Source organism: Salvia splendens, chromosome 10, assembly GCF_004379255.2.
Source record: "Salvia splendens isolate huo1 chromosome 10, SspV2, whole genome shotgun sequence".
Taxonomy (NCBI): domain Eukaryota; kingdom Viridiplantae; phylum Streptophyta; class Magnoliopsida; order Lamiales; family Lamiaceae; genus Salvia; species Salvia splendens.
The window spans coordinates 21,977,552-22,116,904 of NC_056041.1; the positions used below are offsets into that span (position 1 = coordinate 21,977,552).

Below are 139,353 nucleotides of genomic sequence, written 5' to 3' on the forward strand. Positions count from 1 at the left end.
GAAATAACTAGTGTGAAGCAAGGGTACGATGAACCCTTGAGCGATTATTGGGCGAGGTATATGAGCCTTTTAGATGCATGTCCCAATCATCGCATGGCGGACATTGAGATACATCATACTTTCTATGAGGGGATGAACATAACAACCAAGGACCTGGCCAATTCGTCGTCGGGAGGAAGCTTCACACAGCTAAGGGTCAGCGAAGCAAAGAGGGTCCTAAGGAAGCTACTGAGTGCGAAGAAGGAGTATGACCATTCAAGGGATGGATACAACCGAGAAAGGGTTGCAAGTGCCTCGTCTACTGACCAGGAGCAGAAGCTTGAACAGAAGATGGACTTGAAGATGGATGAGCTGAAGAAGTCACTCCTGAGCGCAATCGAGAAGAATACACCGTCGGTTTCCCCAGTTGGGAACTACAAGGGTGCAGAACAGGGAAACCAATGACAGAGCTATGATCAGCCAAACGACTCGGTCAGCATGGAACAGGCTAATGCTGCCGGGTATTTTAACTCAAATGGGAATTGGATCCAGGGGAGACAACGGGACGCACCATGGAGGGATCACCCAAACTTTCGATGGGGAGATGGGAACCAAAATCAAAACTAAGGTCAAGGTCAGAACCAATATAACCCCCACCAAAACCAAAACCCCAACCGTGGACCAGCAAACCCGGACCACCAGTTCAACTGGTCACGAAGGAACCAATAATCCCATAACCAAAATCCTGTTTATGTACCACCCCACCAGAGAAACTTCCAAAATTATCAAAATCAGCCGAATCAAGCACCCCAACACCATCAGAACCAAAATCAGTTCCAAAACCAAAATCAGAACCAATATCACCAGGATCAGTACAACCCTCCTGGCCAGTATAACAAGTACCCACCTAACCAGAACCAGCAAAACTTCCAAAATTCCCAGCCCAACCAAAGTTCCCAGTACAACCAGCACCAAGGCCCAAATCAGTCACAATACCCTAGGTAGTTGCTTACTGTTTAGCTAGATTAGGTAGTCGTTTACTCAGTCTAGGGGGTAATTGGGTCTGTCGGTATTGATGTTTGACTCCAGTAAGTTTTCTGTGTCCTAGGTCTAGCGTTTACATTTCTTGCCTAAATCTAGTGGTAGTTTAAATCTCAACCCCTTTGTGTGGCAGCAGCCGTTTGTTCCCATAGTCTCTTAGCACTACTTTGCGAATCCATCTCTGTGGGATCGACCCCACTTCCCTATACTAATTCATAGTATTCGGGTTGAGGGATTTATTTTTGAAGAGGAGTCGAGTGTGTCCAACGACAAAAACACTGTAGTTCTCTAGAGTTCCTGGACCCAGTGATCCAGCGGATTTAAGGAGCGTTGTATCTGGACCGAGCTTTGCATTAATTCTCATATGTGCACACTCGCTTACTCCTGAGTCTAGTCATTCGACATTAGAGTCGAGCGATTACATCCTCCACTTCAAGAGACCATTCCCTTTCCGCTTTGTTACAAAAAGAAAGAAGGAGAACCCGGTGGACTACTTGTCGATTTTTGGGAAATTGGATGCCACCATACCATTCCTCCAAGCCGTGAAGCTACCCCTACTTGGGAAGTTCATTAAGGAATTCATAGCCGGGAAAGCCCAAGAGGATGGGAAGATCATGGTAGAAGGGATCGCGTCTGCAATTGTGCAGGAGAAGCTACCGCCCAAGAGGGCCGATCCAGGTATGTTCACTCTACCCATAACTATAGGAGATGTGAAAGTCGAGCATGTAATGTGTGATCTTGGAGCTTCTATTAATGTCATGCCTTTGTCAATCTATAACCGATTGAAGAGAGTTTGATTGTCGAGCACTAGAGTGTTGATCCAACTGGCTGATAGGTCATGCATAAGTCCTGAGGGTGTTCTAGAAAATGTGTTGGTTAGAGTGCATGATTTTACCTACCTTGCTGACTTCTATGTGATCAAAATGAGTGAGTCCGAGGCTAGGGAATCTAGTGGCATATTGTTAGGAAGGCCATTTTTTAGAACGGCCAAGACAATAGTAGACATGGCCGAGGGGACAATTTGCATTGATTTCCATGGAGAGAAATTTACTTTTGATATCAATGAGGCCATGAAGAAACCTATTGATTCTGAAAACTTGTGCTATGTTGATGTGATTGACCCCCTTGTCCAAGATTTTCTTGAGACCGAACTATTGCAAGAGAAGCTCCAAGCTTTAGATGTTTATGAGCAGGCGGACATAGAAGCTGCTGCATGGTGTGATCTGATCAGTAGCCAAGGGTTAACCGATGAAGAGATAGAGGGAGTAATTAAGGACTTCTGCCAGAAATCAGAATTTATTGGAGCCACAGGGGCCAAGCTACCAGTCAGTATAGAGGAATCTTTAGAGGGAGAAATAGAGAAAGAATGAGAGGCTGAGAAAAACCCTCTACCCGAAGACACGCTTCCACCCCAAGTTGAGCTGAAGAAATTGCCATCGAATTTGAAGTATGCCTTCCTCGGAGAGGAGAACTCATATCCGGTGATCATCAGCAGCAGCCTTACAAAGGAACAAGAGGCAAGGCTATTGACTGTGTTGAGTAAGAACAAGAAAGCAATTGGATGGAGCCTTACAGATTTAGTGGGAATAAGTCCCGATGTATGCATGCACCACATCAGGCTGGAAGAGGGAGCAAAGGCACATCGAGATGCCCAAAGGAAGGTAAACCCCGACATGCGAGAAGAAATATTGAAGGAAATCTTGAAATTATTGTCGCTAGGGATTATCTATTCAGTGTCAGATAGTGAGTGGGTCAGCCTGATCCACATGGTCCCAAAGAAGTCGGGAATCCAAGTCGTTCAAAATGAGAGGAATGAGCTGATCCCAACGAGGCTGGTCACGGGTTGGCGAATGTGCATCGATTACCGTAAGCTAAATAATGCGACCAGGAAGGACCATTTTCCCTTGCCTTTCATCGACCAAATGTTGGAGAGATTAGCTGGGAAAAAGTACTTTTGTTTTCTAGATGGGTACAACGGATACTTCCAAATTTACGTAGATCCTGAAGACCAGGATAAGACCACCTTCACTTGCCCATTCGGAACCTATGCATACAGGCGCATGCCTTTCGGCTTATGTAACGCTCCAGGTACGTTTCAACGATGTATGATGAGCATATTCTCTGATCTGATTGAGGAATGTATAGAGATATTCATGGATGACTTCACGGTCTACGGAGACTCTTTCGACTCATGCCTTCATCATTTGGACGTAGTTCTAGAAATGTGTCAAGCAAAAAGTCTGGTTTTGAATTTTGAGAAGTGCCATTTTATGGTCACCGAAGGGATAGTTTTAGGACACGTGGTCTCAGAAAGAGGAATCCAGGTGGATCGAGCCAAGGTGGATGTTATATCCAAATTACCATTCCCTACTGATCAGAAGGGGTTAAGAGGTTTTCTAGGGCACGCCGGATTTTATCGAAGATTTATCAAGGATTTCTCCAAGATCGCCCAACCCCTTACCCGACTTCTTCATAATGAAGTGGAGTTCGTTTTTGATGAGCAATGCAAGGCCGCTTTCAACCTTCTCAAGGAAAAGCTGATATCCGCACCTATCATACGGGCTCCTGACTGGGACTACCCTTTCGAAGTAATGTGCGATGCCAGCGATTATGCAGTGGGAGCCGTACTGGGTCAGAAGATCGATGGGAAGAGGTACGTAATTTTTTATGCCTCTAAGACTCTGAATCAAGCCCAGCGGAATTACGATACCACTGAAAAAGAGATGCTGGCAGTGGTGTATTCTTTCGACAAGTTCCGGCCATATTTGTTAGGATCCAAGGTCATCGTTTATACTGACCACGCAGCGATTAAGTATCTGATTGCCAAGAAAGAATCCAAACCCCGTTTGATCCGATGGGTCCTCTTGTTACAAGAATTTGATTGGGCGGTGGAAGATAAGAGATGAGTCGAGAACAAGGTGGTGGACCATTTGAGTAGAACAGTGCAAGATGGAAACAGCGAAGAGGTGCACGACAAGTTTCCAAAGGAGCATTTATGCGAGGTAATTTTTGAAGTCAGGAAGATTGACTGGGAAGGAGTGATGAAGCTTACTGGCCAGTATGATACAGGAAAAGGAAAGGAGAATGTAGGGCAAGAACCATGGTATGCAGACTTAGCCAACTATCTGGTGACTGGAGAACTTCCAGAAATGCCGAGTATTACTAAGGCCCAAAGAATGAAGATCAAGAGTGAGACAAAATACTACTTTTGGGACGACCCCTATCTGTGGAGAGTGGGATCCGATCAAGTGATAAGGAGGTGCGTTCCTGACTGGGAGCAAAGAGACGTTCTGATCCATTGCCACTCGTTAGCATGTGGAGGACATTTCGGATCCAAGAAGACGGCAAGGAAGATTTTGGATAGCGGCTTCTATTGGCCAACCCTCAACAAAGATGCGTACGAGTTCTGCAGAAGTTGTGAGCGCTATCAACTGACCGGTGGGATATCTGCGAAAGACGAGATGCCCCAGGTTCCGATAATTGTATGTGAATTGTTCGACATTTGGGGAATGGACTTCATGGGTCTGTTTCCTTCATCCTATGGCAATTTGTATATCTTAGTCGCGGTGGATTACGTCTCCAAATGGATAGAAGCCAAGGCCACGAGCACTTGTGAAGCAAAGGAGGTGGCCAAGTTATTAAAGAGTCATATCTTCAGCCGGTTCGGAGTTCCGAGGGCGATCATATCTGATCAAGGTACACACTTCTGTAATCGCACGATTGAGGCCTTAATGAAAAAATACGGTGTGCACCACATACTTTCGAGTCCCTACCATCCGCAAGCTAACGGTCAGGCGGAGATTTCTAACCGCGAGATCAAGAAGATTCTGGAGAAAACTGTAAATCCTTCTAGGAAGGATTGGAGTGTGAGGTTAGAAGATGCTCTCTGAGCATACCGAACAGCCTACAAGACCCTATAGAGATGTCCCCATATCGGATCGTTTTTGGGAAGATGTGCCATTTACCGGTTGGAATTGAACACCGGGCATACTGGGCAGTACAGAAAGTGAATATGGATGCTACAGCCTGTGAAGAGGAAAGGAAGCTGCAGCTTCAGGAGCTTGAGGAACTTAGATTGGAGTCGTTCGATTCCGCCATGTGGTACAAGGAGCGAACTAAATTGTGGCATGATAGAAATCTGAGAACCAAGGAGCTCCATGTAGGCCAGAAAGTACTACTCTTCCAGTCAAGGTTGAAGCTCATGCCTGGGAAACTCAAATCGAAATGGACAGGACCTTATGTCATCAACTCACTCCGTTCCAATGGAGCAGTAGAAATTTCAGAGAGTCTTCCTAACTCTGAACCTTTTATTGTGAATGGGCATAGGCTCAAGGTATTTAGAGACAACAGTGATGTGGCTGTAGTGGATGAAATTCCACTACAACCACGTACCTTGGCCACATACTGACCAGTAGGATAGGAATTTAGAATTCCACTGGGCCAATTCTTTTGAAAGTCTACACTTACTGGCCAAGTAGAATTCTAAATTGCCTAGAAAAAGATGTAAATATTGTGAATATGTGGTAGTTAACTGATTTAAACCTTTGCATGTTAATGTTTAGAAAACCCAAAAATATTTTCGGGCCTTAATTATTATTTTGAAGTAAGCATTGACCACGAGATTGCTTATTTGGTGCTATTTCAACTTTTATTTAAGTGTCCATTTGAATTATTTTCCTTATTAGGCAAGTATAGGGGGAATTATGGAGAGGACGAAAATTTGAATTAAGGTTTGTGCAGCTTTTGCAGGGTGGCAGCGGCTGGAAGAGGCGCGTGAGCAAAGAGAGGAGACACGCCAGCCAATCAGGAGCTGGCATTCTCAACCAACTCTCCTTTGAAACGACGCGACCGGATACCTCCCATAGCCGGTTACAACTACCCACAACTGCCCTCTCTTTTCCTCATTTAACCATACCGTCTTCACCTTTCTCCTTCACAAACCCTCATTTTCATTTTCACTTTTAAAAATTTTCTTCCATCTCGCCCAGAAATTAAACTCTAAAACTCCACAAACACCAACCCCCACATTATACCCGGAATCTCACAGATCTAAGACATGGGAAAGAAAGCACGAGCAACAAAAATCAAACCCACTTCAACCCGTAGGGAAGAACGGCCACCGAGCCCACAACCACCGCCGCGGGAAGAACAGCCACCGAGCCCACAACCACAACCGCAAACTTCAGAGCCGACTCCTCAAGCGCCAACAATGGTCTCCTTGGAAGCAATGGCGGCGTTTCTTCGACAGCAGGACCCTAATAGGGATTGGTCGGCGGCGCTGACCGGTTTTGGTCAAATCGGGAGACAAAAGAGAGTAATCGGAGAAAATCCTTCGGAACCGATTGTACCAGCTACAGCAACACTCCCCACCTCCATTGCGACTTCCTCCGAAATTCCACCAGAAAGAGAAGCTCCATCGACTACCGCACCACCTGAGTCCTCGGAACCCTCAGAAACTCCACAACACAGTGATTCAATGGAGATTGACCCCATTTCCGCTCATTACGATTCCGACTCGGAAGAATGTGAAGCGAGGAAAGGTCGGGAACAGAGGAACCTACAGGGGGAAGTCGGATCGAAGAGAACGCTGACGGCGGAAGTCGTTCCCCGAAAAGTGGCGAGGGAGGAGATAGATCTGAACGAATCAGCCAAGAAGTAGGGCCTAATGACCGATGAGGAATTTCAGGCTATTTTAGATGATGTCAATCGGATGGAAGATGACACTGCCGTGGTGGCTGAGGGGCTAGACCTCGCATCACGAGCAGTAGGAGAGAGTGAAGAAGCCGAAGAAGGAAACCGCTCGGAAAACCAAGCTAGGGAAGAAGAGATTATGCCGGAATCACCCCAGCCAGAAGCAGAGAGGGGTGATACATCTATTGAAGCACAGGAAACGAAAGCAAAAGAAACAGAAGCAAGACCAGAATTACCCAACCCAGTGGCACCTCCGGTGACAAAACCGAAGGCCATCAAGAGGAAGTTGGTGTTGAAGGGCGAACCGCGAACCTAAGGCTAGACAGCCAAAGCCGCAAAGGGTATCTCAACGATGCTTAGGGAAGTGGGCAGCTAGTAAGGCGAAGCCGAACACAGAGGCAGATCCCGTGGAGATCTTGAGTGAAGAAGAGAGGACCACTCCCACAAAACCTGGGGAGGAGTCTTTACATGTTACTGACCTAGAGGATATTGCAATGGAAACCGAAGCGGTCTCTCCAACACTGAGTGGCCAAGGTGAAGAGGCTGACGGGATGGCTGAGGGTCTGGACCTCGCATCCAGGTTAGTAGGCCACAAGGAGACCAGTCCTACTACCCAGGATCTATTTTCGACACAAGCTGAGAAGGAACCTGAAGAAGAGAAAGACAAGGATGACGGATAGGAAGTTAGATACCGTGAAGAGAGAAAACAAAAAGGGAAGGCCCCTATGAAGAAGAAGCCCAGCAACAAGAAGCCACGTACAGTGAACACTGGCATAGTCCTTACTGAGTCAGTTCAGCGAGTCCAGGAACACCGGAGGGAGCAAAGTGATAGCGAATACGCTGCCAGCGAGGAATCAGCCTCCGACAGCGATATCTCTTTGGAGGATGAGGAGTACGCCGAACAACAACTTCTGGATGATCATCGGGAGTTAGTCCACCCACCGGTAGAGAGACTGAGGTACCGGCGCTGGACAGTGGACCTTACTGATGATCTGGTGGAGGAGATGAAGCTTTTCGACTCGAAGGAGCTACAGAAAGTTTTCGATAGCAAGGATGAAGGGAGTAAGCAGGTGAAGAGCGGAAAGGTACTTCATATTCCTTCTTTAGATGAGTTGGGTGCCCGCGGGCAATTTCTCTCTTATTTGCACGCGTTAGGTTTTGAGTGGTTGTTGGAGAATGGGGATCCGAGTGTCCCGGTTAGGTTTTTTTTTTTTTTTTTTTCCTCAAACACCATCACGGCGGGGGGTTAAGGCGGACCCCCAACCTGTATATATCAAAAAACACCAAACGAACATACATCAGACGAGCCCAAAAGTGACTCGGTCCGCACGAGAGATACAAAACACAAGAGCTAACTAAGCTACTATGGTATCCCCACAGACCGGGTACTAACCATCTAACTAAAGAGAGAAAAAACATAACAAAGCTATACATCATAACAAATCCAAAGGAAAACAAAAAACCATAAATCAAAACAACGAACCAAGTGAAGAAGTCATCCATCTCGATATCTGAATCTGAAGTTTGGATAGCCCAACTGGTCCATCCTGACGAGAGACTTCAAATACCGAGGCGCTGAATCCGCATCATAGAAAGTGATGGCAGGGGTCTGGAGCCCCCTACCTGCCAAAAAGTCTGCTGGCCGGTTGCCCTCACGAAAGATGTGAGAGAACATATACTGTATCTGTGCGAGCAAAGTACGAATGCGAGCCATGTGATGTCTCACATCCGCTGCTCCTCCGCGTCCTGAAGTGAACACCGCGACCACTGCTGCCGCATCCATCTCGACCCAAACCTGCGAGGAGAACTGCATAGCCAGTGTCAACCCGTGAAGAAGAGCTAAAAGCTCCGCCTCGAAGGCCGACCCAGCTACAAGAGGCGTACAAAAGGCCCCCAAGAGAGAACCGTCTGAACCCCGAACCACTCCCCCACCGCCTGCCTGTCCCGTCGAGCTAGTAAAGGCCCCGTCGGTGTTCAGCTTCACCCAAGGATCGTCGGGTGGATGCCAAAGCACTTGCAAGGACCTCAGAACTCGCCGGTGAGGAGGAGCCAAAGGCATGAAGTCAACGGCCGGGGTGCAACCGCGCCAATGAAGGGGGACTAGCACACCCGCCGCCACCAAGATCCGCAGGTGCCGAACAACCTGCCAAATAACATGTGAAGAACGAAAAGAAATGCCACGATGCTTGCAGCTATTCCTCTCCGTCCAGATAAACCAGTATACCAAACAGGGAATAATGAAGCTGATGTGCAAGGCGGTGGCCCTGTGAGAGGACCTCCACCAAAAACCTAATCTATGTGCAATATCAGTGCACGTGTGAATGTGTGTGCTGATGTAGGGGAACCAGCCGTCGAAGTAATCCCAAACCGATCTCGCCAGAGGACTCGACACAAACAAATGCTGAAACGACTCGACTGAAAAAGAAGAGACACAACACAGACACTTGGATGCAAGAGAGATACCACGACTCTGAACATAACACTCGACTGGGACCCTGTGGAGGAGGAGGCGCCAGATGAAGACAGAGATGGTCGGGGTCAGCCCAGCATTCCAAACCATGCGAAGTCCGAAATGTCTAGGGGACCGTGTCCGGATGAGCTCCCAAGCAGAGGCCGTCGAGAACTCGCCATCGCCAGTGAGGCTCCATCGCATCACATCCCGCCTGCCCACCTCAATCGGAACCGCCGTGATAATATCCAACACATGCAAAGGCGCACCATACATAGCCAAATAATCATGCAGTTTATCAACATGCCAAGTATGATCACGCCAAAACCTAGAGACCTCAGCGGCAGGAAGATCCGTCCCAGGCGGACAATAGGTCCTAAGGGGGCGATCCCCGACCCACACGTCGTCCCAGAAACTAATCCCCCCTTCGCCTAGGGACCACCTAATGAGACCATGAACCTGACCCCTAATGTCCGTGAGACGATGCCAGATAGGACTATCATGCACAGAGTAAGGAGAAATGAAAGCACGACCAACATGGAAACAATACTTGCGCATGGTGAACTGCGCCCAAAGAGAATCCTGCGCGAGAAATCTCCACCAGAGCTTGATGCTGAAAGATTTGACGACCTCGCGGAAACGACGGACACCGAGGCCCCCCTCATCCAGCGGCAGGCAAATCTTCTTCTTCCAGCTAACCCAGTGAATCTTCCTCTGCTCCCCGACCGTGCCCCAAAAAAACCGGGCTAAGATCTGCTCCAACTCCCTCATCCAATACTCAAACGGCTTCAGGACCTGGAAGATGTGAAGAGGGATGGTGACAAGGGTGCTCTTGATCAGAGCGAGGCGCCCTCCGAGAGAAAGATGTCTGTGAGACCAACTGTGAATCCGGTCTACCATCTTCTGTCGGATATCTAATAGGTAGGCGGCCTTCAGCCCCCCCTTATAGATAGGGACACCAAGGTAAGTGAAGGGGAGGGATCCCTGTTGGAATCCACTCGCCTCTGCCACCTCAGCCGCCCAAGCGTCGAACTTCTCAAAGAGGTAAAAGTGACTCTTTCCCCTGTTCACCATCTGACCCGACACGGCAGAATAGTGCTCGAGACAATGAACCAGTCTCTCCACGGACTGTCTGTGCGCCCTGACAAAAATGACAACGTCATCGGCATAAGACAAATGGGATATGGTCGGCGCGCGCCTAGCACATCTATACTCCATATCTGGATGAGTGTCCACAAGCCTGTTCAAGCTCCTCGACAGATAATCTGCAGCAAGCACGAACAGCGACGGCGAAAGCGGGTCTCCCTGGCGAAGTCCCCTCGTAGACTGGAAGAAACCTGCCGGAGCCCCGTTCACGAGCACTGAAAACCAGCATGAAGAGATGCATCGATCGACCATACTCACCCAGCCCGGCGGGAATCCCATCCTCTCAAGTACCAGGAGGAGGAAAGGCCACTGCACTCGATCATAGGCCTTAGCCATATCTAGCTTGAGGGCCAGATTAGGCGAGTTTGCCTTCTGAATGAGCGACCTGCCGATGTCGTGAATCAGTTCCTGAGCCAAGAGCACGTTATCACTAAGCAAGCGACCCTTTACAAAACCGCTCTGGTTCGGCGCCACAACCTGAGGAAGCAGCGGCGCCAAACGCGATGTCAAGATCTTGGTGATGATCTTGTTGGTCACGTTGCAAAGGCTAATCGGCCTGTACTCTGCCCAGGTCGCCGGGCTTGCCTTCTTCGGCAAGAGTATGATGGTCGTCGCCGTGAAGCTACGGGGCATGGGCGCTCCTAAGAAGAAGTCCGCCACAGCTGCCACCACCTCTGCTCCAACGATGTCCCAACAGTGCTGGAAGAAAAGAGACGAGAAGCCATCCGGTCCCGAGGCGCTGTCCCCACTGATGGCAAAGACCGCCGCCCTCACCTCATCGTAGCCGGGGACTGCACAGAGGCCCTCGCTGTCTACATCCTCTGGGAGACCGCGCAGTAGATCTAGGTCCGGCTGCTCCAAGTGCGCAACGTCTGACGTGAGCAGCCGCTGGAAGTAGTCAACCGCCGACTGTCTGATATCATCCTCCGACGTGAGAGTCTGTCCTCCTGCCTGAATGGCGTGAATCCGGGACTTCACCCGCTTCTGTCGCACCCAACCGTGGAAGAATTTGGAATTCCTTTCGCCTTCTGCCGCCCACCGAATGGCAGCCTTCTGCTTCCAGAAATCCTCCTCCATCCTAGTGCAGAGTACGTAGAGAGCGGTGCATCGGCTAAGCTCACTCCTGTGGGCTCCTGTCGGGTCCCCGTCGTAAGCCGCCTGCGCAGCGGCAACTGCCTCCTCCGCCTCCCTCAGCTTGTCAAAGATGTTCCCAAAGACCTCCCTGTTCCATCCCTTGAGAAAACCCTTAACTCTGCTGAGTTTGAACTGAAGATTAAGCATACCAAAGAAGCCCGTCTCCGCCGTCCACACTCTGGCAATCTCATCCCTGAAAGTGTGATGTGTCCCGGTTAGGTTAGCGAAGGAGTTTTTCACGACCTTTAGGTTTAAGGGCACAACTGATCTAGATGAGGAATGTATCAGTTTTAGGTTGTTTGGCGGAGAGATACGGATGAGCTTGATTGAGTGAACCGTGCGTCTGGGAATGTGCAGTTTAGGGGAGGCCATAGGGCCTCAGTGGAGAAGTAGGGAGCGGGGAATTCCCCGCAGACATGTGGAATTTGAGCCCCCAGGAAGCCTGGGAGGAACTTACTCACCCTGATGCAGGGCAATTCCAGTCCACTATTTCCCGTTCCGTTCATTTCAACAACCCAATCCTACGCCTAGTCCAGCTTTACCTGGATTTCAATTTGTTGGGGCAGTCGAACTCCGCTGTTAGGACATCGATGACGGAGTTATTTCTTCTCTGGTGCGCCAAGCATGGAAGGAAGTCGTATTCTAGGCCTTGGTTACTGGTCAGTATGATGTGCGTAATTGATTATATCTGCAAAACAGTTGCTCAAAGTGTGCAGGTTGAGTGTTCTAGCCAGTAGGCAAAGCTTCAAATACTTCAGGTGAAAAGGGCGTCAGGACGATTACGTACTGACCAGTATACATGCAAAAATGGCTCGAGATGGAGAAGAAGGATAGCTGGGACTGATCAACCACAATTAAGGGCAAAGAAGTCATCTCACCACAAGGTTTTACCCTAAAATCAAGGGTAAGCCTCCCTATAAAAGGAAGCCACATGGAGAGAAAAAAAATGGATTCATCATCATCACTCTTAGGTAGAATTCTCTCGGTAGTTCAGTCCTTCAGCCCAGTCCAGAGTCTCGTTCATCGCCACAGCCATGGTCACTTGAAGATCATCAGTTCGCCGGAGTTCCATTCTTTCGTTCCAGTCAGCACGATCGTAGTTAGCAGTTCCATCGCCCGGAGTGGGAAAAACAATCTTTATTTGCTTTCTAGTTAATCTTGTTTGTTTTTCTCTACGTTGGATCTTTCGCATTTCCAGTATTTTGCTTATTTTGAAGTCTTGGTTGAGATCCAAACGTTTTCTAAATGCTATGAAGTTGTTTTCCAGCATCGGTTCATGTTTGTTTTCACTTCTTTCTGCCTAGATAGCTTAGATCTAGCTGTTACGGTAATTTCCAGTGAGGAATCGCATGTTTTAACTTCTGTAGTTAATCACTCTGAGTTTGCAAGTCTAGATAGCTGTTAGATTTTAGATCTGAATTAGTTAAGTGTGAAAACTCAGTTTACGTGATTTCTGCCACCCTGCATGTTGACCAGTAAGCATAATTGCAGTTTTAGTGTTCGATCTGTTGATTTGAAGTTTTAATTGTAGATCTGTGTTCTTGAAGCTGTTAATCTGTGTTTTTATGGTAATGAATCTGGTTTTGCTGGTCTGATTCGATTCACGTTGAAGAAGACAACATCTCTATCCAAATTTGGGACCACTTTTGCTTTTTGACAACTTTTTACTTTTGTCCTTACCTTTCAGCTGCTACTTTTCAGATCTGCAAGCCCAGTCACCTAACTACCACTACCTTCTGATATTCTGTTTTGCCCAAAATAGAAACCTAGTACTCTTCGAATATTTTCTGTTTCACCATGTCCACGTACACAGTTGCATATCAGAATCCTCTCACACCTCCTAGTCAGTAGGATACCACTTTCAAATTCTTGCCTAGGTAGAGACTCAACCCAAGCGTGGTAGCTAACCAAAACCTTTCCAGAATATCACCACAATCACTCCAACCGTCACCATCTCTGTGGGATTCGAACCCTACCTTCACTATACTACCCAGTAGAAGAGGGTTGAGGAATTATTGATACCAGGTTTTAGGCTTAGCAGGGGATTGTTTCATCCTGATCAGTAGGATACACCATTTGCTTGAACGACACCTACGCAAACCTGCTCTTTCAAATATATAATAACATTTAAAAATATAGAGTAAATAATATACAAATATTTTTACAAATAAGAATATAAATTAATTATAAAGAATATTCATAACATTATAAACAACAATAAAAAGAAATTCAAATGGCAACTTTGAATCAAGCGGTATTAAAGACATTCGAGGAACCAACACTTTATGGCCAATTTTATGGTCACCCAATACTTGACCCTCCAAAACATAATCACCTAACCGTGTAATTATCACCATATACACTTCACAAAAAAAGAAATGTATTACAAATTCGATTAATAATTTTATCATACAATTAATTATATCTACAAATATCCATTACAACAATTTAATTATACCACCCCTTTAGGTTGAAATTATAGTAACTACTTTGGCACAATCTGAAAGGAATTAAAATTGTTAATTAGTTTGGTTTATTTACATGAATCTATTTTAAGTTTCATTATAATTAAAATAAAAAGGTAACCACAACAACATTTATGAAATAATAAATTATATGAGTATAATAAAAAATTGATAAAAGCATAATCACATATAAGCATTTATTATAATAATTATTTAACAAATTAATTTTTTCATACCAAAAGGAATACAACTCAACTACCTTCCTATGAAGGGGGCATAATTTAGTTGGTTAGTGTGTATTAAGAATTTAATATTTCAAAAATATTTTTATTTTAAAATTATATATAGATCAATTTTATATTATTATACTACATTCGTCTCACTTTAGAAGTCCTGGTTTACCATATTCGGGTGTCTCACTTTTAGAAGTCCCGACTGAAATATTTCATAAATGGTAATACCTCATTCCATTATCTTTTTTCACCAACCGTCCTTTACATTTCTTAATATCTGTACCGAACTCAAAATGAGACGAAAAGAGTGATTATTATGATTATATTTTTATCAATCTTCGAGGTAAAAATATTGTTTTTACTTTTTAAATTTTAAATATTATAAAACTTACACATATTCATATTAAATAGTACTCCCTCCGTTCCCGATTAATTGTCACTCTTTTCCATTTCCATCTGTCCCTCAATAATTGTCACACTTCTTTTTTACCATAAATGGTAAGTAGGTCTCACATTCCACTAACTCAGTTCACTCACATTTTATTATAAAACCAATATAAAAAAGTGGGTCCACATTCCATTAACTTTTTCAACCAACTTTTCTTTACATTTCTTAAAACCCGTGCCCGGTTAAAGAGTGACAATTAATCGGGGACGAAGGGAGTATATGATAATGATTAGAAAGAATTGAAAACTAAATTTGACAATAAGAGGATAAATTTGAATATAATTAGTGATATAGACCTTACTATAAATTAACTTCTAAAATTAATTGGGAATTAATTACAAAAATATGTGTTGATGAATATTCAGATTACAAACCGATAGCTAAGTAATATAATACTATCATATTACTCTTAAATATTTATTACAGAAAATACATTAAACAGCCAAAATATTATATCTTCATAAATTAATATTTGATCAAACATACAGGAGGGGCCGCCGCCTTTTCCGCTTCCTCTCCGTCTTCCCAATCGGAGCCCACCGCCGATTCTTCCTCACGCCTGCTCGCTTCACCTATCCCACCCACACTAACATCATTTAATGTATTTACGAACTAATATAGCCATGTATTCTAACTTTATGAAAGAGTTCTAGAATGAAATACCTGGTTGAACATTTTATATTTATATTACGACTATATGGACCTTCAACGATGATTAATGTGGCGTGCTTTTGTAGGTGGATGAGTTGGTCGAACACGAAGACGATGAAAACCGATGAACACGATATCTACCATTGACGGCATGTGCTTGAGCTGAAATAAAAATATTTCTGCTGCATATCACAATTTTTGATACTATCACACGGTAATCTCATAATAGATGTCACACATTAATTTTTAGTTTTCTCTTCACCCAACACATCTCGTGTCATTCCTCATGTATGCCATCTAAAATGGTACGGGATGGAGTATAATTTTTATTTTATTTTATCAATTAATAGATTGTATGTAAATGAAATTGAACCGGCATCTCAACATTAGGATCAATTTAAATAAATTTTGTTAAATTATAAAATTTAGAAGAAGTGCACGTTGAGCTAGAATAAAAAAGTAAAGATTTGTAACATCATCCTCTGATAGTTGTAGGAATCATACAAGCATTGAGTTGTAATGTAACAAGTATCGTAGATATAAAAGTAGTTTCTATGTTGAGTTGAGAAGGAGAGTTATATTAACTTAGTTTTTATGCTGAGAGCGATAGAGAAGCGGTTATAACTGCAAGAGAAGGAATGTAGGGTAGCAGCTTATTTGCTATTTATATGGACGCCTATATTTAGCTATACACAAAGCGTGTATAAATACACATACGCATGATTGCAGCCGTCGACAAAATATCCTCGGTGAAGATCTCACCGGGAAAGAGAGAGCCCGTGTTTCCTTTTTCCGGTGGAGATCGATTGATCATGACAGTACTGACGATTGCGTAGTGAGCTAGAAATTGCGGAATGACGATTTTGCCCAAGCAATTGTCAGCGGCTTGCGACTGTTACAAGAAGAGGAAGGTGGTCGCGAATTGCGATGCGGCATTGATCAATTTCGAGGAGCTGCCCGAGTATATGAAGGATAACGAATTCATCCGGAATTATTACCGATGCGAATGGCAGTTGAAGGATGTTGCTCTCAGCATTTTCTCTCTGCACAACGAGTCCCTCAACATTTGGACGTCCGTGCTTCTTCCATTTTTGCTGTTGATTTCGTAAATTCTGTATCGTGTCGGTTGATTCACAAGTTTCGGAAAATGATAATTCGCAGGCATTTAGTCGGATTTTTGATATTCTCAAAGATGATGATAATGAGTTTGAACGAAAAAACGAGCCTCAGAAATGTCAGGGCGGTCTTCTTCGGGAGCGGAAGTGATGGATGGTTGTCAATGATAACTGTCAGCTCTCTCTTGAAATCTCTCTCTTCACTCTCTCTGAAGAATGTATTTGAAGAAAAATATGTGGTTGTTGCAGGATTCCTACATAGGAAAGGTAGCTGGATTAGGAAGCTTGCATACACAAGAAGAGCATGCCACTTCAGTTCCTATATGGCCATGGCTGATTTTCTTGAGTGGAGCAATGATCTGCTTGATTTTCAGCTCAGTTTCCCACCTCTTCGGCTGCCATTCCCGGCGCTTCCACTACTTCTTCTGGCGGCTCGACTACACCGGCATCTCCCTCATGATAGTCTGCTCCTTCTTCACCCCAATCTTCTACATCTTCGCAGACCAACCATACTGGCGCTTCTTCTACCTCTCCTCGGTCACCATACTTGGCGCTGCTGTAGTCGTGACCCTGCTCGCCCCCTCGCTAGCGAATGGCCGCACCAGGTCTTTCAGGGCTACCCTCTTCCTCTGCATGGGGTTCTCGGGTGTGGTCCCAGCCACCCACGCTGTGATCCTGCACTGGGATCAGCCGAAGATACGTGTGTCCCTCATGTACGAGGTTGTCATGTGGCTCATGTACGGAGCTGGAGCCCTTATCTACGTAACTCGGGTTCCCGAGAGATGGAAGCCCGGTGCGTTTGATATTGTTGGCCATAGTCATCAGATCTTCCATGTTTTCGTCGTTGCTGCTGCGCTTGCTCACTGCGCTGCCAGCCTCATGATCATGGACTGGCGGTGCAGCTTGCCGCCCTGAGATTCTTGCTTTCTTCTCTCGCTTAGCTAGTCTACATGTTTAATATAGGCAAATGAGAATGATTAGCCACTCAGTGTAACATTAGTCAATTAATGGCTCTTCAAAAGTAAATAGATATTCAGCAGAAAAAGCAGCCTGTTATTTAAGCTTACTCACATACTCCATTAACGTATCTGAAAAATGAGCAGAATTGGAATCTATGTCCATTTATTACAGAGGATTTAGTGTCACGTCAAAACCTGACTATCACAAAACGGCACAAGTTAGCCCGTATTGAACTGATCAGCAGGTACGAAGCAGTTCCTGTCGATTCCAACTCCGTGGTGAAGTATTTGAGCTGTCGACAAATTGCTGCATCAGTTCTTGAAGATCAAAACTCTCTGTTGCCTTGCCTGACTTGATGAATTTTCACCAAACGAGCTAGAACAATTCTGGTTTCATACAGAACTTTCAACAAGAGGAAAGAAACGTTCCCCGATTAAGAGGAGACTTGCCTACAAAAATATATACTCAGTGAACTCAGTAGCATCTGCTTCTCCATCATTGTATTCACCCCATCATTTGATTGTCTTTCTTTCTACATCCACCGATGTCAGTGCTCTTACCATCTGGAGGAATGTCGTTAGGAGATTCTGCATCTGCGTCGGTACACTCTCCTCCATGTTCACAATCATTATTCTTTACTGTCTGTTCGGAATGAGTTTTTTCATCAATATTTTCCTGTACTTCAGTTGTTTCCAAAGGGATTATAGTTGAGTCTGTCAATGATTCAGGTACATTCCCCTCTGCCACGGCATGCTGACTCACTTCTTCGTCAGCTTCAGTATTCTCTTCTGCGGGAGAATCAGTTGGATCTACTGAAGGTACCAGGAGTCCATCTTGAGTTTCAGGCATACCATTTGGTAATGGTGGGAAGCCATCATGTAACATTCCCACTCCATTTGGTGATATAGGATACTCATTTGGGGTAAAAGGAATGCCATTTTGTGTGGAAATATAACCATTGGGAGCAACTGAATAACCACTTGTAACCCATGATTGGCCAGGTACAAATTCATTCGCGTGTGGATTCATTATTCTTGGAGTGCTGAAATGATTCGGGTCGGCGTTGTTTTCAGCAATCTGGAAAGCAAGCCTATTCCGCGGGACGCGGCTGCCAGATCTGTTATAGCCACCTGAGAGGCGAGGACCATATGGAACTCTAGCAGTAGCAGATTGATGCGGCGACCTACGGGCAGGGTTAACTGTAAGCACTGGTGCTATATTCACTGGCGGTGGCAATATTCCACCATGCTCTGTATAGCTAGGTAGTGGTATAGTTCCAAAAACTGGAACCATCGACGGAGTGTATGGAGGAGCTGCAGCAGATAGTTTCTTGGATGTTTCCTTTCCAATCTCTGTATCGACTTGCTTTTCAGCTTCAGTGGGCGACAAGGCCCCACTTCCATTAGCTTGGTTCCCTTCCTCATCCGTCAGCAAACCAACAGTTTCACTTTCATTACATGAACTAGCCTTGTTTTCTTCCTGAACCATCTTTTCTTTCAACCCAGAGGCATCATTCTCCACCAACTGAGTGGCAGTATCCGTAGGGTCTGATGGAGATACAAGATCCGCCACAACTTGAGTTTCTGATGCTTCTTTTTTGGAAGCAGTACAACTTAGGCCAATAGAGGAAGCAGAAGCCACAGCTCTTGAGCTTGGTTTGTGTCCATTGTCAGCTTCCATTGTTTCAACTGTCGTTTCTACTTCACTAACAGTTACATTATCTTGCGAATTTTCAGAAGCACCTTTAGTCGCATGTTGATCCTCCTCCTTCCTAGTTCCATTCATCTCTTTTACCTCACCCCCCAGTTTTTGAATTTGATCAGCCTCCACCACTTTCTTTGATGTTGATAATGTTGTATCAAAGCTACTCGTCTCCTTGATCGCCATCAGATTTTCTTCTGCACAGCACTCCCCAGAATTCTTCTCCACAACAGCCTTAACAATGGTACCTGGTGGAGCTAAAGCTACCTCTTTGTACGAGAAAAGCTTTCCAGCAGCATGAACACTTGAACTAACAATAGAAGCTTTAGCAACTTCACCAAAACCTGGGATAGGACTATTAGGTGCTGATTTTGCGTCAGTCAATTTCTCTTTGGCACTAGCTGGTGGAGAAGGACCGTTCGGCTTCATCTTGAGGCTAGCACTCTTGATGAACTTTTTAGGACCCTGTGGAACTGGGCCAGATGAAGCTGCGCTTTCATTTGGACTTGTTCTAGGAGAGCCGAAACTATTTGGTTTACCTCTAGACTTAGACTGATGAGAAGCAACCAAAAAATTGGTGTTCAATTTTGCAAGGCTTGGCCTCTTTGAAGCAGAGGGCTTGCGTCCCATAAGAGAGCGCCCCTTAGCCTCTTGCCATCCTTCTTCTGAGATATCATCCTTTTCAACATTTTCATTCTGGTCCAACAATGTTTTCTCTCCTACAAATGAATCAGTCTTCTTAATCATGTCCAAAAACTGAGGCTCAGATTTGTTTTCTACTCCAGATCTATTTTCTTTATCTCTGGAGTTCTCTGCCACAGGTTCACTTTTCAATGTGAACTCTCCCTTTTGATATTCATCCATCGCAGTTTCCGAGTTTGGACTAAATTTTCCCTTGAGCTGTACAATAGTTTCTTGGTCAGGGAATGCATCAGGAAAACAGAAAACAACAAAATATTTTAGAAACATGATTTCAACCTTGGCACGAGCTTGCTTCTTTAGGGCTTCTCTAGCTTTCATCTCTGAATCAGGGGTTATGTAGTCCAATAGGTCCGAAACGCTGATTTCAAAGATGATGAACAAAAGTGTTTCAAATCAGCTGTTTGAATAAATGTAGACTACTAAACAAATATATTTATTTAACAAAAAAACAAAGCCTTTTCTGTATAGTTTTAATATATTTTCATTAATCTGTAATGAGAGACTAAACTGCCATTAACTATTTGTCTTAGGAAGGTTAGACAAGACAGCAAGTATATTTGAATTTACAAAACAAGTATAATGTATTCCAACCTCAAATGGCCTTTGCTAGAGATGGAGGCGTCTGGTTTTGGAGTGCCATTGCGTGCAGCTTCTTGCTGCTCCAGCGCCTTGGACTCAAAATATTCCAACCATGCAGCAGCATCCTGTAGATATTTAAAACAAGGTAAGGAAGTGGGGCACCTCCAAAGTCACTCTTTAATCATCAGGCATACGCATTACCTGTGTACGTAGATCTTCTGATCCTAGTTTAGCCTGCAGTATCTGAAGAGTGGTCTGTTCGTGCTGAACACTCAGAGAATATGCTTCCATCAATGAGAGAGCAATTGCAATAGCATGATAACTGGCCGCTGTCTGGAAAAGAAGCAGTATACTCAGTAAAAGAAAACTTATGCCTTTTAGGCATTGCCATTCAGAAACAGTTACCGGAAGAGCTCTATTATGAAGGTTTATCAAAGGTCAACCATAAGTAGTAAATCTGATCTATGAATGAAACTGGATATATTATATAACCACCATATACACACAAAAACAGCAGAAAAAAGGATATTACTTGTATATGATCAGCTCCTAGAAGTCTTTGGTTACACTTGAGAGCCTCATGGAGACATCTAAGAGCAACATGGATATTCCCCAGACCTTCTTCCATCATAGCGACGTTAATATACGTTGCAGCAGTATTTGGGTGGGAAGGGCCGCAAGTTAGATGCAGGAGATATAATGCACGGTTGACATATCTGAAAAAAATAAAATAAAATAAGTCCCTTGTTCCAATTTATGGTGATGTTTTTGGCGTACATGTAGAAAGCCCGAAGTGAAAGATACAGAGAATATCTTTACTTACTTCAGTGCCAGCTCAGTGTGTTGGAGTCTATAGTAGAAGACAGCTAAATCTCCATAGCTCTTCATTGTGTCTGGATGATCCAGACCAAGCTCTCTCTCGTTGATATCTAAAGCTTTTTGCTGGTAAATGGTAGCCTATTCGTATATTATCGTATGATAAAGCCAATCAGATCAGAAGTTTATTTTTAAAAAAAATTGAAAATTAAGAGACATTTAGTATGCTCAGCAGTGTCCAAATTAAAAAGGACGCAATATAGTTCAGCAAAAGTATGGGTGGTGTTTTTTTTTGAGCTGCTGATATGTAATGGAGAAGGCAGTGAAGCATGCCCTTTTTATGTGACATTTCATGCTTGGCTTAACATTTTACATAGACTGTTAAAACAGTATTTTGATTTGAAGGCTAAACAAGGACTCTTGATTTTTGTAGATTGGATTTGTATCCTCATACCTGATTAAAATCCCCAGTGTGGTAGAGCACCACAGCCAATAGACTATATGCCCCTGCTGTCATGCGATGATAAGGACCACAGACGGAAACCAGTTTCGTGAGTGCCTTCAAAAGATTAATAATATGTTCATCATACTCTTTTATCCCATTCCTGAGCATAGTTTTACCATTATCTAAAGCCTCTCGAAAGGTGGGGAACATATCATGTCATTAGCTTACCTTTGTTCCATAACTAACAGCATCTTCCAATTTTCCCTTGTCCAAGGAAGTCTTGGATGATTCCAAAAGTGTACGTCCATCGGCAGATGAGCAAGCAACATGCTGTTGGAAGACAAATGCTATGAGAACAACTTGAAACCACCTCGGAAGAAAAATTTTCAATATTTTCAAATGATCACGAACAGCATACTTTGTAAATAGGCACCAAGCTAATTATATCGGATTTCTTGAATGGGAAGGGAGAATCCATATCATAGTCTCTCGGAACAAGTTCAAGACCAACCTGGAAAGAAATAAATTAGTAGAGCTACGTTCTTAGCTAATAGCAGTCTAAATTTGCGTACCTTGTGGCACAGACCACGAAGAATAGCAAACTTTCGTATATCATTGCGTGCCTCGTCCTTCCATTGCCAGCCAAACCTCTTGAAAAGGAATGTCTCGACCCACTTCCATTTCAATTCATCATCAATATTTATATCTGCCTCACCATTTTGTGTGGCAGGTGTTCCCAGCAACAAATTCAGACAAGAAGCAATTGATGAAGCCATATTAGCAATATCATCAACTGCTGCTATAACAGCCTGAAGGATATGCTTATAAGCTCGAACAACCATCTCGTGAATACAAAGGGACTGAACATGAGGGAGCTTGTCTGCTAGTACGACCTAATAAGGATGATTCAAAAGGAAATAAGTTTGAGAGGAACTACAACGGTTAACAATAACGTATAATGTGAAACAGGCAAAAAGCAAACAGTGGAGCAAAGAGATCGTTTTTTAAGCCTGAACATAGCATTTGAGAAGTTTAGAGGAAAAATATTATCAATTCATAACATAAATGAATTAGATAGATAGATGCATGTGACATTGGAACCAATTAATATGTACCATGGTTTGACAGGTAAATGGGCAAGAAGAATACCACACCAGAGTATGCAGTGGAAAGCAATCAGGTCATAAACTACATAAAAATAAGAACACTAAATGAAATTACCACACGGCCCAAGGAGCACATCCGCAAACCCCTAGTGTGCATGAAATCTGTCAGCGTCCTACCATCAACCGGTGAAAGCTCGAGTGACCCGAAATCAGTAACCTGTCAGAAGAATATGGAAGAAAGTAATAAATATCATATCAGAGGTTCAACTACCTGTTAAAGATATGTTCTGAATAAGAGAATTACCAATTTTGGAAGGGCGGTTTCAGCATAGTATTTGTGTGCCATCCCAATCAACTCTTCAGGTGACTGCAAACATCAATTTTCCAGAGAGATTATGTGTTAACTTTGCCACTATCTATAAATGAGAAGGTTTTGTTTCATTTTGTTACAATTCCAAAAGACCCTCTCTAGACTACAAATTTTTCCCAGAACACCTCTTGAGAGATGTAAACCAAAATAATAACACTGCATAAAATATATACCCTCCGTCCCACTATTAGTGGCCTACATGTATTGGGCACGTAGATTAAGAAAGTTGTGTTCTATGTATAAACTATAAAGTGGTAGGGTCCATTAAAGTTGACTAAACTTTTTGTGTGCACAAACTTCTGTTTTTGGACTAGGCAACATATAATCGGGTAGCCCAGTAAGGTATATGTGCCACTTATAGCGGGAGGGGGGAGTAATTTATTACAAAAGCATAAAGGAGACCTTGAGGTGAAGACCAGTTTCTGATTCTTTAAGGCGCATATATGATGATTCGGGAAGCAAATTTTTCCACATAATCTCCTTGTCCGCTTTTCCAAAGTCCTTGTTTGCATCAACATTGCAATTAGCAGAAACTTCCTTGTTTGGGTCAGATTTATTTATTTGATCGTCTGACTTCTTTTTTATATCCTTCAGCAATCCAGCATTCTTTCCAAGACCCTTGACAGCTGGCTCAACTTTAACCTCTTCATTCTTTTTAGGCTCATCTTTACCTGAAGCCTGATTTTGCAAGTGGTGCACCCAACATGCACCAAGCTCCCATCTAATTGACTTTTTAAGTGTTGAATCATCTTCCTGAAGTGTCTTTAAACTTTTGGTTAGCACCTTCTTTACCAAAGGCCAACTGGAGCCTGATTCCTCCATATTAGCACTTGGAACTCTTTGAACTGTGTTGGGCGATTGGGGCGTGGCTTTGTGCAACAGCATTCTTAAGCTGGAAATAAAAATAAAAAATACTTATTCATTAGTCCAGGATCACATAACTCTGTCATGATATTTTTGTAGCAATAGTAACTCAGTTTTTCACGAATAAAGAATTTGAACCAGGATGAATCTTTCCAAAGGTGAAGAATCTGAAAAATAAACAAACATCGAGTAGAGCTTTCTCTACTGACCTATTGATATTTAATGCATTGGCTCCTCCTTCAGGATGGTCTTCAATGTTCACATCCTGAGGAATGGCTTTGCCATTCCAATTTACCTCCGCTGTTACTTTAACAATGGCTGTATGCCCACAGTGTCTAACAATGACAACACCTAAAGTAGAAGTATCCTGTATAAACCAGTGATCTCAATATAAGAAAATAACTTCAGGCATTGCTGGAAAATCGAAGAGAAAGATTAATAGTTACTAAGACAAACATGTACGGTTGCATTTTCATCTGCAGTTATGCCTTTTAGCAAGTTTCTTTGAGTTACTTCTTCGTGTGTGATTCCAAGAACCTTGCCCCCATCATTTTTGCTATCCAACTTGGTGCTTCCATCTGGGGGATCTTTTGTGACGTTAATGAGTAGGTCGCCTATTCTTTCCTCATGTAAAATTTGTGAACCAGAATTGCTTGCAGACAGCTGATTGTTGTCTATTAGCTGCTTTATTGCAGCAACAGCTTTGAAAACGGAAACATCAACAAGTAGGCTGTGAATGAGAAAGGCTTTCCTATCTCTTAGTTGGCGCTCCTCGGGAGTTTTACACGGCATTGCTGCCAAGATAGCGAGGTCCTTTGCCCACAGCCTGTCCTCGTGCTTCCCGTCTCTTCCTTGTCCGCCTCCACTTCCTCCCCAACTCTCATCTTCAATAGGAAGTGGAGGGAACACAGAGGGGTTCTCACTAACAAGAGAGGGTACTAACCAAGTGTTTGCTCGAAAACCATACGGAAGATTCCCAAACTGAGAGATTACAGATAATGTTATTCACATGTGCCAAATTCATTTTAGATTTTCAAAGTCTAAATCACTCACTCTGTTGTGCTCGGTGAAAGCTTTCATAAGCGCCTTAAATGCCTGAACCAAATGGATAAAAGTTAAAGCAGAATTAGATGAAATTGAGAGAATTATCAGATGCAGACATACTTGAATTGCAGAATTTCAAAAAGAGGAGAAGCTTAAAAGGATACAATTTTGTCCTCACTTACAGAATCAAAAACTCTGCTTATCTGCTTCAAAAGACCAGCTAATGAGTGGCTTACAAGATTACGCTTTCCAGCCGGATAAAAACCTTTTCGAGAGGCAACTATTGTTGTTGCCTTCCCGGTGGAAATCCGTACCTGAATTCAAAAATTGATAGGAAAAACAGCACTAGTTCATAACAAAAAAATAAAGTAAATCACTATGAGAAACTAGTGGAAGATGCTAACATCAATTTGAAATAAATCCTCATCTGTTTTCTCCTCAAAGAACGGTCGACTTGATCTCCTAATATCTGCAACATTGGGGATTTATTGGTAAGCAATGAATACTACTAGTAGCGATTCTCAATTTGTTCACATTTCTGGAAATCATAACAAATAATGAATGGAATTATGAGAATTGAAGACTCGAACACAACGAACTCACATTGAATCGGTGGAGTGAGGTGAGAGAACGAGAAGAAGTCGTAAAACTGACCCACCCTTGGCGGAGGGTAGATCACCGCCGCCGCGGTTTCGCCCTTCGCCGCCGCATCCGAAGCCTCCGGCTTGGGCGAAACGGCGGATTTGGGCTTCGGAGCTGGATTGTGGGAACCGGAATTCGAGTCAGGAGAACCGGGTTCTTTAGTTCCGGTTTTTGGAGAAGTGAGTGAACCGGTGAAGTGGGTTGTGCAGGCGACAATATCTAAGAGCCGTCTAATATGGTCCACAGCATACCGTTCTGTGTACTCCTCTGCACCGAATCAACATTTTTAATTTAACAACTAATTTATTGTTTTAAATTTGTTTGATTATAGGATAATTGTATATTTAAAATGATTTATTATAGCAAAATAAATGAGTCGTACATATAGTGAAAAAATATACCTTCGACAATAATTAGGTAATATGGCTTGAGAGCTACAATCTCCACTGAATCGTTTAGTCTTGACCCACGAACCTGCTCCCACCAAAATATGGATAAAAATTATCATGGTTTGGTTATTATATTTTGTTAGTAATATATGATGTATAATAATATCGTATTCCTTGCACACGTACATATTTATTGGTTAAAGATGTATTTTTCAATTTCTGAGTATGAAATTTTGAGAAGATTATTTTTTCCATAGTTTGGTATGATCATAAGACATTTGTATAAATATTTATTTGCACAAGATATCGATTATTTAATTACAATTTTGAACATTTAGAAGACTAAAAAACGCATTTACGTATTAATAATAATGATAACATTTTTAGATATTTCATTTTCATGTTATGTTATATTATGTTATGTTATGAAATGCCATTGACTTTGAGATATTTCATTTTCTTCATATTGAGAGCGTAAAATCAGAATTAATTAAAAATAATAATATATTTGTAGATTTTTTTTGTTGTGGGTGAAATAATAAATTTGCCAAATTTCGATGATCAAATTTTATTTTTCCAGAAAAATGAATACACATTATTAACACGTGTCGTTTTGCAACCAAATTTTCTTAATTAAATGAATCTTACCGTGGTTGTTTGAGATAAATTATTCGTAATTTTCATTTTCTGCCACCTAAAACTAGGGCTGGCAATTTTCGACACGACACGATAATCTGACACGAATCCGCACGAAATTATTGGGTTGAGGTCAAGTCTTATTGGATCCGTGTCCTTATTGGGTTGGCCCATTAAGAACCCGATAATTTCGGGTTGGGTTCGGGTCGGATACGGGTAACCCATTAAGAAATAATATTATTATTTTTATTATTATTTAAAAATATATATATATATTACTTTAATTTTTTAATTTCTTATAAATTGGGTTTAAATAGTATAAAACGAATTTTAATTGTGTAAATTAGGTTAAAAATTAAGGTTTAATCGTGTAATATTAGGTTTTAATCGTATAATATCAGGTTCGGGTTGTTATCGTGTCGTGTCAACCCATATTATATCGTGTCGATAAGGGGTTCGTGTCGGGTGCGGGTCGTGTTCGGATTTGAAGATAGCAGGTTGGGTTCGTGTTCGGATTTACAGTTTCCTTAACAGGTCGGGTTCAGATTAGGTCTTATTAGGTTGGGTCATTATCAGATTGACCCGATAACGACCCAATCCGCACGATTTGCCAGCACTACCTAAAACTACACTAATTCAATAGACCTGGTGTCTAAAAAATCAAAGTTTGTTGTTCTTAATGTTATCAATTTTATGATTTCAATCGGGTTCTTAATCGTTTTTTTATACTTACTTCGTCCCGAGAAAATTTTTCACTTTTTATCTTTATTTATTTTGAAAAAATGAATAAATAGTTAAAATGGAGAGAAAGGTAAAATAAGAGATAGAATAATGTAGAGAAGACTCTTATTACGTTATTCTCTCTTTTATTTTATCTTCTCTCCACTTTAGCTATTTATTACTCCTTTCATCCCCCCAAATATTGTCCCACTTTGACGAAACACGGGATTTAAGAAATGTAAAGAAAAGTGAGTTGAAAAAGTTAGTGAAATGTGAGTCCTAACTACTTTTATATGTATTAGTTTTATAATAAATGTGAGTAGGAATGAGTTAGTAGAATATGAGATCCATTATAAAAAATAGTAAAAAGTGAAATAGAATAAATTTTGTGGGATGAACAGAAATGGAAAAATGAAATAAAATTAGGGACGGAGGGAGTATATTTTTTAAAATGAGGGCAGAAATGATAGATACCTCGTGGGACATAGAGTAATTGGTCAAGTGACACGTGTCAACATGGACAGCCAATAGTTTCTTGACGTCTAAGATCCTATCCGTTGATATTCCCTGTAATTCAATGGTATGACGTCAGTGTCAAGTTTGCACTTTGCACCATAGTAATAATGTTGTGGATATTTGAGTGATGAGTGATGACCTATGTTATTTTATGTGTTTAATGTAGAAAGTAAATATATATTTATATACTAAAGTGAGAAAAAAATTATATAAAATATTTTTTGTGAAATAAATTAAAAAGAAAATAAATATATACATTAAGATAAGAAAATATTTTAAACATCAATCTGGTTGACCGATTTAGTTAATTAGAAGCAATGTTTTAAAAACCGGGCCGAACCAGTAGGCCGGTTCGACCGCGAACCAGTAGGCAGTTCGGTCCGGTTCACCCCTAGAAACCGCCAACATGTTAAACCGCTGATGACCGGCGAAACCGGTCAGTCAAACCGGTTCAACCGTGAACCGGAAACCGATTTTTTACTTTACAAAATAATTTTTCAAAATTCGTTGTTTGCAAAACTTGAACTCATGATCTCTTCTCTAAATACCAACACTTTTACCACTCCACCATATGATTAGTTTGAAATTATATGAACATTAATTATTCTTATACACTAAAAATGATATTTTTATCCACATAAAATAATAATTCATTTTAATTTTATATTCTTTTAAGAAATTGTTAATTATAATATATATTTTAATTATGCTTTAATAATCACTAGATTTTTAAAATATATGAGTTTGTAATTACACATAAATTTAATATGTTTAATATGTAAATATAATTTATTATTACTTAATATTAATATTTTTCTTATATTATATATTTAATTTATATACACTAACCATTAATATTAATATTTTTACATAAAATAACTAATTATTCATGTTTAATTATTGCTTAATATAATATTATTTTGTTCAATACACTTTTTTAGTTACAATGAAATTTATCTATTTATATATAAAATATTAAATTTTTTATCTACAATAACTAATGAATCATATATTTAATTTTATTTACCAACAAGAATATTTATGAAATTTAATCATTTACTAGTAAATTTTAATATTTATATTACAACTAAAATAAAAGGTTAATATTTTTGATATATTATTAATTAGGGAGATGATCAAAGTATAACTAATATTAAGTGTATAACTAGAGAACAAATCTCAACCATTATATCAAAATGATCTAGTTCATTATATGAGCAATTTAGTTCACTATAAGAGTGATTTAATTCACTACAGGAAGGAGTGAACCAAAACACCATTATAGTGAAGTATTTTACTTCGTGAAGGATTTAGTTCACTGTAAAGGCGTTTTGGTTCACTCCTTCCTGTAGTGAATTAAATCATTCTTATAGTGAACTAAATCGCTCTTATAGTGAACTACATTTGTGTTTTCTAGTTATGCATTTAAGTAGTGGTTTTCCTAGATCACTACTCAATTATATGTAAATTTAATATATTTTGTATATTGTATACTTAATTATATGTATTTGCAACAGTAAAATGGTTCGACCAGTGATTGAACCGGTTGAACCATGAACCAGTAGCTTCATCGGTTCGCCGACCGGTCCGGTTTTTAAAACATTGATTAGAAGTGACTAATCAGATGAAACATCATAATGCATTTTCAAATAATTGTACTCCAACTAATTGAAAAATTGATAAAATAATTCATGTATTCTAGTTAAATTGTATATTTAAGAAGTTATCTTATTTACTTCGTGAAGGATTTAGTTCACTGTAAAGGCGTTTTGGTTCACTCCTTCCTGTAGTGAATTAAATCATTCTTATAGTGAACTAAATCGCTCTTATAGTGAACTACATTTGTGTTCTCTAGTTATGCATTTAAGTAGTGGTTTTCCTAGATCACTACTCAATTATATGTAAATTTAATATATTTTGTATATTGTATACTTAATTATATGTATTTGCAACAGTAAAATGGTTCGACCAGTGATTGAACCGGTTGAACCATGAACCAGTAGCTTCGTCGGTTCGCCGACCGGTCCGGTTTTTAAAACATTGATTAGAAGTGACTAATCAGATGAAACATCATAATGCATTTTCAAATAATTGTACTCCAACTAATTGAAAAATTGATAAAATAATTCATGTATTCTAGTTAAATTGTATATTTAAGAAGTTATCTTATTTATGTTTAAAATAATTAATTAATTTTAATATTATTTATCTAATATATATAATCATATTTGTATGTAAGTTCTTAATTTTATGTTAAATTCTGATTTTACATACAAGCTTTAAAATCTTCATAAAAGTTATTATATTATTGATTTATTCTAATTATGCAAAAAGTACTGCTAACATGTGATTGACTTACTTACATGACACTATCGAATGTCAAAATGATGTGCAGCAAAATAACAGTGTGTTATAAAAAATTAAATACGTCCGTTATTTTCTACACAACTTAGTAGTTATGAACATACTATTAAACTTAGGTGAAGTTGCTAGAAAACTATGAAAATTTATCAAATTCTATTTCGCTCTGTAATTTTATAAATTAATTGAAAAAATATAAAGTTTGGTCATTATCTCTCTCGGAATGAATTTGTATCTGATATGACAATCATGAAAATATACATAAAAGTCACTGTTAGTGATTAAACAATGTTGTCTGTTCATAAAGAATACAATTTCGTTTGGTTGAAAAAATATCTACAATATATTGTCAGTAGGTAATCGGATTTTCTCATCATAGGATGAATGCAACAAAAACTTCATAATTTTTATAGGCGAATGAAATGAAGAGATAATTGTTCTAAATGCGAAAAGAGATATCATAATTTCGATAAATTTAAAATAATGTAGATATTTTAAATGGGACGAATGAAATAACTATTTATTCTCTAAATACGCTAGACGAGTAACTATATGTATTTCCCACATTCATGCATTTGGATTTGGGAATGACACAATGAAATAAATATGTGTGAGAATTTAGTATTTCAACGATGACATTCAGGGTCTGTTAGGTAGCTATATATGTTTTGTACTTTTGTTATGATGATATCCTAAGAGCATCTCCAATGGCGATCGGGACGTCCGTCATTGTGGCGTCGAAGGTCGGATACGGACGTCCCGTGAGGACGTCGCGTGTCCTCGGACGTGCGGGCGACGGGCGGGCGGACGTCCGCCACTGTGGACTGGGTCGGACGTCCGGTAATTAATTTTTTTTTAAAAAACTCTATATATACGGCTCGTTGAACTTCATTTCATTCGCACCACTTGTGTTAACAAGTTTCTCTCTTCTTTTACTACATATTTCATTTCTACTTAATGGAGAACGATAGGAACTCCCCTGCCACGAGCGAGTCGCTGACTCCGGCGTTTCCCATCGACCTGGAGGGAAACGTTAGCGGAAATGCGACAACAGTTCCGACAATGTCGGGGATGGGTGGAATGGGTGGGATGATGTCCCCTTATATGTACAATTGGATGGGTGGAATGGGTGGTATGATGCCCAGGGCTGCGGGGATGGGGGGCATGACCCCAAATATGATGATGCCGGGGAAGATGGCGGGGATGGGGATGGGGGGCATGACCCCAAATATGATGATGCCGGGGCCGGGGATGGCGATGGGGGGCATGACCCCAAATATGATGGGGATGGGTGGGATGATGCCGGGGATGATGGCGGGGATGATGCCGGGGGGAGGGGTGGCAGGGGCCCACAAGCGGACGATGTCTATCGGCCAGTTATCGATATGACTGATACCCCCTCCTCCACTTATGTTCCGGAGACTCAGTTCACCAGCTTGGAAACTTTCTCTTTAGAGGAGTTGGGGCTATCTCCAGTAAGGGAGACTCCAGGCACGGGGAAGGGACGTGGCAAGGGCAAGGGGAAAGCCCCGGGCTCTTCCTCGCGAACGGTGGCAGAGGAGGAGGATGAGGATGAGACGGGAAAGAGGACGGTATGGAGCCCGTGGGAAAATGTCGCGCTTGCGAAGGCTTGGGTTTCAGTAGTCGAGGATCCCTATGTCGGTGCCAACCAACATATTGACAGACTGTGGTATCACATCGCTGAAGCCTACCACACACACAAACCGGCTGGGGCGAAGCGTCGCGTTCCCGAACAGTGCCGGAAACAGTGGGAGCGGTTGAGGCCTAAGCTTAGTCGATTTGCGGGCCTCTACCAAAACAATCTCCGCCAAGCAAGCAGCGGTATGTCCGAGGAGGATGCCCGGAACCGTGCCTTTGCTCAGTACCCCGACAGAGCCTTGAAGTTCAAACAATTCGATCAGTGGGAGGCCTTTCTCGTGGTGAAGGATTCCCCAAAGTTTTGTGGGTGAGTTGAATCGGGCTGGGCGAAGCGGACGAAGATCAACGCTTCTGGTGAATACAGCAGCAGTGCTGGTTCGTACGAGCTCCCAGTAGCCGACGAAGTGTCCACGCTACCTCAATCAGACTCTCGCCGTCGTCGTCGCCCGGTTGGGCAAAAGGCTGCGCAGCGGAGGGCTAGGGGAAGCAGCAGCGGGTCGTTCGAGGTCCAATCGGAGGCCCCTGCTCCCCCAGAAGATATCGACCGACTCGCCCGCGCGCAGTTAACGACTAGCTTGGTCCGGACCATGCATAGGTGGCATAGCACGACAGATCCTGTGTACAAAAGGATGTTGAAGGATGTCATCGATGGATGTCGGCGCGATTTGGGCATGCCACCCATTGGAGATGATGGCGCCGAGATTAGCGGCGGGGACGGCGGGGGCGGCACGGGCGACGGCGGAGTGAGCCGAGTCAAAAAATTTATTATGTAATTTTTTCTTTTTTATTATGTAATTTTTTTCTTTTTTTTATGTAATTTTTTTAATGGAGCATTTGCAATTTTCTTGTATTCCGTGTCAAAATTATAATTCCGTTACGTATATTTGTGAATTTGTGCTTTTTTTTTATTGCGGGAAGTCCTAGTGGGAAGGGCGATGGGAATGGCGGATTGTGAAGGGGATGTCCTAGTGACGTGGCAGTGGGATGGGAAGTCCTAGTGATGTGGCAGGAGGTGTTTTTGGGATGTCCTATACAGTTAAATTATACTCCTTCCGTTCTATAGTAGTGAAGACATTTATTTCTGGCACGGAGATTAAGAAAATGATTGTAATGTATTAAATAAAAAGATAATAAAGTAAAAGGAGAGAAAAGTAGAGAGGTAAGAGAGGGAAAAGTAAGTGAGAAGAAATGTGTTGACTTTTACTAAAATGAGAAATGACTCAACTACTATGGAATGTATCAAAATGGCAAAATGACTCCACCACTATGGAACAGAGGAAGTACTATCTTGGTATGTGTTAGTTTTCCGGCCATCTTATTTTCTATGTTTTGATGCGTTAAATAAACTCACCAAGTAGGTGGGTTAATTAACCTACATTGAAAATCCAATCATGCTAATTAACTTAAATTATTTTTGTTACCCTCAATTTTTTTTTCATTATGATTAAGATTTAAAAAGAGTACTTTAATACAAGCGCAATTTTAATTTAAATTCAAATTAATTTATCAAATATAAAATTTAATTAAATATTTATTTATTTATCTAATATATTAAACACGTACTCTTACTAGCACAAAACTGAACAATTCATCTCATTTATGAACCAAGTAAATCTCAACTCGACTAATAACTTATCGCATTGTAATAGTATTTATCAAATGTCGACACATGCAAGGCATCGCGTATCAAGGTGAAAATGTGGGTAACTTGACATATTCATTAATCATTGCAGTTACGAATTAAATTACTCTCCTCACAAACACGAAAACTATACGGCTATATTTGAAAAATAAAATGTGAAAAAAGTAGTTTTATCAATATGGATGGAATGAATACAGAATACATACCTTCAATGTGACTTGTGAATCCTCTGGTGTCTCTACACTTATCTCTATTACAGCTGGTAAAACTGCAAAAACAATAAACAAGAACAAATATTTTAGTATATGTTGCCAAGGAATCACCATAGTTACAATCACAAAAAAAGAAGATGACTAATAACCAACCTTTCTCTTCTTTCTTCTTCTTGTCTCCTTTGGCTTTGTGGGGTTTAGTCTTACCCGTTTTAGGAGCCATTGTTTAGTCTTACCCGTTTTAGGAAGAGAGCTGTGTTGAGATTGAATTCTGGAAATAATCACATATATATATATAGTGTCACTCTAAATGTATATATATATATATATATACTTCTCCAAAAAAGTGAGCTCGGGAAGTAGAGCGAGAGGCCAAGAGAGGGTTGTAAATTTTAGTGAATTTTTAGGGGATATTGAATAAGATAGGATAAGGTAATACATAACCCACAATCCTATTTTTTTTCTTCTTATATATAAGTTAAATACTACACGTACATCAATAACAATGTAAGGCTGCAATTTCCTCACCTCTCATATCTCTCTCTCTCACGGAGATGGTGCGGGCCCCACCTTTATAAATTAAAATTGATTATAATATTCCAATTGGATAATTATTAATCAAACTTAACTTATCTTATGAAGATTAGCATTTTTTATATAGATTTAAAAAGAATTAAAAAATATATTTAATTGTAATTAAGATTAAATACTTGATACAATTAAATAATGTTATAGTAATTAATTGCGAAGAAAATTGATCTTGAAAATAAGTTTTGATATTTTAGCAAAATACTCCCTCCGTCCCGGACTACTTGCACTTATTTCCTTTCTGGGCGTCCCAAGTTATTTGCACTCTTTCCATTTTTAGTAAAAATTATCACCTACAGCCGCAATTGTTGACTTTGCTATACACTCATTCCTTAATCTCCGTGCCGAATAGGAAATGTGCGAGTAGTCCGGGATGGAGGGAGTATTTAATTGATGGAAATAAAACAAAAGAAGGGAATGATGTTTTGGCTTTATTTATGAGATAAGATTTAAGTTAAGCGGATAAAATGATAGATTTTTTGCGCTTAAATTTAAGCCACGTCTGTCGTCGTGGATTGAGGTTGTTTCTAGAGTCTATTGTATTTTCTTTGCTTAAATCCTCTTATTATCATTAAACCAATTGTTTTTCTCTTTGTGTTTCTTTTACATGAAAGAGATAATGCTTCTGATATTCACACACCTCCATGAATAGAGAATGATTAGAAACACACAGTATAAAAAAAACTAAGTCGGTTTTTTTGTCTCAACTATATTAGTTTTTTTATTTATTTACCTAATTAAAACACTCTATTTTAGGCATATTAACAAACTAAATGTTGTTTGGTATTAAAGCGATTGGATATATGAGATTTGATGGTAGATTGTTTTGTGTTGTGTTGTGTTTCGTTACTAACAAATGCTCTCTTTAAATAGAATAGAAATTGTGTGCATGGAAGATTATGCAATGATGGTTAGAAGATAAATCTATTTCTAGAGAATTCCTAAATCTATTCTTTACATTTGATCTTGTAATCTTTTTCTTTTTAACACTCTTCCTCTAATTAAATAGTTCAGTTTCCGAAACTTGTAAAAAACATCCATGAAGCTTTTGGAATTGACGGTTTTAATGAGTATATCTGTAAGTTGATCATCTAATTGAACAAACAACAATTCTACTAATCCATTTTTTAAAATTTTTTTGAAGGTAAAATGTGTGTCTATTTCAACATACTTGCTATTGCACTAGATTTTCAGTGATACTTATGGTTGCTAGTATTTCTTTTAAACCACTTTTGACACCTCAAAATTTAGTTCTGCACTGAATAATATCAGTATCTTTTTTTTTTTTTTTTAGAGCTTTTGTATCTTCTGCTCCTTACTTTTCAAGTTACCAGGTATTTTCAACGAAGATAAAATAACCGACTGTTGATCGCATATATACTAGATTACTGACATAGTATGCTTCTGTGACATCTAAAGATACATGACTATACAATCTGTATAGTCATGTATCTTTAGGTGTCCATTCATTTTAAACAAGGGTCCAAAGAAGATTGAACTCGACAAAATTCTCCACGAGACTTTATCATTTACGTTGTGTTGAACATATTTTATTTTATGATTGGTTTAGTTTGTTTGTCTATTACTCTCTCCGTCCACCAATAAGTGTTTAATTTTACCATTTTCGTCCATCCACCAATACAAGTCTCATTTACCTTTTACCATTTTTAGTAATGGACTACACATTTTACTAACTTTTATCTCCTAACATTTCATTATAAAACTAATATATAAAAGTAAAACTCATCTTCCACGATATTTTTTAAAAATCCGTGCTCAATCAAATGTAATATTATAATAGTGAACGAGGTAGTAATATCTAAATATTTAGTTTTTGTAGTTCGAAAGTAATTGATTCTGAATATTTTTCTACTATTTATCCTTTGTCCACACTCCATTTTATTTTACTCCCTTTGTTTTTTAAAAATAACAACTATTTCCAGTTTTGGGTCGTTCCTTAAAAATAGAAACTTAAGAATCTTTCTATTTTAGGATGTGGACCTCATAATCCACTAACTCTACTTTCACTACTTTTTGTTTTCCTCTCTCTTACTTTTACTCATTTTTGTTTTCTTCTCTCTTACTTTACCAATTTTTTACGTTTATTTTACTAATTATGCATTAAAATACGTGTCGTTTCAAATATTTCTATTTTTTTAATACGGAGGGAGTAATAATGACTATATATGCGATAGATAATTGGATAATACGTTTAATTATTTGACTAGTCAGTCCTCGAACTCAATATAATTCAACAAATGAACGACGTTAATGCATTTTCCATAACCACAATCATTCATCATAACCATCGTTCTCAAACAAGAAAAATATGAGAAGAATACACAATGGAACTACTAAATATGTTGCAGCTTTGAGCAAATCTTCTGTCTCTCTCGAAATCACACCAATTCTCGACCAATCTCCACTATACCTGCAAATTAGATACTCCATCATTCTCATGTTACTTGTACTGTTGCTTTTCGGATCGTCACAAACTCTTTACACTATTTATAGTTTAAGTATTAATGCATTTAATTAATAGGTTAGTTTAAGTTAAGAGCTCCTTTATCAAGTGATGTCTCGTTACACTTAAAATTCTAATTTAATTACATTAAAAAATTAATCTCAAATTTACAGAAAAATGTGAGTAACATGAGACGGAGGGGAGGGAGTACTTAATAAAAAAAATCAATAACAACTTATATATAAAGCAAAACTTAATAGATTCACAAAACATAGAAAAATAAAAAAACAGCTCAACAAAATATATAATTAATACCCAGCATCGATGAATCCCAATGCAAAAACTCCAATACCAGATTGAATGATGAGATCTTTGTTGCTGAAGAGTTTCACTGGGGAAATATTCTTTTTTGGTGTGGTTGAATTTTGAGAGTATTCCTTTCTCTTAGCAATTGTTGGAGAAATCACAAATTGTTTTCTGGTGTTTCTGTTGGAAATCGGACAACAAGGTTTGGTGCAGGAGACGAGGTTGATATCCGTTATGAACATTTTTGTTATCTTAGATTGTGGCCTCAAAATTCTTATCTATAGTTTTTATGAGCGGTTGTTGTGCATTTGAGGTCAGTATTAAGCCCTTTTTCATTTGGATTTTTCAATAATAATAAATACTTCGTTTGTCTCACTAAAGATAATTCACTTTCATTTTTAGTTTGTCCCAATCAAGATGGCCTATTACTATAAATGGAAATACATTTCTCTCTACTCTATTCATTTTCTCTTACTTTACTCTATTCACTTCACACACAAATAAAGTTGCATAAATTCTTGTACCGCCCAAAGAAGGGGTGTAAATATTGTTGTGCTTTAAGGAAGTGTTCACCTTTCTCTTTCAAGCTTTCTAAAGTATTCAACTCTCTTTCTCTCCCCTTAATACTTAAACCTACGTTTTCTCTCTCTAATTAAATTTATTAAAACTCCTAAAATCTAATGACAACTAAGAAATGTATCATTTTAGCTAGAACGGGGAAGTATTAAATTGAGTTCAAAAGCAATGCCACAAAAACATAATGTACAGATAGATGGATCTAATGAAATTGTATCTAATACAAGAGAGAATAAAAGTTAAATTGTACAGGGTCAATCTACCATGCTCCGCTAGTTCTGATGTAAGTGGCGGTGACTTTGTTGTTCTCCTTTCGATGTGAACAACCTGCCCGGAGGATATATTCTGTTTGTTCACCTCCAACGAAATCATTTCGACTCAGTCACGGATTAAGTTATATACTCCCTCAATCCACACATTTCTTACTAAACACGAAATTTTAGGCTTTGTTGGTAAATATGTTTAATTAAAGAAAAATGTGAGTGTAAGTGTTAAATGAAGAGAATAAGATAATTGAATAATTAGTTGAATAGAAAAAAGTATTTGGATGTATTAATTGAAGAAAGAAAGTTTTCAAAAATAAAAATATGTAATCTTAATTAATTAATTTAAGTGTTATTTGACTTTAATTAATAGTAGTATCTAATTTCAAGAGCGGTCTACTAAAAAAACTCAATTTATTATTTGTGGAATAAATTCTAGTTGACCGTGTTTATGAGTAATAAATCCCTTTCTGATTACCTCTTCTTTTAGTAAATAACAAAAAAAGGCTTACCCACCGTTAGATCTGTTTAATGCTATGCCAAACTAGTGTCATCTTTTTCTTTAGGTACGGAAATATGCGGATTGATACTGCAACTATACGCAATAGGTAGCTAAAGCCTATCAAGTGGTGATTGATCTTGTAAATGAACACAAAAACACCAAGCAACAAAAGGATATGGTGGATCTAGCCTTCAAAAACTAGATCCAAAAAGATTTGATGGGAGATGAGAAATGAACAAGTGTGAATTTGATATTAACTAAATCCATTGATAAGGAAAATACTCTAAGCAATCTTCAACATACTAGATTCAACTAATGGCTCCACTACTCAAAGGAATTCACAAACCTTTGATGCATACCTATATTTGATCATACTTGATTAGAAAAATTGATGATCAAGCAACCTAGGAAACTAGGAATTGGATAAACTATCTTCATAAAACAAGTCTCACAAGATTATAATGTCAAAATTCAACCCCCTAGAAAAATGAGAAAATATATTTATAGCTTAGGCCCAAATTCCAAGAAAAGACCCACAAAATCTAGCCTTTGTGTGAGTCAACCGGCAGGGTGGACTCGGCGGCCTAGAGTCACCCGTCTGGGTGGAATCCCCCAGGATCGTTGATGTCTTAGTTTTGTCACCCGTCCGGGTAGAACTCGCTGACTCTTTCATGCTTTTATTCTGTCACCCGTGCGAGTGGCTTTTGGTGACTAGAAGTCACCCGTCCGGGTGGAACATTCTGCATTGTGCGTCTTCTGTAAAACGGTCATAACTCTCTCCTCCGAACTCTGATTGAAGCTTATAAGATGCTCATGTGAAGCTCTTTCGAAGACGAAGATATTGATATCCTTTTCAAAACATTTGGACGCCATATCGATAGGCTGATCACTAGTTGAATCCAGTTGTATATGAAATCCTCAATGCACGGCTTCCATGAATTAAGTTTAAAGATGTTTTGCACGAGATCAAGGCTTACAAATTTTCAAAATCCATAAGGCCGCCCGCAACGCGTTACGCGGGTGGCTCGAAGCCCGTTCCTCCGTGACGAGACGTGCGCGGGACGCGTTGCAGAGTCCCGACGCGTCCCCAGCCCGCCGAGACACCAGTCTCTCTGAGACGGCCCGCGAAACGTCTCGCCACGCGCACGCGTGACATGGCGCGCTCCGGCGCCATGCGTGACGCCCACTCGTCGCCCCGCGAGTGGGTTTCGTCACGCTGACGCAATAAATCATTTTTAAAAAAAATTCGAATTTAATAAAAAAATATTACAATTCGAAAAACAGTAATATTACCATTTTTCAACCGTTTTCTTTTTTTTTTAATTCTATAAATACATCTATTTCATCCTCATTTCACACACAAACACACATCTATTCTTCTCAAATCATCTCTCTTTCAACTCCAATTTTCATCTCTAATCAACTCTTTTATTCTTCTCTCAAAGTTAATCAATCTAATGGATCCATATGAGCAAATGCGTCAAATAATGGAAGAATGACTTGAAGAAGATCGACGCCGGGAGGCGGAGGAAGCCGCGCCGCCCCAAAGACGCTCCCGGACTTACATCCATCGTAACCGGGAGGAAGCCGCCGCAAGGTTAGTCCGCGACTACTTCTGCGATAACCCGGTTTGAGGAATACCTACTTCCGTCGACGTTTCCGCATGCGGAAACCGCTATTTCTCCACATCGCAAATACATTGGCAGCCCAGGAAGAGTTCTTCCAAGAAAGGTTCGACGCCGTCGACCGTCCCAGCCACACGACACTGCAGAAATGTACTGCAACAATCCGTCATCTTGCGACTGGACAAACGGCGGATGTGTTCGACGAATACCTCTACATTGGAGAAAGCACTGGGATAATGTGCTTGATCCAATTCTGCAAAGGCGTTCGGGCAGCCTTCACCGACGAATTTCTCCGGAGGCCAAGCAGGACAGATTGTCAGTTTCTGCTCCACCTTCACGAAGAAGTGCACGGACTCCCGGGGATGCTTGGCAGCGTCGATTGCATGCACTGGCAATGGAAGAATTGCCCTGTGGCGTGGAGGGGGTCGTACACTAGCGGCCACAAAGGCACCCACCCACCGTTATACTCGAGGCCGTTGCCGACTACCGGCTATGGATCTGGCATGCGTACTTCGGGGTCCCCAGATCGAACAACGATAGAAATGTGCTCCACCAATCCGACCTCTTCGCCGAAGTTTTGGATGGTAAAGCGCCGGCCATCAACTTCCTCGCTAACAACCGGCGGTATAAAATGGGGTACTATCTTGCCGACGACATCTACCCGAAGTGGCCAACCTTCGTGAAGACGTGCAACAGGCCTGTGAACGCAAAGCAGACTTTTTTTGCGCAGAAGCAGGAGGCTGCTCGCAAGGTTGTGGAGAGGGCGTTCGGGGTTCTCCAAGCGCGCTTCAACATAATCAAAGCCCCGCCTCGTACGTGGTTCATGGAGAGTATGGTCGACATCATGTATACGTGCATAATCTTGCACAACATGATTGTCTAAGACGAAGGAATTGAGGCGGGAAATTGGTTCGACCCTGAAGCCCCCGAAATCTCTACCGCAAGTAGTCCGCTTCGCAGTGGAGTGCATCCGTCTATACAAGAACGGTTGTCTATTCGGGCAAGGACACGTGACTCTACCGTCCACGCCCAACTCCAAGATGATCTAATGGAGCACATTTGGGTAAAATTTGGCGGAGGAAATTATTAAATTATGTATTTTTAATATTTTTAGGATTTTACGAGTTTTATGTTGTAATTTTATTTATTTAATGAAGTGTGTTTTTATTAATTGAATTTGTTGGAAATAAAAATAAAAATGAAATTGAATGAATAGTAATTTAAGAGACGGTTAAGGGACTGATAAGAGATGAAGGGTTGCAGGTTCTGTCCCTTAGTTAAGAGATGAAGTAAAAAAAGTACAGTGAGGCTCATGAATAGTAATTTAAGAGACGGTTAAGGGACTGATAAGAGATAGCGTTGCAGATGGCCTAAAGATGCAGAGTTTCACAACGACATTTTACTGCATTCGAAATAGAATTATAAATATTAGTTGAAACAAAAAAAACTGCCCACGAATATAAACTACAAAACATAATTTAAGAAATAAACTAGCCTAATGGTCAGTTCATTTCATTTCCACCGCCTATCACCACTGCCCCAAACCACCATGGCTTTTGAATCATCCTCCAACACCACCACCACCACCACCACCACCACCAAATCTACCCCTGATTATCCCCCTACCTCCTTCTCCACCAGCATGGAACCCACCCCCTACACCTGCACCTACATCTACCCAAACTCCAGCTCCACCACCAACGTTATCCCATCCTTTCTCCCCTACCTATAATCTTTACCCCAATTGATTCCTCTGCCTATTCATCCATCTCCACTAGTGCCTGCACCGATTCCACTCCCCAAACCTGCACCTACACCAGCTCCAGCTACCAATGTTACCCCCATTTCCACCAGCTCCAATTCCACCCATAATACCACCGCCTACCCTTGCCCCTGCTCCACTTCCAATGTCATTCCAATTTCCACCACCTCCCACCAGCACCGATTCCACCCTCAATACCACCACCTATGCCAACTTCGGCCCCACTGCCAATATTACCATATTTTTCCCCACCTAAGCCTGCACCAGCACCTGCGCCGATTCCACCTCTAATACCACCACCTATGCAACCCCCTAATCCACTTCCAACAGTACCATCGTTTCTCTCACCTAAACCTCCACCAATGCCTGTGCCTATTCCAACCCCTATACCACCACTTATACCGGCCCCAGCTCCACTCCTGACACTACCATCTTTTTCCCCACCAACGGCTCCACTAGCACCAGATCCGACTGCACCCCTAACACCAGCCCCACCACCAATTCCACCTTCTTCTCTCACACCTACTCCAATTCCACCACAAATACTACCACCTACTCCAGCTCCATCACCAAAGCCACCTGCACTAGTCCCTTTCCCTATTTCTCCATCAGAACCGACATCAACATCAGTTCCTCTTTTTCCTCCAACGATTCCTTTGCCTACTCTGGCACCAACACCTGCACTGACACCTGCACCTGCACTTATTCCACCCATAATTCCTCTACCAACCCCGACCCCAGCTCCACCACCAGTCCCAGCTCCTCCTTTCCCTCCACCAATTCCTTTGCCTACTCGGGCACCGGCACCAGCTCCAATGCCACCACTTCCTTTTGTATGACATGTGTTTTCACCTCCATTGGTTCCTTTGACAATTCCTGCACCGGCACCAACACCGATTCCACCCACCTTACCACCACCTACGTTAGCCTTAGATCCACTACTAATTCCAGCTCCTCTTTTTCCACTGCCTGTGTCTCCACCTCCATTGTTTCCTTTGTGTTTTCCTTCACTATTTTCATCCACAATACGACCTCCCTTCCCATTTCCACCTTTACTCCCATCTCCAACTCCTTTGTGGTGATTATTTGTGTTTTCCTTCACTATTTTTATGTTGGGTTCCGTCTGTGCTTCCTCCCACACCGCTTCCAACAACTTCACATCTAACGCTACCACCTCCGACACCACCACCGCCACCATTTTTGGTACAATTATGCTCGACTTCAACATTTTGTCCCAACTTCCTGGCCTCCCCACATCCCACAACCGAAATGACAAACACAACCACCATATATGGTTTCACAACCATTTTGATTACATCGCAAAGAAAATTACTAAAATTGCAACACTATATATAGCCAATTCACTTAACCTACATATTAGTTGTCACCATAAATATTGTAGGCAACTAATATCTCCTTCAATAAATGTACCACTTTTAGATAACTTTCCGTTTTTCAAGGTCGAATACTAAGGATGTCAATCGGGCCGACCCATCGGGTTTCGGGCCAGCCCTACTCAGGTTGCGGGTCAATCGGGGGCGGGCTAATCGGGTTGTGAATTCTTTCGGGTTGTAAAAGTTCAACCCTAACCCTAAAAGCTCGGGTTTCGGGCTAGCCCAGCGGGTTAATCGGGTTGCTACCGATAAGATTAACATGCGATCAATCCAATAAATAATGATAAAAATTAGTTATATTCATAAAATGTAAAATATTTAATTATGATAAATTTGAGATATATGGCCAAACTCAATCATAAACATGATCAAATACTAAAATTTGAGATATTTTGTGAAATTATAATGCATGTTTTAGAAATTTAAATATTTTTTAAGTGAATTTGAAGTTTTTAATTTATTTATCAATTATTATATTAATAAAAAATCAATATAAAATTTGTATATTTAATATAAAATTGAAAGTTATTTTTTTAGTTATCTATATTATAAAATTAATCAATGAAGTGTCGAATTAGGAGTAAAAAATAGAATAATAGAAATTTTATCGGGTTTTCAGGCCAGCCCATCGGGTTTTCGGGTCTAGCCCTAATGGGTCGCGGGTTAATCGGGTGCGGGCTAATCGGGTTTAATTTTTATCGGGCTAGAAATTTCTAGCCCTAACCCTATAAATTTGGCGGGCTATTCGGGTCAGCCCACGGATTGCGGGCTACATTGACATCCCTATCGAATACCCATGCTTATGCGTGATAATTCCATCATTGCATTCCCTCTCTATTTTTATGTATAAATAGTAGCATTTTTAATCCTATATTAATGTAATAAGTTGGTTTTTGGAAACTTTTTTAATACGGTAGTCCTATATTTTTTTGGTTTTTTTGGTTTCCCAAGGTATCTCCGGTCGAAATCGGTTTTTATCAAAACCGGTATCGAAACCGAGACCGAATTTTCTGGTTCCGGTTCCTCAATTAGCCGGCCGGTTTCGGTTCCTCAATTAACCGGTCGGTTCCAGTTCCAATTCTAGTTAACTGAGAACCGAATAACCGGTTAAGCACCCCTACTTTTTATAGTGTGCGCTTCGGGGGGAGCGCGCATGCAAGAAGGGAGTTTGAGCCTGATGCAAATGGCTAAAATATCGTCTGCTTTATATGATTATCAATCAAATAAAAAGTTATTGTATGTATCAATCCTTACATCTCCTACTACTGGTGGGGTAACAGCCAGTTTTGGTATGTTGGGAGATATTATTATTGCCGAACCAAATTCCTACATTGCATTTGCGGGTAAAAGAGTAATTGAACAAACATTGAATAAAACAGTACCCGAAGGTCTGTGTAAACAGTAGTCGAAGGTTCACAAACGGCTAAATATTTGTTCCAGATGCCTTCTTTCCTTTGAATTTCAAGTCAATCAAGTAGAGTGCACTAAGTTCCATTTTTATATTTGTAGCAAACAAGTAGTTAGCTTATCCGAATCTTATCGGAATCAAAGTAACTAAAAGGGGAGTTTTCTTTGGCGACCTAAGATCTAATTGTAGAAAGAATCAAAATCAAAAGTTGCGGATAACTCTTTCTTTATTAAATTCGAAGACAAGAACAAAACACAAAGAAACGAAGACAAAAATGAATTATCATATGGATCTTTCATGTAGATAGATGAATAAGTCCGTTTATTTAGTTCTATATTCCATTCCTTGGACTTATTCTATATACTCACTTAGATGCTTAATATCTCTAATGCAAAATTTGCAAATTGAATTAATTAATACTCCCTCCGTCTCATTTAAGATAATCATCTTCCCTTTTTTATTTGTCTCAATCAAGATGACCATTTTTCAATTTTGAAAATAACCCTCTCTCTCCTCTCCCCTCAATAAAATATTCAACCACTTTTTTTGTGTCTATTTTATTCCACTTAACAATAGTGGGATCCATATCATTAGTAAGAAAAGGAAAAAGCTTTTATGGCTGCAGAAAATGATCTATTGCTAACTGAACTGACGGGAAACTGCTCGAACACAGATTCTATGTATAAGTACTTTTTTAACTATGTGCACGAAATTTGGAGCTTCTCCCATTAGAGCATCTCCAATAACCGGCATCACCACCGCGACGCCGATTTTTCGCCCACGCCGGTTTGACGCCGAACCATTGGAACCGGCGTGGGCGAAATCGGCGTCAAAATCGGCGTCGCCATGCCGATTCCCGCGCTGACGCCGGTTCCGACGCCGATCCTCACGGGCGCCATTGTGCGTCCCGGATCGGCGCCAAACCGGCGTCGGATTTAATTTTTTTTTTTTTTAAATTTTAATATTATTATTCGAATTTTCCGTATTTGTCTCGTAAATTAAATTCCGTATATTGATACAAGTGTAAATTAAATTATATAATTGTTATTAGTGATGTGGATAGGTAGTGTGAAGGCTATGTGAGGGCTATTTGATGTCCAGTTGATGTGGCAGGAGAATTGTAGTGCTGATGATGTGGCAGTGTGAAGGCTATTTGATGGCTATTTGACGTCCGTGCTTATTGGAGATGCTCTTATGCTTGCACTCAATATCTTCGCGATATTATTGACCACGTCAGTACATATTACTCGAAAATTTAGTGAAAACGTAATTTTCACGTTTCTAGCAAAATTCGTTATCAATGCTCAACAAAAATCAATGAATAACTACATCAAATCTTCTTCTTTACATGTCCAATAAAACCATTGAATTAGTTATAAAATAATCAGAAATTACACGCATTCATTGACATCATCATTGTTGCTAACAATATTTAACAACGGAGGTGTGATCTGTTGCTAACTCATTAATACAGTTTATTAAAAATGTCAGCACAATGATAGTTATGTTAACATTTCAATATAATCACGATGACATTTTTAATACACTAAGTTGATGAGTTCACAAGTTGGCATTAATTTTTCTTAACTAGTTTAAGTTGTGATAAGCCCTTATCATCGCAATAAACATACTCCCTCCGCCCCAACTTAATTGTCTCTCTTTTCCATTTCGGTCCGTACCAACTTAATTGTCACACTTCATTTTACTATAAATGGTAAGTAGGTCTGACATTTTATTATAAAACTAATATAAAAAAATGGATTTCACATTCCACTAACTTTTCTTTACATTTCTTAATATCGTGCCCACTGCAAGAGTGACAATTAAGTTGGAACGGAGAGAGAAGATAACTACAATTTTAAATTTTAAAATTTGTATTTTATGGTATATAACCCCTGCTAAAATAAATTTCTACTATCATCTCTGGTTTAAACTATCACTCCGTCCCATTAAATATGTAACATTTGGAAATCAACATGGATTTTTATGTAATGTTATTTTATAAGTTAAAAGAGACAGTAAAGTAAAAGAGATAAAAAATACTGTGATGATATTTCCATTTTAAGAAAGATTTCATTTTGAATGAAATAATTCAAAAAGAAAAACATTTAATTTTTAATAAGACGGAGTGACTATTATTAAACCAGGCAACAGCCCTTATCATCATCCACCTAAACTAATTGGAGATTTCTCGGAGAATTAGTTTATGAGATTTTCAACACGGAACAATAGACATAAAATTCCATCAAAATTAGAATCAATTCATGAGATTTAACACGGCAGATACAATTTAATCCCTTCAAAATTTTCCTGTGCTATATTCATTCAATTATTTTACAATTTTTCGATAATATATGATGACCATATACAAAAATAGAAAACTATACAGCTCATCAAAACATAACTACTTGCCTATGCCATGAAGCAAAATATGAACAAATCATCCCTCTCAAAAAATGTAGCCATTTTCTATCTTCTCTATGGCATTTTCTTATGTCTGCCCCATGCTCCTGTTTATCATCCTCAACCAACATTCGAGTGTATCCCGATGATTACGAAATCTTGAATTTGGAAGGCGGTAAATAGCAATAGAAGAGCTGCATATCTACTAAATTCCACAGGTACTGGGATAGATAGAATACTGAGGAGCGCCGTCGGGTTCTTCCAGGAACGTGAGGAAGAGCATAAAAGAAGAGCTCTCGTCTCTGCTTGCACAAATGCGGTTTCTACTAAACCAGCAGCATTAAGAGCAGCTCCTTCTCCAATGAAGAGAGAACTTCTCAGAGTGGATGATCAGTTGAAGAAGTATGGAGATTCAAGGACCTTTTCCAGATCAAAGTCTCCTCTTTCCGGTAGTGGGGGGAAAGTCAGGGTTGGATGCGACGTCTGGAAGCTCTTGAGCAGCTACTCAGGCCACCAATAACAAAAAAGTAAACATAAACCATCTCGAAATTGTATGTGAGCTAAGTAGAAAAATTCTGAAAAATGCACGGAAACAAAAGAAGCATGTTACAGAGCTTGTTCAGTGGTACTTACGTTTTCAAGGACTGGTGTACTGTATAGCTCCACGAATTTACGTCGTAATATCTGATTCATTCGATCAACATCACATGCGTGTGTCCAGAATGAATCATGCACACCTGCAGCACATCCACAGAAAACTATTTATGATTTATGCATTATGGCCACCTGCACTTGCTCTCTAAGAATGTACAAGTATACTGAATAACTCAGAATTTGCTTAAATATGGCTCGGACATAAAATATAGTGATATCGAGGAAACCTGCAAAACGCAGCCCAGCACTCCGACAAGCAATGGCAGTCATCATCATGTGTGAACCATCCAATGAGTGCACAAAGTTCGGAGGGAACGCTGTTCTCTGCTTTCGTACCTCAACCTGCAGCGATTTGATATCGTATGAGTATTTGAAAATACGAAATGCTTAGATACACTTAGGAATCTATCTGACTTACTGAATCACCCTCACGCTGCAAAGCCAAAACTTGAAGAGATGTTTTTATCTGCATTTACACGAGGAACAAGAGCCCATTATGCACCATGTAGTTTTATGCCAAACAATTATCACAAAATTTTTAATCTCTGAAACTCCAAACCGAGCAATCAATATAAAACTGCCGCAGTTTTAAAAAAAATGTCAATTGAGTGTCAATTTTATGATGAAGATGCAAAACTTGCCACTTCTAAGAATTAAACAGTACACATGAAAAGAAAGTTTTGGGCAGGTGTCACACTTCTTGATCAGCTCGAATGGTTAAACTCTGGTAAAAGGTTTATTTGTTCAAATGATAATCTTAGATATGAATCTGATACGAAGTGGAGATTGTACAAGCACACAAATAGGGAAGTGGTTTGGCCAAGTATGAGTCAGCAGAATAGTCCCTCAAATGATGGCTGACTTGGTCAGCTATGCAAGCTAACCGATGGAGAGATATGGGGGAGACAAATCAGTAGATTGTTAGGTTGTTATTTCAGCTTCTTTATTCCTATTTTGTTGCATTAGTTTTCATATAAATAGAGAGGACCCCAGACGTTGAAAATCATCTTGGAGAAGATGATCATTTTAGGACAGCGTAGCCGTAGGCCTCTGCAGAGGATTTATATTTCAGTATTTGTTCTCTTTCTTTTCAATAAAAGTGCCGAGAGTTATTTCCTATTTCAGATTGACAGTTCATTTGAGTGAGTTATTTTCTCCAAGCACCTCTCGTGCTTATATGTTTTTGAGGGTTAGCCTTTTACTCCTAACAGAATCATAGTATCATATGATTGCAACTAGCCTCGAACTGTTACAATAATTGTAAGCACACACTATGGCAACACAACTGTGCAATTATTTTGTAAAATTTCTGTATCGAATGTAGAGAACTTACTACATGCCGTTGAGTTTTAAAGTAAGGTTGTACCACAGGCAGACCTAAGGGAGTCGTCCAACATACAGGTTGATTTTCTTGAGCAATTATCTGTCAAGATTAGAGAGACAATAATGCCAAGTTAAGCGAATTTATCATTGTAGGAGAGTTTTTATAATATGATAATGAGCATTTCTTCAAACCTTTGCACAGTCACCAAGCCAACCCATTATGGCCCGTGCAGCTTGAAATAACTCCTCAAGTGCTGCCATTGTGACCTGCAAGAAGCTTTGTGGTTATAGACAAGCTTGTTGCTATGTTACAGGAGATGACATTTGCGATTATTTTCGGCTGGGAAAAACTTTGGCCAGTGAGGAACATTTTTCTAGTTGAAGGAAAAATAGAAGTTCGCACAAAATAATTGATTTTCTATTATAAGGTTACAGATGGATCTTAAGCAATTGGATAGGATGGTAGAGGAAAAAATAACATACTAAGTAGCACAAGAAACCAACAAAAAAAATGTTTGGTTTGTTATACTCACTCGAGCAGCATAACATGCTGCATTAAAGAGCATCTTGTCATCACTGATTACACCCTTTTCCTCCAATCTTCGTTTGATCTGCTCCCTCGCACCAACATAGGTGACACCATATACTGAAGTCATCACTGTCTGTTTCACAAGCTTCCTATCCACCTGAAATATTTGCGAATTCTTGAATTTCATAAGGGTCCGTTTGGTACACGGAATTGGAATTGCATTGGAATTGAATTTGAAGGAATTGAATTAAAATTCAATTCAATTCCAAATCCTTTGTTCGGCAAAAATGATGTCATGTATTGATATGAAATTGAATTTGAAGAAAATGTGCATGTGTAGTGTGTTGTGTGTATTGTGTTTTTATATGTGTAGTGTGTGTTTGTGTGTGAAGGTACCCAATTTTGTAACTATTTGGAATTTCAATTGTCTACTTTTGATATGGAATTCAAATTGTCGAATTGGGAGGAATTGGTATTGTAATTCAATTCCAAATCCAAATTTTTGGCGGTACCAAACATTAGATTTGGAATTGAAGGCTCCAATTCCAATTCTGCATGCCCAATTCCATGATACAGAACGGAGCCTAAATGTTTTAGAAAGTAAAGAAACAGAAATCACATGATGCAGAATGCAGGTCAGAGAAAGAAAACCCTACCTGGCCAATTAAGAGTTTGGCTAGCAAAGCATTTGGATCAGTTTCAGGATCCTTTTCACTATCCCTTTTCATGATTTTGTGGACCCTGAAAATCAGGTAATAATTTTAAGAGAAAGATGAACTGGTCCAGGAAATGACAGGAAAAATGCAAAATATAAACTGTTGTAGAATAAGTATCCCACATCGGTAATGTATCCAAGTACCAAGAATCGCTCAGAAGCCACTATGTTACTCGGTTCACATAGGATAGTTCATAGTTTACACCTAAAGTTTATCATTGCTGCATATATAGTACGAAATGTTTCAATAGTTTATCAATAATGATATGAGGCCCAAATTCCGGCATCGGAATACGCATGTGACAAATTGGACACGACAATCACGTACTCCCTCCGTCCCAACTAAGTTGAGTCGTATTCTTTTTTAGGATGTCCTAACTAAGTTGAGCCATTTCATTTTTTGACAAAAAACAAAACATCCAATCGCTCTTACTTTATTTCATCACCTACTTTACTCTTTCTTTATCTTTTCTGCTTTATTCCTCCCTCCTACTTTTCACAATTTCTTAATCTCGTGCCCAAAAGTTTTGACTCAACTTAGTCGGGACGGAGGGAGTATACTTTTCTACGTTAGACATGAATGTCCACATAGATCTAATCTGCCGCATGGATTTTCTCATGCCGGAATTCAGGTCTCATTACATTACTGAAAAAAGCTTAAACATTGTGTACAATATGCCAAAATTTAAACGTTGTGTACAAATTTGCCAAAATTATTGACGATTCAAATAGATAAACGTAGTGATGATATAAAGCACTTTCTTTTCAATTAACTTAATCCATTAAGGAATATATCCGTGAACTTTCTTGCTCCCTGAAGCATAAGATTCCATGTGGAACTTCATGTTTTCAAAGTAATACTACCTTCGTCCCATTAAAATTGAGAATTTGAGAGTGACACGGGTTTTAATGCAAAATTGGTAAAGTAGAAGGGCATAGAAAGAAAAAGTGATTGGAGTATTGTTAATAGTGAATGGGCCCACCTTATTAGAAAGAAAAAGTCACCAAAAATGAAAGTAGACTAATTTGGGGGATGGACCAAAATGGTAAAAGTAAACTAATGTTTGGGGACGGAGGAAGTACATTAAAAGAATTAGTAAGCAAAAGGTAAAAAAGGCTATTATAAACTCCTGTACAGACAGCATTCAGAACATTTACAAGAACTAAAAAATCAAAGTAGCAAACCTCTCAGCAATCTCTGAGTAGACATCAGAAGGCTTATCTCCAGCAACTAAGTTGACTGCAGCAGCTTCAAACTGGAGATCAGAAAAAAAAACAGAAAGGAGTGACAACACTATTATAACGGCATTCTAGCGAATTGGGATTGAAAATGGTAAAGAGGAACAATGAACACCTACAAAGAGGTTAGAGTGGCAACAGGAATCCAATAAGAATCCACAAACTACAGCCAATAAGATGGAACATATATAATTTTCAAAGAAGCAATAAACAGTATGACTTACACTATCTCTCCCAAGAGCTGCATAATGCTGCAGTCCATTGCATGATCCATCCTATCTTAGAAACCAGATAGATAATCAATTTGAAAATTAATGCAGACTATGCAGTACATGTAAAAGAAAATTAGCCCATGGAATTCTTCATATTACTACGGGAACTTGTCCCCTCTTCCTAACACCTAAAGCAAGCAAGTTTCAAAGCGAGACGTGCCAATGGAGTATCTTTGCATACCTGATGTATTGGTAAGTGGGATATAACAGTATGTGGCGACGAGCTTTTTAAGGCTTCCGACAAATTAATACAAGCAGCTAGGCATTGAAAAGGATCCTCTGCCTTCAACCACCAGCGGTTTCCGTTAAGAGAATTATCAGCGGAATCTAATATATCTGCTATATTATTTTCCACAAATGAGATGCGGTCATCATAAGAGAGCTTTTCAACTCCCCCGCCATAGAGATTTGCTAAATGAATCTTTAACCAATGTAAGCCAGACTTTCCCAAAGGTCTTCCTTCAGCAAATTCAAGGATTCCTCGACAAAGATCAGAGCTAAGATGATTCAAATGAGGATGCATAGGATATGCACGGCCTCGAAAGTCAAGATTGTGGGGATAGTAAAAACCTTCCTCGTCTTTCATCTTCCGAGCAACCTGATTAAAAAACTCTCTGGTCAGAGCTCCATTAGAAAATGCTGAAGCCAAAAATCGATTGCAAATTATTTTCTTGCTATGAGAAAATTACTGTCACATTAAACTATTACTTCCTCTGTCCCACCCACTGAGGATGTCAATCGGGTCGGCCCATCAGGTTTCGGACCAACCCTACTCGGGTTGCGGGCTAATCGGGTTGTGCTTTCTTTCGGGTTATGAAAGTTTGACCCCATCCCTAAAATCTCGGGTTTCGGGCTAGCCCAACGGGTTAATCGGGTTGCTACCGATAAGATTAAGTGCGGTCAATCCAATAAATCATGATGAAATTTAGTATATTTATAAAATATTTAATTTTGATAAATTTGAGATATATGCTTAAACTCAATCGTAAACATGATCAAATGCTAATATTTGAGGTATTTCGTGAAATTTTAATGCATGTTTTAGAAATTTAAATATTCTTTTGGTGAGTTTGATTTATCTAACAATTATTATACTAATAAAAATTCAGTATATAATTTGTATATTTAATATAAAATTGAAAGCTATTTTTTTAGTTATCTATATCATAAAATTAGTCAATAAAGTGTCAAATTAGGAGTAAAAAAATAGAATAATAGAAATTTTATCGGGTTTTCGGGCCAGCCCATCAGGTTTTCGGGTTTGGCCCTAACGGGCTGTGGGTTAATTGGGTGCTGGCTTATCGGGTTTTATTTTATCGGGCTAGAAACTTCCGGCCCTAACCCTAAAGATTTGGCGGGCTATTCGGGTCAGCCCACGGGTTGCGGACTACACTGTAGTGTTGTCAAAATGTCGTTCGGGTCGCTCGGGTCGCCCGGGTCGAGACCATCACCCCCCCAACATGGGTGGGTTGATCGAGATACAGGGTCGCCATTGGGTCGAGTGGGTCACCTGGGTCGCCGTTGGGTCGACTGGGTCGCCTGGGTCGCTTTAAACATATGCTATCTCTGATTTTCTCAAATCTCTCACATGTTTTCTGACTCTCTGAATCACAATTCTCTATATATATGCATGCACCACATCAAACTTTTCAAACCTACTTTCTACACTTTAGAATTCGGCATCTTCACTCCTAAACAAATAAATAATTCAAAGATCTTTTGCTGCCACCCTTCATATATTCCTTTGTTTTGATATTTTAGACAATTGTATCAATTATTTATTGTGTTATGACTTATGAATTGTTTTGATATTTTGATCATTTCTATTTTCCACTTTATCTCTATTCACATTAATTGCGTCTACATTTATATTATTTGATATATTATAAACATTAGAGTAATATATTTATTTTATTTAATATTAAAAGGCAAAACAATTAGCCTAGATTTGTGGGTCTCTCGACCCAGTCGACTCGTCGACCCGCGACCCGAATTTTTACCTCATCGACCCGATGCGCCCCGCGACCCTAACAACACTGCTACACTGTCCCACCATAGTTGAGGTAGCATTTCTTTTGGGCATAGAGATTAAAAATTGGTTTTAGTGATTTAAATGAAGAAAGAAAAAAGTAGAAAAGTGAATAGAAAATAAAGTAGGAGAGAAAATAAATTAGATAAGAGATAGGAAAAGCAGAAGAGAGAATAAAGTAAGAGGGATTAAATGTGTCGATTTTTGCATTTAAAAAAATGACTCAACTACAATGGGACGACCAAAAAAGGAATATGACTCAACTACAATAGAAAGGCAGCCTAGCTCATCATCCCTAGAAGAAGGCTGATAAATGTGAAATCACATAGACGTAAAAGAACCGCAATCTAAAATTGTTAATATTATTTTATTTGGATAGACAATTACTTTGAGATAGTTAAAAAACTTACAGAAAGCTTTAGTTCTAAATCACATCTTTGTGAATGTCTCTCTTGATTGATTTTCTTCACCTTCCTCACGCTCCATTTCCAGCTTTTTATTTCTTTTTCATCATTCGACAACAACTCAGGTATTGGAACCTACAACATGTACAACACTATTACTAATAAAACATGCATAAGCTACTAAATTTTTTTATTACAAATAGCAGATACAAAAAATACATAGCATGCTATGGAAATAAAACAATATAAGGTACACTTACATTTTCACGGTTTACCAAACCAGCTATGTTACCACCTGCAGCCCAAAGGCTTTCCACCACGCTTAAAATACGTTTATTTACTCTCCACTTAGTTGTTCCTAATGTGTCAAGGGCCTGCATATCCAATTAAAATTGAAGGTATTTAACACTGTCTAACATATCCTGAGAAAACAAGGTAGCACTGAAGCAACAAGTCCCAGAACTGTATGGAAGAGTGTGTTCAACCTCAAAGCTTGCTAGAATCAAGTAACAAACATCTAAAGGAGCTAGCATTTCATCTTATTAGAATGTAAAGTATTTGATGAATTTCAAAAAGAAGAATTGCAACTGAACTAATTAATAAGATAAAGAAGGATGTATGTTGGTCTATACTATTGAACATGCAGTTACAGACCCATACCACCGTTAAATTATGTAGACAAATGCAAAGAAATGCTAACATATAAATACTAATTATCTAGCACCTACCTCATATACTTTCTGCATTTGTTTCGAAGGAACAGCTCGAACAGCAACCTGTTGCTTCTGTGACCCATGAGTACGCATTAAGTATGATGGCAGAAACAGGTAACCACCTTTGTCATACCTGCAGGACATCCAAGACAATATAACTAAGAGAAAGTATTAACTAAGCAGCCTATGAGATTTTCTGCAAGCTTACTCATATAATACTGTAACTATATAGAAGGTGCTGGTGCAATATATGATATTATAAGTCTATCACATCTACTATTATTGAGCATTTGAACTCCATCATAGTCTGAGTTTTAGATAGCCAAGCTTCAAAATTATACAGATATAGACTTCAGTTTAGGAGTAACATATACCCTTTCCATCTTCTCGGTGGCACCAACATTGGGACATAAGGAATGATCATATGCCTTACCTGCATACAGCACAGCAGATAGATATATCAAGAAAATAGAAAACACAAAGCCAATATTCAGATGCATAATAAAAGAAAAAATAAAAAATAATCAAAGAATACATATGTTGCTTCTTATCTAAGAGTTATACAGATTCCATCATCAAAAGGGAAATTCATTTATAAAGCAGACTAATACATTCAAGCGACAAACGACTAAATGTTCAAGAACAGTATGATCCCCACCAAACGTACTCATACATATCAGAAAAAAGGCACCAATCTTATACTATCCAGAAAAACTTAATGAAAGCAAAAATTTTGCAGTCTAAACCGCACAAGAATCTATGCAGTAAAATCGTGCAAAATAAACAGTACTTTCCACTTCCTAGAACAAGAGTAACTTGCCATAGAACTCACAGTTTTATCGAGTCCATGAAGGACCAATGGATCACATTCAATGGCACCATACTTCTTCATAATGGTCTGCCTAAAATAGATAAAGAATAACCCTTCAGATAAAATGAACAAGATAATCAACAGATGTAAAAAATGTCCCTGAACAAAACTGACTAAAAGGAATTATGTTGCAAATGAAGGTTCAATAACTTGGTCGGTTACAACTTTACAATTAAATTATACTCGTATAATATTTATAATGACACTAAGACCTTTATTTAGCACGCCTAGGACCATATCATATTTCATAATAGCAGTACTGTATCTTCTTCCAATATTCTCACCCTGGTTCTCTGGCTGCAATCTTGAAGACATGCCGAAATGCAGGGCGAACTTCAGGGGGGCAGTCAGCTGTCTGATCTATTGGAGGTTGAACATAAGCACTTTGAGTTAACAATTCTATAAGACAACATCCCAACTGCATAACATAGAAATATCTGTCTGATAAGTTAAAAGTACTGAAATTGGTAATTTCAGATTACTACGAAGTCCAACGGTTATTAGCTAAAAGATGGTAAAGGTTCAACACCTTGGCTTGTGTATCTCGACCCCATGACAGGAATTCTTCACTTCTCAATAGCTTTTGTACTTCATTGACCCTGTTCCTTTTAATTAAACGTTTAACACGTTGTCTTAGATTAGAAACTTCCTTACTTGGATCTTCTTCACCTTCAGCTACCACTTCCCTCCCCTTATCATTTTTTTCTTTCTTAAAGAAGTTCTGGATTCTAATCTGAAAAGTAATGTCCAAATTTAAAGATGGTATCATTATTAGCAGAAAAATAAAAATGACCAATTTCAGCAAAGCAAAATTCCCATTTGGCAAAAATGTAGTTACTTCTTGCTCAATCGCTACTCCAATTTGGACGGCAGCTTCCACTACGCGAACGCTCCTGTCCTCGCTGCCTCCCACCATCAACAGCGACATGATTTTATGCATCACGATTATAGCTATTTTGTCAGCAGGCAAAGCATCGATAAAAGGCGCAAAAGCGACCTTATTCTTGAGCGACCTCCGCAAATTCTGCTCCTTCTCAATAGCCTCCCTGAAAGGCTGAAACCATCCCAGCATCAATTTCTTAAAATAGGGCAAATTAGGCGCCAATTTCCTCTCGCACATTTCCCTTTCCAGCTCTCTGTATTCCTCCACCATATTCTGCCACGCCTCAGTCTCCGCCTTCACCTGCCTCCTCCGCAGCAAATAATACTTCCTCCTCTCCATTTCCTGGAACTCTAGCTTGACCCCGCTGGTTTTCTTGCTCCTAAAGAGCAGGTTTTTCATGAAAAGAGCGGAAATCCACGGAGGGTCCCGAATGAAAACCCTTCCGCTCGATTCACCCCTCAAATTCGTCGGAATTACCTGCAAAATCGATAAATTGTCGGCGTTTCCGGGGTAATTGTGGTCGGTGGCGTCGGAGATAGGAGGTGGAAGAAGCGGGGGGGGATTGTGAAGTGAAGGGAGTTTGAGGTTTTGGGGGAAATTGGACGAGGAAATATGGGTGTTGTGTGAGAAACTGAGAGTTTCGGGGGTTGACATGGAGATGAAGCTCGGCTTCTTTCGAGGCTTCCATGGCGGCCGCGGCGGTTGAAATTGAGCACTGGAGCTCGGAAGAAAAGGAGTTGTTGAAGCCAGAGCTGCTGCGGCGGCGATGGAGGGCGTAGGCTACTGAGAGTGGATAAGAGTGCTGAGAGAAAGTAGAGAGAAGAGGGAAAGGAAATCAAAAACCCTCTCCAAAACCCCAATTGGTCAAATGCAGATATTTGATACTTCAAGGCTAAAATTGACATTCCAAACACTATATTTGTTTTCTTTCGAATTTAAATCTCTAGCTCAATATTTGTTGTCACTATGTTAAATAGGGTAGTGTTAAACTCTATAATATTCTCAAAACTCTTCAATTAGTATTTTCAATACACTGTTAACACGGTGTAAAATTTCAATATTTTGATGTTAACATAGCATAACTGTTGACACTGTGTTGACATATTTTGTTGCTATTATTTTGTCATCTGTTGACATTTTCTAATGGTTCAGATCATCGTTTGGAGTTTGTACAATATTTAGAGTTTGCATTTATTACGTCACACGTGATATATCTTGAATATTTTTTTACTCGTGACCTTCTATCCGAACAATAATCATTCTATCGTTTGACCAATACATACTTAATGCTTGTTTCTAGTGATATTAATGGCAATCAATCAAATTACTAGTCAATGTATATGGTTAGGAATTTTCAATACTAAGTATAGGTGCTAGTCCAATCCGACATGATGAATTGGATTTAATAACTTACTAAATTTTGAGGATTCCCGGTGAGTGACCGTAGTATATTTATTTTCTCAAATCCGATTCCCGGTGAATGAGAAATAAGTTGGTCACAATAAAGCCAAAAATGAGCTATGGGAAAAACTAAGGGATTAATTAACTAAGTGTTAATTATCCCACATCGGGGATGATAAACTTCTTTAATGAAGTATTTAATAAGATGAATTATTATGTGTAATAATTATCGTGGAACAAGACGGGTGACAGAGCCCACACGCGCGCACCGCCGCCCGCCCGCCCATGCATCGTGACTCGTGCCCCGGGTGCCGGGTGTCGTGTGCCTTGTGCCTTGACTCCATCAATGCCCATGCGGTTACAGTCAAGCCATCATGGCACACATAATGGCTGTTGACTCCATCAATGCCCCTGCGGGTAGACTTGGCCTATAAATAGGCATGCATCCATTGCATTCCACACAAAACATACACAAGCATTCTTGCATACACGCTCTCTCTCTCTCTGCATAATCTTCCCGTCGAAGCTCTGCCCCGCCTTACTCCCGTTCGTCGGAGCTCTGCTGCTAGCGGTGCTGCTACTTCAGAGACGAAGCTGTTTTATCTTTGGGGACGACACGCCAAACCGAGAGCACTACCGGGGCGTATCTTGGGGACGACACGCCAAACCGAGAGCACTACCGGGGCGTATCTCGTCTTGCGGAAATAGGACTCCTCGACTCGGCTTACCGCTTTCCACATACTTTTCCGTGTAATTGTTGTTTTCAGTTGTTTCCGTGTAATTTCCTTGTTTTTATTTCCATGTATTTTTCGCCCGACAAGTTTGTATCTCAAATTTTCCACTAATCGCAAGACGAGGTATTCTTGCCACTAACGGAGTTTACACACACCAACTGAACTTAATCAACACATTTGCTTGGAGATGTCGACTAACCCGTCTACCGCCGCTGCCACCATTCCATCCACTGTGTCCCCTGTTGCACCCGTCAACACGTCGTCGGACATAATGATGGTTCCGACTCCTGGTTTCTCAACTTCTTCCTCAACAACCCCTTGGGTGTTTGACAACCCCATTGGGACGGTTTCCAGATTCACCTCGAGTGGATCGGTCGGTTCCACTTTCAGTGGTTCCATTGGATCCTTCATTGGGTCGAGTGTCGGGGCCTTCGGGGCACGGCACGGGTGTTTGATCCTTCGGGGTCAACATGAGTGCTAGCTCCTTCGGGGACCCTTCGGGGTCAGCACGAGTGCTAGCTCCTTCGGGGTCAGTACGGGTGCTGGACCCTTCGGGGTCAGTACGGGTGCTAGCTCCTTCGGGGGCAGCACGGGTGCTGGATCCATCGGGGTCGGCACGGGTGCTGGATCCATCGGGGTCGGCACGGGTGCTGGATCCTTCAGTCGGCACAAATGCGGGGGCCTCCATGCTCCACGCAACTATGGGGGTACTGTGTCCCACCCAATTGTTAGCTCCTACGGCGGCAACGGACTTGGTCCCTTTCATGGGACAAACTCGGCACCAATGGCACCAAGGATGATGTCACCCGTCGAGAAGCCATCGAAGTTCACGGGAACGGATTTCAGGAGATGGCAACAGAAAATATTGTTCTACCTAACAACGTTGGGCGTCGTGAACTTCCTCAAGGAGAACGAGCCAACCCCGCCAAGTGAGGATGAGGCACGTGTTGAGATGTACGTCGAGTATGATGCTTGGCGCAAAGGAGACTATCTTTGTAAAAACTTTATTTTAAGTGCTTTAGACGATAGTATCTACAACGTGTATTGTACGATTCCCACATCAAAACAAGTGTGGGAAATACTAGATAAGAAGTATCGTAGTGATGATGCGGGCACTAAAAAATTTGTAATAGCCAAGTACTTGGACTACAAAATGGTTGATTCCCAACCAACCATGGACCAAGTGCAAGAGTTCCAGCTGATCATCCACGACCTCGCCGCCGAGGGAATGGCCCTGCCTGAAGCCTTCACGGCGGGCACGGTCATTGAAAAACTTCCACCCGGATGGAAGGACTTCAAGAGCTACCTTAAGCACAAGCGAAAGAAGATGAATCTTGAAGACTTGATCGTGAAGCGTGCATCGAGTCAGACATGCACAAACATGATGATTTGGCTAAGGACCATGGCCCACCTGTTGCAAAGGCCAATCTGTTGGAGCGGGGCGGTCCCTCCAACAAACGCTCCCGTCCAACTGCAAAGGACAAGGGCAAGAGGAAGCAGCCTGCGAGGAAGGTTGAAGGCAACTGCTACAACTGTGGCAAACCTAGCCATTTTTCCAAGGACTGTCGCAAGCCGAAGAAGAAATCAGCTGCCCACGTTGTTGAAAAAGAGTTCAAGGACTGGGATGAAAGTGACCTTGTTGTTGTGGTCACGGAAGAAGTCAACCTCGTTGATAATAAAGATGGTTGTTACATCGACACTGGAGCTACTGCCCTCGTTTGTGCCGATAAGAGCAAGTTCGCCTCCTACACCGCTATTAAAGAGAGGAAAATCAACATGGGGAATCAAGCATCATCTCAAGTCCTCGGCATTGGGGACGTGATTCTCATGATGACGTCCGACGTCACCATCACTTTGAAGGATGTGCTGCACGTCCCGGACATCCGCAAGAACCTAGTGTCAGGATCAATACTAGTTAATAAGGGGTTTAAATTTGTATTCGAATCTGATAGGTTTTCTTTGTACAAGTATGGAAAGTTACTCGGAAAAGGCTTTGTAACCGACGGACTTTTCAAGCTTAGTGTAGCTATACGCCATATCCCTAAGCCGTTGGCTAATAATAAAAATGCATCTACTTCTTCTTACTTGACTGAGTGTTCTAACTTGTGGCACAATAGATTGGGACATGTAAATCCAAATGAAATTAAAAGAGTAGTAAGTTTAGATTTACTAAAGGCAAATGAAGTAGAAACTCAAAAAAAATGTGAAACTTGTCTTGAGGCAAAAATGACTAAGTTACCGTTTCATTCGGTTGAACGGAACACGAAACCCCTTGAATTAATTCACACGGACGTATGTGACTTAAAATTGGTGCAAATGAGAGGTGGTAAAAAATACTTTATCACATTCATAGATGATTGCACTAGATATTGTTATATCTATCTTTTAAGAAGTAAAGACGAAAAATAGAAGCGTTCAAAAATTATAAGAACGAAGTCGAGAATCGATTTGGATGTAAATTCAAAATGATTCGAAGTGACAGAGGAGGTGAACACGTAGCCCCGTTTGAGGAATTATGCAACGCAAGTGGTATAATTCATCAAACGACTACACCATATTCACCACAATCTAATGGTGTTGCAGAACGCAAGAATCGAACTCTCAAAGAGATAATGAATGCGTTACTGATTAGTTCGGGGATGCCTCAGAACATGTGGGGGAAGCTGTTTTGACAGCCAACTACATCCTAAACAAAATCCCGCGCAAAGGTAAGAACGTTACTCTTTATGAGTTGTGGAAGGGAAGGAAGCCATCCTACAAATACCTCAAAGTGTGGAGGTGTTTGACAAAGGTGATGGTTCCTCCGCCCAAAGAAGTTACAATCGGTCCTAAAACGGTTGACTGCATCTTCATTGGGTATGCACTTAATAGTAGTGCATATCGATTTGTTGTCCACAAGTCTGAAATACCGACTGTGACCGTGGGAACAACAATCGAGTCAAGAAATGATGTATTTCTTGAAAATATATTTCCTCGCAAAGATAAGGAAAATATTGCATCCAATTCTGAGACAAGAATTGAGGATGAAACCACTAGTTCTAAATCAGTGGATGAAGAGCCAGTATCGCGCAAGCGAACAACGCCTGATCCAAACGATGTGGTACCAAGACGTGGTAGCATGGTCAGAACACCAAAGACATTTGCTCGTGACTATATTGCATTTATGTTGGATGAAGAACCAACATCGATACAAGTAGCCTTTGCTGGCCTAGATGGGTTGCATTGGAGAAAAGCTGTTCAAAACGAAATTGATTCAATTTTGCTAAACCACACGTGGGTGTTGGTTGATCTACCTGAAGGGGCTAAACCTTTAGGATGCAAATGGGTCCTTAAAAGAAAGTTTAAGGCCGATGGAACAGTGGACAAGTATAAAGCTCGACTGGTAGTCAAAGGCTTTAAACAAAAGGAAGGGTACGATTTCTTCGATACCTACTCACCTGTAACGAGGATTACATCAATTCGAGTGCTTCTCGCGATTGCTGTTGTACACAATCTTGAGATTCATCAAATGGATGTTAAGACTGTGTTTCTAAATGGTGACCTTGAAGATGAAATCTATATGGAACAACCTGAAGGTTTTGTAGTACCTGGACAAGAAAAAAATGCATGCAAACTGGTTAAATCCCTCTATGGATTGAAACAAGCGTCGTTGCAGTGACACTTGAAATTTGATAACGTGATGTTATCAAATGGATTTAAAATCAATGAATGTGACAAATGTGTCTACATTAAGAACACTGATAATGGACACGTTATAGTGTGTCTCTATGTTGATGATATGTTAATCATGGGTAGTAACACCCAAGTGATTAACGACACGAAAGCCATGTTAAAGAGAAACTTCGACATGAATGATATGGGTCTAGCCGATGTAATTCTTGGAATGAAAATTCTAAGAACATTCGAAGGAATCACTTTAACACAATCTCATTATGTTGAGAAAGTATTAAAGAGGTTCAACGCCTATGATGGCATCCCAGCTAAAATGCATACAGAGCTCAATGTTCACTTGAGCAAGAACAGAGGTGAGCCCGTTGCACAAGAAGATTATGCACGAGTCATTGGATGCATTATGTATCTTACTAATTGCACTCGACTTGATATTGCTTGCGCCGTGAACAAGTTGAGCCGTTATACGAGCAATCCAAGCAAAGAGCATTGAAAAGCTCTTGTAAGAGTTTTGAGGTATCTCAAGTACACTCAAAATCATGGGCTACACTTTTTGAGATACCCCCCGATACTTGAAGGGTACTGCGATGCAAACTGGATATCCGATAACAAAGACTCACTTTCAACAAGTGGATATGTCTTTACTATTGGGGTGGTGTTGTCTCGTGGAAATCCACGAAACAAACATGTATAGCCCGATTCACCATGGAATCTAAATTCATAGCTTTAGATAAAGCTGTGGAAGAAGCCGAATGGCTTAAAAACTTCCTTGAAGACATTCCATATTGGTCAAAACCCGTGCCTCCAGTGTTAATTCACTGTGATAGCCAAGCCGCTATTGGGGGGGCAAACAGTGGCCTATTGATACGATCCCACATCGGTTTCACACGAAAGTGTGGAATAACATATAATAGGGAGTCAACCTTTTACCTTTGACCATGGTTTTGGGTTAAGTTAGGGCTTCCTATCTTATATGCTTATCAATTTGGTGCGGTGAACGTGGATCCGGATGTCCTACGGAAAGGGGCTACTCGTAGGTGTGACCAAAGGGGTGCCACCGAAAAATGTGGGCCTGAAGGAAAATGGCAGCAAAGGGGATGGTGGGCCCGTGGCTTTAGGTTTGCCACCCGGCGTGTGCCGTCCGTGGACGTCCGGTTTAAAAGAGGGATGGATTGATACGATCCCACATCGGTTTCACACGAAAGTGTGGAATAACATATAATAGGGAGTCAACCCTTTACCTTCGACCATAGTTTTGGGTTAAGTTAGGGCTTCCTATCTTATATGCTTATCACCTATACAATGGTAAGTCTCGACACATCCGTCGACGACATAATACCGTGGATCACAACATGGGTGATTACAATTGACTACGTGAAGTCATTGGATAATCTAGCGGATTCGCTAACCAATGGTTAAATCGTGATCAAATGAATAAATTGCTAAAAGGAATGAGTTTGAAATCCACAAACTAAGCTGTGAGAATTCGTGTGAACACTCATCTACATCTATTCCCTAGAGAGTAATAAAGTGTTGAAAAACTTGCCTAGTGGTGAGGTTAAGTCTATGACTTTTAATGATCCCTAAAGGATCTCGTTGAGATGAAGTTGTCAAATAGACCGAGTATGGCAAGATACTTAACGAGGAATCACCTATGTAAGTGTGAAGTGGAGCCGCTTCATACAATACACTTATGAATCCAAAGTGGTGTCCAAGGCCTGAAATGGACACAAAACGTGAGAACGGATGTGGTTGAGGTGTTTAAGTGTTAACATCATTGTCTCGGTGCACGCCGTGGAGGAATAGTTCAAAGCATCGCGCTACTAGTCCGCCTATGTATCCGATGGTGTTGACTATGGATGGTTCAAAACAAAAAACTACATATCCTTATGCTTACATACCTCTTGAGGGTTGAGCTTGTGTCTGCATACATATGCATTTGGCAATTTCCACTCATGTGGGAGATTGTTGGAATCATGCTTGGTCAAACGACTTTGACTAATAATAAATGTTACAAGACATTTAATTTTATGAAATTAAATGCAATAGCGACGATCTACGTTCCGAGTAGATGACCGTAGTATATTCATTTTCTCAAATCCGATTCCCGGTGAGTGAGAAATAATATATTAAAGTTGGTCACAATAAAGTAAAAATGAGCTATGGGAAAAACTAAGGGATTAATTAACTAAGTGTTAATTATCCCACATAGGGGACGATAAACTTCTTTGATGAAGTATTTAAAAAGATGAATTATTATGTTTAATAATTATCCTGTAACAAGACGGGTGACAGAGCCCACACGCGCGCACACGCGCATGCCGCCGCCCGCCCACGCACCGTGACCCGTGCGTCGGGCTTCGGGTGTCGTGTGCCTTGTGCCTTGGAAATTGGTCTTTGGGTGGTCTTTGAAGCTGGTCGTTGAGCGTGGTTCAAGACTCGCTTATTCTTTTTTGACCACCCCAAACTCCACGCTATCCCCGATGGGCCTGGTCCACGTCATGTTCCCGCTGGACCCCGACGCATAACGGGAGACAAAAGGTCCCCGCTGGACCTCGACGCATAACGGGAGACAAAAGGTCCCCGCTGGACCCCGAAGGTCCATGGTGTATCCCATCATGTAGCATGTCTAGGTGCGTCGTGTCTCTTCAGCTCCCAATGGCTAGTGCACCAGTCAACAACCCCCGGCGGTTACAGTCAAGCCATCATGGCACACATAATGGCTGTTGACTCCATCAATGCCCCTGCAGGTGGACTTGGCCTATAAATAGGCATGCATCCATTGCATCCCACACAGAACATACACAAGCATTCTTGCATACACGCTCTCTCCCTCTATGCATAATCTTCCCGTCGAAGCTCTGCCCCTGCCTTACTCCCGTTCGCCGGAGCTCTGCTGCTAGCGGTGCCGCTACTTCAGAGATGAAGCCGTTTTATCTTTGGGGACGACACGCCAAATCGAGAGCACTATCGGGGCGTATCTCGTCTTGCAGAAAGAGGACTCCTCGACTCGGCTTACCGCTTTCGACTTTTCCGTGTAATTGTTGTTTTCAGTTGTTTCCGAGTAATTTCCTTGTTTTTATTTCCGTGTATTTTTCACCCGGCAAGTTTGTATCTCAAATTTTCCACCAATTTTATATAAGTTGATGTATTTTGCATGCCTTGTTTTGAGATTAACTATTCACAATTTTCATTACGACGCATATCAATTGACGTGTTTCATATGTATAGCACAGACAGAGAATCAAGCTGTCCAATTGTTAATTTGCTTGGAAGATCTTGTAACTTACTCCATCCGTGCCACAAATAGAGAAATTTGGAACTACACAAATTTTAAATGCGAAATTAATAAACTAGAGGATATATCAAAAGAAAAAGGGAGAAAATAGATTAATTTTAAAAGAAACCAAAAGTTATATAAATGCACAATTTTGCAACCGGATAAAGTATATATTAATTTTTAAATAAAATCAATATCTATATTAGTAATCAACGTGGATATTTAAAATGGAGGCATATATATTTACACCAAACGAGATGAGAGCTTCGACTATTGCCCGAAAATCAAAATACCCATGTAGATTTTTCTAGCAGAAAAGGAAAATTCTTTTGTTGAATAAATAGAATAAATAAAATAATAATAATAATAATAACAATAACTTTGCATTATATCCCTTCGTCAACATAAAAGCGATGAATACAAAATTTACTAGCTAGCTCAAGGTCCAAAATACATAACCTCTCCGCTCAATGGCGGATCCAGAAATAAAAAATCGTAGGATCGGACAAACATGACCATATATACTTAAATATATTTTTTAAAACAAAAATATATTACAAATGAAATATCTCTATCTTATGTTACCGAACATACACTTTTCACGGTGTACCATCAAGATGTTGTTCAATCAGTCATCACCTTATTTTGCAGCTTAGGCTTGGACAAATTTGATTGCGGAAAACTCTTTCAACTATTTCAAGCTTGTTTGAATTGTTATATATTATCCAACAATCTTCTAATCGTTGTGATTCTTGTTCAACTTAAGCATATATACAAGAACTAACAAAAACTTAGAGATCTTTTCGAGAAAAAATCATTTTTAATCTAAAATGGAAGGTAATTAAAATCAACCATCAAAAGTAAAGATAATTATAATATCTACTAAAATTAGGGTAAAATTTTATTGTTAATATTAAATAAAAAGAAAAAGAAAAAGAAAAAGAAAAAGAAAAATTATAAAACAGGATTAAAAGATGATAAATAAATTATGATATTGTATACGAAAATATTGTGCAAAGCAACTCTCTATATCTTAAAACTCTTAATTTTTTCTTCAACTATAAATTTCTTTAATTAAAATTATGATAATGTAAAGCAATTGTGAAATTAGCACGGCTTCCATTTTACTACAGTAATAAATTAAAAGCCCATCCCTAAGCCCAATTGCAAAAAGGAACTTCATCTTCTCTATCATTGCATCTTCTTCCTTCGCCCTCCCGCTGTGACTCTGCTAACAGAATTTATATTAGTTCATTCCCCGTATTCTATTACTCCCTTCGTTCCTTGCTAATCGAGGTGTTTCTTTTCGGCATGAAGATTAAGAATATTGTGTTGAATGGATAATGAATAAAATAAAAGAGATGAAGAGAGAATAAAGTAATAGAGAGAGTTACTTTTTGCCAAAAATAAATATAACTCAATTATTTTGGACTTAATTTCCAAAAATAAAAAAATGACCTAATTAACATGGAACAGAGGAAATAATTCATAATCCATTGTTCCAATAACCCATTCTTGGTTTTTTGGACTAAAAAGCCTCTAGTGACAAGTAAAATTGGGGGTCACTTTTTGATTTTGATTGCATTTCATTTTTTTGACTATTGAAGACGCAATTTGTGTGATTATTATTGCATTTCATTTTGATTTTTGATGCCACCGTTTAATTGGATTCATATAAAATGCATAACGAATTTGCACGGAACCAGCCTCAACACTACACGCGAAAGTTTGGCATGCATGAATAGCACACTGAGGCACATATGATATAGGCACTGAGCTAGTTTTGTATGCATGAATACCAAAATTGCCAAATAAATTTACCAAATTAAAAATCTATGATGTGCAAATCATGCCCTCAAGTTCAATGAATAACCAACAATATTAAGAGACTATGGGCGAGGAAGTTGGAAATACTATCAGAGAAGGTAACATAGAGAATTGGTGGTTTAATCAAATTTAAATATATTTAAAATCATGATTGCCGCATTTTCATGAGAGAGTCAACTTGTGGGAAAGAGGCAGCTGCCTTTGAGAAAGTCCATCCTCCAAAGAGATTATGATAAAATATTACATGGAGATTGAGATCATCACCAATACAACAACCAATCACACCTCACATTTTCTCTATATAAAGCATGCATTATTTCATTATGTAATTATAACCCACTCAGCCCAGCTTCTTACAAGCAACCAATAAATATTGTAGTGAAAAAGCAATAGAAATGGAATTAGTGGTGAGTGTGAAGGCAACCCACGTTGTCCGGCCGGCAGAGGCCCGGCCCAACGAAAGCATGGACATAAATTTGTGCGATCAAATCAAATACATAACACACACTCCCACAATCTACTTATACAATCACTCCCCCGCATTGAAGGCCACAGATGCCGTTACCGTACTGAAAGATGTTGGAATCGTGCTTGGTCAAATGATTTTTGACTAATAATAAATGTTACAAGATATTTAATTTTGTGAAATTAAATGCAATAACGTCGATCTACGTTCCGAGTAGATGACCGTAGTATATTCATTTTCTCAAATCCGATTCCCGATGAGTGAGAAATAATATATTAAAGTTGATCACAATAAAGCTAGAAATGAGCTATGTGAAAAGACTAAGGATTAATTAACTAAGTGTTAATTATCCCACATCGGGGATGATAAACTTTTTTGATAAAGTATTTAATCAGATGAATTATTATGTATAATAATTATCGTGGAATAAAACGGGTGACAGAGCCCACACGCGCGCCGCCGCCCGCCCGCGACCCACGACCCGCGAGCCGCGTCCCGTGTCCCGTGCCTTGTGCCTTGTGCCTTGTGCTGTTCTTTGGAGCTAGTCGTTGAGCGTGGTTCGTGCCCCGCTTGTTCTTTTTAGACCAACCCAAACTCCACGCTATCCCCGACGGGTCCTAGTCCACGTCATGGTCCCGCTGGACCCCGACGCATGACGGGAGACAAAAGGTTCCCGCTGACCCCGACTCACAACGGAAGACAAAAGGTCCCCGCTGGACCTCGACTAACAACGGAAGACAAAAGGTCCCCGTTGGACCCCGATGCGTTACGGGAGACAAAAGATCCCCGATGGACCCCGACGGTCCATGGTGTATCCCGTCGTGTAGCTTGTCCAGGTGCATCGTGTCTCTTCAGCTCCCACTGGCTAGTGCACCAGTCAGTAACCCCCGGCGGTTACAGTCAAGCCATGATGGCTGTTGACTCCATCAATGCTCCTGTGGGTGGACTTGGCCTATAAATAGGCAGTCACTTCATGCATTGCACATAATTAGACACACAACACATTTGCATAGCTCTCACCCTCTCTGCATAGTCTTCCCGTCGAAGCTCTGCCCTCGCCATCATCTAGTTCACCGGAGCTTGTTCCGTCTGCGGTGCTACAACGAACAAGACGAAGCCGTTTTATCTTTGGGGACGACACGCCAAACCGAGAGCACTACCGGGGCGTATCTCGTCTTGCGGAAAGAGAACTCCTCGACTCGGCTTACATCTTTCCGGTTTATTGTTTCGAATTCTTCTTTGTAATTTCAATTTAGTTTATTCCGTTTAATTTCTCCATTCTTCATTGGGTTGTATTGCCCGGTTAGTGTATCTTTGTATCACAGTTAACAATCATTTTCGACAACAATCGCAAGAAGAGATATACTTGCCGTTGAAGAAGGAGATTGGACTTTAAATTGAATCTAAAATTTTCGAAACTAATACCTTAGCGTGGAGATGGATCCCGTCGCTGAGTTCCCCGTCGCCGCTTTCCCGGCTCCAACACTGACGTGCCCACTGTTCCCCATCGGGTCCCCGCCATGACCACGACTCCCGTCGAGTCCACATCATCACACTTGATTAACCAAGCGCCTTGAGCGCTTACTAACCCATTTGGGTCGACTGGTGCATCCACCTTTGGTGGCACCGATGGTTCCACATTAAGTGGTTCCATGGGATCCTTGATAGGATCGAGTGTTGGACCTTTCGAGGTCAACACGGGTGTTGGGGCCTTCGGGACCAACACGAAGAAAGACGGTTCCACTTTTTGTGGTTTCGTGAGATCCTCCAATGGATCGTGTGTTGAGTCCTTTGGGATCAACACGAGTGTTGGGGCCTTCGTGGCCAACACGCAAACTGACGGTTCCACTATTAGTGGTTCCTTTAGATCCTCTAACGGATCAAGTGTTGAGTCCTTCGGGGCCAACATGAGAACTAGTGGTTCCACGTTTAGTGGCTCCATAGAATCCTCTAATGGATTGAGTGTTGGGACCGTCGGGTCCAACATTAGAGTTGATGCCATTGGGATCAACACGGCTGACTCCAATGTGGGGGAGAGACCTCATGAATGGACAATGACAGGGAAGTCCTACGGGACGTCTCCCGTCGTTCCCATGGATAGGGTCGTTGGGCGTGTCTCATTGGTCTCAAGGGACGTCTCCCGTTAGTCGGGAGACATGGGAGACGTTTTTCTCCCGTTCGTGCCTTAGAAAATGTTCAAAGACATTTGACACACATTAGTCCCAGGGGACATCTCCCGTTCTTCGGGAGACATGGGAGACGTTTTGCTCCCATCCGTGCCTTAGAATATGTTGGAAGACATTTGGCACACGTTAGGTCCCAAGGGACGTCTCCCGTTAGTCGGGAGGCATGAGGGACATTCGGCTCCCGTCCGTGGCATGGGAAATGACGGAAGACATTTCTCACCCGTTCTGCCTTCAAAACGTGAGGAGACATGGGGAGACATTTCGCTCCCGTTAGGGCATTAGAATATGTCGGTAGACATAAGGCACACATCTGTGACGTGGGAAATGTCGGGAGCAAATTTTGCAACCGTCGGTCTCCTGATCGTCGGGAGACATGGGCTCCCATCCGTGCCTTAGGAAATGTCAGTAGACGTGTTGCACCCATACATCCCATGTGAGATGTCGGGAGAAATTTTGCATCCGTCGGTCTCCCGGTCGTCGGGAGACATAGGGAGACATTTGGTTCCCGTTCGTGCCTTATCAAATATCGGGAGACATAAGACACACGTCAGTCTTGAAAAAATGTCGGGAGACATTTGGCCCCGCCCATTCCATGGGAGATGTCGGGAGACATTTGGCACTCGTCCAGATGTCGGGAGAAAGATGAAGCCTCCAACCAAGAAGCTTGGTGTAGCCAAATTTATCAAACATGCCAAAGGCAACATAGCCACCGTGGTAACTGAAGAAGTCAACCACGTCGAGAACAAAGGTGGTTGGTACATCGACACGGACGTCACTGCCTACGTGTGCGCCAATAGAAGTAAGTTCTACACTAACAAGACTGTTGAGGGGAGGAAGCTCAACATGGGGAACCAAGCCTCGTCCAAATGTGTCGACTTAGGAGATATGATCCTCAAGATGACGTCCAATGTGACAATCACACTAAGAAAGTGCTACATGTCCCGGACATATGCAAGAACATATTTTCTGGATTAATACAATCCATCGGAAAATGTTATGTAATCGATGGTCTTTTTAAACAAAGTGTATCGGCTATTCGCCTTGTTGAAAAGCCATTGGCTAATAATGAAAATGCCAATACTTCTTCATATTTGTAGCATTATATATTAGGACATGTGAATCCTATTGCTATAAAAGTTTAGTAAACTTGGATTTACTAAAGACAAAATAAGTCAATACCAAAAACAAATGTGAGATTTGTCTTGAGGCGAAAATGACTAGATTATCGTTTCATTCTATTTAACGAAACATGAAACCCCTTGAAAATTCACATTGATGTATGTGATTTAAAATTCGTGCAAACTAGAAGTGGTAAAAAATACCTTATCACGTTCATAGATGATTTCACAAGACGTTGCTATCTTTATTTTTTAAGAAGTAAATATGAAGCAATTGAAGTGTTCAAAAATTATAAGAACGAAGTCGGGAATCAACTTGGATTGTAAATCAAAATGATTCAAAGTGATAGATGAGGCGAATACGTAGCATCGTTTGAGGAATTATGCAACACAAGTGGTATAACTCTTCAAACGGTTGCACCATGTTCACCACAATCTATTGGTGTTACAGAACGCAAGAAACTGAACTCTTAAAGAGATGATAAATGCGTTACTGATTAGTCCAGGGATGCCCCAGAACATGTGGGGGAAAGCTGTTTTGACAGCTAACTACATCCTAAACAAAATCCCACTCAAAAGTAAGGATGTCACTCCTTATGAGTTGTGAAAGGGAATGAAGTCATCCTACAAATACCTCAAAGTGTGGAGGTGTTTGACAAAGGTGATGGTTCCTTTGCCGAAAGAAGTTACAATCGGTCCTAACTTGGTTGATTGCATCTTTATTGGGTATGCACTTAATAGTAGTGTTTATCAATTTGTTGTCCACAAGTCTGAAATATCGACTGTGACCGTGGGAACAACAATCGAGTCAAGAAATGTTGTATTTCTTGAAAATATATTTCCTCACAAAGACAAAGAAAATATTGCACCCAATTCTGAGACAAGAATTGAGGATGAAACCACTAGTTCTAAATCAGTGGATGAAGAGCCAGAATCGCGCAAGCGAACAAGGCATGATCCAAACGATGCGGTACTAAGACGTGGCAGCAGGGTCAGAATACCAAATACATTTGGTCCTGACTATATTGCATTCATGTTGGATGAAGAACCAACATCGATAAAAGTAGCATTTGATGGCCCAGACCGGCTGCATTAAAGAGAAACTGTTCAAAGCAAAATTGATTCAGTTTTGATACCACACTTGGGTGTTGGTTGATCTACCTGAAGGTGCTAAACCGATGCAAATGAGTCCTTAAAAGCAAGTTTAAGGCAGTTGGAACAGTTGATAAGTATAAATGGTGATTTAAGATGAAATCTATATGGAATACCCTAAAAGTTTTGTAATACCTGGACAAGAATGAAAGGTTTGCAAACTGGTTAAGTCGCTCTATGGATTGAAACAAGCGTCGTTGCAACGACACTTGAAATTTGATAATGTGATGTTATCAAATGGATTTAAAATCAACGAATGTGACAAATGTGTCTATATTAAGAACACTGATAATAGATACGTTATAGTGTGTCTCTACGTTGATGATATGTTAATCATGGGTAGTAACACCTAAGTGATTAACTATACGAAAATCATGTTAAAGAGAAACTTTGACATGAAGGATGCGGGTCTAGCCGATGTGATTTTGGAATGAAAAATTCTAATTCAAAGGAATCATCTTGACACAATCTCATTATATTGAGCGATTCAACGCCTATGATGGCATCCCGGCTAAGACGACTATAGAGCTCAATGTTCACTTGTGCAAGAACAAGGGCAAGCCCGCTGCATAAGAAGATTATGCACGGGGCATTAAGTGGATTATGCATTTGACTAATTGCACTAGACTTGACATTGCTTGCATTGTGAACAAGTTGAGTCGTTACACGAGCAATCCAAGCAAAGAGCATTGGAAAGCTCTTGTAAGAGTTTTGAGGTATCTCAAGTATACTCAAAATCACGGGCTACACTTTTCGAGATAACCCCCGGTACTTGAAGGGTACTGCGACGCAAATTGGATATTTGATAACAAAGAATCACTTTCAACAAGTGGATATGTCTTTACTATTGGGGGTGGTGCTGTCTCATGGAAATCCACGAAACAGACATGTATAGCCCGATCCACTATGGAATCTGAATTCATAGCTTTAGATAAAGCCGCGGAAGAATCCGAATGGCTTAAAAACTTCCTTGAAGATATTCTATGTTGGTCAAAGCCCGTGCCTCCAGTGTTAATTCACTGTGATAGCCAAGCCGCTATTGGGAGGGCAAACTGTGGCTTGTACAATGGTAAGTCTCGATACATTCGTCGACGATATAATACCGTGAGACATTTGATCACAACAGGGGTGATTACAATTGACTACGTGAAGTCATTGAATAATCTAGCGGATCCGCTAACCAAAAGGTTAAATCTTGATCAAATGAATAAATTGTTAGAGGGAATGAGTTTGAAATCCACAAACTAAAGAATTGTCATAGTGGTAACCCAACCATGATGACTGGAGATCCCAAGAACTTGGTTCAATGGGAAAACTAAGCTATGAGAGTTTGTGTGAAACACTCATCTATATCTATTCCCTAGAGAGCAATAGAGTGTTGTAAAACTTGCCTAGTGGTGAGGTTAAGTCTATGACTTTTAATGATCCCTAAAGGATCTCGTTGAGATGAAGTTCTCAAAGAGACCGAGTATGGCAAGATACTTAACGAGGAATCACCTATGTAAGTGTGAAGTGGGGCCGCTTCAAACAATACACTTATGAATCCAAAGTGGTGTCCAAGGCCTGAAATGGACACAAAACGTGAGAACGGATGAGGTTGAGGTGTTTAAGTGTTAACATCATTGTCTCGGTGCACACCGTGGAGGAATAGTTCAAAGCATCGCGCTACTAGTCCGCTTGTGTATCCGATGGTGTTAACTATGGATGGTTCAAAGCCAAAAACTACATATCCTTATGCTTACATACCTCTTGAGGGTTGAGCTTGTGTCTGCATACATATGCATTTGGCAATTTCCACTCATGTGGGGGATTGTTGGAATCGTTCTTGGTCAAATAATTTTTGACTAATAATAAATGTTACAAGAAATTTAATTTTGTGAAATTAAATGCAATAACGTCGATCTACGTTCCGAGTAGATGACCGTAGTATATTCATATTCTCAAATCCGATTCCCGGTGAGTGAGAAATAATATATTAAAGTTGGTCACAATAAAGCAAGAAATGAGCTATGTGAAAAGACTAAGGGATTAATTAACTAAGTGTTAATTATCCCACATCGGGGATGATAAACTTGTTTGATGAAGTATTTAATCAGATGAATTATTATGTGTAATAATTATCGTGGGATAAGACGGGTGACAGAGACCACACGCGCGCGCCGCCGCCCACCCGCGAGCCACGCACTACGCACCGTGACCCGTGACCCATGTCCCGTGACCCATGAACCGTGCCCCGTATGCCGGGTGCCTGGTGCCTTGGTCCTTGGCAATTGGTCTTTGGGTGGTCTTTGGGATGTTCTTTGGAGCTAGTCGTTGAGCGTGGTTCGTGTCCCGCTTGTTCTTTTTAAACCAACCCAAACTCCACGCTATACCCGACGGGTCCTAGTCCACGTCATGGTCCCGCTGGACCCCGATGCATGACAGGAGATAAAAGGTTCCCGCTGGACCCCGACGCACAACGGGAGACAAAAGGTCCCCGCTGGACCCCGACTCACAACGGAAGACAAAAGGTCCCCGCTGGACCCCAACGCATAATGGGAGACAAAAGGTCCCCGATGGACCCCGACGGTCCATGGTGTATCCCGTCGTGTAGCATGTCCAGGTGCATCGTGTCTCTTCAGCTCCCACTGGCTAGTGCACCAGTCAATAACTCCCGGCGGTTACAGTCAAGCCATGATGGCTGTTGACTCCATCAATGCGCCTGCGGGTGGACTTGTATTATAAATAGGCAGTCACTTCATGCATTGCACATAATTAGACACACAACCAATGTTTTAAAAACCGGACCGGACCGGCCGGTTTGACCGATCCGACCGCGAACCGGTAGGTAATCCAGTCCGGTTTACCTATTTAGACCAGTGTGAGGTTGAGCCACTGAGAACCGTTTGAACCGGCCGGTTGGACCGGTCTAGCCGGAAACCGATTTTTGTTTTTTTGTGTTCAAAATTTTAAAAACTTATTCTTGGAATGGCTTGAACTCATGACCTCCACTCTAATTATCAAGAGCTTAACCACTCCACCATAAGCCCCACATGGAAAAATAAGAACACTAAACAATGTTATACATAGAATATTAATATTTTTATTTAAATCAACTAATAATTCATTTATTTTATATTTTTTATGTAATTATTTATTATGATACGTATAATTATCATCCTCTAAATTTTATCTATACTTTCCTAGTTACTATATTATTATTATAACGCTTAGTACTATCGTTATATTATACTCCATCGGTCCCAAGTTACTTGCACTGTTGCTTTTCGGCTCGTCACAAACTCCTTACACTATTTATAGTTTAAGTTAGAATTAATGCATTCAATTAATATGTTAGTTTAAGTTAAGAGCTCCTTTATTAAGTGATGTCTCAATACACTTAAAATTCTAATTTAATTACACTAAAAAATCAATCCCAAATTTACAGCCTAAAATGAAAAGTGCGAACAACATGGGACGGAGGGAGTAAGATTCGATTTTTTCAATATATTTATTTATTATAGTTTATTATTTACTAAATATATATTTTTATAGCACATATTTAATTTATGTAGCCTAACTATTGATATTAAAGTATACTTTTGTTTAAACTAACTAATAATTTGTATTCGATTATTCCACCACATACATTTTTTTTGAATTAATATAAATTTGATTTATTTTTATATGTAAAATATTTATTTTTTATTCACACTAACTAACAATATGTATATTTTATTATATTCACTAAATTTTAATGTTTTATATTTGTATATATACTAATTATTTGTAAGATTGAATGTTTTTGTGATACATTATTGATCATATTTTATTATTTATTATATTGGACACTATATTTTACATTATAAATTGAATTATACATATTTGTAACAGTAAAATGGTTCGACCAGTGATTAAACCGGTCCGATCGGTTGAACCATGAACCAGTAGCTTCACCGGTTCGCTTACCGGTCCGGTTTTTAAAACATTGCACACAACACATTTGCATAGCTCTCACCCTCTCTGCATAGTCTTCCCATCGAAGCTCTGCCCTCGCCATCATCTAGTTCGCCGGAGCTTGTTCCGTCTGCGGTGCTGCAACGAACAAGACGAAGCCGTTTTATCTTTGGGGACGACACGCCAAACCGAGAGCACTACCGGGGCGTATCTCGTCTTGCGAAAAGAGGACTCCTCGACTCGGCTTATATCTTTACGGTTTATTGTTTCGAATTCTTCTTTGTAATTTCAATTCAGTTTATTCCGTTTAATTTCTCCATTCTTCATTGGGTTGTATTGCCCGGTTAGTGTATCTTTGTATCACAATTAACAATCATTTTCGACAACAAAAGATTCCCTGAGCAAAGCCCTAGCTCTTTTCTACCCTCTGGCCGGCCGCCTATGCTGGTAAGAGGCAGGAGGCAGCAGGGTGGAGCTCAGCTGCAACGGCCAGGGCATCCCCATCTTCGAGGCCGCAGCCATCGCGGATTTCTAGGACTTCACCCCAACCAAAGCAATCCAGCCCCTAATCCCCTCGGTCGACTACACCGCCCCACTCGACCAGATCTCCCTGGTGGTCGCGCAGCTCACGCGCTTCCGCTGCGGCGACGTCTGCCTCGGCCTCGGCGTGTCCCACGTGATGGCGGATGGCCCTAGCGCGCTCCACTTCGTCACCGAGTGGACAAAGTTCGCGCGCGGGGACGCCGCCCGAGTTCGACCCGGCCGTCCACCGCCCGCCACCGCAGTTGATCGGGGCAAGGCCAACCTCGACCCGGTGGGGGGCGTAGATACAACCGGTTCGAGGCCGTGGCCGCGCACATCTGGCGCTGCACGAGCGAGGCGCGCGGCCGAGCAGCAGACGAGCCTCCACTTCGTGGCGGACTTCCGCAACAAAATAAACCCGCCGTTGCCAAAAAACTACTTCGGCAACGCCCTGATCCGCGTGGAGGCGACGGACAGGTCCGGGAGCCTCCTCGCGGAGCGGATCGGGGCGGCGTCGAGGTAAATCCGGGAGGCGGTGGAGAAGGTGACGGACGAGAGGGTGAGAGGGTACTTGGAGTATCTGAGCAAGTTAGAAGATGTTGGACGATTCAGATCGCTCGACAACAAAGGTGGCCCAAGGGGGACTTCTATGGGAATTCGAATCTGGCGATTATAAGGGCACCCGCAACGCGTCTCGCGGGTGTCTCTTATCTCGTCCCTCCGAGACGAGACGGGCGCAGGACGCGTTGCAGCGTCCCATCTCGTCCCCAGCCCGCCGAGACGCTCGTCCCTCCGAGACGGCGCGCGAGCTGTCTCGCCACGCGCTTGCGCGACGTGGCGCGCTCCGGCGCCATGCGTAAAGCCCACTCGCCGACCCGCGAGTGGGCTTCGTCTCGATGACGCAATAAATTATTTTTAAAAAAAAATCGAATTTAATAAAAAAAATTAAAAATTAAAAATTAAAAACGGTCATTTTCCTTTATTTTATTTTATTTTAAATTTTTTTACTCTATAAATACTCCTATTTCATCATCATTACACACAAACACACATCTATTCTTCTCAAATTACATCCATTTCCTCTCCAATTTTCATCTCAAATCATCTCTTTTATTCTTCTACCAAAGTTAATACATTCAAGGATCCATTTGAGCAAAAGCGTTGAATAATGGAAGAATCACTTGATGAAGATCGACGTAGGGAGGCGGAGGAAGCCGCGCCGCCCCAAAGACGATCCCGGACTTACATCCATCGTAAACGGGAGGAAGCCGCCGCAAGGTTAGTACGCGACTACTTCTATGATAACCAGGTATGGGGAGATACCTACTTCCGTCGTTGTTTCTGCATGCGGCGACCGCTATTTCTCCACATCGCAAATACATTGGCAGCCCGGAAAGAGTTCTTCCAAGAAGGGTTCGACGCCGTTGGCCGTCCCAGTCACACGACGCTGCAGAAATGTACTGCAGCAATCCGTCAGCTTGCGACTGGACAAACGGCAGATTTGTTCGATGAATACCTCCACATTGGAGAAAGCACTAGGAGAATGTGCTTGAGGCAATTCTGCAGAGGCGTCCGTGCAGCCTTCACCGACGAATTTATCCGGAAGCCAAGCACGACAGATTGTGAGTTTTTGCTCCACCTTCACGAAGAAGTGCACCGATTCCCCGGGATGCTTGCCAGCATCGATTGCATGCATTGGCAATGGAAGAATTGCCCTGTGGCGTGGAGGGGGTCATACACGAGCGGCCACAAAGGCACCCACCCCACCGTTATACTCGAGGTCGTTGCCGACTACCGGCTATGGATTTGGCATGCGTACTTCGGGGTGCCCGGATCGAACAACGACGTCAACGTGCTCAACCAATCCGGCCATCAACTTCATCGCTAACAACCGGCGTTATAAAATGGGGTACTATCTTGCCAACGACATCTACCCGAAGTGGCCAACCTTCGTGAAGACGTTCAACAGGCCGGTGAACGAAAAACATGCTCTTTTTGCGCAGAAACAGAAGGCTGCTCGCAAGGATGTGGAGAGGGCGTTCGGGGTTCTCCAAGCGCGCTTCAACATTATCAAAGCCCCGGCTCGTACGTGGTTCAAGGAGAGTATGGTCGACATAATGTATACGTGTATAATCTTTTACAACATGATTGTCGCCGACGAAGGACCTGAGGCAGGAAATTGGTTCGACCCTGAAACCCCCGGAAGCTCTACCGCAAGTAGTCCGCCTCGCAGTGGAGTGCATCCGTCTTTGCAAGATCGGTTGTCTATTCGGGCTAGGATACGTGATTCTACCGCCCACGCCCAACTCCAAGATGATCTAATGGAGCACATTTGGGCAAAATTTGGCGGAAGAAATTAAATTATGTATTTTTCATTTTTTAGGATTTTTAATTATGATTTTTTTAATTTTTTAAGAATTTTAAGTTGTAATTTTATTTTATTTAATGAAATGTGTTTTTATTAATTGAATTTGTTGGAAATAAAAATAAAAAATGAAATTGAATGAATAGTAAGTTAAGAGATGACTAATAGATGGATAAGAGATGAAGGGTTGCAGGTTATGTCTCTTAGTTAAGAGATGGAGTGAAAAGTACAGTGGGGCCCATGAATAGTTAAGGGATGAGAGGGTTAAGAGACGGATGAAAGACAGCGTTGCAGATGGCCTAAGCTGGGCCGGGCTGCCCTTGTACGGGACGGATTTCGGGTGGGGGAGTGAGATCCATGGGGTTTGATGGAAAAACCTTCATAATTCCGGATCGTGAAGGAGATGGTGCGTTCAACGTCGCCATATGGCTGCAGGAGGATCATATGCCGGCTTTCAAGAAATGTTTCTATAAGGGTTATAATATTTGATTTTTTTTAATTTTTTTTAATTTTTTTTATTATTAATCGCTGATACATCAATCGTGCTAGCTGCTCTTGTCTGTATTTGTTTAATATGTTTTCAATTGAATCTATATATATGCGTTGGATGCAATCATGATATTCGTGCATTCTGTCTGTCAAGTTACATATTTAAATATTTTTGTCCATATTAAACTTTATTGTTGTTGGTAGATTGTGATGGCTCAAGCACCAAGCTCGGCAAGCTCGGCAAGCTCGGCAGCTCGGCTGTTATGAATGGCTCAAGCACCAAGCTCGGCAAGCTCGGCAAGCTCGGCAGCTCGGCAGCTCGGCTGTTATGACAACTCGTTTCAGCAGCCGTTAGATCTGTTTGTTAGTCAAGTTTTAATCCTAGCCGTAGGATTGAAACTAGCCGTTAGTTTCTGTTAAATAGCTAATTCATTAGTTAGTTTTACACTGTAGCTCATCTTCTCTCTCTCGTTTTTCTCATTCCAGTGAATAAAATTTCCTTTACAATTTCATTCCAATCTTCAACCGATTGTTCTTGCTACTCAAATCGTTCCTCAATTGTTTACAAATTGGCGCCGTCTGTGGGAATCGGGAGGCGCGATTGATTTCTGATTTGTTCTTTCGGTGGTGAGATTGGAGGGTGTTATGGCTTCTAGGTTTGAGGCCGAGAAATTCACGGGTAGGAATGATTTCGGCTTATGGCGGATGAAGATGCGGGCTATGCTGATTCATCAAGGCCTTGCTTCGGCGTTGGAGGCGGGCGGAAAGGAGGACAAGTCGGAGGAAGGGGAGAAGGTGGATCTTGACGAAAAGGAGATCCTTAAACGAGCTGAGATCGAGGCGAAAGCTCATAGTGCAATTGTGCTATGCCTCGGGGATAAAGTTCTTCGAGAGGTTGCAAAAGAAAAGACTGCAGCCGGAATAATCGCGAAGCTCGAAGACTTGTACATGGCTAAGTCCTTGGCCAATAGGCTGCTCATGAAGCAGCGGTTATACTCCTATCGATTCTTGGATGATAAAGGGATATTGGAGCAACTTGAAGACTTCAATAAGGCGGTCGATGATCTTGAAAATATCGACGCCTCGATAGGGGATGAAGATAAGGCAATATTACTTTTGAATGCTCTGCCGAAGTCATTTGATCAGCTACGAGATGCTATATTGTATGGCCGAGAGGGTACTATCACCCTTGTTGAAGTTCAGTCGGCCATAAGAGCAAAAGAAATTCAGAAGTCATGCTCTAAGAATCCAGAGGCTATGGCTGAGAGCCTAAATGTCAAGAAGTTCAAGGGAGTCAAGAGGTTTCAGAAGCCGAGCCAAGAAAATCAGAAAACTCCATCAAATGATCAAAAGGAAACCCGCTCATGTCATTGGTGCAAGAAGCCGGGTCACCTCAAAAAGGATTGCTTCGCATGGAAAAGAAGGCAAGCAAATGGTGGTGGAAACCGTGTTCCATCCACTGACTGTGTTGAGGAAACTGATGTGCCAGAAATTCTGAATGTGATGGAGGGTGGTCTGGGAGGATCTTGGATCATGGACTCGGGGTGTAGTCTGCATATGAGTCCGAATCTTGGCTGGTTTGAGGAGATCCAAGAGATGACTGGATCGGTTATATTGGGCAACAACCAAGTTTGTACCATCCAAGGTATAGGCAAGATCAGGCTGAGAATGCAAGATGGATCTGTGAAGATTATAAGTGAAGTGAGATATATACCTGATATCAAGAGGAATCTCATTTAACTTGGGCTTCTTGAACGCGAGGGATATACATTCTGCTCTACTGGGGGAAAAATGACAGTTTCCAAGGATCAAAGAGTGGTGATGGAAGCTGAAAGGAGGGGAAGCTTGTACTATCTACTGGCTAGTGTTGAGATCCCTACTGCACAGGCAAATATTGTGAAGGCTGATGACTTCAAAATCTGGCATATGCGGCTTGCTCATGCAGCTGAGGGAAGCATTAAGGAGCTGGCCAAGAAGGGGATTATACAAAGTTCTGGGCAGATGGACACTCCTCCATGTGAGGAATGCATTTTGGGTAAGTCCAAGAAACAGCCCTATCCCAAAGGCAAGCACACTTCCACATCCACTCTTGATTATGCCCATAGTGACTTGTGGGGTCCTGCATCTGTGGTGTCAGTAGGTGGAGGGAAGTATTATATGAGTATCATAGATGACTACTCTAGAAAAATGTGGATATACATTTTGAGAGAGAAATCAGAGGCTTTTAGTAAGTTCAAGCAATGGTTCCTGGAAGTGGAGAAGGAGAAGTCAGTGGTTCTTAAATGTTTGAGGACTGATAACGGCTTGGAGTATCTCTCCAAAGAGTTTGATAACTTTTGTAAGGAGAGGGGAATTAAAAGGCACCGGATTGTACCTCTGAATCCTCAGCAGAATGGCATAGCAGAAAGGGCAAATAGAACCATATTAGAGAGGGTGAGGTGTATGCTCCTCTCATCTGGACTTGAGAAGAAGTTTTGGGCCGAGGCTGCATCCACGGCTGTGAAACTTATCAACAAATGTCCCTCATCAAGTATAGAGGGAGACACACCTGATTTTAGATGGTATGGCAGCCATGGAGATTACACCACATTGAGAGTGTTTGGCTGCAAGGCATATGCTCATCTCAAACAAGGGAAGTTGGATGCTCGGGCTATTAGGTGTGTGATGTTGGGATATCAACCTGGGGTGAAGGGATATCGTTTGTGGTGTGTAGAGCCAGGGAATCACAAGATTGTGATTAGTAGAGATGTTGTATTCTCTGAAACTGAAATGCCTTTTCTGGATAAGAACAAAGTGATAGTTGAGAAGCCTGATTCTGTGACTGATTCTGTTGATAAAGCTGACTTTGAGGTGGAGCATGGGAGGCATGAGAAACATGGGGAGAGTGAAGAAGTCACTGAGCCTCAGAGTGCTCAGAATGAGACACAAACACAGCCTCAAGATAATCTGGAAAACTACCAGCTGGCTAGGGATCGAGTCAGAAGAAAGATCAAGCTGCCATCAAGATTTGATGATTCTGAGATGCTATTTTATGCATTATGTGTGGCTGAAGATGTTGAGTATATAGAGCCATCCTCATATAAGGAAGCAATGGAGAGCAAAGAATGGGAAAAGTGGATGAAAGCAATGGTGGATGAAATTGATTCTCTACTAAAAAATGGCACTTGGATATTGGTTGAGAAACCTGATGGAAGGAAGGTTATCAGCTGTAAATGGATATTCAAAAAGAAGCTTGAAGGTGCTGAGGGTGATCAGATCAGATTTAAAGCCCGGTTAGTGGCTAGAGGATTCACTCAAGAGCATGGAGTTGATTTCAATGAGGTCTTCTCACCGGTTGTAAAGCATTCTTCCATTCGAATGTTGCTGGCTTTGGTTGCTAAGTTGGATCTGGAATTGGAGCAGCTTGATGTGAAAACGGCCTTCTTACATGGAGGACTAGAGGAAACAATCTACATGGCCCAGCCTGAGGGCTTCATCAAACCAGGGAATGAAAATAAAGTATGCTTGCTGAGAAGAAGTATATATGGTTTGAAGCAGGCTAGTAGACAGTGGAATAAGACTTTTGATGATTATATGATCAAGATTGGTTTTCAGAGATCAAGTTATGACTCCTGTGTATATGTCAGAAAAGGGGGCATACATCCTACATATCTTCTACTTTATGTAGATGACATGCTTGTTGCTGGAGCTAGCAGGAAGGCAGTGCAAGAAGTGAAGGATGAACTCAATGCTGCGTTTGAAATGAAAGACCTCGGGCCAGCAAGGAGAATCTTAGGCATGAACATTATCAGAGATAGAGCTAAAAGGCAATTGTGGCTCACACAATCTGATTATATATCAAAGTTGCTGAGAAGGTTCAAGGTGGAGAATATGAAGGCAGTGGCTACTCCACTAGCAATGCACTTCAAGCTCAAGGCTGATCAGAGGCCCAACAGTGAGGCTGAGTCCAGAGAAATGATGAAGATACCCTATGCTAATATAGTAGGGAGCATTATGTATGCTATGATCAGCACCAGAGCAGATATAGCACAAGCCACAAGTGTTGTCAGCCGGTTTATGGCAAATCATGGAAGAGAACATTGGATTGCTCTCAAATGGTTGATGAGGTATCTAAGGGGTGCTGGGGATGTAGGCATTCTATATGGAGTGAATGATGGAGGTGGAGCTGATGCTATTGTGGGATATTGTGACTCGGACTTTGCTGGGAACTTAGACAACAGAAAGTCTCAGTCGGCATACATATTCACAATGTTTGGGTCTGCTATTAGCTGGAAATCAAGTCTCCAAAGTGTGGTGGCACTTTCCACAACGGAAGCAGAATTTATCTCACTTGCTGCTGCAATCAAAGAGAGTTTCTGGTTGAAAGGAATGTTGTCTGATCTTGGGATTGAGCAAGGGGCGATAGCAGTTGGCTGTGACAATAATAGTGCCCTATTTCTGGCCAAGCATCAAGCTTATCACGAGAGATCAAAGCACATTGATGTGCGGTATCACTTCATCAGGGAGGAGATTGAAAGAGGCAATGTGAAAGTCTTCAAAGTTCATACTTCAGAGAACCCGGCAGACATGTTGACTAAACCATTGCCTAAGGAAAAGTTTCTGCTATGTTTGAAACTAGTGGGACTGGAAAGGAAGAGTTTGGTTGGTGATTGAGCAATCAAGGTGGAGTTTGTTGGTAGATTGTGATGGCTCAAGCACCAAGCTCGGCAAGCTCGGCAAGCTCGGCAGCTCGGCAGCTCGGCTGTTATGACAACTCGTTTCAGCAGCCGTTAGATCTGTTTGTTAGTCAAGTTTTAATCCTAGCCGTAGGATTGAAACTAGCCGTTAGTTTCTGTTAAATAGCTAATTCATTAGTTAGTTTTACACTGTAGCTCATCTTCTCTCTCTCGTTTTTCTCATTCCAGTGAATAAAATTTCCTTTACAATTTCATTCCAATCTTCAACCGATTGTTCTTGCTACTCAAATCGTTCCTCAATTGTTTACAATTGTGAGTGTGTCTATCAAGGAATCTGGTGTGTGATATTTTATGGGTTTAGTATTAGTCTACACACGCTTTACAAATGACATTGTACAAAATCCAAATTCTTGTCTTTTGTTTTTTTGGAAGGAAACGCCAATATGAATAAATCAGTCAATAGTTTGCCTTTTTGCTTAGATACGATTAACGTTCGGCATTAATGTTTTATGCTATCGCCTTTTATACATATATATGGAGGGAAGGGAAATAATCCAATGCAAACTATATATTGTGCAAACTCCAGATTATGATTTGCATCGTTAGATTATTTGATGTCAACAGATGACAAATAACGTCAATGCAACTTCAACAATGTCAATCAATTGACATTGTGTTGACATTTTAAATTGACGTTATTTGTCATATCTGTTGATATGAAATCCTAAAATCTGAATGTATAAACTTAAGAAAACAACTCTTCTTGAAAGGGTATTGATACTCCAAGTTCAGCAAATATATCAACACGAGGAAAGATCATAAGATATTAAATTAGGTATAAATATTTAACAATATAATAATGTGCCATACTATATGCACTTAACAAACCCAAATTGTTAATAAGGAGAATATTTGCGTTAACCAAGACCGGCCAAGCCAGCTAGCTGTATAATTATATTAACGTGCAAAACTCACACACAATACATAATCATGTTAATCGGCTACCAAGAATTATAAGTATGTTTTCACATACCCAGCATAATATAGTACTATATGTCAGTTATTGTTTATATTCTACTCGTACTGCGAGGCAATGGGTGTGAACTGTGAAGTAGTAGTGACTCTCGTTTGCACTCTAGTCTAAGCTTATCTGGACCAACTCTTCACGCCATAACATGAGATATTTATAGGCTATAGCAATATGGATGATATCATGATATAACTGACACTAAAAAAAGGCGTAAAATAGTGACGGAATTAGTGACGACATTCAATAGCTCAACAACTAATGACTGAATTAGTGACGACATTCAATAGCTCAACAACTAATGACTGAATTAGTGACTGAAACGTGTCAATCACTAATGCGAAGCGGTCGCCTATGGTTTCAGTCACTAAAACTTTAGTGACGGAAATTCCTGAAGGGGTTGGCAGCGGAAGCATACATAAATCAATTACATAATAATTCTGATCTGTTTAGCAGATTATTTACACAAATTCTATTCGCACAATTATCTCATGTATCATGCTCATAATTTGAATAAAATCACGCCCTAAGTGTAATTGAAACCTAAAACATGCTTTTCTACAGATTAGCTATTTTACCTTAAGATTCTCCAAAGAATCGAAGATAGCTCGCGCCTTCTCCACGTGAATGTCTTGAGTACTAAACCACGGATCTTCTGACTGGTTCTCGGACTGTACGCTGATATCAGTGTGAGCTGATCTCACCAGAATACTAGGACTTAAATAAAGAAGAGAGAAATTCTATCTCGCGGAGGAGAGCTGAAGGAGAAAATTTCATATCTCACAGTGTAGGAGAGGGGGACGAAAATTATGATTAAAAATAAGTGTATTTTCTGTCTCCTTTATTCTCTTATTTATATTAACTCACATATTGGGCCCAATCAGGCTATCAGGGATCTATGAAAGGTTTTGGATATGGCCTCCCCAATTAGCTTTTTACTAATTAAATTGAACCCACAATTTAATACAAGCTTATATTGGAATATTACGAGCAGCCACTACAGAAGTAATATTGCACTGTCCATCCAAATCTGAAATTATAAGTAATCCGGGTTTCCATTGTTTGTCGTTCATTTCCCGTGCTTATGATAGAAACGTTCATTAGTTAATTATTGTTTGCTATGAACTTAATTAATGTTATTATTAATTCCAAGAGTGGACTTAGCAAGAAACGCTTATTTATTATTCATAGAGTAATCAAACTCCAACTAGCTAGGTTTCGAATAATAAAACCTTGTTTCTTGAGGACGTTATCAAACGAGACTCACCTCACGCACGATTCAATATAATAGCAATCCTAGCACCGCTAGATATTAATCACCATTACCCAATATACCAGGATTATTGGGTTGCGAAAAACTCGCACCATTTGGTAAGTCAAAGTAGTGCATAATCAATACCGTATGCTCAATGCTAACGTACATAAATTACGAAATAAATAATTATCAAGACCTCGTCTTTCAGTAGATAGCATAAAGACTTGTCTCGCTGTTAGATTCAATTCAGTGCTCTACCACACCAATGTCATCTTATTTCCGTAATGCTTAGAAATATGCGGACTGGCATTGCAACCTTTCACGATAGGTAGTCTAGGCCTATTTGGGTTGTAAAATTCTTCTATTTCTTTGTTCAGAACTGGCCGTGTTACCTTAAAGTGGACGACGCCCACAACCGGTCTACTAAAATAAAGACTTAGACTTTGTTAAGTTACTTATACATTTAAACATGCAATAAACATTCATTAAATGTAAAACATAATAACATTATAACAAAAATAATCTGTTTCATCCATTGGAAAATAATATAAGAGTTTTACAGTATTCAATCACTCGAAATGTGATTTCTAGTATACAAACTCTAACAATTCCGTCACTAAAACTTTTTACTGACAAGTTATTATTGACGGATCTGCCAAAATTTGATCTATCACTCATTAATTGGCGAATTTTTTGTAGTGTGAGCTTTGATGACCAATCACATCTACGTAGCCTTGATCCCCTTGGTTTTATGTAGTGTTTTATAGACTAATTATGTTGTAAGTTCGCTCTTATAATGCAATGCATGTTAATCAGGTCAGTTTGACGGGTTTCAGGTCAACTTTACTTGGATTGCGGTTTAATTGGGTGTGAGCTGATCGGATTGTGATTTTATCGGAATTAGGAATTTTCAACTCTAAACGTTTGGGTTCGGCCAGTGACGGATCCAGGATTTTTAATTCGGGGGTACGGAAAACAATTATGAAAGTTTTAAAATCCAAACAATCCTTTTTGTTCTCTTAAATACAAATGTGGAAAACAATTATGAAAGTTTAAAAATCCAAACAATCCTTTTTGTTCTCTTAAATACTTAAATACAAATGTCTTATGTAGGCATGAATTATATAACTTGGAAATAAATTTTGTTTGGCATAAAATATTTGAGTATATTTTTTAATTATTTTTTAATAGATTAACAGATCTTAGAATTGAAACGTGTGGATATAAATACTATAAGAAAAATGTCAATTATTCTTAAAAAATTATACATATTTTACTAGTTGTAAATGTTTTACATAGATGTGAGCATATTTTTTTTTATTTGAGAATTTGATCAAGAAGTATATAAATTTATTTTTTCAACTGTTTTAAAAATAATTGAAATAAGTTATATGATATAGTAGAACTTGAAATAAGTATTATGAGGGGTGTGATCAATTGCTAACTTTCTTAAGTTGCTAACTGTGAAAATGGGTAGTAGAACCACTGGACCAAAGAGGCTTTCTAACAAAATCATCTCAATACCTAGTATTAGTATTCTATTTTGGGGGTAAAGTTGTACCCCTTATTCTAAAGTGGATACGCCACTGGGTTCGGGCTAATCAGATTGGTACCAACAAAATTTACATATGATCAATCTAATACATAATGTTGAAAATTAATTTCAGTCCCATAAAAACATGTGTACTTTCCATTTCCGTCCGTCCCATAAAAATACCCAACTTATTACTCATATGCATCAATTTATTTACTACTTATACAACTAGGATCCACCGTTACAACTCATTAAACACTAATAATAATGTGTGTATCACTATCTACTAACACTACTTTAACTATTCTTCTCATCATTTCTCTTACTTTACCAATTGTGCATTATTTCCCGTGTCATTTCAAGTGCATATATTTTTGTGAGACAAATAGATTAATATTTATAGAAGTAAAATATCTAACAATGATACCATGAGATATATACTAAACTCAAATCTAATTAAATACCAATTTAAATTTGAAATAAAAATAAAATGTAAGTATATTTTGACAAATTTTAAAGCTTTTTTCATAATTCAACATATTATTATTTTTAAAATACATATTGATATTGATTTTTTATAATTAAAAATTAATTTTTAATTAAAATATATTTTTTTAAATCAAGCAAAAATATCCCACTCGCAGGGGGCCAGTGGGCTTTACCACCCAATGAAAGCGCGACAAGTGGGGGGAGCGCGTGATGCGCGTGGAACATGGTCTCGCCGATACCTCGTTTCTTTGAGATGAGACTAAGCCACCATCGAGTCACGTTACTAATGTCCTGAATGGTGTGGATTTTTTATTGGATCTCTACGTGAATAAATGTGTAGATTTCTTTTATTAATGCATATTAAAAAAAAACAATGCGTTGAATCTCATGAATGAGGAGGATTTTTTTTCTTTGTAAAATGCCACCTTAGGTTACACTCTCTCCGTCTCCAGAAAAATAATTCATTTTTGTCGTTTTGATCCATTTTTAAAATTAGTCTACTTCTATTTCTAATATTTTTTCCTTTATAATGAGGTGGAGCTCATTCCTTGCTAACAAACTAATATTGCAATAACTTTTCCTTTCTATATTTTTCATGTTTAATCGTTATCTTACTTCTGCCTTAGTGCATGAGCTTTAGCCTGCCGCAAAACTCTGTTGCCGTACATTTACCTTTGGATTTTATTTTATTATTATTATTTTTTCGTGAGCAATTCCTTGCAAAATGTCCGTCTTTGCCACATATATAACAACCGTCACTCCCAGCCTTACAGACTTCATTGTGCATCCTGTTACACTTAGAACAAGGACCGGGTCTCTGCTGATGTCCTCTTGTTTGACTGGGAGTAGCCTGCCTTCCAAAGTATTGGGAACATGTTCTCTGTTCTGGAGGAGCTCGGATATCACACCACTTGCGTTTGTTTTTAGAAATCTGAGCTTGGGTCTGTGGAGGCGTTGGTGTCGCAATCAGCACTGATCGCTCTTTTGGTATTGCTGCTCCTATCTCTAAGGTTCTGTTGAGCGACTTAGGGTAAGTCAACCCCATGTGACAGGCCACGGCCATTTCGATTCCATGTTTTAGACCGACACAAAATTCTTCAGCTACTTTCCTTAGACCGACACTTGGTCGAGAGAATTTTTGTGCGAGTCATAGGATGCTGCTCTACCGTATTTTGTCAGTGATATTGGATCTTGCCTCAAATGGTAGAAATCCATTTCCTGTGTCGTATTGTAGTTCGTGGGAATATATTTATCATATATTTCGATCTTGAACTGCTCCCATGTTAAATGTCCTAGTTGCACTGGAGTCATTATCATTTTCCGTTCTTCCCACCAGAAGGCGGCTGGTCCAGCTAACTGGAAGGGTACACAAGCTATGCGTTCTTGGTCTGTGCAGCGAAGAGAGTTGAATATGTATTCTAAGGTATGCACCCAAGCTTCAATATCTATCGGGTTTTCTATCACATGGAATACCGACGGGTTCTGTTGCAAGAATAGTTCGTCAATCCTCAACCCTGGTGGTGGATTCGTTCCTTGCAAACCCTTGTCACTTCTTTCCTCGTTGTTAGATCCTCTTCCGCTTAAGCCTGTTTGTCCAATATTCCTTTGTGCCATCCTGTCATTAGACTGAAAAGTATTAGGATATTCAAACTTTTATTGTTTTGTACTCCTTGTAATAAAGATCTTAATTACTTCACTTCTCGGGGATTACTTATTCTTATTCTGTGTATCGGGTAACCGACCACTTATACACGTATAGATCCTATGCACTGCGAAGGGACTAATAGGGTCGGAAATTAGAGATTTAAACTAGTGTTGTTACAACTATTTTTCTCATAACTGTACTATCTTAGTACATTGCATTCGATCCACTTGCAACTCGTAACAAGAAATGCTTAGTTACAGAATATTTTATGACTCGTTTTTATAGTAATATTAACTTTTCTAATTGGCGCATCATTCTTACGTATGCCCATTTTCGAATAACGGTCAAAGCCTTCCATTACCTTCCTTGAGGTCTCTCGTGGGGGACTTGGGAGTTGATCAAACAAATTTTAGTTTTGGTAGGAAATGAATTTAGGACTCAAAGAGAATTTTTCAAAATGTTATTGTTATTATTATTTTTTTTTTGAAGGTTCCATTATCACCTAGGAAAAGAAAACGATTAGGAGTAGTTCGATTGCCTGATCACAAGGTTTCCTTACAACTCTCATGGGTAGCTTACAAAAATAAGTCTTCAATAGGTGCGCGAACTGATTGGACTCATCATCAAGCCTACTCAAGGAAATACTATACTAGGTTTCAAAAGTCTTAGCTATACTCTCTGGTCTTGAGAAATTCCTTATTTGTGAGGGTTTTCCAGATGGAGGCATAAATGAAATGAATGAAAAATTCTCATAAGAGTGTCAACAATGGAATCTAAAGAATTAGTCAAACTGAAAAAGTTCTAGGTATCATTCATGATTACTTCAATGTGGTAAGGTTTGAAAGTGTGAAACGATTAATCGCCAGGGAATTTGAAAGCAAGCAAAATGCCCTAACCCTTGGTTTAAAAGATCATGACACAAGATCATGTCAATAAATCCTCAAGGTTTATGGACAATCCAAGAAAACGAATTTGTAGCGAAGAGAACTGTAATAACTAGTTAAGGAAGAACACAAATTGTTAGACTCAAAATCCAAAGATGGAGACAATAATTGCACTATAACTGTGAAAAAGAGATTGTCCGTTCATGAGAAGAAACTCAACAACAACCACATTGGAAACACAATTGGATAATGGATGGTCTATGTGATAGAAATCTGTGGGTTTCATCCTAAAACCAATTGGTGATAGGAGGAGGAGTCCATGTGACTTATATACTAGTTTCAGTTTTATCTTGACACCGATGTGGGACAGTTATATGTTATATTTTTAGTTTCAATTGCCAACACTATGAAGAATAGATCCATTTTAAGGGAGTACATTGTCCGTTTATCTCACATAATCGGGATAATTACATATTTCATACAAAATGTTTTACCTTTATTTCAATTTAGTACAAAAAGTATTAAGTTTACATATTTCATACAAAAAGTTTACTTAGTGTTCCAAAACAATACATTCCGTTATGTCCCTACTAACACCGTTACTTCCAATTACATCATACATACAAAAAGTTTCATCAATGTTTCAAATTTGTACAAAAAGTTTTAAATTAAAACTTTACATTAATTATTTCAAACACAGTTATTTTTATTACTCACAAAAATGAAAAACACAGAGAAAAAAAATCACCACTTTTCACCATCAAATTAGCGAATTTCATTTTATTGTCGAAGCTTTCTCATGTAACAATGGAGAATACAACTAAAAATATATTGAATCTTTTTTGTAAAAAATAAATATTAACTTATTGAGTGTTTGAAGCTCAAATTAGCCATTTTGTAAAGATGAAATATTGATTTATTTTATTTTGTGTTCTATAAAAAAATACAATAAAAAATAGAGTATATTGAGAGACGATTTTTTTTAAACCACGATCAATTGCTGGAAGAATTGATATTGACTGTTATTTTTTTAGAGTGATTAATTGTATTAAATCTCTAATTATTCTTTTATTATGATGATAAGTTAGACAAATTGTAAACTAACTAACGGTGTTTAAAATATTTAATGGAATGTATTAATTTAAAACACTAATGTAATTTTTTTTTTATGAAATATGAAAACTTAATACTATTTATACTAAATTGAAACAAATGTAAAACATTTTGTATGAAACATATAATTACCCCGGCATAATCTCACTCTTTCCTTCAACAATTGTTCCACCTCAACATTTTACAGCAGATTTTCATTTCAAAATCCCAATCAATATGTCGAAGTCCGGCAATTTCCTCGAATATATTGCGCTAAGAAAGCCAAAAGGACCGGGAAGTTGAGGTACCCATCGGAGAAAAAGAAGTTAAGAGAAAAGAAACAGACTAAAAGCGCCGCTCCGACACCCCTAGAAGGTGTTTGGAGAATTTCCCGACTCGCAGTTTCGGTTCAAGATGACCCTGGAAAGGATTTCTGGGATATCTCTGAGCCTCTGCTTAGAGAGATTGCCAAGATTCTTGAATTTCCGGTGAGAGATTGAATTTCAATTACTGAGCTCTGATTTTTTGCTTTTTATTTGATTAGGGAGCTTGGAATTGGTTCTTGATGATGCATCATTTGGTAAAAATCGTGTTTTTATCATGGAAGTTGTATCAATTTGAATGAAAAGCATGTTCCTAAATTGGATTATTCTTCTGTTGCTTTTGGATTTTCTATGACTATCTATGAAAATGTTTATGTAATGGTTTGCAGGTCTCCTCAATGTTGCCACCGGAAGCGTTCACTGTGGTTAGAAAATCGTTTGATGCAAGAAAGGTAGATTATTTCTGTTAAAGGAACACTGTAACTATTTGAGCTGCATAATTGGGATTTTTTATGTGCAAATTTTCTCACGTGGATCAAAGGTTAAGAGGAATGTGCAACAATCATTGGAATCCATTGGTATTGATAATGTTCTAGTATATATGATTCGAAAGCAAACTGTAGCTTAAAAGAAAACTAGCTTGCAATAAAAGAGCATATTGTTCAAGGCGAAGTGCTAACCTTTTTGTGTCGGGTGCTAGCAGATGCAGATTTAATTAGAGTATAAGGTAAAGTGGTAACCTTTTTTAGCATATTGTTCTTGGAGTCTGGGGCCACATACAATCATATGTGACAAAACATTGCCCCCACTACAGGACTCAATGTTTTGGAATGTTGGTCTTTGTCAAGAAATCTTACTCATTGGCAGGGAAGATAGATAAAGCAAAACATGATAAGAACACATATTTTAGGTAAGATAACTCCAAGATAGAAGAGTTATCTGCCCCAAACGGTTAAAAGTTCTAAGCTATGAGAAAGCATCTTAAGCATCAGTGTTTTTTTCTTTTTCATTTTTTTGGGGGGGAGGGGGAGATAATTCTCTAGTTTATTAGTTTTCAATTTTTTTGGGGAGGGGGAGATAAACACCTTTTCCAAGTCTGATAATTCTATAACCTTTCATAGTTACTAATTCTACTATGCATGCGAAGATGATTACTTGGCCCTTCACAAATATTTTCCCAACTAGGCAGCATTTGAGAACTCAAAACATTTATTAGTAGCAATCCAATTGAATTGATTAAAATTGAAAACAACAGCATAAAATAGAGGCAGTATGATTACAGCTTTAATGATAAGTCGAGGCCATCTTCTGGGTGTTGAACCTCTGCATTCTTGATGTGTCTGTGATGCTTTGCATTATCATTCTTTGCAATGGCTGTGGAGCTCACATTAGATGTACTTGCGCCCTGTCCTATTGGACCCGTCCTTCTCCCAATTGACATAACAGGGGGTATTTCCACGCTTTTGTAAATGCTACTGAGTTCCATAAAGGGATACGGTGCCTTATATCCATTAGAAGTTGGGAACATGGAGCCTGGGTAGTCACGGGCATCCATTTGTGGTTTAGAGGATTGTTTTGGGATAGTGGAAAAGCCACCAAATCTAAACGGCTGAGCTACACCAGATTCATGAGGCATGGGGAACAAGGAGCCTGGGCACTCATTCTGCACTTGATGCTCCATATATTGCGGGTAGTGTGCGCTCTTAATCATCTTCGGAACTTCGTTGAAGGAATTTGGAAAAGGGAAGGAGTTAATGACATTACCTGGATATCCTAAAGTAGCTTCTTGTCCTTGTGAAGCTCGCTTTTGCCCGACCTTCTCAACTTTATGAGCGTTTTGATGTCCACCTAGCGCTTGCTTATTAAAGAACTTCTTTGGGCAAAAGTTGCAGCTGTATTCTGGTTCCTCCTCGTGTACCACATGCTGAGGCTCCGATGCCTTTGAGGGCTCCAATTTACTGGTATCTGTCAAGTTAGGAAAAGGATTTAACTGGAGATCCATTTCTTCTGAGGATTGGTTCAAATCTAGTGATGGACAACCTTTTATCACTGATTTATTTTTAATATTCTTTTCCTCAACCTCTTCATTTGGAACTTTTTTCGACATTTTGGTGTAAGACATGTTTTCAGTACTTACCCTGGCTCTAGGAAAAGAGAGAGGTGAAGTTTCTGGCTAGGCTAATTTTTTCTTTTCTAGTGATGAATCCCTTAATTTTTAGAGGAGCGGTACCAATAACGGTATTATCCTGAAGAGTGGATTAGATGGCTAATAAAGACGTATCAATTGAGGCGCATGTAGATTTTGCAGATTTTTTTAGTAAGCCATTATGATTTTCCGTATACATTGATTTACAGGTTTGTGCCTGCCTGTAATTCATTGGCATTGGATTTCCAAGTAATTTCCTAATATAACCGGACGATGGATTAGCATTGCGAATTTCAGTTGGATTCAGTTACCAAATATGCGAGATTTAGTATTAAAGTTTCTGCAATCCATAGCCGCACAATTTGAATACAGTCTTGTACCTATCCCATCCACTGCGGACGTACAATTAGTAACCTGCTTTGCCTGCCTGTGCTGGGCTGGAACTGGGACAATCTCCTACACATCTTAATATTCCTTGTGTTGAGACCACCCTTGCCAAAGTTTAAAAGCTTGTACCTTTTCATAAAAAAAGAAAGGAAATATCATGTCTGCTGCCTGTGCTTATAAGAGTTTGAAAAAACTAAAGAATAATTGTAATTAAAAATAACTATTTCACCATTCTAACTAATTAACTAAAACATTGATGATTACCAATAAATGAAGAATAAATAAGATGTCCTTGTAACCAGAGTTCAAAATTGAACCAAAAACATAGTTCCTTGATTTGTTAGTATGTCGTGTTAATACACTTTAAAATGTTCTGTTGATTGTTTTCATATTTCTCAAGTCCTCACTTCTTATGTCCTGATAGTTAATTGTGCTGTTGAGGATATTAAATTTAAGGCTATAAATTTCTCAAGACAGTTAGGTACTGGAATTTTAAGTTGCTCTTAATTTTAAGAATAGCAGCTTAGTGTGATAGGGATCGATTCCCTGTATTTTTTGTAGATTTTCATAGTTTTCTTTTAGGATATATTTTGATTGGTTTCTAGTTGGAGTAGGAATCTTGTAAGTTATGTTATAGGATTTCTTGAGTATCGTTATTTAGCAGGTAGGTTTTAATTTCCTTTTCCTAGTAGGAGTCTTGTTACAAACTCTACATATACCGCTTCAATGATAGCAGGAGGTATCTGCTAAAGATCATTGTGGATGGAAGTTTTCTGTGGCCTCGAAAGAGGACTCTTTTAATTTGGTTTTGATATTTATCATTTTGTTCTTATTCATATACCTTGTGCACTTTAGTTACTCTCTCTGGTCTTTTATCATACATCCTGTGGATAGTGTATTACTGCCGCCTTTGCTCCGTATCAGTGTGTGTTAGTTTAAGCTGAAGTTCTGCCATGCTTAGTGGTTTTGCTTTCACTTCTCTTGCCCCATCCTCCCGACCCCTTTGGATTTATATGTAAATTGAACATAATTCAAACTTTCTGTTTATGCTCCAAATCTGACCCTATTCCAACTGCAAATGATCATGAGCTGAATCCACATTGAATATCACATTATGCTATTCATGTTTGGCTATTTTAGAAAATATTCTTATTGGTTTTTGGTAATTGAATTTAAAGGTGGCTTTGTGTTTGATTATATAGTGGTACTTGAATCTATTCAAATATTCATTTTGGAAATCCTTACCCTTACTTATACGGGTTAATTCTTTTTTGATTCTAGGGCATTATTTACATTCTTTTTGTGTACTGCGTTTTTTTTAAATTACAAGTTTGGGAGAGACGCATGAGTGTCATGCGTCTTTTGCTAATGAAACGCAAGAGCTAGAGCATACGCAAGAGCATCATGCGTTTCATTAACAAAAGACGCATGACACTCATGCGTCTCTCCCAAACTTGTAATTTTAAAAAAACGCAGTACATAATAAGAATGTAAATAACGCCCTAGAATAAAAAAAGAATTAACCCTTACTTATACTTGTTTGGTTCATTGTCTGCAAAATTTGCTAAATATTGTGACATTGAGGATAATTCCTCGCATCATCTTCCACAAAACAGATAAGCATGACATCAAATAAAGTTTATTTCACTTACAGCTCTAACTTAGCCTCAGACACCAATCAGTGTGTTTTGTACAGCTTTACTTTACTTTTTCTTGATTAAGAGAGTGAGATAATTGAAAGTTTTAACTGGATAACAGAACCATGTACTCCTGGGTGAAGAGAGAGAGAGAGAGAGATGTTTATCTCTCCTGGAAAACTTCAGCATTGAAATCAACAGACAAAATAGTTTGTGACTTTTGTTCTCGAAGAATGACGCAACTTTCTGTTCATTGAGCCTTTGGTTTGAAGGACTTCAAAGGGGCACAATATGTTAATTAAATATGATTTTGTTCTAATAATTTCGTTGTGTTATGGTTGATATACATCAGTATTCCCTCCGTCAACAACCAATATCTGTTTTTTGTTTTGGGCCGTCCAAAAAAAATTAGTCATCTTCTATTTTTAGTAAGTTTCTCTCTCTAATAAGATGGAACCCATTTTCATTAACAATATTCCAACCACGTTTTGCCTTTCTCTCTCTCCTACTTTACCGATTTTGCATTAAAATCCACTACCAATGTCTTGGTATTGGACGGAGGGTGTATATGATATGACATGTTTGTTGATGCTACTTTTATAGTCCGATTGAAGAAACTTCAAATTTCTAATGTTTTATTAATTTACAAATGAGGATGTTAGATCAAATTTGTTGTAACCAAATTTTACTAGACAAACGAACTTTCATTTGCTTACTTTAGCTGCAGAAAGAGCCAAAGTTTGTATATACTGTAGATATGGATGTTCATAAGCTCCTTCACCTTGAACCTCGTACCTAGGAGTTCATTTCAGAATTGGAACCAAATAATGGGTGTCTAGAGTTTCTGCATTTTGACAAGACTTTTGGTGACTTAACGAGTATTATACGCGAATGCCAAAAGATAAAAGAAAGTGCAACATCTGCAGAAGTTGTTCACAGCAATCATATTACGGGTTCTGACAACTTCTCTGCAACCAGAAAACCTAGAGTAGTAGTTGTTGGTAGTGGTCCATCTGGTTTGTTTGCTTCTCTTGTGCTCGCTGAAGTTGGTGCAGATGTTACACTCATAGAAAGGGGGGAAGCTGGTGAATAAAGAGGACGGGACATTAGTGCTCTAATAGTCCGTCGAATGTTGCAAGTGGAAAGCAATTTCTGCTTTGGAGAGGTCATATCTTTATCCATATAGTAGTTTGAAGGTTTTCTAGTCCTTGGTTATGTTTCTGTGGCATCTCTCATTTTTCCTTGGTCTGGTTGTGCAAATCTGTCCTATAATTATATAATCAAAATGTAACAGCAGTTGAGTCAGCTTACCATCAAATGACTAGCGACTGTATTAGTTTAACCGTAACTCAGGCATTCAAATTACCCACTGTTTCAAAAGGTTCTGTCCCCATTTCCCAAGTCCATGATTTTGACTTGTTACCATGAATGTATTTCTGCACTTGTTGCCATGGTTGATTTTATTAAAAACTTATGTATGACAGGGTGGTGCAGGTACTTGGAGTGACGGGAAACTGGTAACAAGGACCGGAAGAAATAATAGTAGTGTCTTAACAGTAAGCGTTGCTCTCTCATCGTAGTATTTGGTGCAGCTTCCTGCAATATGCAGTGTTTCTGATATTTTCAACTTACTGCTTCTTGCAACATATCCGCTACTTACATTGGTGGTCATTTCCTTTGGCTTTATCTTTTGCATGAATAGGTTTTGAATACTTAGGTTAACTTTGGAGCCCCATGTTGTATATTGGTTGATGGGAAACCTCATCTTGGAACTGACAGATTGATTCCGCTACTTCAAAATTTTTAACACTACCTGCAAGAATTGGGTGTGAGTTCCTTTGTGTGTTTTGCTCTTCTATAACCAGTTGTAGGGTTGTTCCTGTATAGCTATCAATACTCGGTTGATTTTCCTCTTAATGTTTCATTTGCCAATAATCAATATGCTCAGGTAACCATTAGATTTGGGATGAGAGTGGATGATCTGCTGGTCAATGGTGATACTGTTTCAGGTGTTAAAATCTCTGATTCAAGAGGCAGCTTCGACTCTAGTTCGCAGAAGTTGGGATGTGATGCCATAGTTCTTGCAGTGGGGCCATTCTGCGCGCGACACTTATCAAATGCTTCTTTCTCATAATGTGAATGTGGTTCATAAGGATTTTGCTGTAAGTTTCTTGTTATGATTTTTCTTCTCTCTCACTATTTTTCAGTCCTCTTGCAAGTTACATTGCAATTTATCTTCAGTGAATGATTTGTCCAAATTTATTGTTTCTTGTGTTCACTGTTCACAAGAAGGTTATTATGATCAATAATTTATATTATTGGTGATAAAAAGCAAAACATAACAATACAGGAAACATAATGTTGTATTTTAATTTGATTGTCGTATTTGCTACGTTCATTTGCAGCAACTGCTACGAATACATATAAGCTCATTTTTTGTGAACTTTACAGGTTGGCTTGCGGGTGGAGCATCCTCAAGAACTGATAAATGATATACAGGTTGGTCACTTACTAGACTAAAGTTACGTACGGCTTCCTTGATATTCCCTTTTAACGGAGGACTTTATTGTATGAGTCAAACTGTCTGCTGCTTCTCAAATTAAAGCCTTGACAGTCTTATTCTGTGCATCTAAAGTGATGATCTTTGCAGTATTCTGGATTAGCCAACGAGGTTCGATGTGGGCGTGGGAAAGTACCAGTAGCTGATTACCAGGTTGCTCGGTATGTTGAAGGAACAGATACAAGCATACTCTCGAATATGGAGCCAGTAACTCGTAGTTGTTATTCCTTTTGCATGTGCCCTGGAGGCCAGGTATTGTTTATCGTTCTTGTACCTCATCATTTTTACGACAGTCTGCTGTTCATACTCGCACTATATAGGCATCCTTGGACGTATAAAATCCATGTTATCACCTATTCCCACTTCTTGATTAAGAAGCGACTTGCAATTAGCAATGATGGTTAGAATCTGTATATTATCGATACCATGTGAAACTGGGTTTCCTCGCACAACATTCGTGATTGACAGCCACATCAAACAATTACTATGCAGGTGGTTCTTACCAGCACTGATCCATCCGAACTTTGTATCAATGGCATGTCATTTTCTCGACGTTCATCTAGGTGGGCAAATGCAGCACTAGTAGTAACGTGTCGTCAAAAGATTTTGAAGATTTAAACTTGACTGGCCTTCTTGCAGGGGTAGAGTTCCAGGTACTTTCTGATCTGGCTGATTTCAATGGTTTCCTGAACTATTATAAACAAGATTAAGTTTCGACTTTTGATTTCGAAATCTCTCATCCTCTGCACATGTACGCCATCATTCACTGTCCAGAGAACATTTGAGCGGAAAGCGGCTCTGATGGGTGGGGGTGACTTTGTGGTTCCAGTTCAAACAGTTACTGATTTCCTCGATAACAGATTGCTAGGTGCGAATCTCTCTCTCTCTCTCGCTCGTTGCATTACTGTTCTTGAAGGCTTATCTCGACTAGCTTTATTTTGCAGCAACATCGGTACCACCATCCAGTTATAGATTGGGGGTAAAGCCTGCAAATCTTCATGAGCTGTACCCCCTTCATATCACTGAAGCTTTGCAACGAGCGATTTCAATGTTCAACGAAGAGGTTTAACCCCCGCACCCCGTTGCACTTTTAGTGTATTTAAAATTTACCCAAATTAAACTGTAAGAACTTCATATTGAACATGGTTGTTCTTTTATAACTTTATCACAGCTTCCCGGATTCATCTCCAGCAGCGCGCTTCTACATGGAGTCGAGGTAAATCCACTCGTTCAATCACACGACCTGCATTGCAGTTCTGCACATACGATTCTTGAAAATGGCTAACAGCTTTTTACGACGATCACGTTCATGTGTCCTGCAGACGAGAACTAGTTCTCCCATCCAAATCACGCACAGAAGTGATACTTGGGAGAGCACATCGCTCAAAGGGCTGTACCCAGTTGGTGAGGAGGCTGGGTACGTGATACGGGTGCCCCCGAGGCAGAGGAGGCAACTGTCCCTGAGGCGGAGGAACACACGGCTGTTCAGGAAGCATCTCCGTCGCGACAACACAAGAAGAAGGAAGCAGCCGCGACGAGGACGCTGAGACCGCGGGATCGCATCAAGGCGCCGGCGAAGTTTGCGAATTAAGTCGCCTAGGCTGCGACTAATTCGTTAGTTACTGTTTTATTGTTTTAATATTTTTGTTTAACTTATTTTTGGGATTATTCTTGTTATTTTAATTATATTTGAGTCGGGCAAATTATAAGCCCAATTCGGGTTTTCTTAGTTGGTTCTTTCCCGAACGTATTAGGATAGGTCGAACCAACCCTAGGGTTTTAGTATAAATAGAGCCACAATGTAATCAATTGATTATCGATGAAATTAATGTATTTTGGCTCAATTGAGTAGCACACAAGAAACACTCTCTCAGGTTGCCGACGAGTCTTCACTTGCGCTCAGCCACCCTTTAACCGGACTCGCCGCCGACCCAACGCTTGGGCCCTCGACGACGACGACAACTGTTTCTTGGTTGCGTGTGAAGTTTACACGTGAGGAATTAGAATCATAACAACTGGTACCTTTCATTGTGATCAAGCACCGCCGACCAGCCTCCTTACCGGAGGCAACGCCCAGGAATTGGGGACCGATCAGCCCCGACGCTTCACGGCGAGTGGCCGCATCGGTGACGGATCGCAGAGGATTCGGCGCGACGACCCGGAGACGAGCAGCGTGCCACGCACTGCATCGGGGGCGTTCGACCCTACCGTGTCGGCGCTGGACAAAATTATGGCACGATTGGATCAGATGGAATTTAGACTGGATGCGTCAGATAGAAGGTTCGATCGGGTGGAGGCCACGCGCCTTCCCGAACCGGATCCTCCATATTTTTCGGACGATGGGGACATCGATGGGTCTCGTTCCCAGGGGGATGTATGGTCGGCCGATGAGGAAGGGCCCCCGGTTTTCAACCACGACAGGCGTGTCCGTGGTGGGGCTTTCCGCCGGTGGAGGGGCGCGGGTCGCGATTTACACAGGCGAGAGATAGGGCTCGCACAGCCTGGCTCTGGCGCGATTCCTTATCGCACGCACACGGCCCCGCGGCCTCGCACGAGCTGGGATAGACCGGCTGATCGCATCACAACAGAGCTCGATAGGGGCTTCCGGGGATACCGTCAACCAACATCGTGGGACTCCCCTTTGCATCGCACGAATAACACGGGCGCCAGAACTGATAGACCCAAGGACCTCTCCATGAAGGCGCCCCGTTTCGACGGCTCCGACGCGACAAATTGGATTTCCAGGGTTGAGTACTATTTCGACCACCTGCAGATGTCGGATTATGAATGCCTTCACTATGTGGTTATGCTTTTTCAACCTCCGGCGACTGAGTGGATCTTTAATTACCGAGATAATAACCCTGTGGTGACGTGGCGGGAGTTCTTGGAGGATGTGCGACACAGGTTTGATCCACAAAGCTTACGAAATTGCATTGGACCGTTATCCAAGTTGGTGCAGACAGGGACGGTCGCGGAATATCACGATGCGTTTGAACGCTATCTTAATCGGGTACGGGGTCTTTCCGAGGAGGAACTGATTCCTATTTTTATAACTGGCCTTAAGGAGCCGATTCAAGAGAAGGTAGAGTTACAGCAGCCGGGCTCTCTAGCGGAGGCGATGGCTTTGGCCTTGCGATTGGCTGCGTCATAGGAGTAGAGACACCCCCCACAGAACCGTAGTAAGTGGAGCAGCCGCGATAACAGGGCTCCGGCCATAAGCCAAGCCGCCCCAGCCGGCCAACCAGACACGTCGGCACGGGATTCCCAGAGACCGAGCTTCAGACCGATTCGAGTTTCGAACGCAGAAAAGGCAGAGCGTTCACGGAAGAGACTATGTTACCATTGCCCGGAAAAGTGGGCGCCGGGCCATGTGTGCAAACAAAAGATGTTGTCTTATGTGGGTGAGGATGACGGCGACAACACGGTTGAGGAATCTGATTGCAGTGAGGAATGTGAAACGCGTATCACTGCCGATTTGTCGCATCTTCATGCCTTGGCCGGAGGCACTAAGGTTCGCCCATTTAATGTTGTGGGTACAATCGCGACAACAACGGTCAGCATTCTTATCGAGATTTTGACCACCGTATCCACCTGCTTCCTGACTCTAAACCGGTCAATGTGCGGCCTTACCGTTACCCCTATTTTCAGAAGAACGAGATCGAGCAACAGGTGCAGGATATGCTCGAGCAAGGGATAATTCAACTAAGTCACAACCCGTTCTCTTCTCCGGTCCTCCTTATCTGGAAGAAGGATGGGACATTCAGATTCTGCATTGATTACCGGGCCCTTAACTTGGCAACGGTCCCGGATCATTTTCCCATACCAACTGCGGACGAACTGTTTGATGAGCTCGGCAGGGCAAAATATTTCACTAAATTGGACTTACGTTCGGGCTACCATCAGATCCGCATGCATGACGCGGATGTCTTCAAGACGGCTTTTAGAACCCACGTCGGTCATTTTGAATTCTTGGTTATGCCGTTTGGACTCACTAATGCCCCGTCGACTTTTCAGGCTGCCATGAACCGAATTTTCGAGCCCCTACTAAGGAAATGTGTTATCGTCTTCTTCGACGACATACTTGTTTACAGCCCTACATTGGAGGAGCACTGTTCCCATTTAGCTGACGTGCTGACGCTGCTGCAGACACATCAGTTCTTTGTCAAGCTTTCCAAATGTTCTTTTTGCGGTACCACAGTGGAGTATTTGGGTCATTTGGTGACAGAAGGGTGCCTGAAAGCTGATCCGGCAAAGATTGCAGCAATGACGTCGTGGCCGCAACCTAAATCAGTCAAGCAATTGCGAGATTTTTTGGGTTTGACAAGATACTATCGCCGTTTCGTTGCTAATTACGCTCTGATAGCGTCACCCCTCACAGATTTACTAAAAAAGGAAGCTTTATTGTGGTCGCCGGCGGCGGATGCAACGTTCGCGAGTCTCAAGAAGGCGATGACTTCAGCCCCTGTCCTTAGCCTGCAAGATTTTGACAAACCGTTTTGCCTCGAGACAGACGCTTCAGATGTTGGCATCGGGGCAGTGCTAATCCAGGATAAGCACCCGATCGCTTACTTCAGTAAGAAATTGGGTCTGCGTCGCCGCGTGGCATCGACCTACCACAAGGAACTTTATGCCATAGTAGAGGCCGTGCAGAAATGGCGACAATGCCTTCTCGGGCGGGAGTTTGTCATTCGAAGCGATCAAAAGAGTTTGAAGGATCTCCTGCAGCATATAGTCCAGACTCCGGACCATCAACTCTCTGTGCGGAAATTGATGGGGTATAGGTTCAGTATCGAGTACAAAAAGGGCAGCACGAATAAGGCGGCTGAAGCTTTGTCGCGTCGGGTTGACGATGGCGACTTGGGCGACACCGGGGAGGAAACTGACGAACAGCTCCCGGCAGAATCGGACAGAGCGACCTTCTTAGCAGCCAGTGCTCACCCGGTACCTCAATTGTTGGAATTACTACGACAAGAGACCTCACAGTTATCTGAATTGCGTGAGTTGGTCGCTCAGATCGCAACAGGGACGGCTCCGGCTCATCTGTCCTTCGCATACGACCTTGTTTATTTCAAGTGTCCTATCCTCCTCAGCTCCAATTCCAAGCTCAAGCGACTTCTCTTGGCTGAACATCACTGCTCGCCTATTGCTGGCCATCCCGGGCACGAGAGAACGTTTTGTCTGTTATCGGCGGGATTTTACTAGCCAAATATGCTCAAAGATGTGAGGAAATTTGTCGAGGCTTGTGCCGTGTGTCAATCAACTAAGTACTCAACTCAGAAGCCTGCAAGATTGCTGCAACCACTGTCGATTCCCTCGCAGGTATGGGAAGATGTGTCCATGGACTTCATTACGGGACTTTCCCCATCTAGAGGGTACACGACGATCATGGTGGTGGTTCGGCGCACTTATTCATTAACACTGAGGTACGTCACCATGGATTTCCGAAGACGTTGGTGTCTGATAGAGACTCGGTGTTCTCGAATGCCACTTGGGAAGAGATGCTCCGTCTTAGCGGCACCAAACTTCATTTTTCCACAGCCTACCATCCTCAAACAGACGGCCAAACGGAGGTTCGAAACAGAGATTTGGAGCAATATCTGCGTGCGTTCGATGCAGATCGCCCTTCTAAATGGTGTAATCTACTGCCGTGGGCCGAACTGTCCCTTAATTGTTTCCACCACGCCGCGCTAGGCACATCGCCCTTAAAGGAACTATATGGCCGCGAGCCTCCACTGCTGGTGGCGATGTCTGCATCGGCATCAACCCCACCTAAGGTGGCTAGCTTGGGACACTCCTTCGCGAGCTGCGTGGTAATTTGGAGCGCGCACAGCAGAGAATAAGGGATTCTGCGAATAAGCGGCGACGACATGTGGAGTTTGAGGAAGGGGACCTAGTGTGGCTTAAACTGCAACCGTACCGACAACACTCGGTGGCAAAGCCGCTTTCGGTCAAGCTATCGAGGCGCTACTATGGCCCGTTCGAAGTCTTGCAGCTTGTAGGCCCGGTGGCGTATCGCCTGCGCCTTCCGGAGGGCAGCCGAATCCATGACGTCTTTCACGTCAGCCTCATTAATAAAATTTGTGGCAGGGGAGGACTCGGTTCTTCACGTTCCCCTACCATCCGACTTTGTGGGGAGTCGCCCCGTCGTGCACCCAGTAGCTTTGGTTGATTCGCGGGTAATGTGGCATGAGGGCAAGGCGGTTGAGCATGTGCTAGTGCGTTGGTCGGATGGCACGGACTCTCCTTCGTGGGAACCTTTGGACGTCATTCGCACGCGTTTTCCTGGCCTTCCCCTTGAGGTCAAGGAGGCTGTTAAGCCGGGGGGAGTTGATACGGGTGCCCCCGAGACAGAGGAGGCAATTGTCCCTGAGGCGGAGGAACACACGGCTATTCAGGAAGCATCTCCGTCGCGACAACACAAGAAGAAGGAAGCAGCCGCGACGAGGATGCTGAGACCGCGGGATCGCATCAAGGCGCCGGCGAAGTTTGCGAATTAAGTCGCCTAGGCTGCGACTAATTTGTTAGTTACTGTTTTATTGTTTTTATATTTTTGTTTAACTTATTTTTGGGATTATTCTTGTTATTTTAATTATATTTGAGTCGCGCAAATTATAAGCCCCGTTCGGGTTTTCTTAGTTGGTTCTTTCCCGAACGTATTAGGATAGGTCGAACCAACCTTAGGGTTTTAGTATAAATAGAGCCAAAGTGTAATCAATTGATTATCGATGAAATTAACGTATTTTGGCTCAATTGAGTAGCACACAAGAAACACTCTCTCAGGCTGCTGACGAGTCTTCACTCGCGCTCAGCTACCCTTTAACCGGACTCGCCGCCGACCCAACGCTTGGGCGCTCGACGACGGCAACTGTTTCTTGGTTACGTGTGAAGTTTACACGTGAGGAAGTAGAATCCTAACAGTACGCCGGTGGAATAGTGAGCGCCGCTGTAGATGGGATGCACGCCGGGTTCGCGGTGGCGCGGAATCTAGGCCTCTACGACAGCAGCTTGGATTCAGTTGTGGGTAAGGCTCAGAATGTTGGATTTGTCAAATATTGATATGGCACACTTGCAATGAAAATTAACTTGTGCATTTTATATTCTTAAGAATTCTATATTTATAAAGTATAAACATTCAAATTTCAGATATACTGTAAATCGTATGACAAGCATAAAATTCATATTCTAAAATATTTCAAACAAAATTAAGATCATATAACATAGAATCAACGAAAAATAGTTTGGACTAAGAACAGGTATTTCAAAATTTAATTAAAATCTAAATACTTAAATAACATTTTTCTTCTACACTAGATAATCGAGTCAATGTCAATTTTTGTCCTAAACATATGATCAATATACAAATTTAGGCAAAAACATTCACTTTTTGAAAAACAGATCTATAACAAATTTGTTATAAATGAAATCCATGTCAGAGTGGTTCTTTTTTACGGTTCCATAAAAAAAACCATGCCACTATGCAATTAGCGTTGACCGTTAGTTTTTTACGGAACCATAAATAAAGGACTGCTCCGACAAGGATTTCATTTGTTATGGACCTGCTTTTCAAAAAGTGAATGTTTTGAACAAAATTCATATTTTGATCATATGTTTAGGACCAAAATTGATCTTTACTCTAGATAATATCGAGCTTTAACTTGATCATTCACTTTGAGTTATAGTCTTCTAATTCTTGATCATCTATTAATAAATTACTATTATTTTCGTCCATAAAATAATCTTATTTTTTATTTGAATTTGTGCACCTAAATTAGTCAATATCTATCCACTCCGTCCACAAAGAATATGCACTTTGGGGTCGGCATAAGTTTTAATTAAAATTGGTGAAGTAGGAGAGAGGTAGAGAGAAAAAGTAAATAAAGTATTGTTAGTGGAGAATGAGTCTCACCTCATTAGAGATAAAAGACTTTACAAAATTAGAAAGTGCATATTCTTGTGGGACGGATTAAAAAAGAAAGAGTGTATATTTTTGAAGGACGGATGAAGTATTTATTATCAGTTTTTTAATGAGGCGAGTATCATTTTTCATTATTAATTTTTAAAATTTTCAATAGTGTGGAATTAGTTGTTTAACAAGCCAAAAAAAACTCCGTACCTAATAGTTGCACCTAGTGAGCCCCCTTTAAGTTCAGCAGACTAATCGGTATGGAAAATTGTAATCCAAATCCTTTTAAGTAGGGATGTCAATTTAGCCCGTAACCCGTGGGTTGGCCCGAATAGCCTGCCAAATTTATAAGGTTAGGGCTGAAAATTTTCAGCCCGATAAAATTACAGTCCGATTAGCCCGCACCCGATTAACCCGCAACCCGTTAGGGCCAGACCCGAAAACCCGATGGGCTGGCCCGAAAACCCGATAAAATTTCTATTGTTCTATTTGTTTGACTCTAATTCGACACTTCATTGATTATTTTATAATATAGATTACTGAAAAAAGAACTTTCCATTTTATATTTTAAATATATAAATTATATATTAAGTTTTTATTAATATAATAATAGACAAATAAATTAAAATTTTCAAATTCACTAAAAAATATATTTAAATTTCTAAACATGCTTTAAAATTTCTTGATGTTTATGTTTTATTTTGCATAAATCTCAAATATTAGTATTTGATCATATTTATGCTTGAGTTTAAGCATATATCTCAAATTTATCATAATTAAATATTTTACATTTTATAAATATAACTAATTTTCACCATTATTTATTGGATTGATCGCATGTTAATTTTATCGGTAGCAACCCGATTAACCCGATGGGCTAGCTCGAAACCCGAGCTTTTAGGGTTAGGGTTGAACTTTTATAACCCGAAAAAATCACAACCCGATTGACCCGCAACCCGAATAGGGTTGGCCCGAAACCCGGTGGGCTGGCCCGATTGACATCCCTACTTTTAAGTTTATCGGTCGATTCAAGACGGTCCATGAGCTTTGGGTTGAACTGATATCTACACGTTTTATGATATACTTGAATAGGGGTGTGATCCGTTGCTAACTCATCAACGTAGTGTATTAAAAATGTCTACACGATGATAATGAAATATCATTATAACGCATTATAACGCATCCATGAATGAATATCAATATGTTTATAGTGGTGCATACCAGTAATTTTATGTTATATTGTTGTATTATTTGAGAGATAAAAGTAATTTTCAGAAAGTGTAATGATGAATTTGAAATTACTCTGTGATAATACTTTCTGCTAAGTGCTAAGTAGTTAGATAGCCCAATCTATAAAAAATTCCGCAAATTTATTCTCAAAACGAAATTTTGTGACCTGCAAAGTATACAAGCCACTTCAAATTAATCACCCTACTTAATTTTCTGTTTGTAATTAATTGCAGTTGGTAATTTGGAATGGACTTAAAATAACTTGATATTACAACTGAAATATATTTATATTCAAATTATATTTGGGTATTAGAAGTATTTGGGTCAAAAGATTTGGGTTAGGGGCCCAATTTTATCAGAAGTTTTGAGTCATCCAAAAAATATCGAAGTTGTGATAGCAACAATTAATAATAAATAAAGATATGCTTTTATTGCTACGGTGTTAAGTATTTTATACACACTTACTTTTTTTTATGATGTTAATAATAATATAAGTTTCGCCTTAAAATCCAATAATTACATACGCACGCTATTAAATTCGAACAATGATTAATAAGGAGTTAAATAATTATGTGATTATGATTTATGGGTCTTGGAATTGATTGTTGTACTTGTACATTACAGTAGAATCATAAGCTTGAAAATATCCAGAAACAATCCATCTTGTTAATCCCCAAATTGATTTATTTTTCAGAATAAGGTGTATGAAATTTCACTCATATCATCACCAAAATATTTCTAATCACAAAAAAAATAATGAGCAAAATGAGTCTAGTTTATGTATTAGATGGATAAACAATAAATAAATCAAAATTAATTATGACCGCTTTATCTGACGTCACCGTAGGGTGACTTTTAATAAACAGGATCAAATAATATTCAAACTCTAATTGACACTTTATTTAAAAAGAAAAAGACAAACATCATTCCCAATGATTTAATTTGGTCGCAAAGAATGGAAAGCACACATGAAATTGCCATAACCACACAGTGCATTTGACACAAAAATGTGGTCACGCCTTCAAAAAGTGACAAATGGTAGGTACTAGAAAAATAAAAATATTTCTAATAAAATTAATTATATTTTCCCAAATGAAAAATAAACAGAAACCAAAAGCAATTTGGTTGGAACATGTCTATGAATGTCATGTCCCAATTGATTTTGTCATTATATTGTGGCACATGTCTTTCCATCATTTGGCCTCTGGCCCCTTCACTAATGAATTTTCATATTCAGCCTTTACCACCGCTAATTTTCAATTATCTAACACAAGTTTTTTTAAAATTATTTCAGTATTATTTTTTTGATGGTGCCAATCCTCAAAATTATATGCATAATATTGTAGTGAATTCTAAAGTTATCATATTTCGATTGTTGTCTAATCCTTGGCCATCAAATATGCTTAGCCATTTATTTAAAAGCAGGAAAAATAGCATGTTTACTAGTTTATTAGCTTAATTAGAAAAGCATGACTTAATTGAGACTATTATTTATAAAGTGGAAGAAGTTATTATGAAAAGGGTTCGAAGTATGAGAGAATCCATGTGCGATATTATTAACGAAATGGAATGAAAATAAAAGCGTTAGGTTAAAAAACATTGGGTAAAAATGTAAGGTAGGGACATTAAAAATCAACAACTATCACATGTGTCTTCATCACAACGTGGCCAGCAATTTGAGAATTTCTTTGCCTGTCGTAGTTAATAACATTTTAAAACAAATGACTATAGACTATAGTTAATTTATAGTATCAATACTCTTTTTTTAACATACAGTCGTATAGCAATAACTATATGACTGTATGGTATGCGCATAGCCATAGGGTATCACACAGGTCATGCGGCCTCGGCGGTTTGAGCGTACGGTCCGCTTGGGGTTGGAGGGTCGTGCAAAGGTTGGAGCTTCACATACGACCCATGCTAAGGCCACACATTCTCAACACCAAGTTTCCAAAACATCACGCACAAGCTGTGCGACAAGGGAACCGTGGCGCACATTCGTGCCATGCTTTCGCTCGGCACACCAAATTTGTTAGATTTACTAGGGTGCACAGAAGCGCTTACCCACATAGGTCATGAGATTGGATTGTAAGTGTTGATTGATAACTAAGTTGTGAAATCAATATCCCTGAAATTTCATTATTCGCATGATTTGTACTATTATTTACTTTTGTTCATTTTTCTTATTTAATTATTTTTGCCTAGTTTAAGTATTCTCAAAATCTGTGTCTCTATGACGCTCATTTTATAATAGACAGGTTGTAATCATATTCCTATGATTGATATCCGATATTGATCTTTGATTATGCTATTTCTACATTGTATATTTGAATAAAAAAGCATTACTGACCTAATACCCATCGGATCTAGGGTGTCTAAAACACAAAATTATGGATTAGGGTGATTGGTGGAAGGATTTTTTTGGGTTTTGGGTACCCGAATTGGTATTCGGGTACTCGAATAGTGCCCGATTATGAATTTGTGCGTTTGTGCTTATAAATTATAAAGATTTTATCTATAGGATAGGGTCATAGGTCCATATGGTAAATTTATTTAATCACTCTTAATTTCAATAATGCTTTCGTGTCTCACTGTTTCAGCTTTAAGTTTCCTTTGTCACCTCTATTGATAGCCACTACACCCCAGAAATTTATTTATTTAGAAATTAAGTAGTATTCATGTTTATTACTACTCCCTCTGTCCCACAAAAATATGTACTATTTCCTTTTTAGTCCGTCCCACAAGAATATGCACTTTCTAATTTTGGAAAGTCTTTTCTCTCTAATGAGGTGAGACTCATTCTCCACTAATAATACTTTATTTACTTTTTCTCTCTACCTCTCTCTTACTTTACAAATTTTACATTAAAACCCATGCCGAATCCAAAATGCATATTCTTTGCGGACGGATGGAGTAGTATATATGTATAGTCGTAGTATCATAATAACGAGAAAACTAAAACACTACTATACTAGAATGGAAGGGTTTTTGAATAATAATTTAAAAAGTACTATGATATGTCAATTTCAATAACTCTTATAGTCATCACAATACTACAATATAATTTAGATAAATGGAATAAATCTGAAATATACTCCCTTTAGCTCACTCTATATGACACATTTTCTTTTTTTAGATGTCCCATTATGATTGACACATCTTCTGAAATGAAAACATTATTATCTTTATTTTATTTTTTCTCCACTCAATTCACAAAATAAATGATATGATTATGGAAGCCGTGCATCAATGATTTATATATAGCTGGATTCAACCAGTGATCAGCCTATCTATATGACTTCCAAATGCTTTGAGAAGGCCACCAATGTCTTCACCTTTGAGAGAGCTTCGCGTGAGCATCTTACACGCCTCAATCGGAGTTCGATGGAGGGAGTTATGATCGTTTTACCAAAAGCGCGCAGTGTAGAAAAAGGACACCCCCGGGTGATTTATCCCTCATGAAATCCACCCAGCCGGGTGACTTTTCCTCCATGAAATTCACGGGTACAGTGTCGCTGGGCTAGATTTTGTGAGCCCGTTCCTTGGGTTTTGGACCAGAAGTATAAATACCACTTGATGTCATTTGATTTGCAGATTTTGATTGAATTAAGAGCTTGAGAGATTTGTTTTCCCTTTGAAGGGTTTTATCCAAATTCCTAGTTATAGGTTGCTTGAATCCATCAATTCTTAGTGAAGCATGGATCAAGTAAATGTATACTTTGAGGCTTGTGGATTTCTTGAAGGTTTAGCCATGGATACTTGTTAGCATGGTGCAAGTGTCTTTTGCTTATTCCATCATTGACATTTATCTTCCTTTCCATATTCTCCATTCCTTGATCTTTCATCATTTTAGCTTAGATGCAATATTTGTTGTCAGATCTATTTTTATCCTTTGTTTGTCTTTGCAAATTGAAAAGTATTTAAAAAAAAGAATAGGATCAAACATCAATTTTAGATTTTTCTTGGGAAATGGATCTTATAATTAAAACTATATAAAATCTTGTGCAGAATAACAAATGTTCGATTTAGAGTGGGGTTAAGAGAGTAATAATATCAGATTTTCTAAGTACTTGATATGTCAGATACGAATACTCTCATCAAATATTAGTGTGTCTGATTCACTTACGGATCGAGTATCAGGCAGGATATTATAGAGAATTCAGGGGTTATGGGTACCAACGATGAAGTTTTCATCCATGTTTTTCCCATTTATGGACAAGACAACTTGAACCAATTGGATAAATAAATCAATAGAACTTTATTACTAACTTTGAATTCAATGTTTCTAAACCAATGAAACAAAATTCGCAATCATTAAGCCTCATGAGAGATCCAATTCACCGAAAAAAATTGATTCAAGAGTTTTCATGTACTCTAATTAAACACTAATTAATGTTCATTTGTGTTGAGCATAAATCAGACTTGTTAGTTACCCCAATTAAAAGTTAATCCACCAAATCAATTACGAGTTGGATTACATTACATAGTGAGAGTCGCCTCTTATAAAATTTACTACTACTATTATTATACAAGTACAAGAATAGTGGCTGCACTTCAATGTCATAATTAAATAGCCAAAATAAAGCTGTCCAATAAAATGCTACGCATTGATATTTACAATAAATCAAATTGATATTTCTTTCTCAAATACCTATCACATTCAATTCTTTCAATTTTTCCTCATAAACGATTTCCTACTTTGCTTTTGTTCGAAACAAATCCGAATTATTTAATTCAGTGTACCAGACATTCTTTTAGTATACTTTATCCCAAAATATTAAAAAAAAAAAAAATACAGCAAGAAAGAAGAACCATCTCCCACGTTTACCCTTGTTGTTAACCTACCCCAACCACTGAAATCGCCGCCACCTCAAGCAAATCATAAGGGCAAAAGCGTCAACACGTTGCGTAGGAAAATGAAAATAAAATGAAAAATGGAAATAGAAAAGTATGTGCATCAAAGTTTAATTAATTCAATATTTCTCCTTATTTAGGTGGCGCGAAAACAACCGCCGCCGGCGCCATTCTTCTCCCCTATATCTCAGTCTCCGTTTACTGAATCTTCCTCCACGGTCAATTTTATTTTTTATACATATATATATTCCATCTCACTCTATTAATCCAAAATCTGCATCGGATTAGTTATTTAATGCTAGTTCATTTATATCTTCATCAAAATCTGTAACGATTTTAGATATCTCTCAGATTTTTAACAGAATACACAAAATTTGCCGTGAAAATATACAGGTATTTTGCTGTTACTTGTTCTAATCTTAATCACGGATGTTTTAATTTTTACTGTGTTTTTTTGCTTGGTTGAAATATTCAATCAGGTGTATGAATAATTATATCTCCCGATGTTTAAATGTATGAAAAACGGAGGAATTAAACTTCGATCCATTATGCTGGAGCAGATGTTTTACTTATTAACATACAGTGATTTTTTTTTCGGTTTGTGAATTTAGGAACAAAATCTGACAGGGCAGAACTTTTATTTGTTCAATGTATATATTCACGTATAATTTGCAATTTTTTTAAAAATTTTGGTGGTATCAAAAATTAGGAAAGCATCGGGCGTTGTTCCTGTATCCTCAGACTCAGTGATGCTAAAGGTCAAAATTAGAATTATTTGTTTAGTATTTATGAGCATAACGATGTTTTTTTAATGGTGGGATTAACTGTTTGTTGTTTTTTTTGCTGATTTTTGTATTTCTTGCCGTCTTGATTTCATGGGGATGGACAATGATCTCTACAAGCACATGGTCTTCCATTACAGTTCCCATCACCCCCTACAACTTGTTTTCTTATTTTTCTTTTTTTTCATCTTTTGAGATGGACTAGTTTAGTTCTCCACCCTCTTTATTATGAAATAAATTTTTGTCCTTGTCTGGTGATGAGGTTTATTAGTCTAATTTGTTTTGTTAAGCTCTGAATTTGTTCGTTTGCTTTTTACTTTACTATTGAGTTTTAATGTGAGAGCGAGGGAAGTGCATTGCGTGTGGGATCATTCAATCACACACATTAATCTCTATGTGGGTGTTTTTTCTGTGAGGGGTGGGGGTGGGGGGGGGGGGTGGTGAACTAATCATTATCATTGAATTCCCTTTCATGAAAAGGAGTTGGTGCGGGAAAGAAGGGGCAGGACAGGATGGCTAATGTGAGTCTACCTTACTTAATGTGTGTATGAATTGCATATGCAGCTCCAGCCATGGTATTCTCGTGAGAGAGGCAAAGGCTGGGGGACCGGAATTGTGATCAAGAAAATGAAATAAAATATCCAAAAGAGGACTTTCTTAGCCTAGACAGCTTTCTACTTCCTTTTCCCACCATTTTCATTTTATGTGAAACTAAACTAACCCCACTCTAGCTCTTATCTCTTGCTTGTAATAGTGACTGTAACTTGTTTTACTCTTCTGCAACTATTGGTGTTTCTTCTCATCATAGGAGGCCTAGTTGCTAGGTGGTCTGGGCTAGGGTAGATCAGTAGATGGTCACATGAAATATCATTTGTAGTTGTTTGCTGGATTTTGTGGAATTGGATAGTGTGAGACCTGATTGCCTGTAAAGATGTATTCTTTTGAGAATCTTTCCCGTTTTCTTCATGCCTGTTACTCTTTTCTTGATTTCTTATCTGTGGTTTCTTAATTTTGCTTTCACATTTATCTGGCAGATTTTCAAAGTGGAAAAGGTTCCCCTTTAAGAAGCATTCGTTCAATTTTCTATAAATTAATTGGGTTCGGTTACAGCGAGTTTACTAGTATGGTCATACTAGTTGTGAGATGATCACAGGCATTAATGAGTTTTAGTTTGCTCGATTTGGATGGATGTATGTGAGTCAGAGAAAGCAGTAGGGAAGCAATTTATAACTGTGACTTTGAGGCCACCACTTGTTTCAGCTGACAAAAAGAATGGCGCCCCCACTCGGAGGTCCCGAACGAGAGAGGTCAGCTCGAGGTACATGTCGCCGAGGCGATCTGCTGAATCTGTTCCGAAGCGCTGCCCCTCACCAAATGCCGGAAGGGCATCCACCCCCTTAAACGTGTCATTGCCAAAGAGAGCTGTATCGGCTGAAAGAAGACGCCCGACTACACCATCATCACCACGTAGTCCTTCTCCATCAACACCGGTTCGGGACACAGCTGCAGCAATGTTAGTGACACCAAGAAAGGCATCGGTTAACAAATCATTGCCAGAGTCTTTATGGCCATCTACAATGAGAAGTCTCAACGTTTCTTTACAGCCCGATGTCGTTGGTGCTCCAAGTGGTAAGAAAGAAAAGACGATTTCTCGTATGCCTTCTGATCGGACTCTCAAGCCGCCGTCAAATGTGGCAGGTAAGGGCGAAACACCAACTGCAAGGAAGCCCACACCAGAGAAGAAGAGAAGCCCTCTCAAAGGAAAGAATTCTTCTGATCAGTTGGAGAACTCTAAGCCTGTTGATAGTTTCCATTCTTCTCCGCTAGATCAACATCGATGGCCGAGCAGAACGAGTGGGAGAGCATCCTCTATCCCTAGCAGAAGTTTTGTTACTGATAAGGTCAACCAAACTCCGTCTTTATCTGATTCTAGGATTGTTACTAGGCCTTCCCTGAGGAGATTATCTGTGGATAGGACAAACAGACCTGTAAGGAAAAGTGCAACTGGTCTTTTAATGCCCGCATCTCACTTTGAGAGTGAAAAACAGATGTTTTGTGGAAGTGCATTTCATGATGGTTCACAAAAGTTACAGAGGCCTTCTTCTTCGAGTTCATCGGAAAGGGCGTCATTAATGAGTGCAGCAGCTAGGATTCAGTCATTACCAATCCCTAGATCACGCCCCTCATCACCCTCAGTGTCCAGAGGGGTCAGTCCATCACGAGGCAGGATTGGTAACCCGTCTTCTAGAGGTACTAGTCCTGCTAGGGTGAGGCCATCAAGCCCGGCCAGACAACCTCAGGATACTTCTGTACTTAGTTTTATTGCCGATATTAAGAAAGGAAAGAAGGCTGCTAATGACATTGAAGACGTCCATCAGCTGAGGCTGTTGTTTAATAGACATTTGCAATGGCGATATACAAATGCGAGGACTAATGCTGCAATGCGTTCTCATAAAGCAAAAGCAGAGGTTTGTGACCATATACTTGAACTTAAGCATTAAAGTGTTCCTTTCACACACCCACACACTACTGTTCCTTAGTTGTTAAGTTCAATTCATGGAACAATTTCAACCCTGGTGCTAACTATGAAAAAGGAATTATATTTCTTTTGACTACCTGGTCCCTTTTCTTGTTTCTTGGAAAGTTATGCTTCTGACCATCGAACTTTATTGATGGTGTAGAAAATGTTATACAACATATGGATGATAATCTTAGATCTGTCGGATTCAGTCAGAAAGAAAAGATCTAACCTCCAGCAGCTGCAGCTTAAGTTGAAGCTCTACTCACTTTTGGTCAATCAAGTAAGACTTACAACTGTAGTTATACTTGTATTGTATGTGAATTCTTCAAGTATGTTGAATGCATGCGGTCGTATGGTTTTCATGCTTTGCTTATTGTTTGGATGTAGTTTAATGTGTGAAAGCTCAATGCAAAACAAGCTGTGAAATGAACATCTGATGATTTTTATCCCTTACATTCCATCTGAGGAAGTACATATTTTACTAATCAGCGCAATTATTTATCTTGAGAAGTTAAACTGTCTTCTACTTAGATTTAGTAGCTGTAGCGGCTTTCTAGCGCTGAACAATTATACAATAAATCTGTATCATGCTATGCAACATATAGAAGTCACCATTGCCCAAGCAATTCGGAAAATGATTGTGTTTACTGCGAGCACTGAATTTGGAATGCATGCTAGTCAATGTGTTGCAACCGATACTGTTGGTTGCCTTCAAAGAAAATCTCATCTTCAAAAAGGCTACCCTAAGTCGATTCATAAGAGAAAAACTTAAATGTTTCACAGTTTTGTTAGGAAGACCTCTGAATGTTGTTTGTTTAAGGTATCTGATAGGTTCTCATAATGAGTTGCACTTTAATGGTTATTTTTGTCTCAGTCAATTAAGTTTTCAAGTGTTTCTAAATATATTTCTATTTTATATTTTGTTTCCATTTAGCTTTCCTGATCTAAACACATCTGTAGCATAATCTAAAACCATCAAATGTTATCTTAATGTCTTATATCCACATATATTGTATGCTTAAATTTCAATATATAAATCACTTCCATATTTATACCTTTCAGTTTTCTATATATCTGTTTAGTCTTAAAAGTACACTGAATATGCACCTTTATATCTAAGTTTCGTTACCATATGCCAGTTTTTGGTTGAAAGGCTCCTTGTAAAATTTCTAATTATATTTCAACTTGACCAGGAGAGTTATCTTCATGAGTGGGCTTCAATTGAGAGGGATCATACTAACTCAATAACCCGGGTCATCCAAGATTTGCAGGCTAGCACTCTTCGGATTCCAGTCGCTGAAGGAATGAAGGTATCCCAGTTGACTAATCCTTTACACTTAAATTTTGTGAAATCGTATTTTACTCGATGATTTGTTATTTTTCAGGTAGATATTAGATCTGTCAAGGGAGCTATATGCTCTGCTGTTAATGTGATGAGCTCTATGGCGTCCTCTTTAAGCCCCCGTCTCCAGAAGGTTAGATCTTATGTCAACGTACAGTCTCCTCTCTTCATTAATTTATTCTCCTTGTGCATGACATGGCTATGTGAAACACAGATGGAGGATATGAACTCCTTAGTGTCGGAACTTGCTGATGTGGCAGCACGTGAAAGAGCGATGCTTAATGAATGTGAATCACTTTTTGGTTCCATAGCAGCTTTGCAGGTAAGAAAATTCTTTCTAATGAACTGTATGCAGTCTTGAACAGTTTGAACTCTTACATATTCCCGTCGTAGAAAAGCATCATAGAGCATTTGATAAAGACCATTAGTTCTTTGGCTAGTGATCGGAGATTGTTTGAATGTTGCTATGAAACGATGATTGATGATGCGCAGGTGGAAGAAGACAGCCTGAGAACTCATCTCTCGCAGCTGAAGCAATCTTGGAGAGGTGACTGACTTTCTTTATTTGGAGTACTCGATTCGACTACGATAATGCATGCTAACATATCTCGATTTTTTCAGGTGAAATACAACATTATCTCTATGGTGAAGTGTATATGAATGCTTCTGCCTAATATATATTTTTTTAATTTTTAGCTAAAGTTTTAGGTTGCTTTTATTTTTTTCTTCCTTAGAATAGTGTTCTCCACATGTATTTATTTTGTAAAAAAAGAGAGAATGTGAAAAGAAAGCATTGATCTATTTTTTTTTAATCGTATCATTTCATACATATGGCATCTACTAATCGATAATGTTCAACATGGATCGAGAGATTGAAATATATAAAGAATATTGAAGGCTATAATTGAGTTTTGAGAAGTATGGACTGTATTGTGTTGTGCATCTTGGTAATTTTAGAAGAGGATAATATAAATAAAATCATTTCTAATATTATAAATTCACATTCCATTAATTTTCTCTTCTTTATATTTTTCAAAACTAGTACCGAATCACGAAAGGTTATTGGGCCTTATCTGAATCGGAGAGTCGAGCCGGTTTTCAAATTTTAAAAATTTGTCACCTTAGGCCGGCCCATTTCACTCGAGCATAAATGCAAATATTTTCTTTCAAGCATTTATTTACAAGCGATTTCAGTCATCTCTTCAATGAATTTGACTGCATTTCTCTAATTCTCACACAGAGAGGGGAAATTAGTTAAGTTAGCAGAGTATTCGGCCGCATTTTGATTCCTCGGCAGCGAGCTCCGATCTTCCCCTGTTGCCTCCCCTTGGCGGTATCGCTACATCTTAGCTCACTTCCCTCAACGTCGGTTTTTACCTATTCTTATCAGATCTAGGGTTTTTTATCTGTTCATAATGTATTTTTCGAAATAAAGTTGTTTTACGCTGTGTATCTTGGTTTAGTTAATTTTAATTGTGCAGATGCTTCTGATTATCTGTGAATTGTTACGCATGATATTTTCGTATGGTATGAGTTCCTCAGCATGTATGATAAATTTTAGATTGATAAACTGATGTGTTCGGTGAAGAATTTTTACTCGAATAATGCGCGCCATAATGTTAAAAAATTATTCATTTCAGAATTTATGTTAGTATTTGTCCATCTCCTTGTGTGTCCTTAAGATTTCCTGATGATGCTTTCAAATAAGATGGGAATGTGCATGTGAAAATATGTGTTTAAAGCTGCACTTGAAGTTGCAATGTTAAATTAGTAATCCTTCGAGATTTTTGATGTCCGACTTGCATGTCATCGTTGCAAGTTACACATTTTTTTCTTCGCGTCTATATTAGGTTAATAAAGAGTTCATATATTCTATAAACAAGTCATCACTTTGGTAATCCTGTAATATCAGATTGACATGACAGTCTTGTTTAGTTGCTCGTCCTAATTCTTGGCAGTGCACTTAAGGAGTGTGTTTGCTGTAAATATGGACCTAAATCAATGTGTAGGCTTTATGTGGAAGACTGGATGTGCAAGAAGAACTGCTTTCCTGTAAAGAAATCTATGGATATGATACTTTGTATTTAGCTTGAAATTCTTGTCCTAATTCTTGGCAGTGCACTTAAGTAGTGTATTTGCTGTAAACATGGACGTAAATCAATATGTGGGCATAAGATGGATGTGCAAGGAATTGCATGTCCATAAAGAAACCTATGGCTATGATACTTGGTATTTTTAGCTTGAAATTTTTGTTCTAATTCTTGGCATTGCACTTAAGGAGTGTGTTGCTGTAAATATGGACGTAAATCAATATGTAGGCTTTAGGTGGATGACTGGATGTGCAGGAACGGCATCTCCATAAAGAAACCTATGGATATGATACTTGTTAATTTTAGCTTGAAATTCTTGTCCTAATTCTTGGCAGTACACTTAAGTAGTGTGTTTGCTGTAAACATGGACGTAAATCAATATGTTGGCGTAAGATGGATGTGCAAGGAACGGCATATCCATAAAGAAATGTATGGATATGATACTTGGTATTTTAGCTTGAAATTCTTGTCCTAATTCTTGGCAGTGCACTTAAGGAGTGTATTTGCTGTAAAATATGGACATAAAGCAATACATAGGCTTTAGGTGGGTGTGCAAGAAGAACAGCATGCGCATAAAGAAACCTGTGGATATGATAATTGGGATTAAGCTTTTAATAATGACTTTCTTAGCTGGATTTGTGCTCAATGAGGTTTAGTTTCTGTTTAGCCTCATATCATGTGAAGCTACTCTTGGCATGACATGCTTGTGGTGAACACGTAGCTTATTTTTCTTCATACACTGGATTCATGCTTCTGGCGAATTAGAATAATTACAGTTTTCTCCAATTTTTGTTGAAATAGTGGTTTTTTACCTATAATCTGGACCTTTTCCTGGTACCCTCTGTTACTCAACTACAATTTCGAAGCCCGATGAGGCAATGACTTAAGAGGAAGACAGTGTCGCTTCTTGAGGAATACTTCAGCGTCCGACTTTTGGATGAGGCTTTGCAATGCGTTAAAGAGTTGAAGTCCCCTGCCTATCACTCTCAGGTTGTCAAAGAGGTGATTTCACTTGTGTCCAACCTATTGGTCTACTGCTAGAATAAATGTTTGTGAAAAAGGTCCTTGACGTTACTGGATTCCTCCTATAATTATATGCCTGCATCACTTAATGATCTCGCTATTGATTTGCCAAAAGTGCCTGCCAATTTTGGCGAGACCATCGGGATACTAGTTGTGGCCGGATGCTTGTACTTGAAGGTCTATCTTGAGTTTTACTTCAATCTTCAATGAGATGTTTAGAAGAATCTGCTGTATAACTTAAAATGTATATTGCACAGAAAATTGTAGGGATAGTTTGAAATCAGATTTTCTTTAATATTTCAGTTCCATATATCATCATTCTATAGTTGGCGAGATTTGTTGAGAGTGTATTTGTTAACATAGGCATAAGCTGATTTTTCTTTTGTTTTGAGATTTTTAGCATTGTAGTATGAGTTGGTTGATGATGATAAACTTGAATTATTCACCACTTTTCCTTTCCACAATCAATTCAATGTTAAGCAAGCGCTTGTAAGCGGCATGCTAATTTTTGTAGATTAACAGTTTTAAGCTCTCCTAGATTTTATTAAACTCTAAAGTTGTGGCCATAATGTTGCTTAAATTATGGAACTAATTGACTGATTTCCTGCTCAAAATATACTTAAAATATTATAAAGATTATTGCTTATCTAGCTTAATTTATGAAGCTAATTAGATTTAACAGTTTTTAAGTTCTCCTAGATTTTAATAAAATCTAAATTATATAAATAATTTTTTATTTATATATCTGCAAATTTATAGTATGTTGCATGTGTAATAGTATATATTATGTTGCATGTCTAATTTTACAATTTTCTGAAATTTCAAATATTTAATTTGGCTATGAAATTCGAATTGTACAATTGAGAGAGTATGCAACTGTAATTTAGTTCAAAATATTTTTGTTGTACCGAACAATAGATCCTCTTAAAAACTCAAAATCTAAATCTATGATGTCAATTACATGATATCATTCATTTTGAGATGCTCGCTTAGACGAAGGATGAAACTACTCCTAGCATATAACAAAAAGGAATATGCTCTATCTAGCAGCAGCTCCACATGGCAAGACACGGGCAAATGCCCCGAGTCGAGATGACTTAGACGAGAGGCAACAAAGCGAGCACTAAGAAGATAGGTGTCCAACAGCTTGAGACGCGTCGTCTATACCAGGGATGGAGCCAGGTGATCATATTTACGGAGCCAGGCAAGTCGTCTCTACTTGGAAAGGGGGAATGAGTCCTTACAAATGGTTCATTGAGTTGAATATAGTCAAAGCAAAAATTTGTGTGAAAATGCCACGATAAAAGCATTCGTTACGATTTTAAGGCATATTGTGGGATTTCAGTGACAAGAAGGTTATAAAATCAAAGCCAAATTTACAATAAGTAACAAATATAGAACAACGAAGTTGCAATTGTGAATTTTCAGATACAAACGCTTCACAAAGCTAGGGTCCAACGATATAGAGAAACACAACTTGTCACTGTACCTTCAGCTCCATCAAATTCTGAATACATCTGTTTGCACGTCGATGTAGTCCAGCTCCTTGCACCCTTCAGAGATTAGAGTGACCCCTTTTGCTGTCAACTTTAAGAATCTGAGTTCAAAACGGAGAAGATGAGGCATACAATTTGCGATGGCAGCAACTTCTGAATCCCCATCCTGAGGACATGCATTTAGATATTCGTAGGGGACAATTCCTACATGCTGGGAAGGATCCAGCCAGTTCATTAGGTTTCTCTTGAGCACATGCATATTTGGACAACGAGAGCCTATGGTTGCCAGAGATTTGTCAGATATTTCATAGCGGTAACATGAGGAGAGCTCCTGATAGAAAGAATTTGAAGATTCGGGCACCTGAAAAACCACAAAACAACACTCTCTCTCTTATGCTTATGGACCTTACCGACCAAACAAAGTGAAAGATGTCAAATTTTTTACCAACAAACAAATAATATAAAAACAAGAGCATACTTTATGCAAACATACAAGACTTATATTAGCCTGCATTGTAGAAAAATAAAGTGGCTACATTACCGTGATACATACATACATAATATATATCGGATATCGCTCATGATATAATCCATACCGCAACCTCATATCATATATATTGAGAATAATTTACTTATACCATGGAATCAGGGGCTTGGATTTGGAAATGGAACTTCAATTCCAAATCAACTGTTTGTAACAAAAAAAATTTAGATTTGGAAATGGAACTCAATTCCAATTCCAGACCTTTGAATTTTATACCTGAGGCAAACATTTAGAAATCCAAATAGCTATAAATAGGGTTTTCTTTATGAAACCCAAATAAGAAGGGCATCAGCTTGTGCTCTGAATCTCTGATATCTCTCCACGTTTTATCCCATTTGCTTCATCCACACCCCCATACTTCCGTATCTGCAGAATCTCTGATAGCTCTCCACTCTCCACGTTTTATCCCATTTGCTTCATCCACACCCCCATTTGCTTAGAGGAATGATACCATGTATTTCATCGTGCTTACGGAGAAGAAGGATTTGGTGAATTCGAACGGGCGATCCATTGTTCAGTCGGGCTTTGATTTTTGACTTGCCAAACAAAGCTTAGAACTATGATAACACACTCAACTATCAATCTAAACGAGCTTCCAATCAAGCAATTTCATAACTACACTAAAAGCGACTGATCGGCTCTTAAAAAAATAAAATTGCCGAATTAAGCAGTTGGATAAATATAATTATCTGCAAGTCGAGTTCCGATCAACAAAGTAGGAAAGGAAATGATCAAAAAGGTTAAATTCAGTCAATCAATATCCAGATGAAAACAAGAAAATGTATATTAAATCAAATCAAATCAAATCAAATCAATCAAATAAAAGGAGGATACCTTTGGGCAACAAGGGCGAGAGATCGATCGGAGCAATGCCTGACGCGGATCTGAGTGAGGGAACCTGAGCTCCAAACGACGACGGATCGGAGCATATTATCAACCCTGCGCTCGAATTCGGGAGTCCAGAAGCGGGGTAATTCATTGGCAGGGACGAAATGAGATTCGAGGTCGAGAACCGAATTGAGGTAGGGATCCTTGCAGGCTTGATGCCACGCCTTGCACACGCGCATAGCTGCCCGCCATCGGTCCTCCAAGGAGAGGCGGAAGAGGATGTTGATGAGGCACTCGTGAGTCAACTCGGCCCACTCCGACTCGGTGGTTCGACTCTCCCTCTCCGATTCCTTTCTCTCATCCGTTTCTTACAAAGCGAATGGAAATTGCGACCACTAACTTATACTTATTGGATAATCAATTTCTCTGTACTTCAAATAATGATTTTGGTAGATGTTACAAATTTTAATTGAGAACTCCTTCCATTTAAAAATAATTAAGCATTTATTTGGGGTTTAAAATTTAAGAAATTAATATATTAAAAATTAAAATTATATGAGGTTTTAAAAAAATTGATGTGTTAAAAATAGAGATTCTCAAGGTTCCTTAAATTGACACTAGGGGTGTGCATTCGGGTTTCGGTTCGGTTTTTTACCAAAACCGAAAAATCCAATTTAGTTCAAAATCCAAACCGAACCGAACCCGAAAAACTAAAAAACTGAAAATCGAACTTGAAAAACCGAAAAAAATCAAAAAACCCGAAAAAATAAATATAATAATATATATATGTGTGTAATTTATTTTATTTTATATATACTAATAGAATGTTTATATATAATATAAAATTAATAATGCATATAATATGTATTATATTGTAGAATATATTAAAAGAATATATATATTATATATAATATAATATATTAAATTAATAGAATATATATATAATTCGGTTTTTTCGGGTTTTTTCTTCGCCCGAACCGAACCGAACCGAAAAATCGAAATTTTTGTATTTTCAAAAACGAATCAAATCGAAAAACCGAAAAAAACGAACTGAATTTCAAAATTTCGATTTGGTTCGGTTCGGATATTTGGTTTTCAGTTTTTTTGCTCACCCCTAATTGACAATTAACCTTGAAATCGGAATTGTCGGTTACAGTTTTGAACCGGAACAGTGAGAAAAAAGTGGAACCGAAATCTTGAGTTTTAAGGACACGGGGCAAGTTACGGTTTGGGAAAAAATGGAACCAAAACCGTGTAGGAACCATTTTTTTTCTAATCACAAAACTGTAAAATCGTAATATTTTAATATTCATATACTCTTCACGGTTAATAATTATATATTTCATTATTAGTTTATATTTAAATATAATCAAAGTTCTTCAATTCATATTTTATTTAAATAAAATAATAATAGCGTCATCTATTACACAATAGTAGCTTAATCAATCTATACATATATAAAGGGGGAGTTTTAGGGGTATTTATGGAATTATCATTTAAGCTTAAATATATAATTTAAATACTATAATCTAGACATTTAAGAATAAAAACTATTATATAATATTTATCTAGATATATTAATAAAGACTTTGACTAATTTTTAAGAGCATTATAATGAGTAGCCGTGCTGTTACAATTCTTTTAATGAAATAATGAGCATTTAACAAATTCTCAAGAACATCATATTTGGTGTTATACTAAACGTTATATTTCCATTGATTATATGAAAAACATCAGAAAACTTCTCTATCCGTTTTTTTAACCATCGCCTAAATTTACTAAATAATGAGCAATAAAATAATCGCTATTCAATTGAAATGGCTAACAAATTAAAAGCAATGAAAGCAATTTAATTATGCCATTTATTATTTTGAAAGAGTAATAAACTTCTTTAGGCGTTTTTTTAAACCATAAGCACTAATTTCACTAAATAATCATTATTGATTATTCAATTGAAATGAAAGTTTTAGGTTATAATTAAACAATTATTTATTTTAATTTTCATTATTAGCTAGATAAATTAGACCTTTTTATTTTGTGATGTACGGTGGGTTTACGGTTTAGAATAGCTTTTTATGATTTTTTCCCTATAAATATCCATCATTTTCTAGCTTAAGGTTCACTTCCTCTTTATCTTCTCTCATTTTATCACAAATCCTCTGGAGAAAGAATAGTTTTCTAAACCATGGAATTCACATTCCTTCGTGATCTAGCAATACAAAATCAGTTATCCGAGTCCGGTGTGTGCGTATTTTTTAAATGACTAAATATGGTGACAAATCAAATGCCATTAACTTGGAATGTATTTTTCATGAACGTACGTATGATGCTGTTTCTTATCTTATTACGCTTTTTAGTTAATTTGTCTAAAACCGAGTTTTAGGGGTATTTATGGAATTATCATTTAAGCTTAAATATATAATTTAAATACTATAATCTAGACATTTAAGAATAAAAACTATTATATAATATTTATCTAGATATATTAATAAAGACTTTGACTAATTTTTAAGAGCATTATAATGAGTAGCCGTGCTGTTACAATTCTTTTAATGAAATAATGAGCATTTAACAAATTCTCAAGAACATTATATTTGGTGTTATACTAAACGTTATATTTCCATTGATTATATGAAAAACATCAGAAAACTTCTCTATCCGGGTTTTTTAACCATCGCCTAAATTTACTAAATAATGAGCAATAAAATAATCGCTATTCAATTGAAATGGCTAACAAATTAAAAGCAATGAAAGCAATTTAATTATGCCATTTATTATTTTGAAAGAGTAATAAACTTCTTTAGGCGTTTTTTTTAAACCATAAGCACTAATTTCACTAAATAATCATTAATGATTATTCAATTGAAATGAAAGTTTTAGGTTATAATTAAACAATTATTTATTTTAATTTTCATTATTAGCTAGATAAATTAGACATTTTTATTTTGTGATGTACGGTGGGTTTACGGTTTAGAATAGCTTTTTATGATTTTTTCCCTATAAATATCCATCATTTTCTAGCTTAAGGTTCACTTCCTCTTTATCTTCTCTCATTTTATCACAAATCCTCTGGAGAAAGAATAGTTTTCTAAACCATGGAATTCACATTCCTTCGTGATCTAACGCCTAGCAATACAAAATCAGTTATCCGAGTCCGGTGTGTGCGTATTTTTTAAATGACTAAATATGGTGACAAATCAAATGCCATTAACTTGGAATGTATTTTTCATGAACGTATGTATGATGCTGTTTCTTATCTTATTACGCTTTTTAGTTGATTTGTCTAAAACCATTATATGTTATCAAATGTAGATTGAAAATGTTGTTGAATAGGCACTTTATGGTAAATTTTTAATATTATTATTATTACTACTATTATAATTATTATTATTTCTATTATTACTATTGTTATTAATATTATTTGCTTATTAACATTGTCTCGGTGTCTATTTTTGTAGATATAATTGGCATTGTCGTCGACCTCGACAAGGTTATCTCACAATCTAATTCTCGGTTCATCGATATTAAAATTGTTGATTCACAATGAGTATTGAATCATCATTTTGTTTATATTTTTGTTTAATATATTTTTTAAGTTACTTTGGTTGCAGGCATAATATAGTTTTAGTTGTCCACTATGAGAAAGTGTTATAGATTCATATCTTGAGAAAATGGAAAATATCGTAGGACAAATTCCTGTTGTATTAAAATAGTTTATGTATATTATTTTGCAGAATTTTAGAATATTGGTAATGCTTTACTTATATGTTTTTTTTGGATATTATTAAATCTATAGTTAGAAAATTTAAATATTTTATAAAGTTAATACTTATTACATTTTAAAATTTGATAACATTTATGTAACGCTTAGTTTTTAATTTTTGAGAAATTAAAAGGTTTTAAAAATTTAAAAATAGGTGACGAAAGTGAAAAAGTTTTGAGGAGTTATCTTCTATTTTTTCGACTATAAATATATGGCATTTGGTGATTTATCCACTCACATATTTTTTTCATCACGTTTTTCACTCCATCCATATTTTCCAATACTCTTCATATTGTTTAACATGAAGTTATGATATTCTTTTTATTTTTTTTCTATTATTTAAAGTTTGGCTCATTTGTTGTTCATGATGATTATATTTTAACGTTAAGGGTTTAGGATTTAGGTTTTAAGATATGGGTTTTTAGCGTATTAGGGGCACTATATTGCAATGTAATAAAGCTCGACTATGATAAAGTATAGTACTAATTTAAATGGATACAGAATACAAAAAAAATTACACACAATTTTGTGACAATATTATTCTGCGTCGGCGCTTTTATACTTCAAAATACAATTTTAAAACCGTTTTGAGGTTTGAAAAGCTATCGTCCAATTTTAAAACTTGCAATACTACCAATTTGTTTTCGGAATCAAAACTTAATCTTGTGTTAATCAATTAACAATTTAAAATCATATGCTAAAAAAATATTTAGTCGTGCATCGCACGTGGGTTAAAACTAGTTAAAATAAAAGTTAAAGAATGTTTGCTATCACCAATTAGCGTTATACTATAGTACAACGAAGCTACTAAATGCAATGCATAGAGAATTTAACCCTCCCTATGTCCATAAAAAATCGACAATACTCGAAAAGAATAGGTTTTAGAGCATCTCCAATGGCGGCGAGCGTACAGGCTAGCCGATTTTCGGGCGCTGGCCGATCCGCTCGTCGGTCGGCTGGCCTCCATTGCAGGCTCCCGATCGGCCAGCTCAATGTTTTTTAAAATTTTTTCAAAACACTATATATACGCGATTTGCACGTCATTTTCATTCGCACAACTTGTTTTAACGAGTTTTTTCTCCATCTTAATTTCTGTACAAAAGCAACAACGTGAAATGAGTAACGCGGATGGTAGTAGTGGTGGGGATGCTGAGGAGTACGAACGGCAAATGAACAAAAAGGGTTCTACACGACCGGCTACAAGGGAAAGAATCTCACGATGATCCTCGAGGCCGTAGTTGATTACCGGCTGTGGATTTGGCATGCATATTTTGGGGTAGCCGGGTCTAACAACGACCTCAACGTCCTTAACTCGTCGCCCCTTTTCAACGAGCAGTGTCAGGGCGTCGGTCCGGCCATCAGTTTTATCGCCAACGGGAACCAGCGTGATATGGGCTACTAATTGGCGGATGGAATATACCCTAGGTGGCCCGTCTTTGTGAAGACGATCAGATGCGCATCAGATGAGAGGAAGACCTACTTTGCGAAACGGCAGGAGTCGGAGCGCAAGGACGTGGAACGCGTATTTGGTGTGCTCCAGTCTCGATGGGCGGCAATTAAGGGTCCAACGCGTTTGTGGCATGTCGAATGCATTGCTGATATAATGTACGCATGTATTATCCTGCACAACATGATTGTGAAGATGAAGGTGTACAACTGACTAGTTGGGCCAATGACGATGCTAATGAAGCCGGCCCAAGCCACGGCGTGGCCGCCCCCAATGTACGAAGGGGGGTACCTCACGATGAGGTCGGTCGCCTCAAGGAACATGCCGACATGCGCCAAGTGGATGCTCATATTCGACTCCAAAAGGATTTAATTGAAGAGTTGTGGGCGCGGAGGACTGCACGTCGTTCGATTTTTTTTAATTAATGTACTTTTTTTTAAATTTAAATATTATTATTGAATTTTCCTGTATCTGTGTCGTAAATTTAATTCCGTATTTTGTGTGATTGTTAATTATTTATTTTTTATAATTTTATTTATTGTGGCTAGCCTATTGCTTGTCCAGTTGCTTGTCCTGATGATGTGGCAGGAGGAGTTTTAGTCCTGATGATGTAGCAGGAGGAGTTTGTGGCTAGCCTATGGCTGGCCTATTACTATTGTGGATACTCTTAATGCACAATTAGTAAAGTAAGAAAAGATAAAAATAAAAAATGATTGTAGTATTGTCAGAAGAGAATGAGACTCACATCATTAGGGCATCCACAGTGGGGCGGACGATAGGCCGTCCGATGCCTCGGGCGCGCCATCGTCCGCCACTGTGGGTGCACGGACGATGGACGATGCGTCCTCCTCGCCTGACATATAGTTCGCGGAGGAAGCTCGGACGATAGCGCATCGTCCACGCCATCGTCCGCCCACCGTGGGCGACGCGGACGATGGCGCGAATGATGCAACGTGTTTTTGTTTTTTGTTTTTTTTTTTAAATTCGAAAACTTCATTTATATTAATACCCCCTACCCCACCTTCATTTGTAACATTTTCATTCGCATTTTCACTCTTAATTTATACTAGAAAATGGATTCCGGTGATTACTCAAGTCCCAATAGTCCGATGTTTGGAGGTGGTGCACGTTGGCCGGGTACACAACCTGACAAATATTGGTCGTTCGACCCCGACACCCAGTACGATCCCGAATTCAGTACGAATTCAAACTGTCTGTCTGACTTTTGTAGAGTAGTCAACTTTTTTTTATTTCTAACTCGTGTAACTTTTTTTAATCAATGCAGTATTTGTCGTTTTTTAGTTAATCGTTGTGTTTTTTAATTAGTTTGCATTTATAATATTTGAAAACATTTAAACTAATTAACAAAACAATAATAAAACATATTGGGCGCCCCACTGCAGGTGGAAAGGTAGGAGAATAAAATGCTGACGTGGCGGTGCATAGGGCGGGCTTTAGGGCGCCCCACTGCTGATGCCCTTAGAGAAAAAAAATTAGTGATTAATAAATTGGAAAAATTTGTATTGGACTAATTTTTGTGGACATGCCAAAATAGAAATATAGACTATATCTCTATAGATGAACATAACATTTTTTTAACTTATACTCCATTCGTCCACAAAAAATAGTCTCATTTGTGAACGACATGAGTTTTAATGAGAAATTGGAAAAATAGATATTATAAGAGAGAGTAGAAAAAATTGGTAAAGTATGAGAGAAGAGAGAGAAAAAATGGGTATTGACAAAATTTTCATTTTTAGAAATGAGACTATTTTTTGTGAATATCCAAAAAAAAAGATTATTTTTCGTGGACGGAGAGAACAGTACTTCCTAATTTCAAAATTGATATATTTAATATTTCAACAATTCATGTATCAATGTTTGAAAAGTGTATATGAATTGTTCGTTTTGGTTACTTATGTGTGAGTACTTAGTTTCTTTGTTATTGTCAAACGTATTCGACAAGGAAGAGTTCTATCAATAAAAGTTATGACGGCGTCATTGCACTAGTGGACTTTGTCAGTTCTTTCTACGTCGATGTTGTTTTTTAACACTTAACGTATTTATCTCTAGTTTTTATCAAGCATTCACTAATCAGTGGCGGATCCACGTGAGGAGTCAACGTATTTATCTCTAGTTTTTATCAAGCATTCACTAATCAGTGGCGAATCCACGTGAGGATAAAGGGGCACGAGTGTACCCCAAGACAATCCCAGTTAAGTGGCGCAGTGGTGGAGGTTTCTTTATTGTTCAATGGAGATGTGCTTGGGTTTGATTCTCTTCAAGGCGTGTTTTTGTTACATTTATGGATTCTAACAACTCCTTTTTTAATTTCTAAATTTGTGTGTATCCCTCTCGTCCCTCTAATCAGTATTCTAAATCCTTTTTTTTTTCATTTCCGTTGTACATCTATTTTTAGCCTTTTCTAGTACTCCCCATTTATTAATTTTCTTTTAATTAATTCCTTCTTATCCCACTCCTCAATTTCTTTTGTGAAGAATTTTAATTATCGTGCATTTAATTTTTATCTTTTCAGTTACTAATGATTTTAAAATTTGTACTCTATATCTCTTAATTTTTAATTTTTGGAACAATAGAAACTTACTTTCAGTTATTACATTTAAGTTTATCTAAGAAAATCTATTTTAAATAGTGGAAGGTAGTAATACCAAGAAGTAACTCACTTTTATACACAATAAATATTTTAATAAAAAATAATATAGATTATGACTGAAAAAGCGTATTAAAAAAAAGATATTAAAAGATTGGTTGAATTTCAAAACTTTAAGTCTCTATTATTATTTATCGTACCTCAAATCAAAAATCATGGATCTGTCACTGTCACTAATTCTCATCATCCATCTAACTCGTAGTCTCTAACGTCGACATAGCAGTTTTTTCCATGGATGCTAACAAAGAAAAATACCCCACAACTATCAACAAATCGTAGATTAGGATCTCTCAACGTAAAAATCTTAGATCCATTACCCCCTCTCTTTGCCCTTCGTCTCCTCCAAACCCAACTCGTTTCATCGTCGCCTTCTCTGGACCCATTTAATTGTGGCCACGGTAAAGACATGGCCGGGGGGGCTCGTGGCCGCATTTAAGGCAGGGCAGTGGCCGCCTTCTCCACACCTTTTTGTAGTTCTTAAGAAATAAATATAGGGCCTTTGGTTTCTCCTATTAACTTTTTGTTAAAAAATTAGGATTAGGATTTTGGAGATTAACACTCTCTTCATGGTGAGAATATGTGAAATAGATGGAAATAGATGCTTCAGATATCTGATGGTGATAATTTTTTTCACTATATTGTGGCCAATTTTTTGTTGATAATTTTTTTATGTAAACAGACTTTTGGTGATAAATTTTCGGATGAACATAATTTTGGTGATAATGTTTTTTTATGAAAATAAAATTTTTACATTTTACAAAAATGAAATTTAAATTTAAAAGTACCAATGACTTTATCTACTTCCTTCGTTTCATAGTAGTGAAGTTATTTCTTTTCGGCACAAAGATTAAGAAAAATGAGTGTAATGTACTCCTTACGTCCCAAGGAATATGACCCCTTCATTGGGCGGCATAGAGTTTTATTTTGTGTTTTAAGTGGGGAGGGTAAAGTAAGAGAAATGAATAAAGTAGAGATAAGGGTGTTTCCATTTATAGTAATGAGTCATCTTGGATAGAACAAACAAAAAAGGAAAGTGGGTCATCTTTAGTGGAACGGAGGAAGTATTAAATATAAAGATAATAAAGCATGAGAGAAGATAATGTAGAGAGAATAAAGTAAGAAAGAGGGAAAAGTAAGTGAGAATAAATGTATTGACATTTATTAAAAGGGGAAATGACTCCACTTCTATGAAACGTACTAAAACGACAAAATGACTCTATTACTATGGAACAGAGGGAGTAATTTATTACTTCCCCAAGAATCCAAACATGATGTTACATTAACAACTTGAAGTGAAAATGGAGGAGCAGCGCAAACAGGGAAGATATTCTCCGCGAGACAATTGCGTCCTACCAAACCGAGAACAACAAGTCTATCAAGTACACTATTATTTCGGAGAAGGTTTGCTACTGCGTAAAAGTGGGCGGGGTAGCAGGCATCAAAAAATGGCCAACCGAAGCGCACAAAGCATCGTTGGTTGCCAATGCTCCACAAGCAGTGGCTCAACTCCTACTGTTGCTAGCGACGACAGCCATGAGTAGTACGGCATCAATTGATGCTTTCAGTGCACGTGCAACACTTGAACCACAACCGATTCAGTGTTGTGCAATTTTTATTACAAAGACTACAACAAAAACTCGTCTCATGCTCTCATATCAACAAAACCTTGTCACAACGCTCATCAATGTCAACATATAAATAACAAATGTTAGTAAATCCGACAAAATGTAATAATTATTGCACCATCAGACGTTGGATCCTGCTCCAACTCACAAAAGAGCTCCATATTACAAATTTAAACATCAGACCATCCCAATGATTACTCCTCAAACAGATGAATATACCAGCAACTACTCTAAAAAAGAAATTATGGAAGGATGCAAGCATTTTCTAAGTGCAAGTTTCAAATAAACACAGAATCCAGAGGCACAATTCAACAGAGAGACCTAAAACCAGTATCAATATGTTCTACTGCAAACTTAACCAGCATAAATTTCATAGCTAAAACCAATCAGATCAGAAAGAAACAAGTCTCTAACTTAATATGCAAGATCATAACATGCCAATTAAGGGCTGTTTACATTGAGTAATGAGATATATTGATATAAATAATACCAGGTTCTCAGCTAATCCATTGTTTACATTGATGGATTTATTAATTTTGAGTTTGTTTGACCATCGTATCCTTCAACTACTCAATCCAATGTTTTATCAATCTATCGTATCACTCAAGTAAACGTCTCCTTAGTCTTCAAGATATTAAAAATGCAGCGCATAGTGAAAAACAAGACGTGTAGAGATCAGGTTGATAGAAAAAGTTTCAAGTTGAAGACAACAGGGCTACGTTATAAAAGAAGTGCTGCAAGAGCAGCTGATCAAATCACCTCAATCAGCAGCAGCTATTGTCTTAGTTACAACCTCACAACAACGGAGTCTATGAGAAACGAGGAGCAAGAATCAGCCATGACCAATACCACTATACATTGGACCTACACCTCATGCTCACTAGATCACAACACCGAAATTCCCTAGATTGTCAGCATAACCAGCTGAATGAATATTACTGCATCTTCAATGTGGTCAGGTTACCTCTATTCAGGGGAAGTTGGATAGCCTGATTCTGTTCCATGATTAAAAGGGGGTAAAGGCTATCTATGCTGATTCTAGATCAACTAATCATTGACTAAAACCCTAATCCCAAATACAAACAGCAGCTACCAATCCGGAAAAGCATCATATACCTAGATCAGCAGCGCAACAAAATCATGGCTACGAATTCAAAAGGCAGCACAACTGACAAGGCGATCTCCATTAATCAATCAATTCTGACATAAAAATTACACAATAAATAAATAACATTAACATACAAGTAATACAATTCATCACCTAACACAGAGAGCACAATCGAAGAACAGGAAACGAAGGGTGAATCACGCTAGCACATAGTACTCTCCACGAAACCGATCAGGATCAAGGCAAGCGATTGCGTAGAGAGCGTAGATGATGCCAGGTACATACCCCAAGATAGTCAACACCAAGCAAATGAAGAACTCCACCTGCGGTCAAATTGAATGAGCGATTGTCCAAAATCCAATCAATCATCATAAATAAGGAACCGTGAGAAGTGAAATCATGTTACCGTGCAGCAGCCATGGCGGAGGCAAACGCCGAGAGGCGGGAGCAAGATTGCGAGTAGGATCTCGCAGAATATTATACAACAAGACATTTTCGTCTCTGTTTGTCTATCAAGCTACAATCGATTGGCTGATAGTGGGCTAATATAATGTCGGAGACGATAGGGTTTGATTTGTTTCAAATTTGGGGAAATAGATTTCAACACATAAAAGGTCAACTGAGAGATGATGTTTGTTTGTAAAATATGCTACGTCACCAAAATTTCTGTGTCTCAATGAAATAAGAACAAAAGAAATTCATATTTATTTACACTAAATTCACTAATTTCCGCTGCATTATTTATTTCTCAATGATAGTTGAGTAGGTAAATTGTATTAATGATATTTATAAAATAGAGCCACATGCATATAATAGTCTTTATTAATTTTCTTGAAGTGAGAAGTATAATACTCTAGCCAAACGCAATTAAGCATAATTATGTGACAAAGCAGTCTACCACTATTTTCAATCTAATCTCACAACTATTAATCACGTTAAGTTGTAGCATATGCTCAAAGGCCATAGGGATATTATTAAATAATTTAGTATTATTGGTTTTATTCAAGATGTTCATCTTTCCTTTTTAATTTGTTCCACTTAAGATATCAACTTTTTATATTTGGAAATAAATTCAATTTTCTTCTGTCCTTTCTCCTCATTAAAATATCCACTAGTATTTTTTTCTCTTTACTAACTTCATCTAACAACTTTTTTTATAAATCCCGTGCCACTTAAGAATATGGACATCTTGAGTGGGACGGAGAGATTAATTGATTTCGGTTACTTCAATCCCCATAAAGATAATGGGAGATAAAATTAAAGTATTTAACATTTATTTTATATTTTAAAGAAATGATTTAACAATTTCTAGATATGTTGTGTGTAAATTTGGAACATTTTGGAGAAAAAAAGTTGATTTTAGTGGTGTAAGAGATAAAGAAGACAATGAATTTGTGAGTTACATAAAGCATACTCCTAGTAAGACATAGAAGTAAGAGAAGAATTAAGGATTAATGGGCTGCAAATAATCTTCATCATCCCAAGGGCTACCTCGTACCACGATGGCATAAACAGCATAGATAATCCCAGGAATATAGCCTAATAGTGTGAGCACCACACATATCAAGAACTCACACTGCAATCACAATATCAAATTCAAACACTCCTATAAAAAAATAGTCAAAGGTTGCAGAAATATATATATGTAAACATACACTGCAGCAACCGTTTCTGAAGAAGACTCCCAATGGTGGGAGAAGTATTGCAAGAATTATTTCCACAAAGAGTGCACATCTTGATGCCATTTTGGGACTAATTGGAAATATGAATTAGTGGACATATATATTAATTAAACTTATGTGGAAATGGATGTTTAGGAAATGCTGGTCTTTAGGCGATGAATTATAGTTACAGTGAGTGAGACCACTCCTAAATCTTAATTTTAGGATCATGTATTGTATGACCAACTTTTATCATTTTTGTGAAATTCATACTCTACCTAAAGTCCTAAAGCCCAAAACTGATGATGGGCATTCCATTCTTGATGCCATTTCAATTTAATACATACATATATTATGACAAAAAGCTGTCCAAGATAGGTCAAAATTAATAATGTTATTGTTATTTGAATGCTATATATGACATTTTTATATCTAATATCTTACATAAGTAGTTTATTTATAAACATAAATCTTATACTCCCTCCGTCCCGTGCTACTCGCACGTTTGCTTTTCGGCTCGTCACAAAGTCCTTACACTATTTATAATTTAAGTTAGAATTAATGCATTTAATTAATATGTTAGTTTAAGTTAAGAGCTCTTTTATTAAGTGATGTCTCATTACACCTAAAATTCTTTTTTAATTACACAAAAAAATCAATCCCAAATTTACGGTCTAAAATGAAAAGTGCGAGTAGCATGGGACGGAGGGAGTATTATTCTTTGTTGTTTCTCTTATTAACTGGCTCCACAAATAGAATATTATTTGTCAGGTGTGATACAATTTCTAAAGGAAAAGTACATACATAAGAAATTATACGAAAATGAAATTGTAAAGATTGTGATAGATGGGAGCTACGTATGTGTGTTGACTTGGAGACGCACCTGGACAGATGTTCACGTCGCAAGTCGTTCTGAGAGACGTATTTGAAAAGTGTTCACGTCGTTGGTTGGTCTAGGAGACACACTTGAATGGACCTATGTGCATACATGATCTCAATGTAGAAATCGGGACTGTGAAAATTGGTTTGTTACTGCACTTCTCAATCTCAATTTCTATATTCTCTTTCCTCATTTTCTCTAATTGCTCAAGTTGTTTACTACTATATTTGTTGTTGTGTTCGTAATTTACCATTTATTCAATACTCCATATTCCATACTACTTTCATTTTGCATTATGTCTTCTTCTCGTGGTGGACCGGGACGTGGTGATCGGGCCAAAGGAATTGCCCAAGATCAAAGTAGACGTCCCCAAATATCAAAGCAACCTAGTCGTCGAGAAGTTATGGAAGAGGTTTCCCGAGTGGCGGCTGAACGCATGCAAGTAAGTTTTAAAAAATAAAATTATTTTTACAATTCATAATTTCATAAGATTGAGTTTTTTTTTTTGTTCCTAATTAAAACTTTAACTTATATAATATTTATAGATAGAAGAAGATCATAGGATGACCATGCTACTCGCTGAAATGCATCAAGGTGGGGGGAGGGGCGGTGGTAGTTCCCAACAACAAGATGACGAGTACGACGTGTCTATATTGTCGGACTCGGACAACAATGATGATATATCTCATTCTCATATTCCGTCTAGCACCGGCGGAAATGAGGACATCGGCGTTGAAATATGATATTTTTGTTAAACACTACAAGAAGGTCCTGGTGGTAATTACAAGTCCTAATGATCCGCTCTCTCAAGAAGAGACATCGGCGTTTCATGCATATTGTAAATATTGTGATAAAGTCTACAAATTTGCGAGTGGTGGGGATATGGCACCCTCCGTCGTCATTTGGTGACAAAGCATCCGGTAGAATGTGGCACTGCCTCTACCCAAATCCAACTAAACTTCCAACCCGGTGGCTCAGGTTCGTCAGATACGCCTCTTTTTAAATATGATCCTAAAAATTTTGTTGCGGTTATGACTAGATGGGCTGCAATGAAGCATTTTCCTTTTAATGTTTATGATGACAAAAAATTTGAGGTTACTATGCAAAGTGGTTTGAACGTAGCTGTCAAAAGAGTAGGTCGAATGATTGTTCAATGATCTACCATTCGACAATGTTTGGAGAAAAAAGTTGAATTATCACGTTATTTACTCAACTTGGGACACAAATTGTACATTTGCTCAGATGTATGGACTGATTGTTTTAATAGACATTCATACATGGGCATTACGGTTCACTTTGTGGACAATAGTTGGCCTTTGAACACGCGTTTGATTGATTTTAGAGAATTTGAGACACCACACATTGCACCCGAAATTGCTTCTTTATTTATTCAAGTTTTGAATGAATTTCAATTATGCAATAAGATATTTTCTGTTGGTTTTGATAATACAACTGCTAACGCTGCAAGTATTAATGACTTGATTGCGGTTTGTGCTCCGGTTATTGGTGGTAAGTATTTTCACCAAAGATGCATATGTCATATTTTGAATTTATGTGTACAAGATGCGCTAGACATGCCCACGGTTCGTAAACCGCCGGTTCCGGTTTCGAGAAATGTGGAACCGGAACCAAACCGTGAGGCTATTTCACGGTTCCAGTTTCGGTTCAAAAACCGGCAGTTCCTGTTTTCCGACAGTTTTTTACGGTTTTTAACGGTTCTGAACTGCCGGTTTCCAGCGGTTTTTCGCGGTTCCGGCTAGATTTCACTGTTTTTCGACGGTTTTTCACGGTTCCAGTTTGGAACCGTCCAGAACCGGCGGTTCCGGCACGGTTTCGGTTCATAAATTTTGGAACCGGAACCGGCCCGCGGTTCAAAATATGGCGGTTCCGGTTCAAGTAAAAAGTCACGGTTCCGGTTCGGAACCGGAACCAGCGGTTAACCGCCGGAACTGAAAACCTTGGGCATCTCTAAGATGAACTATAATTATGGCAAAAACATGTTAGTCCTATTAGAACTGCAGTTAGATTAATCCATCAAAAGCCGCCTATTGGCAAAATTTGGAAGAAGTATTGCCATCAAAAGAAGGTAAGATATACGAATTTTACCATGGATGTGTCTCATAGATGGAATTCAACATATGATTGT

At 39.3% G+C, this 139,353-nt stretch overlaps 8 protein-coding genes, 3 non-coding genes and 3 pseudogenes across 16 annotated transcripts; 8 read left to right on the plus strand and 6 right to left on the minus strand.

The window, feature by feature from the left end:
* The first annotated feature begins 15,727 nt into the window (after window positions 1-15,727).
* LOC121750338 (heptahelical transmembrane protein 2-like) lies at window positions 15,728-17,378 on the plus strand. Of its 2 annotated transcripts, none has more exons than XM_042144858.1 (3): window positions 15,728-16,309; window positions 16,399-16,570; window positions 16,602-17,378. In XM_042144858.1, the coding sequence occupies exons 1-3, from the start codon at window positions 16,092-16,094 to the stop codon at window positions 17,265-17,267; spliced, it is 1,056 nt and encodes a 351-aa protein (XP_042000792.1). In that variant the 5' UTR covers window positions 15,728-16,091; the 3' UTR covers window positions 17,268-17,378. The 2 variants fall into 2 exon arrangements, with proteins under 2 accessions (XP_042000792.1, XP_042000791.1); XM_042144857.1 differs by having other exon boundaries at window positions 16,399-16,525.
* A 27-nt stretch (window positions 17,379-17,405) lies between these two features.
* Window positions 17,406-34,108, minus strand: LOC121750335 (protein TSS-like). Its single transcript, XM_042144856.1, has 23 exons — window positions 33,870-34,108; window positions 33,711-33,772; window positions 27,801-27,893; window positions 25,983-26,055; window positions 25,543-25,848; window positions 25,344-25,408; window positions 25,122-25,253; window positions 24,949-24,990; window positions 24,352-24,876; window positions 24,105-24,262; window positions 23,434-23,923; window positions 22,966-23,028; window positions 22,777-22,878; window positions 22,128-22,448; window positions 21,974-22,066; window positions 21,784-21,885; window positions 21,565-21,669; window positions 21,118-21,251; window positions 20,827-21,010; window positions 20,496-20,627; window positions 20,307-20,419; window positions 19,992-20,073; window positions 17,406-19,913 (listed from the first exon to the last, which is right to left on the minus strand). The coding sequence occupies exons 1-23, from the start codon at window positions 33,937-33,939 to the stop codon at window positions 17,817-17,819; spliced, it is 5,544 nt and encodes a 1,847-aa protein (XP_042000790.1). The 5' UTR covers window positions 33,940-34,108; the 3' UTR covers window positions 17,406-17,816.
* A 2,443-nt stretch (window positions 34,109-36,551) lies between these two features.
* Window positions 36,552-37,364, minus strand: LOC121751221. The gene is made up of 2 exons (XM_042145935.1): window positions 37,084-37,364; window positions 36,552-36,735 (listed from the first exon to the last, which is right to left on the minus strand). Exons 1-2 carry the CDS (start codon window positions 37,314-37,316, stop codon window positions 36,597-36,599), a joined length of 372 nt encoding a protein of 123 aa, XP_042001869.1. The 5' UTR covers window positions 37,317-37,364; the 3' UTR covers window positions 36,552-36,596.
* A 4,586-nt stretch (window positions 37,365-41,950) lies between these two features.
* On the minus strand, window positions 41,951-43,000 carry LOC121752767 (glycine-rich cell wall structural protein-like). Its single transcript, XM_042147863.1, has one exon. It carries the CDS (start codon window positions 42,998-43,000, stop codon window positions 41,951-41,953), a length of 1,050 nt encoding a protein of 349 aa, XP_042003797.1.
* Window positions 43,001-46,888: 3,888 nt separating this feature from the next.
* Window positions 46,889-57,478, minus strand: LOC121751886 (DNA-directed RNA polymerase 3, chloroplastic-like). Its single transcript, XM_042146695.1, has 19 exons — window positions 56,595-57,478; window positions 56,286-56,489; window positions 56,041-56,174; window positions 55,718-55,787; window positions 55,260-55,318; window positions 54,901-55,018; window positions 54,433-54,546; window positions 54,179-54,307; window positions 51,921-52,337; window positions 51,692-51,742; window positions 51,414-51,484; window positions 50,170-50,254; window positions 49,518-49,670; window positions 49,177-49,251; window positions 48,995-49,084; window positions 48,080-48,127; window positions 47,889-48,003; window positions 47,641-47,744; window positions 46,889-47,508 (listed from the first exon to the last, which is right to left on the minus strand). The coding sequence occupies exons 1-19, from the start codon at window positions 57,291-57,293 to the stop codon at window positions 47,398-47,400; spliced, it is 2,847 nt and encodes a 948-aa protein (XP_042002629.1). The 5' UTR covers window positions 57,294-57,478; the 3' UTR covers window positions 46,889-47,397.
* Window positions 57,479-67,945: 10,467 nt separating this feature from the next.
* Window positions 67,946-79,784, plus strand: LOC121752769 (annotated as a pseudogene).
* A 12,751-nt stretch (window positions 79,785-92,535) lies between these two features.
* Window positions 92,536-93,280, plus strand: LOC121752770 (the record flags this gene model as incomplete). Its single annotated transcript, XM_042147864.1, has 2 exons — window positions 92,536-92,874; window positions 93,099-93,280. Coding segments are annotated over 2 exons (420 nt in total), but the record flags the coding sequence as incomplete, so codon positions are not given.
* A 705-nt stretch (window positions 93,281-93,985) lies between these two features.
* Window positions 93,986-94,816, minus strand: LOC121752771. Its single transcript, XM_042147865.1, has one exon. It carries the CDS (start codon window positions 94,814-94,816, stop codon window positions 93,986-93,988), a length of 831 nt encoding a protein of 276 aa, XP_042003799.1.
* Window positions 94,817-94,971: 155 nt separating this feature from the next.
* LOC121752772 lies at window positions 94,972-101,302 on the plus strand (annotated as a pseudogene).
* Window positions 101,303-113,467: 12,165 nt separating this feature from the next.
* Window positions 113,468-121,519, plus strand: LOC121750793 (AUGMIN subunit 8-like). Of its 5 annotated transcripts, none has more exons than XM_042145403.1 (8): window positions 113,468-113,819; window positions 115,243-116,676; window positions 116,890-117,009; window positions 117,923-118,039; window positions 118,115-118,204; window positions 118,286-118,393; window positions 118,564-118,618; window positions 118,693-121,519. In XM_042145403.1, exons 2-8 carry the CDS (start codon window positions 115,393-115,395, stop codon window positions 118,743-118,745), a joined length of 1,827 nt encoding a protein of 608 aa, XP_042001337.1. In that variant the 5' UTR covers window positions 113,468-113,819; window positions 115,243-115,392; the 3' UTR covers window positions 118,746-121,519. The 5 variants fall into 5 exon arrangements, 4 of the variants coding, with proteins under 4 accessions (XP_042001337.1, XP_042001338.1, XP_042001339.1 ...); XM_042145404.1 differs by lacking the exon at window positions 113,468-113,819 and adding an exon at window positions 114,640-114,729; XM_042145405.1 differs by lacking the exon at window positions 113,468-113,819 and adding an exon at window positions 114,754-115,141.
* On the plus strand, window positions 120,192-120,294 carry LOC121753427. The gene has a single exon (XR_006040406.1). It is a non-coding gene; the product is annotated as a small nucleolar RNA snoR103 (small nucleolar RNA).
* On the plus strand, window positions 120,345-120,451 carry LOC121753426. Its single transcript, XR_006040405.1, has one exon. It is a non-coding gene; the product is annotated as a small nucleolar RNA snoR103 (small nucleolar RNA).
* LOC121753425 lies at window positions 120,650-120,755 on the plus strand. The gene has a single exon (XR_006040404.1). It is a non-coding gene; the product is annotated as a small nucleolar RNA snoR103 (small nucleolar RNA).
* Window positions 121,520-122,540: 1,021 nt separating the features above from the next.
* Window positions 122,541-134,562, minus strand: LOC121752773 (annotated as a pseudogene).
* Between the last annotated feature and the right edge of the window lie 4,791 nt (window positions 134,563-139,353).

Excerpts from the sequence above, each read along its gene's own strand:
- LOC121752767 (XM_042147863.1), bottom strand. The coding sequence starts at position 43,000 with ATGGTGGCGGTGGTGGTGTCGGAGGTGGTAGCGTTAGATGTGAAGTTG.
- LOC121752771 (XM_042147865.1), bottom strand. The coding sequence starts at position 94,816 with ATGTCGAAAAAAGTTCCAAATGAAGAGGTTGAGGAAAAGAATATTAAA.
- LOC121751221 (XM_042145935.1), bottom strand. The coding sequence starts at position 37,316 with ATGTTCATAACGGATATCAACCTCGTCTCCTGCACCAAACCTTGTTGT. Across the intron at positions 36,736-37,083 it reads TTGGGATTCATCGATGCTGG|GTATAGTGGAGATTGGTCGA; the intron begins GTATTAATTATA and ends TCTAATTTGCAG.
- LOC121750338 (XM_042144858.1), top strand. The coding sequence starts at position 16,092 with ATGACGATTTTGCCCAAGCAATTGTCAGCGGCTTGCGACTGTTACAAG. Across the intron at positions 16,310-16,398 it reads GAGTCCCTCAACATTTGGAC|GCATTTAGTCGGATTTTTGA; the intron begins GTCCGTGCTTCT and ends GATAATTCGCAG. Across the intron at positions 16,571-16,601 it reads CTTCACTCTCTCTGAAGAAT|GATTCCTACATAGGAAAGGT; the intron begins GTATTTGAAGAA and ends TGGTTGTTGCAG.
- LOC121751886 (XM_042146695.1), bottom strand. The coding sequence starts at position 57,293 with ATGTCAACCCCCGAAACTCTCAGTTTCTCACACAACACCCATATTTCC. Across the intron at positions 54,547-54,900 it reads AAATGCAGAAAGTATATGAG|GCCCTTGACACATTAGGAAC; the intron begins GTAGGTGCTAGA and ends TTGGATATGCAG. Across the intron at positions 50,255-51,413 it reads TACTCAGAGATTGCTGAGAG|GGTCCACAAAATCATGAAAA; the intron begins GTTTGCTACTTT and ends CCTGATTTTCAG.
- LOC121750335 (XM_042144856.1), bottom strand. The coding sequence starts at position 33,939 with ATGGCTCCTAAAACGGGTAAGACTAAACCCCACAAAGCCAAAGGAGAC. Across the intron at positions 23,029-23,433 it reads AAACTGGTCTTCACCTCAAG|TCACCTGAAGAGTTGATTGG; the intron begins GTCTCCTTTATG and ends TGATGTTTGCAG. Across the intron at positions 22,879-22,965 it reads AAACCGCCCTTCCAAAATTG|GTTACTGATTTCGGGTCACT; the intron begins GTAATTCTCTTA and ends TTCTTCTGACAG.
- LOC121750793 (XM_042145403.1), top strand. The coding sequence starts at position 115,393 with ATGGATGTATGTGAGTCAGAGAAAGCAGTAGGGAAGCAATTTATAACT. Across the intron at positions 118,040-118,114 it reads CAGTCGCTGAAGGAATGAAG|GTAGATATTAGATCTGTCAA; the intron begins GTATCCCAGTTG and ends GTTATTTTTCAG. Across the intron at positions 118,205-118,285 it reads TAAGCCCCCGTCTCCAGAAG|ATGGAGGATATGAACTCCTT; the intron begins GTTAGATCTTAT and ends TGTGAAACACAG.